The sequence below is a fragment of the Apteryx mantelli genome, chromosome 4, assembly GCF_036417845.1.
Source record: "Apteryx mantelli isolate bAptMan1 chromosome 4, bAptMan1.hap1, whole genome shotgun sequence".
Taxonomy (NCBI): Eukaryota; Metazoa; Chordata; class Aves; order Apterygiformes; family Apterygidae; genus Apteryx; species Apteryx mantelli.
Window position 1 is genome coordinate 35134965 of NC_089981.1, and position 144179 is coordinate 35279143.

At 39.1% G+C, this 144179-nt stretch overlaps 2 protein-coding genes across 3 annotated transcripts; both read left to right on the top strand.

Moving 5' to 3' along the window:
* The first annotated feature begins 2173 nt into the window (after positions 1-2173).
* LGR4 (leucine rich repeat containing G protein-coupled receptor 4) lies at positions 2174-83652 on the top strand. Its single transcript, XM_067296229.1, has 18 exons — positions 2174-2557; positions 37765-37836; positions 52687-52758; positions 54396-54467; positions 66358-66573; positions 67147-67218; positions 68988-69056; positions 69659-69730; positions 69819-69890; positions 70579-70647; positions 71059-71130; positions 72717-72782; positions 73782-73853; positions 74979-75050; positions 75353-75478; positions 76763-76884; positions 77540-77614; positions 80682-83652. The coding sequence occupies exons 1-18, from the start codon at positions 2355-2357 to the stop codon at positions 81956-81958; spliced, it is 2871 nt and encodes a 956-aa protein (XP_067152330.1). The 5' UTR covers positions 2174-2354; the 3' UTR covers positions 81959-83652.
* Positions 83653-90618: 6966 nt separating this feature from the next.
* On the top strand, positions 90619-114273 carry CCDC34 (coiled-coil domain containing 34). Of its 2 annotated transcripts, XM_067295532.1 has the most exons (7): positions 90619-90656; positions 90803-91020; positions 94877-95009; positions 97500-97607; positions 110119-110277; positions 112028-112169; positions 113802-114273. In XM_067295532.1, the coding sequence occupies exons 2-7, from the start codon at positions 90818-90820 to the stop codon at positions 114014-114016; spliced, it is 960 nt and encodes a 319-aa protein (XP_067151633.1). In that variant the 5' UTR covers positions 90619-90656; positions 90803-90817; the 3' UTR covers positions 114017-114273. The 2 variants fall into 2 exon arrangements, with proteins under 2 accessions (XP_067151633.1, XP_013814710.2); XM_013959256.2 differs by lacking the exon at positions 90619-90656 and having other exon boundaries at positions 90764-91020.
* Positions 114274-144179: the final 29906 nt, after the last annotated feature.

Here is a 144179-nt window from a genome sequence, read left to right on the forward strand (position 1 = left end):
ACGCTCGCTTCTTAAACAAGCGTGATCTTAAAGTTTCAGATCTTTGCTATGTGAGTGCATGGTTTTTAAATTTAACCAAATGACCATTTTTAGGCCCACGGTTAATCTTCTTTTCCCTCACCTTAGTCTAAGCCCTGCTTCCTTATAATGACTTAATCTTAACCCAGAGTGAACAGCATCGTCTGTGATGTACATGTTCACAAGAACTAACAAGAACCTGTTCTGATCAGGTGCTGACGGGATTTCCAAGTTTCTGATTCCAGTGCAGAGGTGTTGGGTGGGAATCTGCTGAACCCTGTGGAAACCCGCGATGGTGCAGTTGCTGTTATTTTGGACTGAGGGTTCAATCACAGCTGCAAGCCTGCATCTGGCTTCAGGGCAATCGGGGGAGCTCTGCACACACGTGGTGGTTCCTCTTGTTTCCCAGTTGCAGTGAAGGCAGGGTGTAAGTCACGTAACTTTTCCGTGCGTCCCCATCCATCCACGCAATGGACAAAACCAAGCGTGTGTGCCTACCTGGCAGCAGGAAGGCCTGGGAGGTCTCTGCCCTTGGCCATGGGGGCAGGCCCCAGTGCCCGCACAGGCTCCTTTGGGTCCGGTCCCTAGGTGCAGTGCCCTGCACGGCGTCAGGGCTGGAGCGAGCGAAGAGGGAGAGCACCAAGCGGTGTTACCCCAGTACTGCCGTAACATCTACCATTTCCAGGAATATCGTGACTACACAGAGCACTGGGGTAGGTGAGCTGAGTGGACCCTTGTCTAACAGTGTCTGGGGGCTAGAAGCATCCAAAAGAAAGCATGTAAAAAGTTAGTTAAAAAGGAAAGCAGAACGCATACAGGGACATATGGTCATAACAGCGAGAATAAATGGGTTTTCAGATTTTCTTTTTTTTTTTAAGCAGGCAAGGAAAAAACACTAAAGGCTGGCTGCCAGCACAACTCTGATGGCAATGCATAGGGTTTGCAAGAGCAAGACGCCATAGGCGTTCTGTTATATGCCAAGGGAGTGGTTCTTTAAAAACAAAAGAGTTTTCAGTAGCGTTTGTAAAGCAGTCATGTCTGCTTGGGTAACAGGAAAGCGAAACGCTTGACAGTCTGTGAGGAGATGGCACAGAGCAGCTCTGGGAAGCCGGAAGAAGGACAAGCCATAGACGTTTGGGTCCTCTTGCACTGGATCCCGTACAAACGAATTGGAGGTAGCGTCTGAGTCAAAGCATTTATGAGCTCTTACTGCAAATCCAAAAATGATTTTGTGTTGGTGTGATGGCAGCTGCAGCGGGGTAAGAGCCGTAAGCTGAGTGCGAGTCCTGCAGCGCCAAGGCAGGGCTGGGGAAGGGGAACATTGTGCTGGTAACCGCGTAAACCTGCGTGCGCTCAGTTATGCGGCTAGCCTTGCCCACTAGTTACCCTGTACATTTTTTGTGGTTTTTCAATTGCATTTTAATAATAAAAAGCATGCCCCGTTGCCTGGCAAAGGAGCCACACAAATATTAAAATAGCTGTTTATCCAGGCGCATGTCAAGGACATTACTCATGTTGGGAAAGCGCGGCCTCGCCGTGCTGCGCGGGGACGCCGAGGGTGGCTCGCCGAGGTGCCTAGTGCTGCCTGCGCCCATTCCTGCCTGCTTCGCCCCATTTTAAAATGCCATTTTTGGCGACCCAGGCTGCCCCGCGCTGCGGGGGGGAGGGGTGCGGGAGGGGGAGGGGCAGGCGAGGCCCCGCCCCCGAAGGCCGCCCCGCCCCCTCCCGCGGGCCGCCCCGCCCCCGCCGCTCATCGTGCCCCGCCCGCGTGTGGCCGCCGCGGCGCTCCGCTTTGCATATTCATGAGCGCCGCGTTCGCCCTGCGCCAATGGGGAGGCCGGGGCGGCTGCGCTATTAGCATATGCACCTCGTCGATCCGCATAGAGCCGCCGCCGCCGCCGCGGCTCGCAGCGACAGAGCGCGGCGCGGGCTGGGACGGAGCCCGCAGCCGCCGCCGGGGCCGCCGCCGGGGCCGGGCCGGGGCGGGCCGGGCCGGGGTGCGGGAGCCGGGCGGGGCGGGGCGCGGCCCTGCGCAGGGCAGCGCAGCGCAGCGCAGCGCGACGCGAGCATGGCCGCGGCGGCGGGGGCCGCGCGGTACCTGCGATGAGCGGCGGGGCGCGGGCGGCGGGCGGGGCGCGGGCGGCGGGCGGGCCGGGCCGCGCCGCGCGGCGCTGACTGCCCGGGCGCGCTGCCGAGGGGCCGCAGCCGCCGCCGGGCGCCTTCTCCCTTTTTTCCCTTTTTTTTAAATTCAAATCGCTTGATTGTCGCGGCGCCCGTGCGCCCGCCGCGGGGGGCGGCGAGGGGCGACCGGGCCGGGGAGGCTGGCGGGGCGGGCGATGCGGTGCCTGGCGCTGCTCGGCCTCGTCGCCTGGGGCCTGGGCGGCGCGGCCGGGCCCGGCGGCGGCGGCGGCGGTGGCGGCGGCGCGTCCCCGCCGCCCTGCCCGGCCTCCTGCAGCTGCGACGGCGACCGCGGCGTGGACTGCTCGGGCCGCGGGCTGGCCGCCGTGCCGCCGGGACTCAGCGCCTTCACGCACGCCCTGTGAGTGGGGGCCGGCGGGGCGGGGCGGGACGGGACGGGACGGGACGGGGCGGGAGGCGGCGCGGCGCGGTGCCCTGCCGGCGGCAGCAGGTCGCGGTCAGCCCGCTCGGGAGAAGCCTGAGCTCTGAAGCCGGCCTCCTCGCTGCTCCCCGCGAGGCACCGTCTCCTCAGGCGGGCACGGGCTGCTTGATCTTGCACAAAGTTTTGGTAATTTTTTTGAAATAAAACTTGTACTTGAGGAGTGAGCGCTCTCTCCCCTGCAGTCGGGTGGCTGCGGAGGGATTTGCAGCTTTACAGCGTGGTAGTTCTGCTAATCCACAAACCTGTTAAGTTTCACAATAAAACCTGTCAGTCTGGCCCCGCTTCTTGGCAAGGATTTAATAGGCTGCAGGGAGGTCTCGTGTGGGCCGGTGGTCAGGTCTGGTGGTGCTGGAGCTTCGCCGCTTTTGCAAAACGTAACAGGGCGCGCGCTACCGCCAGGTATGGTGCGTGGTTTGAAATCCGTGCTGAACTGCTGAGTTGTCAAAACGAAGAAGCAGTGTTTGTGAAATTGTCACTTTTTTCTTTGTTCTAATGCATTTACTTAAAAACATGCAGAAGGAGGCTGACGCTTAGTTTAAGTTGCTGGTATACTTGTTTACTGAGCAGAAGGTTTCCAATTTCTCCTACCTGTTTGGATTTTTTTTTTTTTTTTTGGTAGTAGTTTGGGCTGGCTGGAGAACCATTACTGAGGCTGAATGCTCTGAGTCTTTCACGTGTGTAAAGGAAAAGTTGCAGGCCTCAGTTATTAAAGATTACTCGCATTTAAATGTTTTGTTCCTTTTTGTGATCATGCGGTGTTACCATGAGCTGACTTCCCAGTGCTCTTCCTTTGGCAGGAGCAGTGATTTACTAGTGCTTGGGGCAGGGAGTCAGGAACTGCCGTTGTGAAGCCTTAGACTAGCTAATAAGCTGTTCTCTTTCCTGCACAGGGTAAATAGGGATGTTACCAAACTTCGTAAAGTACTTTAAGCCTGTCTGGTAAAAGCTGCTTTTCAGTGCAAGGTTTTATGACTACTAAGTTGTTTGGCGATCTCGTAAAATGGAATTGTTACATCCCTGTGTGTCTGCAACATGGTTTTCATTGTCTAATGGCTTTAAGTCGTCATAGCCAACACCCAGGATAGATAAGGTTGCCAAACAGTTTCAGTTGTAACTTCCTATTTACTACGCAGGTAAATTTCCAGAAGTTGGCTTACGAACTCATTTATGGCATAAGTGAGAGGAGACATGCAGGCATCTGAGTGTGGACTGAGATGTATTTGCCTTGAGTGTTTGTTTTGCCTTCTTTAAATTTGAGTAGAAGCTCTTTAGCTATTTCATTCTGTCACAGTGAAGAATATTCTTACTCCCCACTCATCTTTTAGTTCTTGCTTCCTTATTTCCAGAATGAAAAAGTGGGTGCCTTTTTGATGCTTCTGCATTTGAATAGTCTCTGTGTTGTAACGAGACCACTGGAAGCTTTGGGTATGTGCAAGACAGTTTTCTAGGTAACAGAAAATGTAGTTCTGAACCTGCTCAGTCTGGGCAACGTACAATTTTGCCAGAGTAGCTGAGTTAGTTCGCTGTGGAGAAGAAAAAAAGCAAAAAACAAAGAACTCCCCCCCCCCCCCCCCCGATATGTTTGTGTCGTGGCCAAATGTCTTACCTATGTGAAGAGAAGAAAGCTTTTGTATGCTTCATGTCAGGTAGCATAACTGCTGGGAAATCCCCTTAGTGTTGCTTTAGGGCTATTTTTTTTTATTATAGCCATAGCAGAAGGGAGACCTTAGTGTAGACAAGGCTAAAAGGGGGGTTCAAGCATTGTTCTGTGATATTAAAACAAAGTTATGCTTGTATTTTTCCTGTGGCCAAGAGAGAGCAGTTGAGAAATATTGCTCGTGATTAACCTAAGTTAGCAGTGAACAAGTTTCAAGGCAGTTGAGGACCACAGAAGGGGGCTGGCATTTAAATTTTCACTGCATCTGTTTTTCTGAAGTCTTAATTTCTTTGCATGTTTTTTAATAATTTAACATAACTTTCAATGTGTTTCTTTTAAATATAGTCATATTTTTTGGTCTATGATGAATGGTTAGGCAGTGATTTCAGCAGAGCCTCAAATGAGTATCCTTCTGGATTCCCTTTCTCTCCTTCTTTCCTTGGTACAAGCACCTCAACTCTTGACCAATCTGTTGCTCGTTCTTGCTCAATGGGGGCTGGTAGAAGACTCCTCCAAAAAGAGCGGGTATTTTGCAGAACGTGCATTGAATGGACAGCCCACTATATCTGCACCTGGCTACAACCAGGAGTACAACCGTAGTACTGGGAGCAGGGTGAGAAGGAAGATCGTGTGGTTCCTGCAGGACTGCGTAGTCATGTGGAGATGGTTGCATCAGACCTAGCAGTTTTGAAAGCCGAAATAGCTGCTCATTGCTTTTGAGTCATAAGTGTGCTTTTAGAGATGGGATTTGAATAAAGGTGATAGGTAGTCCCAACCACAGGTATAGTGGTGAACAGCTTTTGGGAGATGTGGAAATACCCTGAAAGGGCAGAGGTGGCCGCACTGGGTGCAAATGCTCCGACCGGCCAGAGGTGATGGGATGGGTAAGGGGGAATGCAAGGGGAGCCGGGAGGGCATGGCCAGGGGTAATTACTTGATACTCTTACTGTAGGCGGTCATTTGTTTTGTATAATTTAGGTAGGTGTTTATGTAACTCCTAATTACCAGCTGCCTGTTTTTCTGTTTATGAAGGCTGTAATTTTCCTTAGTTGCAAAATAACTGTTGTCTAGCAAATTAATGTACCTATGCAATGGTGTTAAAATGTTGTTTTTAAAAAAAATCAATGCAGTACATTCCTGATCTTTGCTATGATTTTTCACGTGTTATGGACTAGAAAACATTCACGATAGTAGAAGAAAGTTATGGTAGGGCACTTTTATGCTTCTGTTTCTCATAGGTATCAGTTTGAGAATAGAAATTCCAATTTTGGGGGTTTGATGCTGGTGTGAGTCTTGTGCAGGAGAAAATTTTCTAAAATAACTTTGGAGAGATATTACATGGGTCTGGCTGTCTTAGGGGGCTGCCCGACAACCATTAGTAATGTACTTCCTTCTCAGTGCCTATGGTTGTATTTTGGGCACTTTAAGTATGAAAACAGTACAGATAATTTTCTTTCCAGTGCTTCCTGTAAACTTCTTCCAGAATTATTTCCTCACTGCTACATGCTGATATGTTCATGGGGGTGGCAGGGGCCATTGCTTTAATTTTACTTTCCTCCAGTTGTGGAGGGAGTGCTTTCAAGCCTCAGTTATCCTAAAATCTCAACACTTCTTCACAGTGCTGATACACAGATGCTAGAAATTGCACATTTGTTTATACTCTCTGCTATCCTCCCTGCATGAAGTAAACCCACAATTGCTGCTTACTTTTGTTTTAAGTGCAGTCCAATTCCACTGTGCATGTTCACTTAGTTTTCCCTGCTTCTAAATCCATTGCCTCTCAGAAAAATAAATCTCTTCTATCCATTTTTTTTCCCCTAAAAGATAGACCTTCATGATGGAATAGTCATCTTGGTCTTTTGGTTTTTATAACACACTTAACCTAATGTTGACAGTCCTTGAGTGTGCTGTATTGTGCACTAGCTTTATAAGATCAAGATGTTGCAGTTGAGAAGGATCCCATTTTAATTATTTTGTAATGTAGGCTTCTTCAGCAAGTCCAAGGAGCTGGTTATCTCCTCTGCAGTGTGCAGTCCATCTAGAGGAACCTACAGTCATACACATTTGAGTTAGATTTCCCTCTGTTTTTGTATAAACAGTAAAATTACATGGGTCTGTTTGGATCCAGCAAGGCTTGCTTTTTTTTTTGGTCTTTTCATCTGGCATTTTTATTTTTGTTGAATGGTGATGAAATGCAGTAGGAAGAACCTGACGTATTAAAAGAAGGTATATCTGCCTACTAACACACAGATATTTAAGACCAGTTATTGTTGGTTAAGCACAATAAGGACCTAGCTGAGGTTTTGTGAATGTCACTTAGCAAAGTTGTTATGGTGAAAAGTAAAGATGTCCAGACATGGCCTTGGGTCTGGAAAATGTAACATAATTGCAGTCTTCCTGAGATAGAAAAGCCTTATCTAATTAGAGGTTTGAAGATTTTGCAGTTACACTGTTTTTGTCTTTTTAAAAACATGCCTTCCATAATTCTTATGGAAAGACACATTCATGTCACTTTAATACAAATATTTCTGTTACTCAGCAGAAACATTACTACTTCACTATAATATCTTCCTTGCCCCAGTGTATGCAGCCCCACCTTCCTGGGGTTGTATTAATAAACAGAACAAGGAAACAAAGCTGACAGAAGACATACCTGTTCCTCATTACCCATTTATAAAATGTTAAGGAGGATGAAAGATGGCGTTTTGTGTCTTTGCATTTTAATATATTTTTGGTCCTAGTGTTATAGACGTCTCTGCTTTATTTTGCCCTGCCAGTGTGGATGGTTTACCTGTCTCTGAAGTCCCCCTGGCCTAAGGGAGACTTCATTTGTGCGTGTCTAGCAATTAGTGGTGGGCAGAGTCCACAAGAGGGTTTTTTTTTGTTTTGTGGTTTTTTTTTCTGTGACTTCAGTGGCAGTCCCTCCAACAGATTTCACTGCAGGATTGGAGCTTTTATGATTCATTTCAAACTGGTTTATTTGTCTGTCACATAAGAAATTCACACTTTTAAGCAGTGCACAGAAAAGTGAAACTGTTGTTCTTAAGTTGTTAAATATTTTTACCCTTTTTATGTTATTAATTTGGTGTTTGGTTGCTATCCCTCTTTTCTTTTTCCTCCTGCTTGCCCCCCTCCCCTACCCCCAAGAAAGACCAGTGCTCTACCATAACACCTCTTTTGTCACATATTTGGCATTTGTTTTTGTGCCTTAAGCTCATTGTTATCAGCAATATGTCATTTCTTGTTTAATGCTTACTGGCAGGATCTCATAATGTGACTTTGGGAAATATTAAGTCTGCAGTGAGAAGAAAAAAATCAGACTTTAGTTTAAGCAAGTGTATGGTAGTAAATAATTACCTTTTCAGTTCTTGAGAAGAATTTACTAGTAACTATCTGCTTGAGTTGGAAAATATGGAAGCTGTAATATAAGGACTCAAAAACAAAACAAAACCCCCAAAAACCACCTCCGCAAGGAACTTTATTTGTTTTGTATTCTACATCTAAGCCAGCAATTTTTGCAGAGCACAAGCTCTTATTTACCCGGAGAAAATTACTGGCCTACATTTCACAAGGCCAGTTAAGCACCCGTATCTCATTTTGGAGAGAACGGGGGCCTCTGGGCTGTAAGAGGGTCTCCGGGCAGCAGGTCGTGCGCTTCCCGCCTGGCCTCCTTCCTCCTGATCATCCTCTTGGTGGGAATTGCATGAGCTGGTGGTGTCTGTGCTCTGGAGGATTTGCAGACAGCTCAGGCTGGCCTACTCCGTGTTTTGCAAATAAGCACAGGAGTGAAATGGGTGAAACTGGTGAGCTTCAACGTTTCCATGTGGGACTCTGTGGCCGCAGTTATTCTAGCAGGAGTTGCCTGTGCTTCTGGCTGCAGCTCTGTCCTGCGAAACTGTGGTTTGGGGGTTCTTCATGGAAGAAGCAAAAACTCCAAAATAGGTTGGGGAAGAATTAGAGAAACCTGTATGATCCTAGAAGCTGGAGACAGAGGTGGAAGAGGGTGCCTAAGGAGAGGCAAAACTGGTGAAGAAGCTATCTCTAGTGTGTTCTGGAGGGTGAAGACAGGAAACCTGTAAGTTGAGACAACAAAGATTTCAATGTTATGGGACCTTTGTTAACAGAGGTGTTGAAAGCTTTTCCCATGTTGGAGGCCTGGCTGTCCTCCCTAGCTGGTAGATGCGATAGCTGCTGTGGTGGTGTCCCATAGTTTTGCTAGTGAAACGCTCTTCCATAATTTTTCATACCTACCTTTCCAATACTGCTGCAATTTTCTCTTAAGATATTCTCAAACTGTCATCTGAAAAGAGATTTCTGGCTGTGCGATATTGATTCTTAATTACTTCCCACCACGGAGTTGTCCTATAAAACCCTTTTGGAAGCGTGCACATAGTTTTCAGTGTTTCTTTTGTGGCTATAGAGTCCACTGGTTCAGCTCATGTAGAGTTGTATGCAGCAACGGCTGCTAGAGTAGCTTGAAGAGAGGAGATGAAGATCTTGACATGACTATATTAATACTGTCTTCATTATCAAAATGTTTGAAAGCCTTTGTTTTAGAATCAGGTGCAGATCCACTGGGTTTGGGGATCTAAGCAAAACTGTTATCTCCAAATCAAGATCATGTAGCATTATATATTGCAGAGCCTGGAAAGTGTAATTAAATAGTGAGAAATGGCATGTGATCTACCTGGTGAAACAGCTGACCTTATTTTTAAAAGTGCTGAGTTACAGCAACTGTCAGTGAGTTTCATGGAAGTCAGAGCGTCCAGTATTTTTGGATGTTATGTCGTGTATTTTAAAATACATAATTGAAATAGCAGAATGCCTTTTATTTTAGAGTTGAATGATTTAACTATTATAGGATTGTAACAGGGTCAGAACTTCCTACTGAAAATGATTTGGGAAAAAAAAATTACTATAGTCAAAAGGTTAGGGAAAAAGAAAATTGGATTTCAGTTTTACTCTGAATTTGACAGCACTTTCTGCATGTAGCCAGTCAATTAATTTCAGTATTGATATGAGTCTTTTACAAAACAACAGAGAAGACTAGTGATCTCAAAGATAACACTTCAGTTTGGGTGTCTTTATGTTACTTTTGTTAAATTTGAGTATATAACAGACAACTGATGGTGTTTATATATAGTGTCAATCAATATGATAATGTGTGTTTTAAAAAATGCAGATAGCTGTCTGAACAGGTGATTTCATTGTATATTCTGTGGTGGACTGGGGTCTGACATCTGTGAAAGATGTTTGGTTTTGAGAAGTAGAAACCTCACTTGATGCCTTATTCCCCCCCCCCCCTTTTTTTTAATACATTTACTTATTGAATTACAGGGTAGTCATATTTTTCTTAGGTGGGCTTTCAATCATACAGTATATTTGGGGATTAGTAAAACTTTTAAGTTATTTAAACTTAATTTTTTAAAACTTATTAAAAGACCAGGTTATTCGGTATGTCTTGATCATTTAATTTGATGTTTTCTCACAGGAAGGATGGTCTTTGTTTAATGGTACCAATAAAATAGATTCCTTATGGGCTTCCCGTATTTCCTTTGGCATTTCTACCTGATGAATCCAATTCAGTAATGCCATCTTGAAAAGGAACAAGCATGTGGAAATAAAAGCAATATACGTCTTGCACTATTTAAAAAAAGTTTCTCATATTTCTAAAGTTAGAGCAATTTTAAATATAGCTAGATGTTTGTTCGTATAATACAAAATAGCTTAAAACATGTGAGATCTGTTGCTGAAATGTGATGGTTAATGTGCCAATATTTTTTTTTTCTCCAAATCTAGTATTGATAATTACACATTTAATTAAACACAGTGTTTTGTAAGTTTGTTACCTGTCAGTAATTCAGATGGTGGTTGGTGATTTTTGACAACTGAACCTCAAGATTTTGACACAGTGAAGGTAACTGAAATAATTTTTGAGTCTGAATTTTTTTTTTTTTTTTTTGATCTGAAGTTCAAAAAATGTTAAAACTAATTCATTCTTCAGGCCTAAGAAAACTATTTTGGGACTTAAGAACTGTATCACTTTTTTAAGTATACTAACTGACTCCTGGAAGTCCTGAAAATCCCCCCCCCCATGCCCCCCCCCCCATGATAGCAAGGGCTGATTCTTTATCTTGAAGAGAAAGCAAAGGAAACTCCAAGGCGAGGTGAAGCTGCTGGGAGCGCTCCGCAGACCGCCCGGAGTGTCTGGCCCTCCCAGACTCAACAGCTGTTTTCACAGCTCTCGCTACAGCATTTGCTTATTTAAAATGTCACGTTTTTTTTTGTGTGTGTGTGTGTGTGCGTGTGTGCGCGCTATGCCTCCTCCTTTTCTCTCCCCCAGCCAATCCTGGAGGAATGCTGAGTCTTGCAAGGATTTTTTTCTCCCCTAAAATTTTTGAGAAAATGTGTTTGGACTTTTAAATAGTACACAATTAGCAATGAATCATAAGTAGGTGTGCAATTTCTGAGGTATGCAGGGGAGGCCTAAACCTGCCTAATTTAGCTTAGTAGTGCTGCAGATGCGGTTGTGTATTTTATAACCTTGTTCTGTGGAAATGTTTTTTTGTTTGGGAGCTTTCCCATTACCTTCTTGACATCTGCATAGTTGCACATGAATAGCTTGACTCCGTGCCGCAGCAGGGAGACCAGTGTGGCTGTGGTTTCAATAGGCATGTTATGGACAAAGAAAACATATGGAATATTTCATTCCTGCCTTGGCAAGCCGCGCGCGGGGCTGCAAGGGCAGGGGCTGGAGGCGTCAGGCTTCACGGTGCGCTGGTGTGCTAGCCCCAGGGTTCGCCACGAGCTACCAAAATGCCCTTGCCAAGGGGTTGCGCTTCACGTGGTGCCCTGCGTGGCTGCGGGAGCTGAATCCCGCATGTCCAACAAATCCGTTTCGGGAAGCCGCTACGAAAAACGCGCGGTCGGGTTCCCTGTGGCTGTGCCACCTTCTTGGCGATCCGCAATACGAAATGACGTTTTTTCTGAACTGTCTGGGCACTGCGGTGGTTGGTATTTATCTCCTGTTTAAAATTCTGTTTCATAGGATTTTAAAAGTAATTCTTGCTTTAGAAGTTCCTCAGCTGGTTTTCTAAATATTGATCCAGTACAGCGGTGGGTAGCTACTACCCGCTTCCTGAGCTTTTTTGCAGCTCCTCTGCAAAAGTGAAGGGCCCTCGAAGCCTGCGGGTTCGGTGTCGCTGGAGGCAGCTGGTGTTTCTGGGCGAAGATCTGTCCGTTCTTGCTGGCTTGGCAGGGCTCATGGATCCAGCCTTTACCCAGTTCTGAAATGTAAAAGCTGTGAAGGCCATTTTCTTTCTCAGGTGGCATTGTTGAAGGTCCTGAAAATGCCTCCGACCAGGAAGTATGCCTGTAGCTCTTAACTGTCTGAATTATGAACCCTTGAACATACTGAAGGGAGCCTTGCACTGATTGCAAGATTCATATCTATTTAGGTCCATATTTACATGGTCTTTAAGGGAGGTTTGCAAAGCCAGAGGCAGCGGCAGCCTCCTTGTTCATCTCTCTTAGTTCCAACCTTACTTAACTGTCTGCCCTTCTGAGGCACTAAATGCTCCCCCTGCTATGTTTCCTCTGGATATCTCCTAGTGATCTTTGTGGAAGCGGTGGGGAAAAATGCTGAGGAAAGAAAAGGATGTGATCCTGGCTCTGCCATAAGTTCATGGGGTATGGGGGCCTGCTCTGAAAACGTAGTTGCTGGTGGTTTGGACCTGGACAGGCTCCTGCCTTTTGATACTTTTTTTACTGCTGTTGGTCTTAACACTTGGTTTAAAAAAGAGGGAAATAAAATCTATGTGCTAATATTGACCAAACTGTTAATATTTTACAGAACTAGTGCGAGTCTTGCTAGGTGTAGAAAATCCATGTCTTTTCCAAGGGCAAATCTGCTGGCACTGAGCTTAGTGGAGATGCTAAATCTCTTGAATATCCAGGTCAATTAATCATTTATTTTGAATTGACTTGCTCTTGCTTGAAATCTCATTTTCAAAAACTTCAACTGGTTTGTTTATGTGCTTTTTTTTTTTTTTTTTAACCCTGATTCCCCCCAAAACAGGTCTCTAGTTTCCAGGCCAAAAATGTGCAGTATCTTGATGCTTAGGAATGTTAAGCCGGGTTTAAATTTGTTGTGAGGAGAAGTGGTGGTCTTGATCATTCCAGCAGAAGCCTCCGCAATTGGGCAGCCAGACCAGTTTCTCTCTCTCTCTCTCTCTCTCTCTCTCTCTCTTCTCACCATCCCTCCCAATTTCTCTTTCAGTTGTCCAAAGTAATTGTGCCTTTAAAATAAGTCTAAAGTATGTCCAAAAGAGAAGACTGTTTACATAGTAAGATAGCAGCAATCTTGCTCAAGAGTAGGATTGCTTGTGCCGTCCTTGTCTCTTCAGTCATATGAGAGAAATTATTGTGTTCTATTAACTAGCCATGTTGATTGGAGAAATTCTGTAACGCACATAGGGTTAACACATTTCCAAATATCCTGGATATTTGCCTCAGCAGGTATATTCCCCATCTGCTTCAGGCAAGTGCATCACCTGCTCTTGGTTGATTCAGTGCCATTAGGAATAGGGAATAGTGGAATAATGAAATAAACGGTGTAAGTATCCTTCCTAATGCCATTTTGCAGTGAATTGAGCCCTGAGAATTTGGTGACCTGCCTGGTCTATATTATAAAAGGGTCAGATTGTTTTTGTAGGCCACTTTCCTGTACAGATTGCACTGCACACCACTTTGTCCTTTGCCACCTGTGGTGGGATTGGACAGAGCTCCTGTTTTATCTTTCTGTCACATGAGTGTCTTGCAGGAGAGTCCTTGGGGGCTTGCTTCTTGGTTGGAGCTGGTACAGAGTCACCAAGGCTGCTTAGGCTCTTTGGTATAAGATATTTTTGGGGCGGGGGGAAGCTTTGTATAGTTTGATTCCTGAGTGTGTGTGTTGTCTTAATGTCAATGCCAGACCGATTTTTGCCTGTGTGAACTTTGTTACTGTTATTCAGATGTCATGTAATAGAACCAAATGCTTCAAACCATGAAGAATGTAATGTGAAAGTCACTTTGTAATCACAAAATTAAGAAATTCTGCCTGACCAGTGCAACAGGAAATCTTTCTCCATGAATTTCTGTTGTGCCAGTGGAGAGTTGCGTAGCTATAAATACCTCACAGTATGGAAAGGGTGATGGTTAGTTCACTTGCTTTGTCCCCTGATGGCTGTGAGATGTGTGCTTGAAGGCTTCAGGCTTGGATACAGCCTGGAACATGTTGCCCAAAGAGGCTGTGTAGTCTCCATCCTTGGAGATATTCAAAAGCCGTCTGCACGTGGTTGTGGGCAACCTGCTCCAGGTGACCCTGCTGGAGCAGGGGGTTGGACTAGATGATCTCCAGAGGCCCCTTCCAGCCTCAACCCTTCTGTGATTCCCTGATACCCTGCTAGTACTGCCTGACAGCTGCTTGCCCAGGGCGCACCTACTGCTGTAGCTCCCCGTTACCCTGCTCTCCTTGGGCTTCCTGTTGTATAGGATACTGGGCAAATCAGTAAACATCTGTGGGTGTCTCTATTCCTCTTTGTCTGCTAAAACCACATTTCTCTCACTATTGTCCCCTCCATTTGTTGAGAAAACAGCTGGACTTTGATCTTTTTTGTACAGTCTTGGAGTGGTAAATATTAGTCATGACTGAAGTTGGTATGCAGTCACCTACATGGAGCTGGATCAGTTGAATGCCTAAACACGTAATGAGTGCTATTCCAAGCTTTAACTGGCTTTTTTAATGAGTTTGTGTGTGTGTCTTTTTTTTCCCCTCTCCCCCCTGCCCTGTTTCTGTGTTGCAGCGTTCAGCAGTGACAGCATCGCTGAGTTATCCCTGCAATATTTCTGTAGGCGCTAACTGGGCACGTGCGCTCCAGTTGCAGCCCCTGCACATGCAGTCCCCTGCCGCTTTTCACACTTCTGAGGTGCTGGGAAAAGTGAGGATTCTACATAATATTTATGTTGTATGTACATTTTTCAAAAAACCATCATTTCTTTTGGAGGAACATAAAGTGGAAATGATTGCTGTTATGGAGGAAAAGCACAGAAAATATGTAGTGCTTACAGTCACTCTTGTGTGATGTTTTAGAAATTAAGTTTTACTTGTTGGTGCCCTCTTTAAACTACTATGTCAAGTTGAAAAGTGATTTCTGATTTGAAGATAACAGGTGCAGCACAGTGTGACTTAACAGTGAAGAAACAGAGATGTTTGATGGTATTTTCAATGTTGCATTAAGTCTTTTGTAGCTCTGACTTTAAAAACGAAAAACCATTGAGTAATGTAATAGGATTCCAGGATTTGGGCCCTTTGGGTGTGTTTGTGTTGCAGTGCGGCCGTGTGCATGGTAGTCATGAAGGTCCCGGCCCAGGTGCTGCTCTGCTTAGCTCTGTTGTGCTTCCTCGGAAAGGTGTTGGTACATAGAGATACAGCTTTGAAAATTAACGTGAGGGCTTTGCTAAAGGGCTGAGAGACAAATGATTCGAGAGCTTGTAGAGTTTGTGAAGGAAGCAGAGCAGTGCTACCGGGCAGCGCTCGTGAGGCTGGTAACCCAGCTCTTGAACCGTGCATGTCTGCAGAAGTATGGGGAAAGCCTTAAGGTCCATGCAGTGAACTTCTTGCTTCTCCTTTTGGAGCTTGAACACACAGCCACAGGATTAAATGGGATTTGCTTCATAGCTTTTCATTACTAAATAGCCTCTTTTTTTGTTTTAGATCTCTGAAGTGTATAGGATGTTAAAAATAAGAGTATTGTTCCTTCTGCCTTTATACTTTAAAAGCAGTTAGCATATAGCTTGTTTTCAGAGAACATATGCAGATAATCCAAGAAGCTTCAGCAAATAACAGCCAAGTGTTTGTGTGATTTTTAAAAAAAGCCAAGCAAATCCCATTCTGTTACCATCTTGTTAGTAATAATGTATTGCTAATGTCTTAAAAGCCTCTTTGCCCCAGATAGGCACCGCAGAATGAGGAGATTCTGTTACCGCTTTTCTTCACAATCTTTTCAAGGTTGTGCAAATGACTTTCATTAAGTTTCCACACAATAGCCCAAGGCTTTGGAGGAAGGACTAGGCTAGAAACTCATCACGCTTATTCCCATATGTTACGTTCATTTAAACAGGACAGTTTCCAAAACACAGGGGCAATTGAAATCTAATAGGCATTTTTAATGTTGAAAATCTTGGTCATATTTAAGCATTTTTAACTGTTAAAAGATATTATCTGTGAAGAGATTAATGAGCAATAAGTAAACTATGTTGGATCCAGGCTTGCAGAATGCAGTTTAACTACTTCAGGTTTCAGCCCACTCATCTTAATTACTGGGTTACTGAATGTTTTCTCTGTTTGGGGGGGGCGCGTAGGAGAAGCATGTGCATTTATACAATGAACAGTGAATGAAGTTTGGGAATACTACATTTGTGTTGCCTAAACAATCACACTTTAGATTACCCACTGCCTTAATTTCCTTTCAAGAAAATTGTAGATAGGTCCTGCTATCGCTTACACTTGATTACTTCATTGTTAACTTCCCCTATGTGATTTAGCATGCACAAGCTTAATTATTCTTTTCTGGCCTAGGGAGAGATTTCCTTCCAATAATTACCTTCACTGCCCTTTACCCTTCTGCACATTAGTTTGTTTGGAGAAACCGAGTTGCTTGGTAAGCAATTCCAAACAAGGCAGTGCCCGAAGCTGTCTTGGAAACATAATTTATACCTTTACACAGTACGTTAAGCTTCAGTTCACTGAAACCCGACTACTAGATGTGTTGAATTAGCAAGCTCGAAACACTTCTCTCTTAACTAAAGGCAGTAGGAATTCAACATGAAAGCATCAGCCTGCACTACACTTTCATACTGCAGTGGGATGCTAGAGGTAGAAAGAAATGGAAATTTAGATTAGCAAATAACTGTCAAATTAATGGATGTTTCTTTTAACAAGTATTGCAGCTATTGGTTAGTCATATGCTGTTTAGGTCAAGAAAGATCAACTTTCTGAGATGAATAGTGCTGCCAGACTGCCCGCTCCTGTGATAACAAAGAAATATATATGTAATTTTGGGGATGTTTCTCAGGATTATATCTCTCTGATTATTCCTCCTACTGTTCTTCCCAGTACATAGTATGGAGAAAAAATGGAAAATATGAATGGTAAAGACCAATGTCAATATAACAGATAATTTCTTTGTTAAAATCTTTTTATTTTAAGTCATTGGTAATTACAGGAGGTATGGCCCATTGATCATTTCTTGGAGTGTGTGGTATAGAATTAGTTCTTATAACTTTGTCTTCTGCAGTTTATTTTAATCTGTTTGCTATTAAAATATAGTCTGATATGTCAAAGGGATGAGGATGCTTCCTTCTCTACCATGTTTACTGTAAATAGTCCCTACATTATTGTAAGTACTTTGTGGTAAATACAATGAAATGTAGCAAAAGGCTCTGTTTGTGTTGGACCCCTGGATATACAGTGCCCTTTTTAAGATGGGATAATTAGTTCACTCTACTACTAATTTTACAGTAAATAAATATATTTATTAAACTATCTTCATAAATATAGAAAAATAAACTGTTTTCAACATGAGAAATATATTTCTTTTTTGCATTCTTCCTTCATTATCTCCTGATGTTTGTTTAAAAGCAGACAAGAACAAAGTGTTCATGTTTTAAACATTTACTCGTTTTTTGTTTTTAAATAATCTTTTAAATTTTTAATCTCTGATCAGCTGAAGTTTTACTTGTTCTGCTTCTAAAAGTTAAAATAAATTACTACAGTACCCCGTAGTGTGCTACATCATTTGCTACACTTTACATTTTTTAGGTTTGATAGTGATTCTAAGATGTGCCTGTATTTATTGTGGGATCTGACAAGCTAATTGCAGGGCACTACTTCATTTCTGATTACGAGTTTTTATAACATGTAAATATTGATGTTAAATAGGCGTATTCTCCTCAAAAATTAAAAGAGGATATGGCTTACCAGTCTCAATAAAATCTTTTCCACCCTCAACTTTCAGGGGGTTAATTTTAGTATCATTTCACAGTTTTGCTAGTCATAGATTGGAAAGAGTGATCTAATGTGATGTGTTATGTATGTAACTATATTGGTGATGGTAAATGATGAAATCTGTACTGGGGAAACCAGTGTGTTGGTAGCACTGAGGTGTCCATATTAAGAGTAGGCTTTGAGCTGCATGACAAGTTTTACTGGTTCCAATTTACTGATTTAGTAAAACCCATAAAGTCTTTCAAGGCAGAAGAAACTGGACTTCTCTGAAATAAGTGAAAACAAGGAAAACAAGATCTTTTTATTAAGGGAGCCTAGGAGGGCTGTTCTTTGTCCACCTTGCATCCATTAAAGTTGCATCTTCACTGCAACATAGGAGGTGAACATTTTTACTTAAAAATACTCGTCATTACATCTTCCATATGTTGGGGTTTATGTTGACCAGAGGCCTTGACATAAGAACTACTATGTGTTTCTTTGCTGATAGGATAGCTATTACGAGGTAAAAATACGCCCATGGTTTTTATGTGGAGAAAGCTAAAGAAACAAGGGTTCACAAGGGCTGTCTTCTTTTTGCAATTCGTCTGTAAAATCCATATTGCCAGGAAGATGCGTGTACAGTTTATGTCTACACGCATGCCAGCAATACAGATGTTACTTGATTGCCTTTTGTGGGTCTTTCTTTTCCATCGCACATGTATTGGATGTGTTTATTTAAAAATTGATCCTGTGTACATGATTAAACTTGACAAGCCTTAATCTCTGTTGCTAAGAGCGTGGGCTGGATGGTTAACGTGGTAGGTCGTTGTTTTTCATGTAAGTACCTGTAATGCTCTATTTGTATTAAGAATGCTGTTTTTCTTTTGACAATTTAGTGATTAAAATCTACTCAGTTTTAAATAGATGTAGTCCTGTAAATTTTGAACAATGTTAAGCTGAAGAGAAAACTTACTATTAATTTACTTGAAAAGATTAATAAGTGCTCCTTTGACCCCATTGATTTATAATGGCAAATGATGGCTATCAATTTTATTTATTTATTTATTTTGGCTCAGGGTTTCTTTGAAGATTTCAGTTGCCTTTAGAGAATGTTCTTAAAAAAAAAAAAAAAACTAGAAAGTGTGCTAACTCTTCTTACTTCTTTCCATACTTGTGTGAGCAATGGTAAGTATTATTAATTTTTATTCATATTAAGGGAGAATCCAGAAATCCAGAGCTGTGCTATTAAATTTGGTTGGCACAACTAGCCAGTTTGGGATATGATTGGTAACCAGCAAGTTAGGCTGGCATCTGATGTACGGCAGCTGTACCAGCAAAGCTCTTCCTCTGCTGTTCAGCTCATTTTGCTTGGGAAAGTGGAGCAGAAATGGGCGGCAGGAGGGAGGACGACACTGTTCTGGTAAAGGAGCAGCTTTCCTGATGAAAGCTGCTTGTATGCAAGGAGATGTCCTTTGCCAAGCTCTGTAACTGCTGCCACGCTTCCCCTGGCAAAGCGCTCCTTTTTTAGACCTTAGCTGCTTAAGTACCGAAATCTTTGTCTTGCATGTTGAACATGCACCCAGTGAGAGCAAGCCTCATCACTTGCATGCTAGGTGTTTTACTTGTAGGTATGTTTTTTTTTTTTTTTTCTTTTTTAACATTGTGTTGCAGTAGCTCATGTTAGTTCCAGTAAGAATTTCTGTTGCTTTGCTGTGCTATATAACACGTAGAAACATAATTTGGGCTGTTCTGGTGTTTGTTTTGAAGTGTCTTCTATCAAATGCTCTTGTGAAACATTGTTATCAGCACAGTATGAATTTGGGTTGTAATTTATGTATTGGATGTACTTAGGATGACAATTGATGTGCCACTTCATGAATTTAAATTATTTTGCTCTTGTTGCTCTTTCCTGCTAATGAGGGATTCCTCCTGAGCTGCTCTGGCAAATAATCGCAGCCGCTGTCCGTAGTGTAACAGCACCGGGGAGCAAACTCCTGCGTCGTCAGTGGTGGAGCTCTGCCAGGCTCAGGGGTACCGTGTGCCCAATATGGGCCTGCGGCCAGGCTTTCCAAACCTGTGGGCCTGGAGTTAGGCCTTCGCATCAGAGCCACCTAATGTCGCCTTGTGCTAAAAGGAAACAAGAAGGCTGTGTAGGGCAGATGAGAGTCATATATTATTTGTTGGGGCCCTAAGGATAAGACTAGAAGAGATTTTGCTCTATAACACCTAATTAGGCAGTCTGTTGGGTTTTTTTGTTTTTTGTATTTTTTTAAAAAGCAAAATCACTGAGCCCTGCTGCTAGCTTACAGTTCCTGAAAGACAAATTACTTTCTTGACTATTGTAAATGTAGACAGAAGCAGCTAATTTTGGGGTACATTTATTTAAAAAAAAAAATCATTTTCTGAACTGATTTTTACCTATTTTATACTGATTTTATACCATTTTGCCTAGATGCGATGAAATCTTTAAAACCTGTGATACTTTTCAACAAATGTCTGCTGGATATGTATGTAATACTGAGAGGAGAATTTTAAACCGTTGGTCCTTTTATTAGTTCAGATTGGTGTTAGTAATAAAAATGCCTTTGTTCTGTTCCCGCTTCGCTTGTGTGTGTGTGTCGGGGGGGGGGGGGGGTTGTCAGTTAAAAAAAATATATTGTTCCTGTTTTCCTGCTAGGGAGCAAGCGTTTTGAAGGTTACCAGAACCTCAGACTGTCCTGTGCTTCCTTGATATGAAGACGCCCACTGACAGTGGTTTTGGTAGTTTTGGGCTGTGTCTCCTGTCGGTCGGGCAGCCTGCTGCAGGGAAGGGGCCCCTAGGCTGCGCGCTTGCAAGCCGGTGGAGAGGGCCCTGCGCGGGAGGGCTTGGAAGCGAGGGCGGGATGCGGGATGACGGCCGCGTTAGGCGTTTGCTCTGCCTGCTCCTCGCCTCCCTCCCCTGCCCCTCGTCACCACGCTCGCTTGGTGCCCTACCAGAAAAGCTGCCGCGCTCGCTTGTCACTCGGGCTGTCCTGGAGGGGAGAAGGACCAGGCGACTAGGTAGCCTAGACTTATGGGGATAATAATTTATTGGTGCTTTCTTCAAACTGCTTTGTTCCCCACTTATAATTGGAGGGGGATATTCCGTAAGAGAGGAGTTGCTGCTGTTTGCTTGAATACTGTAAATTTCTGTAGCTATGAATGGTTAAGAGGGAATTTCTGTTGAACAGAGACTGCCTGCACTGCTGAGAAGCCATGTCCTGCCTAATGTGCAGACGCTTGCGTTACATCAGTTCAGTTGTAAATACCTAAATAAAACTTACCTGCATGTGTATTAAATAGAAGCACATATGCAACTGTATGTGAAGCCACTAAAAACAGCACGGCGTACCTTAGCAGTTAGAAGTACTGGTTTTCAAACAGTACCAGTGCATCATGTTCAGTCTCAACAAATTAGTTGCCTGCATTACCAAGTGCTTTCTCAGCTGTCTGCTTCAGGATGCCGAGGGATGTTTCATCAACATGCATACCAGTTGCCTTCATTTTGGGAGCCGCTGGCTTGTGATGGATGTGGGTGAGAAGTTTTAGTTATGTCAGATTTATGGCTGCCTGTATTTTTTTCTTAAAATGGCAAGGAACGTACTGCAAAGAGAGGACACTGTAAACCTCAGCCTCTTTTTACTGATGATAATATTTAAAAGCTAAAATGCAACAGTATTTCATTTGTGAATACATGGAAATTGTGTATACTGCTTAATGTGTTTCAGAAATCCCTGTTACTTTTCTTCCTTAAATACAAGAAAACAGGCGTGTAATGCCTCATTGAAAGAAGCCTGTAGGGGTGCTTTGTGAGGGTCTTAATTAAGGGCTTTGAAAGACTAAACAAAAGGAAAAAGAAAATGCTACAGGGTTATTGTTATTCCAGCCCATTGGCTCGACTAGCTGACCATCCATTGGTGCAATCTGTCCGTTTGGGAACTCAATGACACTTTTGTTCGTGGTTAACAGAGGTGAAAGAAGCCAATTATTGGCTGTCTTTTCCATAGGACAGCTGCAGACGGGTTTGACTGCAGGCAAATATGGACTTTTCTACCACAAGGATGGTTGTGATGACAGTTATTTTTGTGGAATTGTATGAAAGAAAACAGATTCTTTTTTTTTTCCCCCCTCCGGTGACTTGTGTAGATGTTTATTGAAAACTACTGTGAATGTGTTGGCTTGGAATGGGATTGTGTAAATGGTCGGATTCCCTGTGCTAACAGCATACTCACATACTCAGCTTTTTTGTGTGTGAAGGTGATTTTTTTTTTTTTGTAATTGCAGTTAATTTTAACTATTGGGTTTTTTTAATTGGTGTGCAGCATGCATTAACCCTCTTATGGCTGCCAGCTCATGCTGTGCTAGCTACTTTGTGTGTTGTACTTACTGAAGGACAGCATGTGCAGGTTAGCAGGAAGCCTTAGAACTACGAAATAAATGTGTGTATAGAATTAGAGACCCCAAAAAGCATCTGTGTGCCTGAAACTTGTCCCTCTTTCCCCACAGCTCTATCAATTGGTCCAGTAAATTATCTTTACCTACAACCCTTGCTTTAATAACTCAAAACTTTTCTTCCTTTCCACCAAAATTTCTTTGTTTAATTGTATAGTTGTAGTTTGAATGCCTGAAAGACTCAGTTGATGAAGAATCAGGTTCACTGTTTTGATACCAGAAGAGTCTTCAATTGGGGGCTAATTTTGATTAAAGACCCATGTCTTATTCAGAGTTATCCATCTTAATTTGATACACTGAAAAATGTCTTAGCACGTTAGCTTCTCAGTAGGCATGTCAATGATTACTGTAGGTTGTTTGTGGCAGCCTCTCTGCATAGCTGTCTAAAATCTGCACTTAGGCATGGTTTATAGTAATGTAAAAGAAGGCCATGTTCCTGATCTTATATGGCTTTATGCTGCTGGTGAAAGGAGAGTCTGCCTTTTGTCCTCTGTCTTTTGAAGGTGAAAGCAAAATGAGGTCATTCATTGTGCATCTCTCAGTGCATAAAGAAGAGTTTTTATGCTTTCAGTTGGATTGTATAAAGGAAAATAATCAGTCTGGATGAAGAGAATTTTTAATAGGTGGCTTGTTACCTGCAGGTTTGACTGCTCTTACCGGGTTCTGCTCTATTGCCAACACACAGACTGAAGTTATAGTTACTCCCCCGTGGACTTAACACTTCACATACAGCCTCACTTCAGCCTTCTGGCAGTGCCTGAGGATGCAGCGCTCGGAGCGTTTGTCACCTGTTGGCTGGTGTCAGCAGTAGGGCTGTACCTCTGCCAGGTTCCCAAAGCTGTCTGAGATGATGCGTACGTGAGCAGCCCTGCGAGGCTGGTTGTGCCGTGTTGGCAGGGATGGCTGTACATGCAGGTGTTCTGCGAATTAAAAAGGGTGACTGTCTTTTTTCAGTCTAGGGGCCTAGCTAGCCTTTTGGTAGCCTTTTAGAGGGAGTGATTAAACAGCAGGATTGTCAGTGAAACAACTTCTTGCAGTCTTAAGCTCCAGCAAGCAGTGACGCCTAGGTGTGAAACATTGCTCTGCATGGTGGGAGGCTGGGGGAGAGTTGTTCGTGTTGTTCAGGATACGGCTGTGTTCTCGAAGCCTGAATGTTACTTATACAAGAAGTAGAATTAGTCTGTGTGTCATTTGGGAGAGAGGAACAGTTTGTGGAGAAATTGGAAAAGCAGTGGAATACTGACTTCTATTTTTGCCCCAATGTTTGTAACACCAGGTAGGTTTTACTGCAGATTTTGGGGTAGAAAACCCACCATTATGTATGCAAACTACAACAGGCACTGCTGTTACTGTAGTTACTGGATTTTGATACAGATCACCTTCCTTTGAGAAGGTAGCAAATGCAGTTTGAAAGGAATTATTAAAAGCTACATAACTTTGACCCCCGAGGAGTTGTCCTTGCTCACTGAGGAGCTGTGGTTGTTCACAAGAAGACAAAGCATACGTGAAGCTTTACCTCTTGAAATGAGGTGTTCTGTGTTTAGTCAGACAAGAACAAAATAGTTCCTGATGCTTTCTTTATATAAGAAAAAGATGAAATTAGGTTGAAATACTTGTTCGAAGTCCTTGTTCCATTACTGTCCTGTTGAAGTAGAAGCGGAATGTATAACTCTTCCCTAAGTGTCCTGCCAGACATTTTGTGCAGCCTTCATTTTGATTCCTATTTAAGGTTCACTGCGAAGTAAGAGTGGATGTTCAAGCCATGTTTTCATATGTGTAAGGAACTTGGCCACACATCTCAAATTAAGGGGAATGTAGCAGAAATGAGCATATTTCAAAATGACTGGAAGCTCCTAAGTAGCTAGTGACGTTTGGATTTAGCCACGTGTCTTATCAGTATGCAACAACCCTCACTTTGCTGTTCGTTGAATGTACAGTTTCCTGACTGACACATAAGAGTTGTATATTAACACACATGAATGCTGCTATGCTGGAAACTTCAGAAAACTTTAGGCAGGCTTTAATCCTTCAAATGCCTTAAACTGGAAATTACTCTCCTGTTAAACAACTATGCAATAATTGGTGACCAGAAATTTTCAAATCCTCTTATCAAAACTATCTTGCTCATGCTTCATCAGCTACTTTAAAATACCTTGAAAATTGCTATATAAAAGCATGTTTGGTTCTATAAAGGCAGTTGTAGGTGCTGCCATGAAATCTGTTTTGACACTACAAAGCAATATTGTGTGCTTTTGGTTTTCCCACAGTATAAAGATAATTGTAATGTTGTATTGCAATAAAAGCTTTTTTGCCAGAAATAATTTTTAGTCTCATCTAAGTTATATGTAAGTGAAAAAATTCTTAAATGCTAAAGCTATTGCGTGTATGTTTGGAGAGTGAAAGAAATGTTTACATTTTGTGTTCTGGCTTAGCGGTATCAGTGACTGTGTTCATATACTTTACTTTTTTTTTCTGTAGTCTTCTAAAAATGTAGGGCTTGCACAGACTTTAGAGGCTCAGATTGCTTTCTAATCATTGGGTGGGACAGACTAGGAGACCAAAATAAACTAGAAGAAAATGAATAAAATTCAAAATACAGTTACTAAGGTTAGCATTTTAATGAAACTGGGTTTGTAGCTGTTCATATTCTCTCTTTGCAACAGAATGAAAATACTACAGAGGACTTTTATATAAATATATATGCATATAATGATAGCACTGCTTTTCTATCAGCGTAAACAGGTTTAAGTGTTGGGCTCTGTCTGGACAGCTCAAAAACACCAGTGGCTTTATCCTCACAGTATTTCTCAGAGATGTGGAAAAGATTATTCTCCTTTTGAGTACGGCATCTGGGGCTTGGAAAGGGGAAGCAACCTGTCCAAACCCACAAGAGGAGTCTGTACTGGAGCAAGGAGCTGAGCTTGGGTGGATCTGTGTCCAGCGCCGTGACTAGGAGGATATCGTCCTTCTCCGAGGAGCAGGCGGTTTGAAATGTTTGTGGTAGTCAATGCTCTGTTGCTAGGCGGAGGGAGATGTGGTGTCCTTGGAGTCCAAAGGGCGAACTTAGCTCTGCACACCCTTTTTAGGCAGTTTAAATTTTATAGAATTGCCCTTGAAATTGTTACGTGGAATGAAATGTGTTGTACGTTCACGTAGGTATGAAATACGGATCTGAGATTGGAGGGGGAAAGGTGGGTGGGGGAAACAAATCTTAAACTTGTTAGATTACCTAGTCTGGTGGTGATCTTAGTATTTCAGCAGCGGTTGTTCACCAAAGTTTTTGATAAGTAAAAAATATTTGAGAACTTCAACAGTAATAGTGTGCAAAACCTTGACTTTGTCGTGTGTAAAGTGTCTGTATCAGTTTAGTAAAGTGTGCTTTAAATTAAAATTCTGTATGTCTTTAAGCTGGGGCTCACTTAAATACCTCATTAAAGAAAATACAAAGTTAAAGAGTCATTTAAGAATTACTTAGTTACCCACATGGTTGATGGTTAAATATGACTCAGAGATAGTAAGGACAGTTCTCGCAACTGCCGATACTTGCTTATTTTAACTTGGCTGCAAACAGCGTTAAACTGTATTTACTTAAAATATGACAAATATCTTTCAGTAAAACTTGTTTGAGGAATTTAGTGTTGATTTCATTGAAGGTGTAGCTACATGTTCTGTTTTCTTTTGGCAATAAGCTCACACTGTCGTCTCCTTCAGCACCTTTCCTCATGGCTGCTTCCATTTCAGTTGCTGCCCCCACAGTTGTGCTCATGTAACTCTCTGTGACGCCATGCTGTATAGAGGAAAGCTAACTTGATCTGGTTTAAAAAAAAGACAAAGAATGAAAAAAAACAGAAGTGTTTTTGTTTAAACCCTTATTATTATAATCATCTGATTACAGCATGCTGCCTATAAACAGTTGCACAGTGGAGGTGGTAAGTGGTGGGAATATATGCCAACTTTCTTTGTCAGAAAGAAAACATATCGTGTAACTACACCCTGGAGGGTGTAGTAGGATGCAGCTTTGAATGTGTAACCTGTTGCTGCAGTCTCCTTTTCTCAATCACAAGACCTCAGTTGTCGAATTTACATGTGGAGACCTACGGAGTAAAAAAACCTTCCGCTTACCTTTACTGGCTTTTACAAATAGCCTCGAGTCTTTCCAACAAATAAGAGAGTGATAATAGATGGTTTAGATGCAGGTGTCTGGGCTGACATGCTCCCAGATTCAAGCCCCTTATCTGGAGAGGTGTTATCCCAGCCAGTTGGCAGGGATTATTGTTAAATGAGATTCAGGCATTACAAATATTCCTCATACTTTCCCATATCTAAAAAACATGTTAGTGAAATATTGAGTATCGATGATGTGAGAACAGCAATTTGATTACTTCTACCCAAAGATTGCACTGCCATGTTTACAGTCTGTATCAACTGCACATTTAAGCTGAGCTATGATACCTAGAAACAGTTGGGAGACTAGCTGGGAAGAGACTTCCTATTGCAAGCTGGATTAAGTGTAGAAGGCGCGCAATAGGCTAAATGGAAAACAGTGCATTGAGTTATTTGTTGGTTTATGATATAAATGTTCTTCAGAATATGTACCATAGGGAGAATTGAGAAGTTGTACAAGTAAATTGATTTGTTAATAATATTCACAGGAGATGTTTAATTCTTAAGTAACAGGCTGATGTTAAAATAAAGCAAAATACGGAGCTGAAGGCAGAAACATTAATGTATTTGAGTTGCTTTGGTCCTTATTCCACAATTTGTTCTGTGTGGGAAGTCTTCTGTCCCTTGGAAATCCTCACAGCCTGCCAAATACCCTAGATTGCAGGACCAGGGCTTTTGCTGTCAGTGTTTCAACTTATTTCAGTAGTGGCATAGAAGCAGTTCTTTCTTCTACCAATTTACTAAAGTGAGAGTATTTTAGAAAGGATATAAAACAGTGGTGGTGTTAGGCATTGTTACATCTCATAAGATTTTGATAACAGTTTTGCACATAGTAGGAAATCAGAAAACTCTGTGGTGCTGTTTTTTGCATAAAATAATTTTACTGCTTAGGTTTGATCCCCTTCAAGAACTTCCAAGCCAGTTGCAGGACACACTGAGTCTGTCTGGCAAAGATGCTTGGGGTGGGAAAGAGTCCTAACATTTTAACTGTCCTGCTGCACTCCCCAAATCACTGTGGTCTGTGTTATCTAATATGGCTGCAATTCTGAGGGGATTATTTACCTAATACTTTATTATTATGACTTTTCCAACATTTTAGACTGCTTTTGGTCTTGGAGCCTTGCATAATAATGTTACTTTATATTTTTATATAAAACTTTGAAGTCAGTTACTCTGTAACCACACCTCCCTACTAAGCATTTTGCTTGTAGTAGAATACACAAGATTGGTTACAGAGCAGGGACATGCATGGTGTGAGTTCCCGTTCTGTTTCCTTCACAGACTTCATGATCTTGCACAGGTCAGTTATGGATATCCATCACAAAATGGGAATAAGTAAAATGAGGAGCCTCTCAGTACAGGTTTGCCCCTCAAACTGCTTGTCTACTGTGCCTGTCACAGTCATGGCCTGATTTTTGTAGTCAGTCCCCTGGCACTACTCTTTTCCAAAGAGTAAATAATTATAAAATCATGAATAATACATCATTTTACTCTCTACAATAAATACTCGTTAACTATGTGAGGGAAATGTGAGGGAAATACTCTTCAGCTGAAAGACGTTTTGTTTATTCCTACAGTTTACAATAAGCTTCCTTCAACCTGTGATCCACAGCAAACATGTGGCTCTTAAAAATTAACTGAAGAGCATGTTAACTTGTACTATATTACTATTCCAGGCTACGTTCTCTTTCATAATAATGCAGTGGAATTTTTTTCTTGGTTAATTCCACACCATATGTCAACATAGGACATTAACCGTATGTGTGATTGCTTAATGGCTGGCCCACAGTGACTCAAAAACCAGTTCAAAATAGGTCTTTGCATACAAGTATTGTTCTTGCTAAGATCTTGGTGATGGCTTGATTGGCATATGAATAGGGTACATTAGAGCTAGTTACTGTGTCTGAAAGAAAGCTGAGACATCATGATGGAAGGAAAAAACAGGTTGATGTGACATGGGAAGGAGGAGGAAAAGAGAAATAACTTACAAATATGGTGGGGGAAGATGGGGTTGTTAATTCTGTTGCAGGAGCAGACCTGTCTGAAATTTTTCAGGCTTTCTGTAGCTGTCAGTGAAAATGTAGGTCTTCCTTTGGCCAAATGCTCAAGGCTCTACAGTGTTGACAGAATGTAGATGTATTTTAGGTACTTTTACTGAAAAAGGGCTCCGTGTACTCCATTCCTTAAAGCTTCTGAGTATCTTGGTCCCCTCTAATGACCAGGATTTGCTGATATTCAGAGGTCTGATTGCACCCCTGAAAAAGCATGTAAAGTGCTTTAACGTCCACAAGTGAGTGGTCACACGTGTGCTGCAGTTAATTTGCAGCCCACAGAAGAGGGGATGAAAACTTTGCGTATAGACTGCTTGAATAGCTGTCAGATCATAATTTCTTTCTGTCTCTACCAAATACATTGAGCTCACCCTCTTGCAAATGAGAAACGGTCACAGCATTCTCCTGTCCTGGCTGCCTGCTTAAAAAAAAAGTATTTCAGTCTTTATTTTCCCTCTCTTTTTGTTTTAGAATTTGGATATAATTTCCTTCCACAGTCCCTGTCTTTGTTTTGGAAAGGATATTACAGGCAGTAGCTTGGTCTAGTGGATGAGAAGGGGGAAGCGTCTGGAGAAGGTGAGGTCGGCTCCAGGCTTTGCTTGTGGCTGCTCTGTTTGTGGCTGCTCTGTTATTTGGGCAAGTTGCTTCCCCTCTCCGTGCCTGTTTTCCCTCCTGTGCTGTTGGTCTTGTCCGTTTAAATAGCAAACTCGTCCAGGTGAGGAGTGTCCCCAACTGTGTAATTTGTACAGTGCCAGTCATGCTGACATGTTGAACTAGGGCTCTTAGCTTCTTGTTGCAATACAAATAGTAGATGATAAGATGTTGTGCTCATTAGAGAGATAGCACGAGTACTTAGGAAATGGCAAGTGTATTTGCTGGGTGGGAATGTAACCGTGTGGTGACTTAATATTCTTAATAACACTTAATCCTGGTGACTTGCCTAGCAAATCACAGCAGATGTTGACTAAAGCTTTGAATATTTGAATATTTCCTTTCTTACAAAAATGTTTCCTAGATGAAGTGGAAAAGGAAGCATGCTCATAAATGAAAAAAAATTGCATGCCTAGTATGCTTATTGTGAATATAAAATGGGCTGTGAATACAGAAAATGTTTCTGTGCTTTAAGTGTTGGAGTTCTCTGTGAACACTTCTGAGGCAATAGGACCATATTTAAGATTAATGGGGAGAGATAGACAAGCAGGAAAAATCTTTAATAATGCAAAATTTTGTTTCAAGTGCTCCATTTCATTTACCATTTAAAAACTTGTCAATGTTAAATTTAAAAGGAGCAGTAGATGAAGATTGGATGGAGAAAGTGTGTTGGGATCTGGCAGTAAGATTTGGAGGATATGGGGTACTGTGGAGTCCTGGTTGTTGGCATACCCAGAGGTGCCCTTGAGCTGAGCCTCTTCTGCTGGGAGATGAGCACTGACAGTCGTGTAGACCTTGTAAGAAACAGGAAAATGTGAATTTTAGGTATAATGCCAGTTTAACACATCAGGGCATCAGTGTGCTATTACCATATGAATGTTAACTAATAGTATAGGCTAAGATAGCCAAACCTAGCAATACTAGAAGTATGTAGTATGGAAAAGGTAAGAAATTAATTACTCAGGCTATTACTTTACTATTAAACTCAAACGCTCTTGCAAGCTGAAACACTTTCCTAGTGTAAGCCCCTCTGTAAACACCATCTTTCCTTTGCCTGATGTTTGTTTGACTCCTGTTCATGATTTTTAGCTGTTTGGGTTGGCATGTCTGCATGTAATATACCCTTGAATTTTTGCTGTGTTAATTGGATTCACAGTTACTGTATAGAATAGTAGTTGTGAAGCCTCTGGAAGATAATTGTTTGCTTCTTGTTATCAGGAAGATACAGCAAATAAAATAATGACTTGTTTTTCTTCTCAATTGAGTGAATTTGACTATAATTTATTGCTGATCCTCTAGGCTTTCTATACTTATACTGTATTACATACAGAATATGATTAAGACACAGGACAGTGTTAGGGCAAGCTTTTCTTTGTCCCTTGAGTGTTTTTGTATTCATCCTGAGGAACTGGTTAAATAGAAAAGTAGTTCCAAAACTGGGATCTAATTCAGCTCTTGGTCTCATCTAAGCCTGCCTAGTGAGATGTGATTGGATAGAAAATTGCCTGTCATCATGTGAGCATTTCCCTACGAGGAATTCTGCACTGAATGTGCCTTGGTGTGACTACAGTACCGTGAACCCTTGAAGCCAACCTGAGCTCGAGTCCCCGGGATCCTCCTGGACCTCTGCTCCTGCCCTGGACCCTCTTCTCCGCTGTCTCTGTGTGCGGGGACCTCCCTGCGGTGGCTCTGGCCCCCGCGGGAGCTGGGCTAGGGAGTTGTGCTGGGAAAAGGGCTCACTGCTTTTGGCCAAGTTGGTTTCTGCCTTTGTAGTTGGCTGAGCCGGTTCCCTGCGGATCGAACGAGAACCAGTGCAGGAACCCAGTATGAGCTGTGCACGGCGTTCCTCTGAAGCCGTTGTTTTAACCAGAAGTGCTTTGTGTATTATTTAATTGTCATTCTTTGTTGGCTATAAATAACTTCCAACAACAAGACTTGGAGATAGGTACCCTTGGTGCTTGCGCTGATTTACATTTTCAGAGTGGAGCGCCCTTTTTAGTAGTGCGGTTGGTTAATGCTGGTGTAAACTCGGCTGGATTCAAAGCAGTGACCTAAAGAATCACTGCCATACAGTTACGTATATTTGTCTTTTGCTCTTTTTTTTTTTTTTTTAATTAAACAGACAAGGAATATCATATTGTTGGTCCCGTATACTAAGAAAAATGTCTGTTGCTTTGTCTTGTTGATCGTCGCCTATGTGGACATAATTGGGACATTATCCATGTTAGTGGTCCCAGTGGTAATGGATGGCTAATTGTTGCTGAGTATTTTCCAACATCGCGTTGACTTACGTTTCAATGATCTGGTTAATTTAACATGGTATTTAAAAACATTAACAGCTTCAACTTTTCCTAGTACTACTGAAGCTGGATCAGTGTTACTACCTGGAATTTTACATAAGATTAAGACCTTTTACCTAATGTTTCTTGTACAAGTATGTAGGAGGGCTATATTCAAATATAGATAACTCTGCTTAAATCATTTTGTAAGTGTTATAATTAAATAATGCAGTGGCAGAGGGCCCAGACCTTGGAAAAGACAGAATGGAGCCTACAGTATTACATGCTATTATCTATCAGCAAACAGGTTGAGCTTGCTCAGAGGGAGTATTTTGTAGGTTTTTAAAGGTGCCTTGTTGAAACATGATCGTCTTTCCTTCAACAAACACTCTTCTCTCTCCTTCGCTCTCCCACTTCCCTCCTAAACCTCTCAAAAGATCGAGATCAGGTGGAGAGGCAAAAAAGCTAGCTGTTAATGAAGTATAGGGAAGCACAGGAGAGGGTTTTGGTTTTATTTTTTTGAGTGGCCAGACTCTGCTGGGTCTGGCTGAGATCTAATTTTCCTTTTCTGTAGGTAGGTATTTTGTGTCTTCAGGCTTAAGATCATTTTTACGAAATGGAGTGGTTTTGGTCCCTAGCGTGCTTCCAGATGTGTACAGATGTGGTGGGAAGTGCAGTGTGGGCTCGAGTGTGGGCAGCCGAGGCGAGAAGGCAGGGCAGGCAGCACAGGGCAGGCGGCTCCCAGGAGACCCACCAGCACATCAGCGCTGAGTGGCGAGGAGGCTTTCTTTGGCTAATGTACGAGACCTGTCAGCTCAAGGTGCAGGGAAGGATGGGAGTTCACGTCAGTAAAGGTTGTTGCAGCTGAATGTCCCTCAGTTTAGAGAGACCAGTATGGCTTTCCTCTTAAATGCCCATTAGTTACTGTAGCTTTTTAGCTTTCTCTGCCTATATCTTGGGCCAATTTATTTACCATTTTTGCATGTCTTTTCTGTAGCCCTCTACAGGAAGTCTGTGTTTTTTCCATTTTTGTATTCCCTCTTTATGGCTACAGCTCTTCTTGTCATGCAAGAATTATTGTCTGCCCTCCCCTATCCCGGCTGTCTGCAGTCAGTTGTCCTTCCTAGCTAGACTCCCACTCCGGCATTTCAGGAAGAACGATCTTGGACATTTTGGATAAATCTAACAGGGTCAGGCAATTTTATGTATTACAAAATGAGACAGAAACCTACCTGTGCCCTGCATGTGACCCTGTGGAGTGTTGTGCATTTTATGTAACTGTCTTTTTTTGCATGATACCCCTAATGAAAGCTGTAACTTAAGCCACTTTCTAGAGATAAATAAGAGTTTCTTTCTGCCTTTTTTTTTTTTTTAATCTAAGAGAATTAACATGTTTCCATTCAAGATATGAAAAGTGGTGCAGCCTTCTTGCTGTCTAGCATCTACGTCTATCTATCTATATATGTATTTTTAAAGATACATGTTGATGTTTCTGTTTTAGGTAAAAGTAGGAGGCTTCATTAAACTAAGCTAACAACAAAGATTATAGTAATCGTCAGAATAACCTGAAGGGATCTACTGAAACTGGCTAAAGACAGAGGTAGCAAGTAACTGCGGGAATGCTGTTGCTCGATTTTTCACCTTTGTCCTGTAAAAATTACTGTGCACTACTTGGATAATGAAACAGCAGTTTCAGCAGGCTTCTTCAAGCTACTTGTTTTACTTGTGTGTGTTTTTTTTTTTTTTTTTTACCTTCATTTCAGCCTCCAACAGTAAAATGTACATATGAATACTGTAGATTGGCTTTCTCACACTATCCTGGATAACCTGAGCCAGGCTGTACCTGAATCCCAGTCATGAACTTAGCTGGCTGTAAGCTTAGGATTCAAACAAAACAGTTTATTTGGATCGACGCTGGAAGAAGACTGAAACTCGTGAGTGGCTGGGATAGGCTGCTGCGGCTCTTCTCACCAAGCGCGTGAGCCTTATTTGTCATTCAGAAATCCAGCCAGGGCAGCAATGCTGCTGTAGGAGGGAGTATTGCTGTGTTTGTGTACCGGCGTTGCGTCTATTCCACCTGAAATGGCGAAACTAATTGTTCCTGTAGGGCCGTGATTCACGCTCTCCCCTAAAAGCAGCTTATTCTTGCTAAAGAGGTTACCACCTTTGGCCACTCTTCAGGAGCGTTTTGATGCCAGCTCCTTGCCTGCTCACGCCCTAGCCTGTCTCGGGTAAGGCGAGCAAGGATTTCACGTGGCTTTGCAGTGCAGATAAGGCAAGTTAATGGCTAACTGCCGAGAGGCGCAGTCCTACCCCGGGCACTTGCGCCGCGGCCCTCGCCCTGGTTTCAGGGCCAGGTCTCGTCCCATAGCTCAATGGGGACGCTGAATTCGGGGAAAATCCCCCTGAAATGTGTTTTGCTGGCTTAACCGCCTGAACTGGCTTGCGGTGGTGTTAGCCTGAGCGCCAGAGGTGGCAGAGAGAGGGAATGGAGACGGCGGCGTTGGGGTGGGGTGAACGGGGACCGCCGCTTTTGGCAGCGCTGAGCCATTGCGTGCAGGTAGTTGTACTGCGACTGCACCAGGATTTGTTACACCAGTCCAACACAGCTTGTGTGGAGCAGGTTGGGGAAAGAGCCCTTGGCAGATGTGAGGAGCAGCTTTGGCTTTTAGCAGGATGGGGAAGGGGCGAGAGGGCTGGGGCTCTGTGCAGACCCTTCGGGCCCCCCAGCTGGGCCCTGGAGAAGACGGCTCTTTTGACTTGGGCTCTGTTTTCAAGCAACTCCACTGAGCCAGTGCAAATTACTGCGTGGCAAAACTTTCTAACACATTTACTTTATATGAGCTTCAGACAATTGCCAGTGGGTTTAAGCTAAATTAAACGAGTGGGAAGTGTCAAGGGGATTTTTATTAATTGATTTTTTTTTTTTAAACTATGAAATCTGAGTAAAACCCAAGCTAAAACTTTGTAAGAAACCACCTGTGTGCACTGCAGTAAAGCAGAGATAATGAGCACCTATATTTAGCACCAGCCTCGGTTCCAAATGCATGGAAAAGAGCATGAAAGTGCCTCAAGTGTTGATGAACCCTGGAAGCCATTAGATTGCTTGTAAGGGAGATATATCACCATTCCTTTTGCTCGTTTTTCTGACAGCTCTGGAGTGTAGAACCACTTCATCCCTGTTCTACTGTTTTTCTTCTTAAAGATATTGTTTCTGTATGTTTTGTACTTCCCAGGGAAAACCCAAATTAAGCCTTGGAGCTGGCTTTAATTTTGAGACAGAGATTTAAGTTGTTGCAAGTGACAGATTATACTGCTAACTGATGAAAGAACAAGTAATTTAAGATGAGCTTTTTAGATGTTTAGTCTGAACTTCAGTGTACCAGTAAAATTTAGGGCAAGTTTTGTTTTGGGGGGTTTTATATACACATACAGTGCTCAGAAGGTTTTAAATGTTGCTCTGTTCTTAGGGACTTAGGCCTGCATGTAATAATAACAAGTTCCAAAATGAAAATTGTTGTATTCCTGCTAAAATATGGCATTAGACAACTGCTGATGTGATCATTTTAGTTTGTGATAGAACTTACGCATCACTCCACTGGACAGTGCTGGAGATGGAGAAAGTATTTCTTGATACTGGTTTTGTTCATTCTTTGAAAATAACTTTTGTTTTCTTTTTATGAACCTTAACTGAACTCTAGGCTCATATGTCTGAGGACTTTTCTTAATAGAGGTGGAAGAATATATGGGGGGAGAGTGATCCTGTGGAGTAGGGCAGCTTCTCAATGGTGGCTCCTTTGACATATCCAGTCCTGTACTAATATTTTGTCTTAATTACATGGAGAGTCTCCTAGATTCTCCATTTTTTTGACTGTTTTTGTTATAAATGTAATTTCACTGAAAATAAATTCTAGTAGAATTTGTGGGTTTTGATGATGCTTTTCAGTTCTTCATTACTAAGGTAGTCTATTTAGTGTTGAAATCCAAGTAGTCTACTCCTCATGTTAAAATTATAGCTGCTAACAACATTTGGAGCTACAGGCAAAACATTCTTTGCTAATTTCAAATCCCAGAGAAAAACAGCTATCGTGTTGCACGACAAACGTGGTTGCATTCAAAGTCCTTGACGAAGTAATGTGTATCCATTTGTAAAGTGCTTTCTGATGATATGTACTGTCAGCATATTTTTACTACCACCACTTATTATGGTATACAATAATATGGTTTTTATATCACCTAGATAGTCTTCTAAGAGACTGAGGAAAATACAAGTTGTAATTTCTTGCGTAGTTTACCGTTTCTTACGATTCATTTAGGGTCTCTGTGCTCTTGCTCTCTCTTTTTTTTTTTCTTTTGCCCAAGTCATAAATGCTTGCTTATTTAAGCATTGGAAGGGTGTGTGTAGTCATTCGGAAAGGAAAGGACTATCTCGGATGTGTGAAATGTGTGTATTCGTGACAATTTGAAAAGTGTGTGTGTGTGGAGGGGGGAGTAAAAGTTGCAGCCTCCTGTGGAGCAGACAGCTGACGATTCATGTATCTGATACTTTTATTTACTTTTCTGCACCAGAAGGAAAGTGTCCTCCCACAGTAACTGCAACATCTCATGGTACCCAGGCTGCTACTGAGATACAAAGCACCATTTAAAACATGCAGACTGGAGAATTTGGAAATAAATCATCTCTAATTCAGCTCCTTCCGGAATTTAGCGAAGAAGTCTGTATTGTGCTGCAGTGAATATTTTTGATCATCTTTCACAACTGGATTTGTTTTATGTGCACTGAACCTTATTTTGATCTCCATTGCTCTTGATTTACTTTAGTGAACTCTTAACAACCGCTGAGGAATAGCTCTCTTGGTTTACACTGGGGTATGTGAAGTGAAGATTTGGCTTGCTGTTTAATAAACATTTAGTTGAACAATTGCACTTAGGTTTAACGTGAACAGTGTAATGTTAATGTCAGTGCCAGCTAGGGGCCTCTGCTGCCCATTCAGGGGAGCAGCGAATCCAGTCACCAGGTGCTCACTAACGTCAACGTATGTTCACTGACATCAGTTGACATTGTCAACTGCAGTGGGGGGGGGGAATTGTTCCTCCCCTCCCCCCTCCCTCCCCCCAGTTACTATGCCACTTTTTTATATAGTGTATTTTATATAGTGTATTCTACTGTCAGTCTGCAAAGGGAGACTTTTTTTTAATGAACTGTGTTAGATGTTATTATCTCTTTCATTCCTCCTCCTCGTGTCAGCAAAGGGGATGAGCTCAGGAAGTTTGTGGTGATGGATTCTCTCATCTGGAGTGAGTTGCTTGCCCTCTGACTTGGACAGTGTGTATTTTACATTTGAGTTAGTAGCGTAAAGCTATAGCTCAACTGAATGTTTGTGGGTGTGATAGTGGGCTGCAGAAGACCTGATTTTTCAAGAATAGGTAGAGAGTGGTGCAGGTGGGTAATGGAGAGCAGAAAAGAACGGGCTGCCGAGAGTCATGGGGAGAAGTGTTGCTTATTGAAGGTTGAATTCTGACTTCTATTAATGCCATGCAGTTCAGTGAAACAGGCACTGGATGTATTATAACACAGAAAGAAGGTAAAGTGTGTGCTATTTGGTGTATGGCTTCTTGCAAGCCTTGGGGATAAAACAGTGAAGTTGATTGAGTTAGGGCAGAGGTATGTGCGAACAAAATCTGCTGTCTCATGTGCAGTCACTAGCTCTTCAGCTCTTCATGCAAGAACTTCAGTGACACTTGTTGGATGTTGGTGAGAAGGAAGAAGTTGTTTGGTTTTGTTTGTTTGTTTTTCCTCCCAATATATGGGGAGATGGCACTTAGATGCTAGAGAAGTTTCCCTCCTTCCTTCATTTGGAAGACAGCAAGCACAAGGGAATTTGGAAGGCTGTACTAATAACTACAACTGAGTTGCTCTTTAAACTATATTTAAAAAAATAGTAATACAATGGAAAGTAAGTTTATTGGGTTATGTCATTAATTGTTAGGTAGTTATTAGCTTAATTGTCAAATTGAATTGTTTTCATGCTGCTTTTGTTCATATTGAGTAATAAGTTGCTTTAGGATCAGATTATCCATGATGATTATGTGGATGTGAAGTGATGGCACTGAGTTTGCCACTTACAGCTCGTTCTGAAAGACAGAAACTGAACTGGTCTGCATACCTGGCGTGTATGCACTTGCTGCCCGCCCGCCTCCGTTCATGGACAGAACATGAAATCTGCTTAAAACTCTTACCTCGAGGACTTCTATAGGTTTTGTAGAAATATGACTGCGGTAGAGCTAGGACATGTTTCTGCTATTCTAGTCAGTTGCTCCAGAAGCCATGTTTGCCAAGAAGCTCTTTATTTTATTAAGTCCCAACACATGGGTGTGTGTTTTATATTTTTTAGACACTGTGGGATGGAAATGATAGGTGGTCACAATCTTTTTTTTTATTATTTATTATTTTTATAGGCAGTGGTTTTAGAACACTCTTAATCATACTTGTTAAAATTATATGCATGTGCAAGCTGGTGAAAATTAGCTGTTGAGCCTCTTCCCAATATACATAGCCCTGTAGATGCACCATCATTTTTCTTGTTTACAGGTATCAGAAAACATTTTGTTTCAACTTCTTATTATATTGGCCTTTGGTGTGACTGGATTCTCAAATTACTGTGCTTTGAGAGTTTAGCATGCAAATTTCAAGAAATAGATGTACTGTTTGATGCTACAATGCTTTTTTCTGTTATCATACTATCTGAATAGACTTTTTTCCTCCTCCTTGTGCTGAAGTGTAAAAATCCTTTCTGTTTATTGACATACCTTTATTTCTTCTCTCCCAGAGATATCAGCATGAATAACATCACAAGGCTACCGGAGGATGCATTTAAGAACTTTCCTTACTTGGAAGAGCTGTAAGTATTTAACACAAATTAAGTTTTTGCTAGCAACAGTATCAGATGTGTATAGAAAGTGGGTGGGGAAATAATATTGAGTTGAGCTGTGAACAGAGAAAGCAATTATACCTTTTAAAAAGAGGGAAAAAATCCTGTACATATTTGGAAACCGGAACAGTGAATGCTACTTACAAAGGACTTTTTACAGTAATTATTTTAATCTTGACTGCAGTGGTGACACATACTAATTATAGTGTTATCCAAAGATAACACGAGAGGTGTGTAATTACCATTGTTTCCGATGGAGCTACAGTATAGCTGTTGCATAACTTCCATAAAATGTATGTTGTTTCATTTACTGAACAGCTTACTCCCATTACCCCTGTAGGCTGCAGATGCAGTGTTTGCAAGCACACTTGAGCTGCATTAGAAACTGAAGGTCTATGGTACAGGACATTTTGTTCTTCATTTCCCCTGCAGAAATTCCCTCTTGTCCTGCCCTCTTCATAGCTTTATCCTTAGGTTTTAATTAGGTGATACTTATACTTCTGAACTTTAATCATTGCACTGCACTAGAACTCGTATGCCTGGCATTTTCTTGAGCTGATATCTTAACTGAGATGCCTTAGCAAAGCTGAAGCACCCTTTAGCAGCATAGCCCTGGGTTAAATTATGTTTCAGAGCTGTCTGACTGTTTCCAGAGTCAATAAAGAGGGAGAAGACTTTAACTTTCAGTTACTACTTTAATAAGTACTATTATGTGACAAGTGACTTCTGTGTGCCTTAGCTTCCGTATCTATAAAGAGAGGGTAATGGTTCAGCCTTTGCCAGAGAGCATTGAGAACTTCCAGTAAGCAATAGATAAAGCAAGTTGCAATGTTTTTGTCTTATTTCTCTTGCATTTTCGCAGTGACAGAGTAAGTAGCATTTCTCAAAACAAAGAACACTTAAAATACAAAACAAGGCTGTCCACATTTGTGACTTTGTCTAGACTGGAACTATGAATTCTGTCTTGAGATGCATTTATTAAAAATTCTCTCAAGGAAAGAACAGTTCATTTCCCAGAAAGAGACAAACCCTTATGAAGTAGGGAAGCATTGCTCCTACTTTATAGATGAGGAAACTGAAACGAAGAGTGAGAGCCATTTGTGGAAGGCAACAGGATATATTAACCTCCTGGCAAAACTACAAATATAACCCAGAACCTTTTGACTCCTAGTTAACTGCTTTAACACATATGTCCACCATACTTTAATAGAAACAGGGTATTGAGAAATAGGTAGAGATGGGTTAGTTGCTCCTGAAGAAAGACTTGTGTTCCTGAAACCTAATCTGTTTTTTCCCTTGCCCCCCCAGCTACGCTGGTTAGTCTAATAGTGTTCTCCCTCTCCTTGCAATTTTGGTCACTCTTATATCCTGATATTGTGGTGGCTACCATTACTTATACTCTTAAATGTCTCCATTTTCACTGCCTTTTAAGTAGTCCTGGTTCAGGTCAGTACCATTGTGAAGTGCGGATTAATTTATTCATGTCAGGTGAATTGTGCGTGTAATACCTTACTACGTGCTTAGCAGGTTCTGTTCCATTCCCTCTGGTTTTAGATAATACTTAAATTTACAATATGGTCTAGAATATCTCATGAAGTAAAACAGACTTACCAGGATTTCAGATTGTGTATGTGTAACAGTAACACAGTTTAAGACAGGCTGCTCTATGGCATGAAAAGCCTATTACATTAAAAAATAAAATAAAATAAAATTAGGGGGCTGGAGAGGGTTAGTTGGCTCAGGGTTTGCTTCGGCTAACACTCCCTATGTGCTTTTTATGTGCTAATGTATTTTTGTATTTTATTTTGTAAGACTATGTTGGTAGTCCAGATTTTTCTTCCAAGTTCTTTAGTTGTTTTCACACCAAAAGTGTAAAAAACAAACAAGTCTCTTTTCCCCACCCCACCCCCTAACTTCAGCTGACTGTGGGAGCCTTCGTTTTTTCCTGTAAGTAATTAAGTAATAAAACCTAACTGGTGGGTGTGCGTATTGTGCAACTTCCATAAACCCTGGGGTGTGTCAGGAGGTAAAGAGAAAAGGCAGAGCCTTCAGCCACCATGTATTGTGCTTACTGCCTAAGACCCATTTGCTACATGTACCTCATTGTCCCCCTAAATTCCAGCATTTTAGTTTGCAAAAGAAATAGACCAACATGAAGCTCAGAATTACATCTGAACACCCAGCAGCTTTAAATCATTCCTGATATGCTTATTTGATATGTTAAAGCAACTTCTGAAAAAAATTTAGAATAAAAATGGTGTTTGGCAAATCGATGGTAATTCCTTAGTACAGAAGAAAAAAATAATAATTTTCATTTTATGTGCAAGTTACCTCCTACAAGTGGTAGCTGTTTTAAGGTGATGTTCCTACTTTGGAAGGCAAGATTTGGGAAAATAACCATGCGTGTCAGGGTAGATAATCAACTTGTTGTTTTATCCATACCCTCTTCTTACCTTAGAAACACCAGACAGCAGAATTATGCTGCAGAGGTAGGAGAATCTCCAGCAGGGCAAAAAGAAAAACTCTCTCCAATTCAAAAGCTATCGCTGATGCAAAAAGACAGGAAAATGGTCAAGAGAGCAGATTCATAAGTAGGCAATATCTGTGTACACTACTTCTCTTAGAAATCTCTCAGTTGAAAAATATTAACCTAGACGTGCAAGTTGTTAATAATTTTTTGCAGCAGTCTGTGTACAATTTGAAGCCTCTTTGCAGAGCTTCTGGACATGTCCACGGGCAGTGAAATGAGGCAGTAGTTCTTCCGTATGCATAAAGACCTGACTATGGTCATCCATGCTCAAGTCAACTCCAGGTTCCCTTGCTTCAGTTCACATTCTTCCCAGAAGGGTTGCAATAGACTGAAGTAAATATGAACAAAAGCAGTGTAAATGGCTGGCTCCAAACGTGACATGTTTTTGCTTCATTCTGCAGATTGCTTGTTTTCTATGGGACAGGGAACAGAATTTTTCTGGTCTTTACTTTTCCTGGCTGTTAACAGAATTAAACAAATGGTTGTACTTCCCGTTGTACAACCACAATTTTCCCTCTCCACTCAAAGATGATTTTCAGAATTTCTTCCTGGATTATTTTTATAGTTGAACAGATTCAAATTCTGACTGCCAGGCACTAGCAAAGTTGCTTTTCCAGCACAGGAACCTGGGTGTGCAACTTAATGCCAAAGAAAAAGAGACAGAGTTAAAGCTAAGTGGTGTTGAAATCTGTGTTAAAAGTAATTTTTCCATCTAGAACTTTTCCCAAGAATTAAATGCCTAAAGCAAACGAAAATCCCACAAGCTAATGAGAATACAGTTAGTACCACACCGCTGTGGAATCTACTAACTCTTCATCCAGAAGACCAGCTCCAGACACATTTCCCGTTATGAGAATTTATGCTGTGCTTTAGCCCTACTTACTTCTGTTTATCAAATGCTTCAGGAGATTAGCCCCTGACAGTTAATTAATATTGCAAAATAATATCACAGAATTTAATTGAACATAAATGGGGAGGCAATTAGATGTATTATGTAGGCAACTGTATCTTGCACAGTGCATGTATGGAGAGCATGGATTTATAAATGCAGTGGGACTAGTTTAAAATGGGGGTTGTCGTTTCCTTAAGCAATAAACTCTTTGGTAGTCCTGACAGACTTCAAAGAGGATCATTTTTCGAATCCTAAAATGAGTGCTAGCAAAGAATGAAAGGAGAAGTAGCAGGCCAGATTTGTAAAAGCTGTCTGCTTGATTAAAAGGTGTCTTCAGCGTCACTAAAGGAGTGATTTGGGTGCCTAAATGTAGGCATCCAGTGCCATTTTTAGCTGTGCTAGGTTATCCGAGACATCTGCACACAAGGCTGGCAGATCTGATGCAGAGGGGAGACCGATGGCCTTCGGGAACGGCAGCTGGAGGCCAGGTGGAAGAGGTCATCTAAAATGACACAAAATGGCTGCATTTAGGTAACTGGCTCTCATGTGAAGCATCAGATTCGCAGGTATAATCTGAGTTTTTGTACCTTTAAGATATGCTCATACCTGAATATTGCGAGCAGGTACAAACAAAGGAACTCTAGCTAATCTGCAGGCAGAATCAGCCTGTTGGGTTATGTGCTGCATGTGCCCCTGTTCACAGCCTCGTGCGTGTTGCTGCATAGTGCACTTATCATATTTCTGCAGGATTCTTGCACTATTTATAAATGTTATAAAAATTCTCCATCTCTGTGTAACTGATACCCATCTGGAAGTAATTTGCAAATGATTGAAACAGCAATGGTCAGAGTCAGCGAGGAGCAGACCACCAAGGGTTTTGCCACAGAAGTTAATGAAGTGTATTCTCCAGAAAATGTTAACATAAATATGCTGCAGCCCTAAACTTGATATGGAAACTGAAAATCCTTGAAGAATTTGGCTGCAGTTTTCTAACCACACCTTAAAGTATATATAGAAAGCTAGAAGAGGAAAATATAGTTAGATAATGTAGTGTTTTTAGAAAGCAGAAACCATTTTCCAATGTGAATTTTTAACTAGAAGAGCCAGGCTGTGCTATGTTTTGATACTTCTCTAAACTGTTTTAGTTCTTTTTAATATCTAAAGCCTTCTGAGGTAGTCTGAAGGATTTTAACTGTATGACTTCCATTCACTATATTAGTGAACGATTTGCCAAAGTAACCAAAAGGCACTCACTCATCAGGGCAAGGCAAATCAAAACAATTTTTATTCTTGGACAGTTTTCCAGTCTGACTTCAGAAACTTGCTTCACTCGAAGAAAGCAAATGTCTCCTTGACTTAATGACCTTTTTACCTTGTTCTGATTTCCACTCTTAACCTTTTAAATTGTTGACTCCTTATTTGCCCTGCGCTGATGAGCAAAGTTTTAAATAAGGTTTTGACACACTGGCTTCTGGTCAGCATGAGAGCCAGTAGGGGGATATAGCTGAGCAAGCTGTCCTGCTGCGTGGCTTCAGATGGCCGGTGACACGAATGCGGCGTTGTCAGAACGGCAGCGTCGGTCGCCTGCAAACCGCCTGCTCTCAGGCAGCCCTGCGGCAGGGCTCTGCGCTTCTCTGCGGGGGCTGCTGAGGATGCTCGCTGCTCGCTGAATGTTGTGATTTGGAAAAGTGTATCGTGCTCAGTAATGCTGCACGGAAACAGCAGTGTTTGATTACCTGGCAGATGTATGCTGCTGCCAGTGTCTGTTCTGTTTTTGTTTTGTGTTCATATGTAATATGAAACAGTCTCTCTTCTATGGCACTACGCTCAGGTTTCTTTTTTGATCAAAGACAAATTCCATTAAGATTTTTATTTAGTTGGTGAAAGTAGGGAAATAAAGTGATACATGGAAAATATGGATTGATGAGTTTTCTCCTTTTCTGAAAGAGAAGGCTAACATGTACTTCTTGACAGATGAATGAACAGAGCCAACAGAATAGAAAGCAACTGTAATTTTTCAGGAAAAGAAATAGTATGACTGAGAATTTGCCTGACTCTTTAATATCCATGCTGTTTACAGCACTAAAAAGTCTTTCTCAAACCTCTCCTCCCCCACCCAACCCAAATGCTCTCATCATGGCTTTTAATTGACAAAGTATATTTTGAGAACATAAGGATTAATTAAAATACATACTGGCAGTGGAAAGTGAGGTGTTTTTGCCATAAGGTTGTAATCAGGAAGTATCTGCGAGGGAAATGACTGGAGTTATTTTTCCTCTTGACTGCAGCTGAAGATGACCACCTGGCTGAAATGTTGCAGCTGCTTGCTTTTGTAGTGTCTCTTTCAGTGTATAATTTAGATGGTCCTCTTCCTTCCAATTTCTGCATCAGCACTAAGTTGTATTATCCTCGGGGATGAGGGGAGAGTGTCTTGCTTTTTTATTACTTTTGTTTTATGAATAAGACATGTCTTGGAGCTATGCCAAGGCCACCAGGGCTCAGCTCTGTTAATTTGGGATGTAATATCTTTTCTCACCTGACTATGAAGCATTTGGTGGAAGGCGTGGTTTTTGTTCCTCAGTGTTAGGTCTTTTAGACAGGGCTATTTTAAAAGTGTTTTCAAGGTAGTGTGGGAATGTTGATAAGATGGTGTAATTCCTCTCCCTTTCATAAACCTAAGTAGTCTTAGATTTGGAGTGGGAAGTTAGAGAGAGGGGGCTTGTTTTGAGTAGAAAAGTAAGGATGAATCTTCATGAGAAAAGCTGTCTTGATAACTTGCGTTAGCTGACATGTGGTAACTGAGGCTGTGGTTAAACATCTCTTGTGAAACTAGCTGGTACAATAGCAGACATTACCACCCCATATCTGTCCATGCTACTCCCACAGCAGAAGCTGTGCAGCAAACTGAGAACTCTCTGCCTTGGCTCTGTTATAAAGGCAGCCAGTTTAGACATATTTTGGTATTTCAGAAATAGCCAGCTGACACTGGGTTGGAAGCCGGTGAGCGCTCTTCACCCTTCTGCCAGCTCTGAATATTTGAACAGCTGGAGGAGGTAGTTTCTTCAGTTGCTCCAGCCAGCCTGAATTCCAGGAGGTAAAATACTAATGAAGAAAATGTAAGGTGTAGGTTTCACATGTATTAGCAAGTTAAGAGCCTAAGCTTCAACTCAACCAACTAGCATATATTACAAATGTTTACTGCCTTGTGTATGCTGGAGCTTCAGAATGCGTGTTGACATGTTGTAACTTGCACCTTTAAATTCTAGTCAAGACAGACCTTTAGGCAAAGACTCCCAAGTAGAATTAACCGCAGTCAGCCAAGATATTTTTAAACATCACCTGCTTGGTCTGTGCTAGATGCTAAATGGTATTTAAAAACATGTTGGCTAACTTGTGTATAATTAATGTTTTCTTATCTATGTGAGTCCTAAATCAGTTTAATTCTGGGTGAGTTTCAAGCCTGCTGTTTTAAGAAAAATGTTTCTGTAGCTTAGAAACTTCTCACTGTGCTTGATAGTTGTGTATTTTTCCTGGTAGAGGGAAAAAATGCTAGTAGGTTGAGTAAATTCCATTATTTTTAGGAGGTGAGGAAGTTCCTTTATAGTTCCTGTTTCTACATGTTAATTTTGAAACTTGGCATGGTTGTCTGTTGGGATCCCAAGACTTGACTGGTTGTTCTGCTGTAAGTGCGTTTTGAAAGAGGCAATTGAAGCTTTCCCCTTATCTGTCGTCTTTTAGTTTCAGCATTCAGCATTATTTTCACAGGCACAAACACAGAAGCTGGTTTAGCTAAATGGCCTGGAGGTTGAACTTTGTGGTGTTAAGCTCAAAGACCCATCTTACAAGCCTGAATTCATTATGCTGCCTGAGCTGCCAGGTTAGGGCTGACTTAAAGTATAAACCAGACAAGAAACTTCTGGAGGCTAAGTGGTGAGCTTGCTCAGAGGCTGTCAGGCTAGACCTCTCCAATTACAGATCCCCCCAAACAGTACTGGTACAATTCGGTCCAGCTCCCCCTTTCTGTTTCTGGAACTGGAATATGAGACCAAGCACGCATACGTGCATGCACACAGGTAGCCAGTTCCAAATTCAAATCTTCAGAAGAGTCAGACATAGCTCTGAAAATGTCTTGGATATTTAGACAGAAAGGAAAAGTAGAAAAGATGCATCCTGAACACTGGAGGTAAATGCGTGGTCTCTGAACTCCGAGAAAGAAATTGGCTGACTCTGAGAGCAGTCTGTTGTCATAGTGTCATGGTGTGAAACTGTGTTATGATAAGAAGGCATGATGTGGAATTAATTCATTCTTTTACCTCCTTTCTCCCTTCCTCATGGACAGTTTTTGTTTATTTTGGTGTATTTTTTGTGAATACTTTATCAAGTTCTTGCCTGATTATCACTGGCAGATTTTGTCCTTCCAGTACAGAAAAAGTAACCTGTACTCATATAAAGTTTTTTCCTGAACTTCCTGCCTACATGTAACAGGCAAATCGTAGATGATTCTGATCAAAATGTCAGATTTTTCAGCTAAAGGAAACTTAAGAGTGACCTAATTTTGAAACTTTATCTGAAGAATCATAATGAAAATCACTCCCATCACTTTAAAGTCTTTAACTGTGGAGGTGTCTACAAATCCTGAGTCTTGTACTTGCCTGGGATGTACCTGAGGTGGTTAGAAAACTGGTAACAGAGATTTAATTGCCAAATAGATTCAATCCATTTCCACATTTTGCAGCGTCACTTGCTAGATGCATGGTCTTTCAACAGACCCCGTGCCTGGAAAGCCAGTAAATGCCAGGGCAAGAGAGAGGCTGTATGGACACACCAAAGCAATTTTGAAGATCTACTATCTCAACAGTAATTTCTTTCATCCTCTCATGTCTAATTATCAAGATATTACATGATCTTGGAAACCTTCTATGCATCCAAGTAGCAGTTAAAAGCACAAACCTGTAGATGGTTCAAGAGTTGCATACTAGTTGATCAGGACATAGCTTGGTCACTTTGATCTCTGTTTCTGCTTTACAGACTAGCTAAGTGAAATGTTTTTATAGCTAGGAAGGAGTATGCTGATGCTGGAAGAGCTCCAGTCAGTTCAGCAGAGTGGCCACCCGCTGAGCTGCACAGGCAATAGCCCATCTCCCTCGCCTGCCGTGCTCTGCGTTGGCTCATCGTGGAAGTCAGGTTCAAATCCATGGATCCAGCTTGGAGACTCACAGTCCTTGGAGAGGAAGCTGTCAACCACAAATCCTCCAAGTATAGAAAACAGAGTTGTCTCAGCAGCCAGCCCACCATGGTGGAAGTCATTCTCATAACACAGCTAAGTGCCCCCAATCTTTTGGCATCCACAACAAAAAGAAAGTACTGCTTAGACATGGCTTTGTCGTAGTTACTGCTGTCTTTGCAAGGGGATAGAAAGAGGAAAGAAAACCCTGTAGAAACACCCCCCCCCAACTTCTGCCCCAGAGTATTTAAGCTTAGTTATCATGATGAGGAATACAAAATATTTGTCTCAGGTAGCTCCTTCTCCACTAAATGAGGTGGAATCTGTAATAATTGCTATTTTTGCAGTGAGAAATTAGAGGGAAGCTGAAGTCCAGAGTGGGAGAACCTAGATCAATGTATGTAGACTCACCCAAGTGCTTTGAGATACCCATCAAGGACAGGTTTAATTGGGATATAATAAAGCAAAGGAAAGTTATCACTACAAAACACAAAACACAGACATTTAGGGAGATGATGATGCATTTTGTAAAATACTTTCTGCTTTGGAGGCAGGAGAAATCAGAGTTGCTTACTGCAACAACTTGTCATTAGGACTGTAGACTAGTTGTTAACTACTTTCAAGACAACAGAATAGTTACCTATTTTTAAGATACATATCCATGTTAGAAAATTTGTGCTAACTTCTGTCTTTTGTTGGAGAATACTGATTGGACTACTATAACAACTTGGTTCAACAGCTTATGTTGTATAGTGATTGCTTTAGGTTATATGTTTTGACTGAAGTACAGATGCGTTGTATTCTATGGGCTCTATGTCAAGGAAGTCTTGCTCAAATGTAGATACTGATTGCAAATTGAATGGTAGAGCATATTTTGTATAGATAGGAATGCTTACTTTCTTCAAAATCAGTCATGATTTGTTTTCTTGTTAAAAGAGAAAGATTATAAATATTCTATGATATTCCATGAAAAGGAATATGGTAGAGCTGTTTTTTGTCTTGCAATGAGTGCTGGTGATGCTGAAATTTAACAGTAGAACTTTTGGACAGGTTTTAGATGCTTTTTTATCAATCAGTTTAGACTCCTTACTCAGAAGTCACTTTTAAATCAAGAATGCATAGTAAATGATGAGAAGTTTCAGGATTATAAGTGCCTGCTCAGCTTGATGGAGTTGGTACAGTTTCAGTACTGGCTGTAGTTGTAGACGTCCTTTTTCAGTCCTGGTGTGTCTTGGCTTACGTACTGATGATTTTATAAATAATGATTGATGTTGCATAATACTGAAATTACTGTAGGAAAGGGAGATAGGGGAACAAATGCATTTTCCATTAGCAGAAGCAGAATACAAGTTCCATTTAGCTATGCTAAATTGGCATGGAAGAATTGGGAGAAGCAATCTGTAAGTTATTGATTTTCTTCACAGCAGTGCAGCAGGTCACAGCTGACAAAAGTCCCAAAGGGGCCATTTGCCTAATCACGGATAAGCAAGGTGAAGTTAAGTCCAGCAATACTGCTTGCACTTACAAGCATGTCCCCTTTTGCAGCTGCCAAAGTTGGGTAGGAGCTGCCTGTGCCGGCTTATGCCCTCTCAAGGCAAAGGGATCTCTACATGGGAGAAGCAGTGAGCCTCTGATATTTTGCCTGCAAACGTCTGTAGCTCATGTGTAAAACTTCAAAGCTTTATGAATAAATTGTGGTGTGTAGCTGTGCATCTATGTTTATCAGTTGTCAAAGTTAAAAGCGTGTACGAAATTGTCATCTTCTGACTTTTTTATGTGTCTTAAGTGGAAAGCATAGAAAAAATGTAAGATTATCTGCATTTGTGAAGAAAACTGAATTCCTTTCAAAGTGGCTGCTTCTCTGGAATAGGTGGAACCTGAAGCTCTTTTCCTAGGCTGGAGAGAATTTCAGCCCTAATACCCAGCGGGTGTCTATAAGGCATATTCACATGTTGCATTCACATCTGTTGCGGGAGAATCTGAAGCAAGATTCAAGTTTGTGTGTGAAGCACAAGGAACCCTGAAAACCTTGAATGTAGGGATGGGGACAGGCAAGTAAGCATGAGAGAATAATTTGGTGGAAGACAGCAAAAAGTGAAGAAATAGCAAAAGTGCAAGTGAGGAAGCTATGGAATGTTTTCTGCTGTGGCATGGCAGTTTATACTTCCACATACATACTCTCATATGCCCTTTTCACTGCCATCCCTCTTTCCTTTTTCCATGCTGGAGTTCCCTCTGTCTCACCTGTGCGGTTGCGCTGTTGGTGGTGCTGTGCTGTGACCTGGAAACCTGGCCTGGTACAGGTTAAAATTTTCAGCAGGCCCCAGAGTGCAAGAGTGAGTTTCTGGGCAGGGGAAGAAGGGGAACTGTTTATCCAACTTTGTCACTGATGAAAATGTCACTGTTCTTGTCCCTCTCTGCTTCATTCATGCTTTTCCTCAGACTTTGGGACTAGGCATTTTTCACCTACTGCCCTGCAAAAGGCTCCACAATAGCTCAGATGCACTCATTCAGCATACTTACCATCCTGGCCAAGGTGTCTGGCACTGAGAGTTGTTATGGGGTTAGCAAGAAAACTCTTGGTCAGTTGTGATACACAACCTATGCCCCACGTCAGGTAGGAGCTGCCACTGTGTCCGTGTACCTTGAAGTAGGACAATGAATTTTCTGTGGCCTGTAACGAGGCAGGGCGCTTACCAATACTCCAGCGAATTAAGTCCCGTGCATTTTTACTGTCTGTTTGACAGTCCTGTGCCTTTTGGGGAAAGAGCTAACTGGTGTTGATATAATTTGACCACGTAACTATAGCTTTGGTCTCCCAGTCTGGTGAGGAGGAAGGGAAGGCCCCCGGCGGCTGCCCTCCGCAGTGGCCTGGGGGCCACCATCGGCTCCCTTGCAGGGGCCGTTCCCAGGGCTGGCCCAGGCAGAGGGGCGAGCCCTGGTGCAAGGAGCCTCAGCCTGCTTCCTTCCGTTGAGGCTTGGCAAAGCTGTGATTTTCCTTGGGTTTCCTTGTGATTTTTTTTTTTTTCTCCTCTTTTCCCATTTACCATGTGTGTGAGAGAGAAAGCAAGTGAGAGGGGTGGGGTTTTTTGGCTTTTGTTTTTTTTGTTTGTTTTTGTTTTTTTAAAAAAAATTCTGCCTGAAAAATCTGAATGCATTTATTTTTAAGACACGAAAAGGAGATGCTATGTGGAAAACCTGACTGGAAGATCTCAGTGACATCTTTATATTCTATATATGTGCTGTTAGTTGTATGTGCTCCATACTATTACTTTTTCTTTCTGCTCTCTCTTCGAAATGAACCCAGTTGTGTAAAGAGAGTTCTCTGTGCTCTGGGCTGCTGCGTGCTGCAGCAGAGGAAAGCCTGTTCGGAGCGGCATATGATACGTTAGTCTTTGCCTACCAGGGAGCTGCAGTTGAGACTTCCTCATGAGAAGCCGTACTCCCCAAGGCTAGGACGTGAATGATAAATGTATGTTTGGCAAACTGATTAGCAAAGCCTTTGCACACTTGGCTAGTTGTATCCTGTTTCCTGGAAGGCTGCCAGGTTTAGGAGAAACGGAAATGTAATGGATTGCAGTTTTTCTGTTGGTTGGTTGGTTGCAAAAGGCTGAATAAACAGGAGTTGCCTTAAGGTAGGCGAAGTGTTGTTATTTGAAGTTACGCGAGCCTTGCTTTGGCTTATCTGTATTTTGTGTCCGCTTCCGCTCCGCAAGTAGCGTTAGTGACGCTCAGTGAGGTGGCAGCGTTATTCAACTGAATTTAGTTTATTTTTTTGAAAGCAAATCATAATCCCAAGTCTTTTTTGGAGGAGGGAGAGCGGGAAGTTAGAGCAGATGTCTGACAAGTCCCACACCACCCATTTGACTGGGGACCTGAGCAGAGCTGGAACCAGAGCTACTTCACAAACATTTATCAGGATTGCTGGTTTTAAAGTACATGGTAGATAACTGGCATCAACTATTGTTTAAGTGCTAGAGTAATTCAGTGCTGTAACCTCAGTTAAATTACTTTTGATATAAGGATTTCTATTTTGGTGTTTTGAATTTTCTGTTTTTCTTTTTCTTTTTTTTCTTTTTTTAATAAACATGTGTTCTGCAGATCCCTGGCAAAACATTGGTGCAGAGAGCCAGCATGTTTCATCAGTATTTCTTTTGGTTTATAGTGAACTTTTTAGGAAATTATTGAAAAGAAAGCCATGAAATACAGCAATTCCCCCCTTCCCTAATTAATGCAATACAGTTGATTTAGGTGTCTACTAACAAAATGAATTTTGGGGGGTCTTAGTTGCCATTTGGAATTTTTCATTCCTGTTAAAAATTTGGAGTATTTGAAAAATCATGTCAGAGCTTCAAAATCTTGAGGTTGGTTGCAGACAGAATATTTCAAGAGTAAATGTAAATTGATTTTCTTTATTTTTCCTGTGGTTTCAGTGTTCCTGGGTCATACAGAAGCCACACAGACAAGCTTTCTCTGCAGCTAGGAGAACAAGATGTCTATTTTAAAACTAGAAGAAGCTGAGAGTTAAGCATGCTTATCATGATGTCAGAGTCATAACTTACAGCTATTGTCATGCATGTGAATACAAAGACTAAATACCAGGGTCTAATTTAATAAATGATGGTAACATACTTTTCTAAAATCAAATAGCATCTGCTGCTGCTGTCACCTTCCTGTTTATGATAAGGAGTCCTCCATTTATTTATAAATTTATTTATAAATAAAATCATCTACCTTTGACAAATGGATTTGACAACTGTAACTATTATGCTCTCTATTAGGCAGCATTTTATTATGTCATTCTGTTACAAGCAGATTTATATAGGAAACAAAAGCTTTGGGTAATATCTTTCATGTAGTTAGAAATAGAGACTAGGATAAAAATGTAATCATGTTGCTACTTTTGGCAAGCTGATACTCTTAAGATGACGCTAGTTTGTTATTTTATTCCTTTTCCTTTTAGAAATAGTATTTTCCCCTTAGTGTTGCTCTCTCCCTTTACAGTTCTCTATAACAACAATGGTGTGTTGTGATATTCTGTAACCTTTTTTTTAATTGCAATTACTGTTTTTTAATTATTAACACTTATTACCTTGTACGTAATATTTCCATTGGATGATTTTGTTATACAACCTTCTCCAGCATTGTCTTTCCTTAGCTTGGTTATGAAACCAAAATCAGAGAGCAGATACTTTGGTGGAAATTATGGCATCTGTTGGCAGCCATGAATTTACAAGGTGTTGTACATTTTTGTCTTTTATCCTTAATAAAATACTTAGCGTCACAAGTATTAGCAGCTCAGCAAAGGTTGGACCACACAGTGTCTGGTGATCAGGACATACGCAAAATGTTTGAAGGAAAAAGAGGGGCAAGGGAGAAAGAGGAGCATAAGCTATTCCCAGACAGCTATTTTGGCTTATGTTTCTACTTCTCTGCTTTGTCTTCTACAGCATCTTCTGTGCCTGTTATTTTTAATATCATGATTGTTTTCACAATTTAGTTTGTGTTCATATCTAGCAGTCCAAGTTTAGGATCCTGTTCCCTTCTTCCCTCTCTCCCTCCCCCCAAAACAGTTTTCTTTCCTGAAAAATTTGTCCAAATAGCTGACCAAAAGATGACAGATTATCAAGATTAAGTTTTGGTACTGTCAGCAGCAGTTCTGTCGATCGTCAACACCATGAATTTACAGCCTACTTGTGAATATCATCTTCAAATTTAAAATGTCTAATGCAGACTTTCCCCTGCCTCACTTTAGCATCTAGCTATTTCTACTTAACTGCATAGTTTCTTCAGAAACTGCTCTATAGATTAAAAACACATGGATACAAGAGCACATTTCACCAAAGCAATGCTGATAGCCTGAGGATCATGTTAATAGTGGTAAACTCACTTTTCAAACCTAGTACAGTAAGAAGAATTTTTATCGTTCTGTGGTGTATTTCTTCTAATGTGTTTGCAGAAGTATATCCATGAGGCTAAATAATGTGTCTGATTGTTAAAAATGTGTAATGACTGAAGCAGCTGATGAAAACTCTGAAGATCATGAACATGGTATAATCTGACAGAAAATTCATAATTGCTTGCAAGATTTGATGCATTGGTGATTTCCCTTGTTAGATGATTGTAAAAGTACTGTATTTGACTATTGAAATTATTATTACGATTTTTTTCCAGGCGACTGGCTGGTAATGACCTTTCTTTTATCCATCCGAAGGCCTTGTCTGGTTTGAAAGAACTCAAAGTTTTGTAAGTAATCGAGTCGTCGAGCTTCATGGCTAGCTGTATGCTTTCTTACTGCATAGTTAGCCTATTTACTGATAGAAACTTTTTTTTTCCCTCCTCTGCTTAGACAGTATTGTAACATCCCCCCGCCCAAAGTTTATAGATCTCCTATATTTTTTATAAAGCCTGCTGTATGTGGTGATGCTGAACAGCTGTGGATTTGACTGAACTGTAACTATTGCATTTAATTGGAACATTTACTTGACTCTGAATTATATATTGTAGAAGAAAAATCCTGAGAGGAGAGAGAGAAAGAGGAAAAAAAAAAAAGTGTAAAGCTTTTTGTTGCCTGACCACCCCCCCAGTTATTCCATCAGATGTTCAGATATTATCAGGTAGTACTAGTGCTTACAGAGATTTGAGATAGTGTTTGACCTTTCAACTGCCCCTGCCTCTGGTGGAAATCATCTCTATAGTTTGATGCTTCTTTAGGTGAGATTGACTTACTATTAGAAGGTTTTCATTAAAAAAAAGTTAGACTTGTGTGTTGTTACCCACATCCTTTTTTTTTCTTTTTCTCAGATGAGAATACTCCCTTCAACTGTTTTTCCATGTCTAAGGATGAAAATAGCTTTCTGCTGTCTGTTGGGATTTTTAAAACAAAGCAGTCCTCTATCCAGAAATTGTAGCATTTATGCTAGCGTAAATATTTCCAAGTGCTAACTTGGTACTACATAGTTAATTACACGTGTATTTAAATAAGCTGGTGAAAAAGGACTGTGAGGTTGTAAAGGGAAGCATAAACATGCAGCATAATCGGGGTGCAGATTAGGAAACAGACTGTCTGCAGTACTACTCAGCGATGCCCTGTAGGTTAAATGCGTGGTGTCAAGGCCCCTGAAGCTGTCTCCAGTGCGATACTCAAGGCTGGAAGTGCTCAATATTCTAGCAGTTGTTGGAAAAACTGGGATCTTGGGATATTATGGATATTAATTGACTAACTTGCCTAATTACAGTTACACCAATATACACCAAAATCTAATAATATTTTATAATGTGTGAGCTATCAATTATTTACATTCTGTTTATAGAAGCACTCATCATGCAATATTATGCTGTCCCATAAAAAAAGTTAAAAAAAACACTGCATAACTCTAATTCAGCTTGGCTCTAGTTTCCTTAAATGCCTGTTTAATGTTGTGCCCAGCGGCGCTTTGTTGTGCGCACACTTTGTAAATTAGATTGTTAATGCATTGTGTATTGATGCGGCTTTAAGAAAAATTAGAGGTTTGTGTATTTTGTAGCATGTTTAGGATGATTTCCTAGGAAAATAATAAAATGTCATTCATTTTAGCAAATTTGTACTACTGTTAAGTTGTTTTAGCTTTTCAGTGAGTTCCCAGGGGAATTTCAGCATCTCATGTCAGAAGTTTGTTCTCTGCAAATTAATGCAGTTAATGAGTTGTAAATAGAACTGAAGTAAACCATTTACATGTTTCATAGTAGTATTTTTGAGTATCTTGTCTTGTTAATTTCAAATGCTTTTATTATGTTAGAAATCTGTGAAATCATAACAGGACCTTGGACTCTTCTGTCAGCTAGATCTTTTATAAAGATCATTGTCAAATTCTACTTTACTAACACAGTGGGGTTTTTTGCAGAACCCTGCAGAACAATCAGCTGAAGACTGTACCTAATGAGGCCATCAGAAGATTAAGTGGTTTACAGTCCTTGTAAGTTTTCTTACTGTGTTTTTGTTTTTGCATTGTTCTCCAAATTCTACTTTTAGTCACTTTGTTCGTGTTCGCTTCATGCTGTAAAGCTTTGAAGTATAATAATTTCTGGGTAAAAATGTTTCTGGATTTTTATATTGGAATTTCAACTGAAGCAAAGTTTTCCAAGAAGAGTTCATAATCTTCTTTGGTGGGGAGACACAAATCCAAACTCTTTCTAAACCGAAACCCAGGTAGGAGACTGCTGTATAAGCATAGTGGTGGTGGAGTTAAATGTTTCTCATCCTACTGCAAGTCCTAAGGTGTTTAAGCAATTTTAAAACATTGTGCAAAAATGAATCATACCTGAGTCTTTTGTATCTGTAGGAGGAAAAGGGGTTTCTGTTTCTGAGAAGGAGTATTGTTTGAGACTTGCATAGCATTGGATTCACAGGAAGGGGTTGAAATCACATAGACAGTTATGAACACCTCAGCCATTATTTCTGGTTGCTCATAAGACATTTCATAGGTGTTTATATTATCTCATGGCTTATTATGTTTTATGAAATATCTTAATCAGACCTTAACGTTTAGTTACAGTTCTGTAGGTGGTAGATACTTATCACTGTGATGGAGGGGGGTGGAGTGGGGGGGTGTTCATATTTTTTCTCCTTTCTGCATGCCTTCGGAGAGCGAGGGCAGATTATCTATTCCCTGTATGCCAAAATTCAGGTTTCTGGCCTAAGATGCTGTTTCTTCCACTGTCACAGCAGATTATGTAGTAGTTGTGCAACTTCTGCAAAGCTGCTTTCTGCATTCCCTAAACTTGGATCTTGGCCATTACATTCTCATAATTACTCCAGTGTTCCTGCCTTTTTTCATCTCAAGAAACCACAGTGCACTGCATGGGGCAATACAAGATTGGTGGCAGATTATCCTGGCGTGGAGCAGGAGTGGGAGTCTGTCGCGCCGGAGCGCGTCATACCGCAGAGCAGTCCCTGTACTTCCTTTGGTTCTGCTACTTAACAGTAACCAGGTCCTGCACAAAACGGGGAGTGTGGGAAGTACCTAGCTCAGAGCTGGGGAGAGCAGTGACTGTGGATGCCAAGATGGGGCGTGGACGACTTCAGATTTTCGAATCCAAGAGTAGGGCAGATATATGTTTCCATTTGCAGCAATTATGTTAAATTTTTTTGATGTCTGTGTGTCCCTATTGTTTTAATGTCTCTAAAGAAGAGATTATACCTTAGTCTGAGGGCCACACTCTGCTTTGTGCAAATATTTTTATTATAATAAAAACACTTCAAATGACAGTATGTGAATAACTGTTTGAGTAATAATAAAAAAAACCCTCCCTCCCTGCTTCCAACATTTTTCTGATGCCAAAGAGGAAAATATCTCAGTCAATACTTTTGTTGTCTACAAATCATCCATTTGGTTTTCAGTGAATATACTTTCGTCTCTACCTATTTACAATACTCTTTGTTCTCCATTTAAAGTTTTAAAATGTTAAATCTCCAGTTGCTGGTTTGATGATAATTTTATGGTCGAAAGGGAAGGGACAAAGAACTAAGGGAAAAGTTTAGTGAATGAAGAAATTAAGCCAGTGTCTCTCTTTTTTAAATTCATACATTTAAATAAGGTCGGGGGAAAAAAAATATGTTAGAGACATTTCAAAACAGTAGATGTTTTAGGTGTTGAAAAAAAAAAAAACACTGAATGATTATGTAATATGGTATAATATAACTGGTATAACCATGTGACATAACACGATCATAACATAACAGTGACAATTTAAAGTGTGGTGAGGTTGCCCTTTCTGGTAGCTTTGTTGTTCATAGTCAAACGATAAACTATATCAAAGAGGAAGAAATCAGGTTAATAAGTAGCAACCTATTCTTTTCTTCTTTTTCTGAAGAAAACTGGATTAAGTTTTCAGAACTACTGTTAGTATACTAAGCAAACCTGATCCAGCAGTCCTTGAACATCAGTGTCAGAAGCTCAGAGAGAATCCCCTCCACCACCACTGATATGGATCCTGGTTTAAGTTGTCTCTCACTCCATTCTCGAGAGGATATCTGTCTGCAATGCAAAATCACCATAATTTGGTAAATTGACAGCCATGTGAGAATGAATTGTTTTAGAGGTAGATGTAGTGAGAAATGCAGAGTTTTTTCCTGTCTAATCTGTACTTGAGCAGAGTGCATTTCTTTCATTTTAATGAATTTCAGGAAAACTTTCCATGTATTACATCACTCAAATTACAGTGTAATTTATGCACATCCTCTACTAATGTAGAGAGCATATTCTGCTAGAGGAATGTAGGACTGGTCCTGTGACTTTTGTGTGAGAGCATGGACATGTTAGTGCCAGCATGCTGCTTTATTAATAATAATAATAATAAAAAAAAACTTTTCAAAAGAATTTGTCAAAAATGTATTTAGGCCCCTCAGCTGCCATGACCTTTTTCTAAAACAACTCTTTGCAGAATATGTGTTAGAAAGTTTGCTTCTGCCTTTTTAATATATAATCTCCATCCAGAACCAGCAAGTTTAATCATCACTTTAACTGGCCATCTCTTGGCAGTTTCCCAGTTTGCTCTGAGGTAGGCTTTAGGAAGATTTTTTCTTGGTGAAGACACAAATAATTTGTTCTTAAAACTTTATAGCGTATTGATAATCATTTGGTTTGAAACTCGCATGGAACTGTCTGGTTCTCTCTTAGTGTACTCCAAATTCAAGATGCGTGGGAAGACAGTTGCCACATTGTATGCATTAGTGATCCCTGTAAACTTACCTGATTTGAGATAAATAAGATGATTACAGGAGCTTTATGTTTTCTGATGTTTATAGGAGAGCTGGAGAGTAGCCAGTGTGGCTCAGAATGCCAAATGACAGCTCTCTATTTTGTGTTTGTATTGGATATTTTCCCAGCTTCGTCCTCCTAAAGAGAGTTAGAATATAGTCATTATTTATGAAGGGTGAAGTTTACCTAAATGAAGAGTTGTAGTGAGTGGAAACTCACTTTTCAGCAACCTCAGAATAATTTACCTGGCAGGATGTGTTTTCAGGTTGCAAGGTGCAGTGATATCCCTGAAGAGAAACTTGGACCATGGGGCTGCACTGGTAGGGCAGAAGGCGCTGGTTGCCCAGCTTGTGCGTGTGGCTTTTGGTAGCAGAGTAACCTGACAGAAAAGGAGCCTCACAAATGCAAGCAGTACTATTGATGTCTTTCAGTTAGTGCAAAACATCAACAGTACGTTTTTATTAGTACAAGCTAATGAAGTGGCACGCTTCACATTTTAGGTCTGGAAATGATATTGGTGAAGTTTACAGGCAGTCCAAGGGTCATATGGAGCACCAGAGGTAGAGCTGTATGCCACTCCACCACTCATGCCGATGGTGAAAGGATTGGGAAACAATTTCAGGGGGTCACTTGTTTAAGTGCCTTAACATAAAAAACGTATTTTGACTGATGATAACTTTTTTGTAATACTTGCTTATTCTGTGGTTTAACACAGAATATAGGGATTTGTAAAATGGTTCTGTGAACTACAACTTCTAGGACAGTTCTCATTCACCCCAGAAATCCAGTTAAATGTAAATTTAGAGTTATAGCGCAGAAAATTCTAGTACAGTCCTCAGTGTGCGACATTCTGAGCCTATGTTGTTTAAAAAAAAAAAAATTCAAATGCTTTGGAAAAGAGAATTATATTCCATTTGAACTCAAAAACCTGATTGCTGCTAGTTTTAGTGGGCATTTGCTGTCAAATCCATGAGTCATATTTGAAAGCTTGTCAATGGCTGTCAACGAAGCAGAGATGTTTTGTTATAATTTCAGTTTAGGAATTAAGTTACTGTCCTTGCACATGTGCGCACATGCACATATCCAGGGAATGTTAGTGTGCTCAGTAGGAATAGTTCAAAGTGTTGCAGCTGCAGGATGATGCCAGGTTCCCAAATTGTGTCATTGGGAACATGCTGGTGTGGTACTCGGTGGTTCTAGCTGCTGCCTCGCTGTTTGGGTAGGCGTTCACCTGAGCTGCAGGGTAACTGTCTCCATGCATGCAGTCAGCAGTAATTTTCTGCAGTCCCAGTAGCACTTCTGGCTCCCAAGCCTGGCTGCTCACAACCTGCGCTGCAGGCGCCTAACCAGTTCTGCAGGCTGCCTGCCTGTCTCCAGCGCCGGAGCAGGCTCAGGGCAGGATGAGGCAGGAGGCGTCACGGGGCTCGGCTGCAACGTGGTTACGGTTCCCATGAGGGAATAAACTCGGCCCAGGCAGGAAGAAGCTGGGATCTTAAGACAGGGGTCCCGATGTGGGACTGTGAGAAACAAGAGCAGGATCTTGCTTTGCAAGGTGCAGGTGAAGGATAAAAGGGTGGGAAACAGAGGATGGAAACGTGTAGTCTGCGGATAATCTGATCAGAGTATTTCAGCCAGTCCGGACACTTTTCAAGTGTGCCATAGCATGTTTTTGCTATAGGCTTCTATTTCCAGCATTCAGTCTTCTTCTTCTTTTTTTTTTTTAATTAGGAAGGATTCCTTATACAGTTAACATCTCTATTCATATAAAAAATCACATCTAGAAACATTCCTCTAGTGCTATAACTAAAATGCACAGCTTGACGTTGTAATTCACGTTGATGGCAGTAATCTTACTAACTTAAAACGTGAGCATGTTGAAGGGTGTCAGAAGAGAAGATGCCTGAATTTGGAGAGGGCAATACAAACACTATTTTGTACGTGGTAATTCAAAAACATATTAGTCTGCTTATTTATTTCTTAAAAAAAAAAATTGTTTTATGGCTTCTGTTGATAATTTTCTTTAGTGATTCTGGATTATAGTATTTTAAAGGATGAGTATCTGTAAAGATAATCATATTTAGGAGACTACAGAAGATGTTGATTAACAGCAATAATTAGATTAAGTTTACAAGCGTTATACTGTCTCAGATGTAGTACCCTCCTTTGACAGCTGCAGATGCTTTTTTTTAACTAATCAATCTTTAATGGGTCATCTTTTTCTGAAGTTTTTTAATTCTGTGCTGTTTTGCTTCCCTGTTACGGAGGGGTTAAAGAAAACCAACCCTCAGGTGAATCTGTACTAAGCTATAGAATCAATCTATCAGCACCAGAATGGGAAAGGGAGAAATTCACACACATTTTCTTTTAAACCTACAAAACCAATACAAAATTAAATATGCTGAATATGCTTCTCCCTTGCATTTTTTAGTGATGAATGTTTGAGTGCTCTCCTCAGCATGTTTGTTTGTGCTTGAAAACCTTTAAAAATGCAGTGGTTTCAATGCACTGCTTCATGAACTGTACATACTTGCTGAATGACAAGAATCTCATTTTTCTATGCCCTGTACACCTTTACAAGCTGTTCTGGTTTTCTTGAAAGTAAGTTATGGGCTTTTCTTGTGACCTTCAGGAATCTCTGCAGACTGTCTACCTTATTTTTCACTTGTTGAAGGAATTACTAATTTTAAATAAAAATCAGTAAGTGATTTGGAAACAACACATTGGGAACTTAACTAGGATGGTGGAAGTAGTTCTGCCTATCATCTGTTTTTCTTTTTGTTTACACAGCATGCAGGTCAAGGTCAACTCCTAGTGTAACTGAATCCTCTATGGGTAGTTTGCAGCAAATTTTTTTTATGATCTCTGACTAGTACCATCTTAAACATTTAAATGGAAGAAATTTGGATCTGCAGATCAATACTGGCTGTTGAATTAGCTTTTTGCATGCATCATTAGTTTCTGAGAACTGCTGTAAATTTGACTTTGTATAAAGCAAATCCTTGTATTGATGTCTGCAATACGTAAGGTAGAGCAACTGCTTGATGCAGTGAGCAAATGCACTGAGTATTTTAAAGTACCTCTGTTAACATGATGGGTTTAGTGTCTTACATTGTAACAGAATTTCCTATGTATCAGGCTTATCAGTACTCAACTTCAAAACCTAAAAATCTACTCCAGTGTTATTTGACTAATTTCTTTGTGGTTTTTGAAGGAGCACTTAAAAGAGCAAAGTTCCTTAACAACTGCCATTGACAAGAAGTGGTTTAACAGAAGAGTCAGGCATGATTTTTCCTTTTATTAACATCAACATTAAGCTATTTCTGTCAGTACAAGGTTGTTAAATTTCTCAGTCTCTGAAATCTGAAAAGTGGGTTTATCACTGTGATTGCCAGTGCGAGCTAGCTAGGCGGACAAGGGAGTCTTTGACAGCAGCTAAAAACAAACCTGTGTCAGTCTGTTCTTCCCAAGCAACCACTATCAGCCAAAAGTACGGAAGGGGTAGGGGTCGCCGGGTGAATGTGCAGGGTGAACCTGACTATTGCCAAGGTGGCATCTATGGGACGTGTCTCGGGTCCGGGACGCCTGGGGGGCTGCGCTGAGGTGAGCGTGGCAGGCACGTCAGGATGGTCTGCAGCGGGAGCTAGCTCGCCGCTGGCCCCAGAGGAGTAGAGGTCGAGCTCTCTAATGCCAGGGGAAACTACAGAATTAGAGGGAAACATCAGCTGTTTTTCTCCCTCGAAGGTGCTTTCTGCCCACTCCTCCACCTGGCCTTCTTTCCTCCTTCCAGTCCTGCTGGAAGCACGCAGACCTGCAGCCTGCGGGCTTTGCAGCCGGGCTGCAGGTCGAACCACATTGCACGACTTAGTAGGGTTGCGTCCTGTAGTACTGCTGCTGTGCCTGTTTCACTGGGAAAGCCGGGTACTTTTGCATGAGTAAGTGTTTATCAAAATGGTTTCTGTTGCGATTTGGCATGCCGCAGGAAAGGTCTGTAGTGGGCCCTCTGGGCAGCGTGTGACTGCTGCACAGCTGCGTTGTGGGGCAGGCTAGGGCTCCTGTCGAGGAAGACTGATGCTGGGGAAACACTGAGAAAGTCTGGGAGGGGTTTGTAAGCCCCTACTGCTCCATAAATCAGTAATTTTTCTGATTTTTTTTTTTTTTTTCTTGACTGTAATTTTTTTCATTGTAACGTATTCAAAAAGTTGGCTCCCATGCCATTTCACCCTCCAGGTGTTTGCCCTAGAATTGGTATGTTCTCCGTATGCTGGCATATTGCTGGCTAGCCTGCTTTGAGCTTTGTGGTGAAAATTTGTTTGAAAATTTGGAATATGCTTGATTCAGAATGGTCATTTTGTGCTTTTTCAAAATATATATTTATATAGATAGATACATACACATTAGAATTTTGAACTTTTCATTTGAATTGATGTTTGAGTTCATATTAGTTTTACAGTTTCCTAGAGCTGAGTTATTATTTGTAGATAAAGTTTAAATTGCTGTGTTATTCACTTATTTTAACAATATGTTAAATACTTATATGAGAACTATTGAATATATGGGTTTTTACTGTCCACCTGCTCTTTTTATTGTGCAGTTTGAGTTGGAGTTTGTGTGAGAAAAGAACCTGACCGGTAATAAAAGTAAAGATGACAGCTCAGCAAGTAAAGTCTGAATTTCTAGACAAAAATTTAAAGGTCTCTCACAAACCAGTGCCTATAGGGAAGCTGGAATTGGAGTAACTTCTGAAAGATTAAGGAATTTAAGTCTATGCTGCAAGCTGTATTTTAAAGAACATGATCTTATCTTTAACGCTTTAATGGAAAAGGACAGTTATTGTAAAAGTTGAGTCTGAACAGTGAAGAATATTGCTCATACTTTGCTAGCTGTTAATGTTAGTAAATACTTTCTTATTCTGTCTTGAAAAGGTGTGGTCCTAGCTGCTAATATTTTGTGGAATTTGTCAAATATTTTAGTCTTGCTTTTCAGTTGTTTCACAAAGTACACCAGTATGTGCAGTTCACATTACATAGAAGCCTTACAGCTATATTTTGCATGATGAACATAATGTAGATAAGTATTAATTGTTTGAAAGGGAAAAAAAAAAAAAAAGGACTGCAGCATATCAGGCTTACACTTAGTGGCACGAAGGGCTACAAAATGTGTGGATGGAAGAGAGAGATAGAAATGGCCGAATTAGTTTAAATCTGGAGGTTCAATAATAATAGAAATCCAATGCTATTACTTGATTTTTGGGTAATCATAGTAATATCCAGTTTGTTCTTTTGATGCTGTTTGTTCCTATTATATTTGTAAATCACAGGTTTTCCCTCTAAAACTGTCAATGTAACTCATTGAAAACTCTGGATACAATCCTTACATTTTCAAATATTTTATTGGTATGTCCTTTGGCATCTGGGAAAACTGGGACTAGCACAGTGATCTTCAGATTTAAGGATTAGAAAGTCACTGTGTAAATGGAGAGTTACAGGGAGACACAAATAATCTCAGTGCGATGTCCTGCCTTTCTGCTTAACATTGGCTATATGATTTGGCATCAGCAATTCTTTTCAACTCTATTTAGACATTGAACTTGTTAAGATGATGCTAGATGTTTGCTAAGAAGTCACAGTGAATGAGAAAAATGCCCTTTTTCATCTTCCAAACCTTCTGTTCAATGAAAATGGTGGATGTTTTTCTCCTTTCCCCCACAGCTGTGGGCATGAGAAGATGAAAATTAGAGATTCTCCATGTATGGCTGTGGAGAGTCGCTGTTCTTAGGTCACTGATGTAGCACGACTCGGATGCTCACTGCGGTGCGACCAGCTCAGAGTTAAGAGCGGAGCCTGTTGGGAGCCCGAGCCCCGGACCTTGGCGGAGGCTCGGAGTAGCGCGTGCTGCGATACGTACGTCTGTGCAGGGCGAGCGAGGGAGGAAGCGTCTTGTCATCTGCTCTCCGAATCTCCTTGTTTTGTCTGGCTCGTGTTTCGACTCCCTCGTTATATGCATCCTTCCTTCCTTTAGTCATCTTCTGTTGTAACTGGGGGGAGAGAAAGAGCATGGGTTTTCAAAATCTGCTTTAAGAAATGAAATATAGTAAAGAGCACAGTGAAAGTACAAACATGGGCATAGACAAGTAGTCGCAAGGCCTAGATGTTGCCTGCCTCTCAAAGTATGTTGCTTCTCTAAAAAGAGTGAAGAAATTAGTTGAAGAAAAGATTCGGATATGTTTATTCCACTGCAAAATAATTCTTTTGATCTTCAGGGAGGTGTGTGAATTTAGGAGGTAGAAGAAAGGCAGGTAATTTCTAAAGGTGTTTTTTTTGTTTGTTTGTTTTCCTGAAGCAGAGCCGCAGGCTTTTTTCTTCATTTTTTTTCTTCCTCTTGTGTTTTTTTTTTTTTTTTTTTTTTTTTATAATCAACAGATGTTTAATTTCTCTGAAATGTTACAGTCTCAATGCAGGCTAAAAGCATTCAAGCAGAATAGTGTACACACCTGTCAGATCATGGGGCAAATGATAAGGGGATGCCAGTATATGAACTGCAGGAATTAGCTCTTTGATGTATAGCTTTGGAGTTAATGGCACCTCGCTCATCTTAGAAGAGAGCCTTTAACTGCAGACAGTTTTAAAGTACCCACTTATATTTGTGTATTTGTTGCTTAATTTGATGCATTTCTTGACTTTTTATTATGTGGAAATTCCACTTTTAATTTTTTAAAATAATTTGACGTATTTAAACCACATATATCACAACACCAAAAAATTCCTTCACTGAAGTAGATGAAGTAAATTACTTCTTTAGGGATGTCCTGAGGAAAATTCTCAAGACGCTATGATAAAGCTTGTCTTCTTGTCTTGAATTCAGCAAGTCCTTTAAATTTCAGAGGAAGAATAATTAGGCTAATGCAGACCATTTTGGTAAATCCAACATTTTAACGTCATAATTCTTCAAAGTTGGTTTAGATACAGTAAAACGGATCTTTCCAGGTATGCAAAGTGCCTTGAGCTAGGCAGAAAAGAGACATCTGCAGCTGAGTGTAGCTGGAGCAACTTAAACATCTCCCCTTCCGTTTGCGCTCTCTGACTCTCCCACGCAGTTGGTGGGATGGACTGACTGCTCTTGGTCGGCTCCGGTACAGGGCCATGCCAGTTAAAGAGCTGGAAGTCCAGCAGAATTTGCTAATATGTGCGCTCTCTTGGCTTTGCAAGGGAACAAACGTAGTCGCCTGGTCTGTTCGGTGAGCCTGGAGAGGGACAGAACGAATGGCTGGAGGCAACGGCTTCTCAAACTACTCCAGCCAGATTTTCAAGAGCATGTCTGGCCGTGGCTTTAAAAACACAGCAAATGCTTAATATAACTCAAAACCCGCATTGTGCTGATTTGTATTGTAATAAGCATCAACGTTAAGACAGTATTTAAATGCAATGTATATGAGTTTTGCCTCCCCAGACTGTGGCATACATAACATGACCGGTATGCCGACCATTTCAAAATGGTTTGCAAGGTGCTTTGTCCCACGCTTGCAGTGAAGTCATCAGCTTTCAGCTGCATGTCGACCTAGAGCAGAGAGCTTCTGGGTCAGATTGTAGTCAAATGTTGCCTGTTGCTCATAGCCCTGCAGGATCCTGACCTGTTATGGTTCATTTTTTCATCTCATGGGCTGTGTCTGCTGCCCCCTTCCATTTCACTCCTTTATGAAGAGCAGCTCTCTACTGATACGTTGCTTCTTCCTGAGCCAGCCGTCGCTGCTGCCTGTTCACCCCTTCATGGGGCTCCTGTCTGTGCAGATCCAAGCTTAAGCTTTTAGTATGGGCGTTTTTCCATTTTCACCCTCGACGCCTCTGGTCCCATGGCATAGTGTAGACAAACCTCAGCTGCTCCTATCTGTACCTGTTGCCTGCTGTGGTTGCCAGTGGTGATACCAAAATAACTATGTTGCCAGTGTATGAAGATGGAAAAACAAATTGGTTCAGAGCATGCTGTGTGAGGAAAAAAGAACATGCAATTTTGCACAAGTTTGTGTTGTCACTGCCCTAACTCAAGGCATCAGACAAGGAGAGTGATACCACGTTTGTGAGCTCTGATGGGAAACTATTCCTGGTTGGACTCCACAAGTCACACCTGCACCTCCTGTAGCATGGGCTTCACATCTGGAGTCTGGAGCTGAGGACATAGGTTTAGCCTCCTAGCTTTCCAGGTGTGTTTTTTTTTTTTTTTTTTTATACTTTGAAACCTGAAGAAACTCTGTAACCCAATAGCATAGGTGAGCTGCTAACTGTAGCAGAACTAATTGTCACAAATAGTTTGCCATACTTTTTGAATGATAGCTAAGTCCTTTTCCACATGTGTTATTGTATTGATATTTGTGATCAGAGCTAATTTGGGGGAAAATGCAATGGCAAATCCAGTAATGTGCAATACTCAACAATGATATTGTTCTATTTTGTATTTTTTGTGGAGTATGTTAGAAAGGATCAGGTGCCAAAATGAAGGAGACTTCTCAGTTTAGTCAGTGATGTATTTTATTTGCCAATGGGATTTATAGTGCTAACTCAGTTCAATAACTTTATAAAAATAATCTTATTCTTTAAAGCAGTAATTTAAGGTGTATCGCAGTAACACAAAGCGACACATATAACAGTATCTAATGCTATTGAAAATGTAGTTTTAGGGATAATAGGTTCAAATGAGTAAATGCCTCTGTAATATTTGATACAACATAAAGTTACCATTTTTAAACCTTGTTCCAGTAGTGTATTTATGGGAGCTGGAGGTTTTTTTTTTTGGGGAGGGGGGGGAGGAGAAAGGTTTCTGTCGTGTTACCAATTCACTTTATAAAGCTGATTGTAAGTGTAAAAATTTGCTTAAATGTTTGATTAAAAATGGCTAAGAACAAATTTTTATGAAGTTTGCTATTATCAGCTCATTTGACATAAAAGAATGTTCATGCTCAACTTGAGTAATCCTTCAAACTTTTCAGTACTAAATTACTTCATTAAAGTATATTTAAATTTAAAACAATGTTCTGGAGTGGTAATTTTTAATCTACGTTTTTTACTTAACTGTAGTTTGTGGATTTACTATATCAGTTCTTTTTGTTTTAATGTAGGCGTTTAGATGCTAACCATATTACTGCTGTACCAGAAGATAGTTTTGAGGGTCTAGTCCAGTTACGTCACCTTTGGTTGGATGACAACAGTTTGACAGAAGTTCCCATCCATCCGCTCAGCAATCTCCCCTCTCTGCAGGCGTTAACGCTGGCTCTGAACAAAATAACGCACATTCCTGACTATGCATTTACCAACCTTTCAAGTCTTGTTGTTCTGTGAGTATTGTGACTTTCTGTTTCGTAGTTTGATTTGATCCTCCCTAGTTACAGCTTTGATTTATCTAGAATGGCACTGATGTTTCAGCTCAATTGTCTGATAGCTTATACCCCCAAACACAAGAAAATGTCATACTATGACATATCAGATAATCTGCTAAAGAATTGCTAAAGTTTTTCTGCTAAAATGAAAGCCAAATGTGCTATGGATTATGAGGTTACTGTATATTTTTCTATGACATTTCATTCTAGTAATGAATATTTTAAACCAATGGCTGTCACAGAAAGATATCAAAGGTATTAAAAGAAGGAAATGTATGCCACAGGGCTGTTTCTATGGGGTATATTTTAAAATTTTTCTCTAAATAGTCTTAAATACCTCCAAGGGTGAACACTAAAAATTATATTGATTTATGTTTAAACCCTATTTTATCACACTTTTTTTCACAATCGACCATGTGTAACGGTTTTCCTAAACCGTTTCACTGTCTCATTTTCATAGAAATACCTACTAATTTGTTAACTTACATGAAATCATTTATTTGTCATCATGCTTATTTTGTTTTTTTTCAGGCATCTTCATAATAATAAAATAAAAACTATAGGAAAACACTGTTTTGATGGATTAGACAACCTTGAAACCTTGTAAGTATGCTTCTAAAGGTAGTTTTGTTGAGTGTTGTTTGTCTCATTCCCAGCTTAAAGTTACTTTACTGTTGCAAAGACAATGTTGAAAATAAGGCATGTGTGCACAGCACAATACATACCAAGAACATTTAGGGCTAGCTCAGGTTCCAGAACTGAAGGCTGTATCAGCTCCACCAAAAGTAACTAACTACGTTGAGAAGCAGGTAAATATTAGTCTGGGTGAAACGTTGTGTTGGATGATGTTGCTCTAATGTTCCTAATCCTGACCTCGCTGGTGTATCTTTGCATAGCACTCCACTGAGTCAGGTGGATACAGCAGTATTGTTTAAGTGGCCTTGCGTGTGATAAGGAACAAATATTTGTTTCTCAGATTTACTGTAGGATTAAACGCACTTAAAATACATTGCAAAAACTGTTGCGTGACAATAAGCAGTTTCTCAGAGTGCCCCCATGGGCCATCACTCCACTGCTCCTCTCTTACTGGATAGGCACTACTGCCTGCCAAGGGGACGGCATCACCGGCGTCCCAGCAGCTCCCAAACCGGTCTTCTGCAGATTGGTGGGAAAAGCAACCCAGCGCCCGGGCTCCCAGCCTCTGCTACAGGAGATTCACTTGAGTTCACTTCAAATGCTGGCAAGCATTAAGATGATAGACTGTTTTATCTGAAACAGTGAATCTCATGGTCCTTCTGACAAAAATGGGGGGGTCAGGGAGAAGCATAACCTTCCCCTCACCCCACATTTGTTGTCCTGGTCGACAAATAATACTTCCCCTAGAGTTGCTTGGGAGTAGTAGCCAGGTGCTAGCTCAGCAGAACTCAGCCTCCAGTGTGCCACCTTGGAGAGGAATGCCTTTCAGCTGCTCAGGCTAAACTTCACATTTTTTTTCAGCTCACTGAATGCATATCTAATAAGCATTCAACAGTGCATTTTGTTATGTTTAAGACAATGCGAAATAAATAAATAAAATGAAGGAAGGGAATGGCACGTTAGAGCCAGTGACAACTGGCTTTACTATCAGGAGTTTGGCAGAGTCCAGGAATGCTACTTACTCCAACTATCTTGTCATTCTCTTATTAAGATAAGTAATAATTAGATACTATGTAAATGTAGACAGCTGATGTAAGACTCTTTTAAAAGCTTTTGCTTCTCACAAGGAATCTTTTTGCAGAAAAAGTCTGTAGTAGATTCAGACATTACTGCTAGAACAGTGACAGGTTAACTGTGATTTCAACAGATCCACATTACTAATGCCTGCTAATTTAGTGTGACACGTTTTACTTCTGCTTTGGTTTAATATTTATAATTATCTTTACTACAAGGTCTGCTATAGCCTCATGGCTTATTTCATGTTTATTTTATGAAACCTGAAAGAAAAGTTTTCTGAATAAGCTGTAAAAAAAAGTAATTGTTTGTTTCTACATGCTTTGTTACATTGAAATATTAGTTCATTTTTGTGTAAATTATTTTGAAGAAAAAATTGTGAGGTGCTGAAAAATACTTAGTTTTGCTGTAAGGAAATGTCACTCATCTTAGTATGAATAATCCTCAGGCTAATGTTAAATTTCTTATTAAGTTATTAGCTGGTTATTAAGTGTGTAAAACATCAGAGGACTAAATCTAAGGTAAATATCAAGTTATTCTGTGTTCTAATTAGAAATTTCTAGAACTTTTTTTGTCATTGAATTGTCGTAATTAAAAATGCTTTTGACCATTCATGAGCAATATTGAGTATTTTCCAATTTTGCTGTATTTGTTTTTTCTAGAGATTTAAATTATAACAACTTGGTAGAGTTCCCTGAAGCCATAAAAGCGCTCCCAAGTTTAAAGGAGTTGTGAGTATTACTTATTATCTCTTTTTACCCACTTTCTTTCTCCTTTCCAAAAGTAAAAAGAGCAAAGAAATTCCAGGATTTAAGAATGCTTGTCTCATGCGGTAACCTAGATCAGACTAAGTTAGGCTAAGTGATGCTATAATTAAAGGAGAATATAATCTGTTAGAGAGAGAAGCTATTGAAAATGATTTTGGAGTTACATAAACTAAGCTAATTATTCGGAAGAACCATTAGCATAGATCTTAATTATGAGCTGGTTTTGACCTCCAGTAGCAGGATTATTTATTCACTGAACATGCGTATTTTCCCTGTCCCCTTCTTAACAGGGGAAAAAGAAGAAAGTAAGTATAAGGTGTGTTTTGGACAGAATAGCTTCTTTCTAATGAAATATTTTCATTTTAGCTGATGTGCAGTAGACAAAAATCAGACCTTCAGAGTTAATCCTGCAGTTGTACATACTTCTATTTAACTACAATCCTATTTTTTCACAAGAGTGGGAAGTGAATGTGTATAGTACATACACACAAAGAAAATCACTTCTGGTTGAATCTAATGGTGATATATTTTTGAATGTTGGTTTTCTTCTTTGCTAATATCTTTAGGGGATTTCACAGTAACTACATTTCCATAATTCCCGATGGTGCTTTTGCAGGAAACCCCCTTTTAAGAACTATGTAAGTCATTTTCATGCATCTATTTTTAGTCTCTCCAGCAGACAGTGACTGTAATAACAGTGATTGAAACATGTTTTTCATTTCCCAGACATTTGTATGACAATCCTTTGTCTTTTGTGGGGAACTCAGCATTTCAAAATCTGTCAGATCTGCATTCTCTGTAAGTACCACCTCAACTGTCTAGTACAGCAAATGGATATGAAATGTTATGGCTAAGAACTCAAAATAACTGAATTCCCTGACTGCCTTGCTGTTAGTTTTAACACACGTTGTTATTGTTGGAGGTATCCAGTTTCTTAAGAAGATCTAAAAAATATGCTTTACTTTTATAAATATGCTTTTTTTTTTCTTTTTTTTTTTTTAATCTTGATTACTTTGCATGAGACGCATAACCTCAGGCCAAATGCTCAGATTCTTACTTAAACTCTGATGTGTCGTATGTGGTTTTTGAACAGGGATATACATTGTGAGAAAATGCTTTGCAGGTTAGTGCATGCATACTTGCAGAAGGTATCAGTTCTGGGGATAATAAGTAAGCAAAATGGAGTGAGATTTTTGAACCTCAAACAACAAATTACCAGAGTGTTTATGCCCTGTTCAGAATACATGTATTGGTATGACTCTTTCCAACCTGATGAATTCCAATTGTTTGCCAATGGAGGAGTAATTTATTAAGCAAATTATTAGTGTAAGAAGCACTAGAAGAATATCTTTTTGTGTAAAATTTAAACAAAAGTAATAGGAATATTAGAATGTTTCCTTACTGAAAATATCTACCTGATACCAGTACCTCACAATTCATTTGCAGAAGAGAGTTTACAGCTAATTTTCATGGTTTTTTTATTTAGGGTCATTCGGGGTGCCAGCATGGTGCAGTGGTTTCCTAATTTGACAGGAACCATTAATCTGGAAAGTTTGTAAGTATCTTCTACAGAAATCATTTCCAATAATTTCTTGGTTTTGTCTCTTGTGAAGCAATTGAAATGTGATTTAGTAGATCTGTCTGGAAAGCAATTGGACATATGCTGTCTTCCTGTCAAGAAATTTCAAGTAATTACATAGCTTTACTTACCATGATACCTGGGTGCCTCTGGGTACCTTTTAATAGATTAAGCTGACAACACCCTATGAAAAATGTCAGTGATATTAACCCCCTTCTTTCAGAAATGAAAAACAAGAAGTTGGCATCTTTAAAAAAAAAAAAAAAAAAAAAAAGTTTTGGTGGGTGAATCTAGCACCCTGATAGCTGAGGCACTATCTTTCTGCTCTTACGCATGCTTGTTATCTGGTCAAGTATGCAAACATTTATACACTTTTTTTCCCCTTAGAACTCTAACAGGGACCAAGATCAGCAGTATTCCCATAAATTTATGCCAAGAGCAAAAGATGCTACGAACTTTGTAAGTGTACACATTGTGCTCCTACTTTCATCTCCACCAAAATGTTTTTAAAGAAATTTAAAGCTAATTTAAAGTATTGCTCAGAATTGCTCATTGTAGTAGTTCTATCAAACTTGGAAATCTAGCTTGATTTCTTATTCTTCAGATCATCACGACTTACAGCAGAGTTGAGGTAATGCCTTATGTTCCTCAAAACAGGGTTCCCATTAGGGGGATTCACTATATTTCTTTGTTATAAAAGATATGCGAGGTAGCACGGCGGAAGGGTCTTTGCATCTTCTAATTCACAGTCCTGCTGTTCATTCTTAACACCACAGTAATCATCTACATTCAGAGGCTAAGGAAGAGGGTTTTTTAATAGCACTTTTGTCTGTGTGTGTGTGTTATGGAATACAGGAGGGAGTATCAAGAATCAAGAGTAATGGAAATGAGGATTAGGAAGGGGATGGTTATATGAAGGCAAGACAGAAAAAGCAGAAAGGAGATGTTAAAATAAATGAAAGGAAAAGAACAAACTGGAAAATGAAACCATTTGTGCGGGGGGAGAGGCAAAGATGTTTACAAAGCATACACACTCAGAGGAAGATTTTGAATGAAAGCAAGTCCTGGAAAAGTAGAAGTATATGGAGATAGAAAAATACATTCTGTTTCGTAGAAGGTAGACTGGGAAGAGAGTGATAACCCAGGATTTCTTTTTCAAATGACAGTTTCTTTTGAACAGAAATTTAAAAGTTGCTTGCAAGTTTTTAAACTCCTTTTTGCTGCATTGTTTCATAGAAGATTTGAACCAAATTCCTGCATTGTATACCATCCACCCAATTTATTCTAATTAAAAAAAAAAAAAAAGATTTTCAGTAAACTTTTTTAGATTACAACTCTCCAGCTTCATAGAATTTGTACACTATGTTTTTGGATATGCTTATATCCAGATGTAAAGCTGAAAGCAGTGCCTACAGAAACAAAAATGTAGTTTGGGAGGGATCTCATGCTGACGAAGCCAGTACAAAGGCACAGCCTGCTTCTCTATTATTTTTCTATTACAGAACACTAATTTCTGTTGTTAATGTTTGCCAAATATAGGGTTTAGGGCTGAATTTTTTTCATGCTTGCTTGCTTACATCACTCATTGAATATTTCAGGAAGGTCGGTAAAGATTTGTTCATCTAATTCAGAGAAAAAGGGAGAGAAAGAAATGCAGCTTTTAACATGGTTACACGAATAGAGGGAATGTAAGGCAATGAATCAACGTTTTGGAGCGTTACATAGACCGCCTTATTTATCCTATTCACTGACTGTTATAAGCTTGACATTGCAGTCATAATGTCTTTCTGCATTTTTGGTTGTATATAATATATATATTCAAAGTGCATAATAGGGCTAGTTAAGGGAGCTGTGGAGAGATCAGACCAGTGATTCCCTTCATGATTTTCTTTAAACTGCCCTTAGTTTTTCTGCCAAACCTTACTAGCAAGAAGATTTTTCTGCCAATCTGTTTGTTTAATGGTTGCAGTGATGTGGTGTTTCAAGTAGAACAGAGCACTAATGGAACAGAACTAAGCATTTTTCTCCCATTTTGTGTTTTGAAGGGACTTGTCTTATAACAATATAAAGGAACTCTCAAGTTTTAAGGGCTGTCATTCCTTGGAAGAAATGTAAGTAGAAATATATGTTGGTTATCTCTATTAACTCCTTAGTATGACAAGTTCTGATCTCCAGAAACTTACTTTTTGCTTAATGTTTGATCATAAGTGCATTTTTAAGATTAAGGCCGGAAAGAAAGAATATGACATCTCATGTGAGAGATATGCTGGCCAAAGAATTCAACCAATTGCATTTTCCTGAAATAGCTAAGTTTTAATTGCTCCTGTGTCACAAAAAAGAATTAAGGACACGTTAATCATGCATTTCATAGTGGTATTGTTATATGCATAAATGGAATGAGCATTTTTCTATATTCTTCCTGCCTTTTATTTCTCTTCCACTCTTCATCAATTGCCTCCATCCATCAGCATATGCTTGTATAAAATTTTTTCCTCTAGTCCCTACAAAACATGTTCTCTTTCCTCAAAACCCATCTTTTTTTTTTCCTCCCTAAATTTCATTGCTTTAAAGTTTCTTATCTTAATTTCCAAGCCCTATGCAATTTTCCCCTTGCATATGGTCCTACTTCGGCTTCCGCTCTAAAGCTTCTTTTCCCTAAGTGAGAGTGGGGATAATAGGCTCCTCACAGGCTTTTCCTATTATACTCTGTCATCTTCGAGTTATTATACACAATGTTCACTGTAAAGTGTCCCATCAAGTGTTCTGCAGAAGCTGCGGTGTGTGGAGGGAGCCTGTTACTATCTGACAAGGGCACCACTGATGATGTGCGTTTTGGAGCACATTACTGTGCTATCACTGTATACGCAGAAAGGCACATAGGAAGCAAATGAAGTGGAAGCAAAATTTGCCCATTAACTCTTGAAGTGTCTCTCAATATTTTCCTTTCATAAGTCCATATTTCGAGAAATAAAAGTGCATCCAACATTAGAATCTGACCTAAAAATTCCTTGTAGAATTAAGATACATTTGATTTAAATCCAAGTTATCCCTTGGTTTGAAGTAAGTCCAGTTTGCAAATAAAGTTTTCTTTCTACTTCTTCACTTTGCAGTTCCTTACAGCATAATCAAATCCATGAAATCACAGATGAGACTTTTCAGGGACTGTCCTCTCTTCGTATCCTGTAAGTGCAAGTTGTTACATACTGAATAAAACAAGCTGATGTTTCTGATTCACATGTAAGCAGATGTCAGGGTTTGGTGTTCTGAATTTGGTTTATGTTGAAAGGCCATATATGCTGGATCCTATGGTAAAGCAAACAATATGCAAGAGAGAGATGCTAGTAGCAGCCAGTTTCAGTCCCCCCTTTTTTATTCTCCATGTTGCATTTATAGACTTTCACATATATTTGTATAATATATAGAAAGAAAATATATACTTGTAAGTAAGGACAGGTAAAATAATACTTATTTTTACAGAAAGTTGTTTAAATTTATAAGTAAAATATATATATTCTTTCAGGTACATAAAATTGAATGCCCAATTACTAGAGAGTTTTAGTATGGAATTTCATTTTTAAGAGATTTTTCAGTAGTCCACTATTTTGTATTATATATATATTTTTTGGAGACATACTATGTATTTTCCTTGACAGGAGCAGATTAATAATACAAAATTATCCCCTTCCCTAATATTTCCATCTATATAAAGTTTATATATAAACATTGAAATTGTCAATAGTCTGATAATAATTATCTAAATTATTTGTGAACATTATGACTCCAACTGTGGTGATAATACAAAAGCACATACAAGATATTACAAAGATAAAAGGGATATTAAAAAATCTATAAATTGACAGGTGCTTTAAAATGAATGCCTTAATGTAAGTCATGGTGGTCCACCAGGAGCTGGATCTGGATTTTGAAATCCAACAAAGCAGATGCCCGTCTCTTTCTTCACGCTGTTCCTTCATCCCTTCCAGTGTAGTCATCCACAGGGGCAGTTGTCACCAAGCTGAGCTGCTAGTGCTGAGGGATGAGGGACGGGAGGGAAAGCAAGCACTAATGGGAGAGAGATGCTATCTTGGGGACGAGGTGAAGTTGGATATGGCTGCCTGACCGAGAAGAGATTGGGCTACTACTGCGCCTGTCTGGCTGGGGCTGGAGGGAGAGGGGAAACAGAAGACCTGTTTGACTTTCCTGTCAAAGGCATAATGTATTTGTCAGCTTAGCTTTTTTCTCAGTACAGTGACTGTTTCAAATTTTGATAAAAACACTAAAACGATCTTCTCTGGCATTCATTGCAGTGACCTCAGTAGAAATCAGATCCACCAGATTCACAAGGAAGCCTTCACCACCATTGGAGCTATTGTTAACCTGTAAGTAGACTATTCTGTGTAGTGACCTCCTCTTCCTATCATTAAACTGCTGAAATACTAAAATTTTTTAGCTTAAAAATGGTATGTATTTGTCTTTCATTTCATCTCTGTGGATCACAAAACCTCTTGCTAGCTGAATGTATACAGAGCACAGTAGAAAGATGCTTCTTTAATGTGCCTGCTGCACAGATAGTCATTTTCGAGACCACAGCCTTGGTCTGATACTTCCTACTCCTACAAAGCGTGCTATAGGATCATGAAGCTTACTTTGTTGTAACACTATGTTAATATTCCCATTTCAGAGACTTAAGTTTCAATGAACTCCCTTCAATTCCAACTGAAGGGTTGAGTGGACTGAACCAGCTTAAACTTGCAGGCAATTCTGAGCTGAAAGAAGCTTTGGCAGCAAAGAACTTTGCAAAGCTCCGGTATGTTGGTTAATAACACTGTAAGAGTGCCTCGCTTATTTTGACAGTAATAAACAATGTGACAGTAAATGAAGCCCATTTAGATAATACTTATGACAGATGATGAGGCATTTGCTGAGTCCTGCAGTACCTTAATGTTGGCATATATTAAGGGGCGTCCTGACTGTTCTGATGTAGAAGCCATTTGCAGGCATTTTTCTTGGAACCTTTTACATTATAGCTCCCCAGCTTTTTAGACAGATGCCATCTGACTTTGGAGTAGCAGTTTGGATGGTTTCCATTTGTTAATTTGAATTGAGCACATCTGTCTTTCAGGGAGTGGGAAATGGAAACAGACTCACAGGTCCAATTCCATAATCACCACACTTTATGCAAATGCTGTGTATTTTTGGAGGCAAATGATAAGAATAACAGTAGTCATTCAAATTGAAACCTGTTACTGATTTCATCAGGTGGTGAACTGGACAATGAAGAACTGTTTTTCAAAGATCTTTGTAATTATTAGTCTCCCAATCCCTAAGAAGCAATTAAAATTTGTTTCCCATACTGTCAGTTGGGAAAATGGAGATGAAGATACTGTTAATTTGTCCAAGGCCAGCAAGAGAGTCCATGTCACTTTTAGAATCTGGTCTCAGCAGTTCTGTGGAAGTAACAGACTTTGTTTTTGATCTGTGATTGAGAATTAATGCGTTGTTGGATCCTTTAGACTGATGTTCCTCATAAATATACAAGAACAGAATTCAGGAATACTGCTGATGGTTGATATTGCATCCTTGATTCAGAAAGATTTTTCTTTGGTCTGCCATTATTGTTGTGCATATCACTGTTGTGAACAAATGTCAATTGTCAGCAAACGAACGTTGAGAAGGAAAGATGCATTTTTAACATGTGGTCATCTGGGAATTAACTTTCCTACAAAACAGCAACTGTGTAGTTATCTTGCTTGATTAGTTTTCATTTGTACAGTAATGCCATAAAAACTAGTAAGAACTCATTTTGTATAAGGAGAAGAATGAGTAGTAAAGCAAGCTAAATATCACAGAATTTTTTGTACTCCTTGCTACAAACAAGACTTCAATATATCATCTTCCCTTTATCTCAGTGGAAAAGTTTGTCAGAAATGATTATAACCAGTCCAATTTGAAATGGATTTTTCTTAGTGACTCTGACAAAAAGAGGCCTCAGTTTTAGTACTGAAGTGAGCCACTTGATGTTTTTAATAACTGATGATCTTAATTAGGGTTACAACAGATAACGTTGTTCATTGTTTTGCCTGTGTTTCAGGTCTCTCTCTGTGCCGTATGCTTACCAGTGTTGTGCATTTTGGGGTTGTGATTCTTATTTAAACTCTAACACTGAAGATTCCAGTCACCAAGATCAAGGTGCCTTGATGGATCGTGAGAAAGGTAAGCATTTCATTGTAATAGAACCAGTGTATTATTTTTGGGCCACGCTAGACCAAATAAGTGTGCATTGTCTTTAAATAAGGACATTTGGAAAAGAATGTAAATCTTTGTAGGGCTATAAAAGCTGCCTCTGAAAGAGCTTGGCAGTTGGTTACAGATGGGCAGTGCCCTGCTCTTTTTAAATGTGTGAAATTTGACAGTGTAAGATTTTCCTGTTAAAAATGCCTTTTATTCTCTTATTCTAAATTGCCAGGATGGTTTCTGTCATTTTCTTCCAGAGCTCCCAGTAGAAAAATCCAATTGGTCTCTGCTGAGACCAGTTCCTGTTCAGACAGGGCTTGAACTCTCTCCCTACACTGTCTAGTTTAAGGCCCATAGATCTTTCCCTAGTGATGAAAGATTTTGCTTCTTTATAATAAAGCATTATGAGTAGCTAGGGCAGGCAGTAGTATCTTAAATGGTTACAGCAATTTCTGCAGTGAGCCTTTGACCTTAAGTGGCAAACCAGAACAGCTCCACTTGTTAAAGGCTTGAATATTGGTGAGGTGTTAGGTCTTTGATCTTTCAAAGGAATACTTCCATCCTAGGCAGCTCTGTTGCATATCACTTTTTCCCTTTCTATGACTAACCTGTTTTTCCTTTTACTTGGATACAGTTGATGCAGATGTTCTAAGAAATGATGAAAATGAGGAATTGAGGCAGACTATTATTCACTGTACACCAACAACAGGTAAACCTAATAAAGTGCTTTAGCTGTGCTGTGAACTTCAGGCATTGTGTTATGCAAATAGCTGTGTACAGAATTACACATTTCATCCCTCATAGTCATTCTGTACACAGATGAAATTCTACAATACTTTGGTGAAACTTCATTTGATGTCAGTGTTGTTTTGGATGAGCAAATGCAAAAAGATTTAGCTCAGCTTTACACCCATAGCACTATATTGGAGAGCTGTGTTAGGAAAAAAACCCTGAAGTTTGTTTCCATAAGCAGAACATACAGGACTGTAATCTTCATTTGGAGCATGTTGTGTTTAATGCACTGTCCCCTGTGCTACTCTTGCCAAAGCAATGTCTGTGGAGGAGACTGTATGCATGCTCATCTGCTTCAGTGAGAAGTCAGCCTGTGCTTCAAAAATTCAGTTGGAACTGCCTTCACTGGTGTTGTAAACTAAGCTTGCTGTCTTTGCAGAAGAGAGGTTGAGGAACACTCATATGGTCTGTTCCTCCAGCCCTGCTAATGGCAGCATTAATGGACAGCAGAGGGGCTGTTACAAGTAGCTAGAACAGGCAGTATTATCTTAAACTGCCACAGATTTTTTTGCAGTGAGTCTTACTGGCATACCAGAACTACTCCAGTTCAGAGTTGAACAGTCCAGGAGTGTTGGAAGCCTTTGATCTTGTAAAGGAATATTTTCATTCTAGGCAGCTTCATTGCTGCCCTTCTGCTTATCTTCCTTCTACTGAGAATTTCCACACACGGTCCCACTCAGCTACTGGAGCGCCAGCTGTGGGGCTTCCTCCTTCCTCGTCTTTGCCGCAGGCTCTTGAGGAGAGGCTTTTTATACATCTTGTATCCTCCTGTTTGCATGAGCAGGAATATATAGAGGCATGCTTCCAGTGAAGCTACTTCTGGGCGACCAAGGGTTTCCCAAGTCTTGTTTCATTCTTTTCTCCTAAACTAGTATTTTAAATCTATTATGAAGATTCATCTGTTTGCCCTTCATCTTTTGTGCTAGCTCCAGCTTTAGCATATAGAAAATTACAAGGATTTCTTGATCACAGCAAAAAGTCTGTGGTCAGAAAGTCAAACATTACTAGTGTAACTGCATAATCTGAGAATTAATTTGACCCATGCTACTTATTTGCTTTTGATCTCCTGTTTGCAGAATGAAAATTCAAATGGTATGTTGTATGGGTTAAATCTTTAAAGTCCTTAGCTCTCTCTTTTGGCCCATGCCAGAGATGCTGTAGCTCTAAAAGGAATGAAGAGCTTGTTTTACAAGTTTACAGTTTGCCTTGTTTTTCCACCAGTCCCTCCCATATTAACAACTTATTTTCCAGTCCATATGTCATCTGGTCATAAGTAGGACACTCCACCCACCATATAAGTTCTGAATCATTGCTCGTCTAGTAGATCCACTTTCCACTTTGCCTAATGGCAGGAATGGATTGCTGAACAGTGGCACTCTAATAACATAGCACCGAAAGCAGCAAAACTCATCCTTCCTAGTATGAATTTCCCCCCCTACTTATGAAGTATGCATTTCTCTGGATGGGTTGGGAATATTGGTGGGAGAGTAGGTTAAGTTTTAACTATAAGGGCAGTTAAATGTTAGGAGAAAGACAGGAAGATGTGGTGGGTTTTGTTCTTTGTCTAAAGATACCTTGTTATACTGTTACTAGAAAACAGACTTCAAGTTGATTTTGGAAACACTGAGTTCACATTTTTAAATTTCCTAAGTAGCAAATTTTTATTTTTAAATATATTCAGGTTAGCAGATTTTGCTGCATCATGTTAACATACTTTAATGATTCTAGTGATGATCTTTTACTCTGGGATACCTGCAAAAAAAGGGACTTTACAGCTGGTTTTACTGGTCTAATAATCTAGTTAACAGCATTATTTCCTGGCCAGGAATAAAGTTTGCTCATTTAAACAAACAAACAAACAAAAAAGATTCTTTTTTGCCTTCGCAGTTCAGTTATTCCTGGTAGTGGCTTTACGCCTTGGAAGATGCTGTACTGACCATTAATCATCCTCAGCAGTTTCTGTGGCAGTCAGCATTTGGAGTGGGGTGTATTCACCTTTCCCCTGCCTAAAAGGGGAGCATGAGCTGTGCGGAGCCTGAGGTCCGGGGGTTCCTCCTGCCCCTGCCGGGCCGGGGCTGCCCCGGCCGGGCTCGGCAGCGCAGTGCGGGCGATGTTCTGCCTCGTCCTCAGCCGCAGAGCACCTGATTGCATGGCCAGAGCCTCGCTATTGTGTGTAGGACAATTAGCAGTTCCTAATAGGGATGAAGGAGAGGTTAAACTCTTCTAATTGTTATATAAAATCACTGGTATTTTCCTATGGAATAAGTAGCAATTAGAAGGATTAGAAGGGTAAGGAGAATATAGTGATCTTTTTTTTTTCTTGTCTCTCCTCATATTATTTTGCCTGTTACACATTTTATTATTTAAGCTTTTTACCACTTTGTTCTTCAGCTCAGCAAAAGAAGAAGAACCGTTTTCCCTGTGTGCCTTTCCAGGCTCACAGTGCCTTTCATCAACAAAAAAGGGGGAAAAAAAGAAACTTGCAGTGAAATTCCTGCCCCTATTAAAGCCGATAAATTGAATTTGTCGGCTGTTTTACAGATGTTTCCTTGTGACCAAAAGCTACTCTGGAAGGCATGTTTGTGAATTATTTTTTGAGAGAGCAGCTTTTAAAAAATCCCTTCCCCCTAAAAGTTGGTTGTGAATACTTGTTTTTATTCCATTACCAGCTTGGTTTATAAAGTGTAAAATCAAAAGAAAGAAAAAATGTTTAGGTGGCACTAATAAAAGCTATTTTGAGTAGCTAAAAGGTAATTAAGTTTGTTTGTTTATACAAAGTATTCCCGAGTGACCATTCATCGCAGTAATTATTATTTCAGGCATAATTAATTAGTAAATAGCTGCAGCAGAATAGTTTACTTTCAAATGACCTATTTAGCAGTTCAGCTGGGTACTCTATTCATGAATTAATGAGGAGTGCTCTTGTAATCTTGCTTGTTAAGGCACGATTTTTTTTCCTAAACTGGTTGTCCTTTTTCTTCTAGGTGCTTTCAAGCCTTGTGAATATTTACTGGGAAGCTGGATGATTCGACTTACTGTCTGGTTTATTTTTTTGGTTGCTTTGTTCTTCAACCTGCTTGTCATGTTAACAATATTTGCATCTTGTACTCCATTGCCATCCTCCAAACTGTTTATAGGCCTGATTTCTGTCTCTAACTTATTTATGGGAGTCTATACTGGTATTTTAACTTTTCTGGATGCTGTCTCTTGGGGAAGATTTGCTGAATTTGGCATATGGTGGGAGACTGGCAGTGGTTGCAGAGTTGCTGGGTTTCTTGCAGTCTTTTCGTCAGAAAGTGCCATTTTTTTCCTGATGTTGGCAGCTGTTGAGCGGAGCTTCTCTGCAAAGGAGATCATTAAAAAGGGGAAAAGCAATCACCAAAAACAATTTCAAATTGCTGCAGTTTTTGCTTTCCTGTGTGCTATGGTAGCAGGATGCTTACCACTCTTTCATAAAGTGGAGTATTCAGCGTCACCCCTTTGCTTGCCCTTCCCCACTGGAGAAACACCTTCATTAGGTTTTACAGTAACTTTAGTGCTCCTGAATTCGTTAGCATTTTTGTTAATGGCTGTTATCTACACTAAACTGTATTGCAACTTGGAGAAAGAGGACCTCTCCGAAAACTCTCAGTCCAGCATGATTAAGCATGTCGCTTGGCTAATCTTCACGAATTGCATCTTTTTCTGCCCTGTTGCGTTTTTCTCATTTGCACCGTTGATCACTGCAATTTCTATCAGCCCTGAAATAATGAAGTCTGTTACTTTGATATTTTTTCCATTACCTGCTTGCCTGAACCCAGTTCTGTACGTGTTCTTCAATCCAAAGTTCAAGGAGGACTGGAAGTTGCTCAGACGTCATATGACCAGGAAGAGTGGAGCAGTAGCAATTTCCGTCAATACTCAAGGGGGCTGCGTGACGCAGGATTTCTACTATGACTGTGGCATGTACACACACTTGCAGGGTAACGTTGCCATGTGTGAATGTTGTGAATCGCTCCTTTTGTCCAAGCCTGTGCCATGTAAACATTTAATAAAATCCCACAGCTGCCCCACGCTGGCAGTAGTGCCTTGCCAAAGGCCAGACGGCTACTGGTCAGACTGTGGCACCCAGTCAGCCCACTCCGATTACGCGGACGAAGACGACTCCTTCGTGTCGGACAGTTCAGACCAAGTGCAGGCCTGCGGGCGTGCATGTTTCTACCAAAGCCGAGGATTCCCTTTGGTTCGTTACGCCTACAACATACCAAGAATTAAAGACTGAAGGGCTTTGCCATCAGCTGTTCTAAGGAAAAGGTGTAATGCTTCGTAGACGGTTACCCATTTTGACCTTTCAACCAGGAAGCACTTTTGTAATCGTTTTTTTAGTGTCATTTGTAAAGAAGGGAAGTGGGCAGTAATTTCTTGAGCCATACATTTAAAAATAATAAATTGCCCTGACTGTAAATAATTGGTAAATCAAATTTGTTACCCAATATTTTTACTCTTTGCGAGCAATAGTGGTTTCTTTTATACAGTTTTTACATGCTGAAGGTCTCTTTCCACGTTGTGCTCCAGTTGTTTTTTGCTTCTGCTGTTGGCAAGGTAAGTTGTTGGGGTTTTTTTTCTTCTTGCCAAAGCACAATATAAAGGACAGCTGTTAATATTAAAGAAACTATTTTTAAGTGTGACTTTTCTATAATAAAGCAAACAACTCTGTTGCTAGCTTTGTATAGTGTATTCAGCATTGAATCTCAGGATGAATTTTACTGCAGGGCCAACAAAGGGATTAATTCTCCCGTACAGAACTGTGAGAGTGATACAGGAACACCATGTTTGTTTTATATTTCAAGCCAACATTCAATTTGAAAAAACTTTTTTTTTTTTTCTAATAGAAGTACTTAGAATCCGCAATATCTGTGGACTCCATGAAATAAGAATATTAACAGCTGTCAGGAATAATAGAGTTGAAAACATTTTTCTGTGATGATGCATTGCTTCAGGTGAACCACAGCACCTTCCTTCAGTATTGTGCAGTAAGGTCCTGCTATTGGAAGGAATATCGATGGATCAGATGGTACATCAGCAGTGCTGTCAGTGTATGCAGCTCGTGTTTATAGGAAAAGACTGGCTAATGTTTCACCATCTGTTGAATGCTAGCGCACCCAACAATATCTGTGAATAGACTGAGATTTTAGCAAATGGAGGGACAACAGAAAGCAATTTTGCAATAAAATAAATGTGTTTTTGCCAATTATTTTACTGAGAGTAAAATAGACTGTGTGGAGTCACTGATTTTCATGTAAATCAGCGCATTATTTTTAAACCATTTAAGTCCTGAGGCCCAAATCATTTAACTACAATCACTGATCCATTTATCTACATTTAGTTTGAAATCTGATCAATAAAGTTATGAATGCATGATCAAGTAATTATATATGTTTCTTGGGCAATATGTTAAATCAAGAGCAAATCCACTGCCATCCCAGTTACTCTGGAGACATTCTTCTTAAGATTTAAAGCTAGATTGCTGTTTTGAGATTTAAACTGTATATACTGTTCATATGATGAATTTTTATCTTCGTATTGTAAATTATTTGATAGAACACATGATGGGAAATGTGGCTTCAGTTCATTTTGTTAATTAAAGCTACCTCCTAAAATATAGTGGCTGCCAGTAGCAGGATGTTTAAAATGTGGTTTATATACTTTTTGCATTGTAAATAGACATGGTTGTATATTGTCACTGTAATAAAAACAGAATCCTTGTATATCAAAATCATGTAGTTTGTACAAAATATGGGAGGATTATTTACTGTATGCTGTTAATTTTGTAAGCCAAAATATTCACATGTAAAAAGAAAAGAGAAGAAAACCACCCCAGAGTTGTTCATTCTTATATTTACACTCGTAAATATTACATCTGCAATTAGCATGGAATGTTACACTGAAAGCAAATAAAGGGTACATGAATATTGATTGTTATTTATCTCCATTTTTTTTAAAAGTTAAGATCAAAAATGGTGCAGCTAGATTAAAAAAAGATTGTAGATGATCATGTGTCATCTGCTCTGCACTACGTGTGGTTAGAGTTTTGGGAAAGAATTGCCAGCAAAAGAGAGTTGCCAGTTTATATGTGGATTTATGATCTCAGACTAATGCTGACTCTAGACATGCAGGATGTTAAAAAATTCAGAGATGTGTTTGCCCTCTTAGAAAGTGATTTCCTTTTTTTTTTTTTTCTTAAAAAAAAAAAAGACATCATTACATATAGAATTTAAGCTCAAATGTTTTTAGTATGGCTTTGAAAGTCATCCAGATTCTTAAAACTATTTCCATGTCAAGATTTACTCTTTTTTTTTTTTTTTTTTTTTTTAAAAGCCTTAGTTTTGAGATTCACATAATCTGTTCCACACTCCCTCTGTTGGCCAAAACACAGGTAAAAATATTTTTCAAAAAGGAACATAAATTTCAGATGCAATTTTGTAGTGAGTAGGGAAGGAAATCCAAATATCAAGCTTCCAAAAAATCTGGTGTATATTCAAACAGTACTATTGTGTATGGGTTTATTTCTTCTCTGTTTTACAAATGAGTCTTTACTGAAATGCTGTTAAAATTGTCAAGTGTGGTTCATTTGAAATTCTAGTATTTCATTATAAATCAGTGTTTTCGGAGTTGTAATTATGTTAATGGTTAACTTTCAATGCAGTCAGTCCAGTGTCTTTCAACATACACAAGTTCTATCTACAGGTAGAGATGAAAGAATACAGGCAATAGCTACTCAAATCAATACATCAAGAAACAGTGCTGCACAACTTAACCTGTCTCAACATCACCTTATACCCAACACCTGGAGAGGATCATACAAGGAGAACTCGGAGAAATCCGGCCAACAGGTACCGAATAACTCATTTGTCACGTCTTTGCCAGACCAGTTGATCTCAATAGCAGGGCCTACATTCACGGGGAATTCACTCTTCCCTCTCATCCCCTGCCTCAAAAGATGGTATCAAAGATGGGTGGATAATTCTCCTTAAACCTGTACTGTGTTCGGATTAGTAATGTGTGTTTTTTCCTCAGTTAACTCTGTACAGGTGTTTTTCAGAATTATCACTCTCGGGCAGCTGCCTTCCCAGCTAAGCAAGGCTTCCTAATTTTAGTTTTGATACTGAAGCAACTGAAAGATCAGGAAGTTAAGCCCTCCTTGGGTGTCTACAGGAAATAAATCCTCTGATTTCCTAAAGTCTAAAGTTAGCTGAAACTGTCCTTGTAGTGACAATGTCAATTACCTTCTTTCCAAACCTGCTAAACCACTGTTGTATCTGAGCCCTGAGAGTGGATTTAGCATGCAAAAAGATTTGCTGGTGACTTTGAAAAAAGGAAAACTTTGAGCAAGCAGAGGATCTTTTTCTTGCCTCATTGCCATGTAAGAAAGCAGCTTACTGTGGGGGACAGAGGCAAAAAGAAAGCTGCTAACAGTTGTTGTTAAGGTATTTCCCTCCATTAAAAGTAGTTTCATATGGACAGCTATTAGTCTGCTGTACTGAAGTATTTGGGTGAGTTCTTTTAATTCAAAATGGAGCCTTTTATTCTCTTATAAAAATAATACAGCTAATTGGCAACTCTTTAGTCTGGATCCCTTTCCCCTTTTTTCATTTCTTTCCAGCAGAACTTCCTGTATTTAATCATGCAGTTACTCAGAAATTTCAAAGTTGCACAAAAGATTTTTTCTTCAATAATTCTTTTGACTTCGATTATTATTTTAAGCCTTCTGTTTTAATTTACAGGCTAATATTTTTAATTAAAAGAACAATGCACATTTTGTTTCATACATATTCTCAGTTTAATAATTTTTAATTACGTAGATGCTTTTGATCTTTTACTGCTAGCATAATACGTTCATTTTTAGCAAAAGGTTTTTTTTATATTACCCTTCATATATTGTACAGTAGAATCTCACCAATTTACTCTTAGCACTAAGTCCAGCTAAGCGTGTTTTAGAAAATTTGGAAGTGAATGGAAACTAAAAGGGAATAATGCATCAGAAATTCCTATGTTTTGTTTACTGTCGTATACAGGAGGATGAAAGGACACGTTTTATATGTTGCATTCATGGCATTATACTGCTGTTAAATATCATTTAGGCTTTATTTAAGAAATACTGGTTAAAGGTCACTGTAGCATTTACAATAAAACTGCTTATATTTGAGGGTAGCAAAATATGAGGTGTGTCACTGGATTCCAGTAACAAAAGCATAACCTACAAGTATCGTCTGAAAACTTCAGCCGGAAAACGAGTGAGTAAATCTGTTAATAACTGAGTTTTAAGAGTGTGATGACTGGAGTAAAGAGTGCATAAGCAAAAACTAGCTATACAAGTGAAGGCTGTTCAAAAGCAGCAGAGCTGTGGTCTCCAAGTAATAAAAAACAGATGCTTTTGTCTTGAATATAAGGTGAAGTCAAGCCAACTGAGCTGAGTGGAGATCCTGCTGTTCATTCAGAAAGATGGGATCTTACGATAAATGTTCCTTAGAGTTCTTGCCCATTCCCCTATGAAAAAGAGAGATTCTCATCTTCTCAAGGCTGCGCCCCTTGAAAGCAGACTGTTCATCTTCACACCAGCAGAAGCTGGACTGGGGTTAGTAGTGGGTACAGTGTAATGCAGAGGTGAGAATACACTTAAGGTGAAGGAAAATGGAAGGAATCCTAAGATCCCTCAAATTTCACAGTCTCTAATTAAGCAGAATTACAAATGCAGGCACAAAACCAGTCAACAGAACAGCATAGGCTGTGCTCCTTCAGCTCTGATGATGAGTGTGGGGCCAAACAGCTTTCTTCTTCATGTACATGCCTGCTGCATCACATAATTTCCCCACACTGGAAGATCTGAAAATTTGGGAAGACTTCTTAGATTTGACTAAATGTAGTTCAAAAAAAATTTTTTTTACTCAGATTTAAAGTTTAGACATACCTTCTTCATAAATTTATGCTTAGTTGATATCAACAGGCTTAAGGCATGCTGTCTATGCCTTAATTTGTGCTTAAATTTAGTAGTTTTTTTAGTAGGATTATTTTCATACTTTCTGTTTAAGAATGCAGCTACATCTGAAAGCAATTTTATTTTATTCTTGTCATTAAATCTGATTAATATTAATGTAGCTAAACTGAGGGGTTTCCTTTTCATGGCCCTTCTGCTTCTCTGAGACTGAGCTTTTCAGATTACAGCTGAATTTCTAATATTCAAGTATTTCATAAAGAAGAGTTGACAAATTCAGAATAGTTAATTTGTGTGTAGAATTTAATTCATTTCAATGTTTGATAGCTGTAAGACTACTTTCTCAATGTATTTTCTGTGTGAAATGATTTTCCAAATACTGCGAATCACGGTTAGGGATTATTCTGACTGAACAGACAGAATGTGCTCTGACTGAATTTAACTCCATGCTGCTAAATAGCTTAATGTATTTATTCCATAATCTATACAGAATAGTGTATGATGGTGTTGATTGGGTTAGCACAGAATAACTGAATGTAGTTTTTGTTTCTTTGGCTTAATTTCTCACCAATCTTTCACAACTGTAACAACCATATATATATGTATTCATTACACTCAAATTTTCTGTGGCAACTTTTGTGCTTCATCATGTCAGTTTAGCTCATAGGCTTAGTGGTATTGGTACTTAAACCTTACTATGGCAGATGCTTTTTAGATGCAGTCTTTCCTAAGTTCACAGAATTAAAATTTTGCCATGAAGCATGTCCTTGTAATGTGTCATTGGTCTGCTTGTCAGTCCTTTGGCCACAGAAAATAGCCTCTGAAAACTTCACAGCTGTACACAGCACTTGCAGTAGTGTATCCGAACGTGCAGCATCACCATTTTAATGCTTAGAGTTTTACAAGCATTGGGATCTTATCTTGCCGATTGCAGGAGCTAGGGCACAGTGACTATGGAACTGGCAGAGACGCTTCGCTTGGCTGCGCATCGGCCCACATTGTAAGGAGGAGTAACGACAGCTGTATGGGCACCTTTACCACTCCTCAAAGCTGGATGCTTCTGCCCTTCCAGTGGCCATGCTTTCATTCCCCAAAAGGTGCACTGGCTTTTGCTGTCCTCTGTTTCGTCAGTCCTGAAACGTAAACTCTGATACCTTGTCACATTATTATGGTTTGCAGTGCACTCTTAATGCATGCTATTGGTCCAACATAGTCTTCAGGAAGCAAGGCTGAAACAGCAGCAGGATATAAGCACTTTTCTTTTGTAAAGGTAGATGATATTTCTGTACTCAAATCCTCAGGGAATTACCTTATTCTATATAATTCTATATAATAATAAGCAGTTTTCTTAGGGAGGAAGAGGAGGACTCAAATGTTTGTGTATTAAGCAAATTGCTGCTGGCTGCTGCCTTAACCTTGAGACATCCATTTCATAAAGGGAAGAGTTTCTGCTGTAGGTAGTAGAAGTCGCATCCACATTTGCTTCTGGCCAGCATGGGTAAATGGTTGTGGAGATTCATCAGAAGTGTGAGATAACTGGTGCAGTAAAATACTAAAGTCCTCAGTTCAGTCAGACAGGACTTGTATAAAAAAGTTGAGACTGTTGCTCATCTTTGTTATGAAACAGGGCTTTAAGGTCACAGGAGGTTGTCAAGCCTTTGTAAGATGTTTTGGAATTATCTTGGACAGCGCCCTGTTGAAATACTTGCAGTTTTTATGCCTGCCATGATAGGAAGCTTTGCTTTGTGCTGCTTGTTTAGCCATGTAGTAAACATTTTTTTCTTGCCTTTTTTTTTGCTGTATACAGCACACACATAATGTTAATGTAAAACCACAGATGGTTTATGTTTAACAAAGCTAAGGCATAGTGTAGTGCGCCTTGTATCCTAAGATTTCAGTCAGTCTGATTTGAGTTGTTTTTTTTAAACTCTAGCATGAAATTTAGCTTCTAGTGCCATTTTGTTATCTCCAATATTTGAAATAGCTTTAATTATTTTAATAGGTGTAATTTGTTGCCTGTTGGAGACGGTAGCTAGTAGTACCTGAGTCTTTATTTGATGATGATGAGCTCAACAACCTACCACAAGTGGCCGGAATTACTTTAACATCACGAGGATCAAGGTGCTGCACAGTGATGTAGTCAATATAATAGGAGTGCTGTGCTTTGATCAGACATGCAGTCAGGCCTCGTTTGTATTTTTCAGCTTGCTGGAGAAGTGTGCCAGGTGATCAGCTGCAGGGCAACATTTGGATTTTCCTTACTGGAACCATAATGAATTTCTCCAAGGTGCCAGAACCGCAGTTCCCATAAGAGATGGTAAGCCAAATTAAGAAGCTCCACCACTGAAAAGGGGAGACCCCTCACACCTTGCTCTTTGTGGCCAGGCTTTCCTGGTGCTCACCTTGCTTTGGCCTCCGCACTCATCAGGCCTCTCCATCAACTTCTTTAACTTGTTAAGAGGGCAAGTTAGCTAAGAAGTTGGATGTTTTTCTACTACATTACTTACTAATGTGGCTCAGTGAACTGTCCACTGTGCAAGAGAGAGGGAGAAATACATGCTATTGGGGGAAGAGAGAGAGAGAGAGAGATCCAACCCTTTTCTGCAGAGAAATGATGGACTCCGGTGCCCCCAAACCTAGCCCCAAGCAACACCCATCTTAAAATTCCCATGTATCATTATTTGGAGATTCTTTAGGACTGAATTAATGCGGGAGCTGCAATTTCTCCCACCTCACCAGTATTCATTTTAGGTAATGCTAATACTGGCTTGGTAGCCATTTATATCATTATGAGCCAGAGAAATTAATTTTTTGTGGCAAGTCAAATGCAACAAATGTCACCAATGACTTTCCCATTTGAGACAAAGTGTATTTCATATTGCTGCTTATTTTACAGCTTGCCTATCCATTGAAAATATATTGTTAAACTCGCCTACCTCAAGGACCTTATCAAGAAATATCAATATAACAACCAATTTACAGTTGCAAACTTTCCTGTCTCATGTTAATATCAGGACCTCTTCTGCTCCGTCAGCTGCAGAAAAATGACTGGGTGTGGATGGAGCATCACTGTGGAGGGAAAGGGCACTATCAGCCGCGCAAGGCTCTGTGTACGTGTGTGCAGGGGAAACAGCAGTACTTAAAATCAGAAACAAGGTTTTAGTTGCGAGGGCTCTGGTGGGAAGTTTTATCCCCTTGTTACATCTATTTAAAGAGTCGCCGTGCCCACCTCGTGATCAGCAGCAGTGGAGCCAGGGCCAGGCTGGGCTCCAGTTTGGTGCAGCAAGCCTCCACCTGAGATCACCGGGCTGGAGCAGTCAGGCTTTGCTGAAGAAAAACATGGAAAATCTGACCTTGCTAAGCATTATGAAAATAAAAGATCTCCTTCATGAAAGAAACAAAATATAGTTTAATTATGAAGGCATGCATCTAAATGTAAATAAAGCATAGGCCTGCTATGCAAAATGGAATATATACAAACTAGACATTGAATGTCTGTAGTGAAACTAAGAATCTATTGAAGTACACAGTTCAAATGACTGTCTCCCCTTCATGAAATACACTGAAATGAACTTCTCTTTTGTTGCGGGGAATGTTAGTGGGGCTGATGATGAAAAAGTTTTGTGCAGTAAAATCTGTCTGTTTATCCTTCTCTTTTGGTAGATCCAGAAGCAGGATCATAAATATCTGCAGGGATACACGATCTGTTTTTATTGATTGCAAAATTACGGGTTAATAGAAGCGCAGATCGCGAACTCTGACTTCGCCATCAGAAAACGTGACGCTGGCTCCCCCCACGCCGGGGGGCAGCGGGGAGGCCGAGCCGCCCCAACAACCCGCGCCAACGGCCGCCGCGGCGCGCGCGCGCAGCGGTGGGGGCGGTGGGCCGCTGCGTCCCCGTTGCCAGGGCACCAGCCGGGGCAGAGGCGGGCGGTGCCGCGGGGGCCGCCGGGAGCCGACGCGGCCTGTCTCAGCGCGGCGGCCGCAGGTAGGGCGGCTCGTCCCGTCTGTGCCCGCGGGAGGCCGCTGCTCTTTGGTGGCGGGCGCCGGCGCGGGGCGGCGCGAGCGGGCGCTGGGGGAGGGGCGGGCGCGGGGCGCCGCGGGCGGCCGTTAACCGCCATGCCTCTCGTCCAGGTGCCGGCGGCCGCCATGAACAGCGGGGCGCGGGCCCGCGGCAGGAGGAGGGCAGCCCGCCCCAGCCCGCCTTCCCCCGCCAGCTCCGAGGGCGAGGAGCCCCTCAGTTCTTCCTCATGCTCCCAGCTCTCCCCTGTTTCCCGGCACAGCTCCCGCAGCTGCGAGGAGGAGGAGGAGGAAGAGGGGGATGTGGCCTCCCAGAGCCAAAAAGGCAATAGGTAACCTGTGTGTCTGGGCCCTGGTTAGAGGAGGAAGCTCAGGGCTGCCTCTTGAGTGAGGAGCTGAGCTTCCGGCGTGCTCAGCCCTGTCTGTCGCTGATTGAGGCCTTTGTTATATGCAGCAGATTTATTCACATAACTGTAGATTTATTTGCACAGATACAGGCCTTAAGACACTGGGCAGTTCCTCTTTCCTTTTTTGCTCCATCTCTGGAAGTCGCAGGTCATTGCAGTCTCCTCTCTGAGCAGTTGCTTTTTTCTGTAGGTTTGTTAAAAGGGCTGTAGATTAGCTGTTGTCCTGAGCCTCAGGGTTTTTGCATATGGAGAAGCTGCAGCTAAACTAGCCTGCCTCTTAAGAGTGCTGAGAGACTGAAGGGCTGTTCTGCCCCAGCATATACAACTACATCCACAGTTGGTTTGGTTTGTATGAATTGCACGGTTCTTGTTCCTTTGGCCTTATTTCATTCCTTTTTATTTATATACAAACTTCGTATGTTCCCTTTCTCTCAGGATCTCCTGTGTTTGACATAATAATCCTTATTTCTCCCTTGGAGAATGGAAGGGGGAAGAGCCAGGTCTGTGCGGTAGCTGATAATGGATGTATCTAGCAAGTCTGAACTGAGCTAAAAGAGCCAGTGGGGAAAGGGGAGGAAGGCTGATCTTCATTGGGATGTAGAATTCCAGTGTGGATATCTCCAACTCTGGTGGAGAGCAGCGCACACTTCCCAGCTGGGAGGATAGAAACCACGCTGAACTTTCTTACAAGCATTCACCTTCTCATGCATTTCTTGAAAGGTTTCTCACCTCTCTTCAGTGTAAGGTGATAAAAGTCCAGGAAAACTGCTCAAACATGCTCAAAAATTGCAGCTATGGAATGAAAAGGAATTTGGCCTGTTTATTGTCCCTCATGCTTCAAGTTTTCTGTTACCTTTTACCTCTTCTCAATGAGTAGTTTTGTTCACGTGCTTTTCAGTTCTGTAGCACTCAAGTCAGACTACTACCTATCTTTTCAGCTTGAGCTGCTATTGGAAACAGCTCTCAAATTCTGGGTCTGTTGCTACAGTACCACCTGGCAGCTGTAAGATGTAATGGAAGACCTGTGTTAGGGCCTGAGCTGGAACAGGCTCATTAAACTCTGTGAGCACAGTATATACTACACTCATACAGGCATTGCATCTGAATAATATTGCTGTTGTGTTGTAATAAGTATCTACTAAATGTTCATATAGTAGCTTCCATGTATAACTGCCAAACTCTGAAAGGGATAATAATAAAAAACACTTCTTACACAGTCGCTCTCCCCGCCGCACACACTCAAAGACTCTTGTTGTCCTCTTAAAACTACACAAAAATTAGCCAGATGCAGACATTTAACATAGGAAATTTAATATTTGCAAAAGAGAAAAGCTGAAAACAGAATGTTGTGAAATGGTGTTAGGCATTTTCATACTTTCGGTATGGATTGGTATTATGCCTGATGGCTTGGCTTTAGTGAATATATGGTAAAGAGTAATCACAGTGTTTTCTGTTAATCAGACTTCAGTTCTAATGCCAAACATATACAGTTTGATTTAAGATACTTATTTAAATACAAATACATGTTTGAGAATCTGACACTTTAAGAAGCTTGTTCCTTTAATTACTCTGAGGAAATGCATAGTTGTGAATATGCTAGCATTTCAGAAAATGGTCCTGTGAAATTCAAGTTCTGTGCTGTTTAAAATACAGACATGATCATGTGCCCAGGAGGTTGAGACTGGTGGTTAGGACTCACATTTAGAAGGACTCGATTCCAGTCCTTGTTCCAGTGATACCCGAGAGTTTCAGATAGAGCACGATACTGGAGAAGAGGAAAAGTATTTCTCCTACTAAGACTGCACTTTTGTCTAACATTTCTACATATTCAGCTTGTGTTTTCCTCTGTTTAAAGTTCATTTTCTGTTATCTTACTGGTGGTTAATAAGCTTTTCATTTACTACTCTGAATAATTTTTCTTTAGTGAAGTCAACAGCTTAAACTTTATAAATGTTTATAACTACTGATCTTGGGAAACACATACTGAGTATTATTTTTCTTAATTCATGCCTTCTACCAGTACTTTTTCTCAAATTGACACAATATGTCAGCATTATTCTGGTACCAGGAGCCATAAGACAAATTGCGTATAGTGAAAAAATGCTTTGAGGAAATATCCCTGCCCAAAATGTCAAGTCTGGACAAAGTCGCATTGGTTTGCTGAATTTGAATGCGTAATACTTTTGTCTTTATCTTTAATGAACTTTCAGAGAGTTATTTTCCAACAAAATGAATCATTATGCATTCTTGAGTCACATCCCTTATTATTATATCTATGTGTTTAAAAACTGTCACTGTTAAATTTTTTGGTCTTCGTTAATGCTTTAGCATAACAGACCTAGGCTGCAGCAGGTGGTGTTGAACATGGCTGGGCTTGGGAGTGCTTGGCCTGTGCTGCTTTTGCCCATTCATTTATTTGTGTGTGAAGGTGTTTTGTCAGTTCCAGTGTGCTGGCATGTGATTGTAGCAACACAGTAGAAGGAGGGTCAGAGGATAATTCTTTGTGGAAAGCAACCCTTTTTCGTGTTAGTTTCAACCTTAATCAGTTCCAATGGGCTTTTCCTAGCATGACCAGTGAGTGGTCATGTTAGCACACATGTGGATAAGAACAGTGGAGGAGAGCAGGACAAAACTTAACATTGACATTGTCTCTAAATGCATTGTATCACAGAAATATATTCTTAAGGTTATTGGGGCATAAAATATTTTGCCATAGAATACTGCTGTTCCTTGTGAACACGTAATATTTTTTACATTGAAAAAAAATGAGATATCTTACACTTAAAAGATTCATTTCAGGTGTATTAACACATGTGTTTGGATGCCTCTTTTGTAGCTTGAATTAAGCAAATAAGATTACTCACGGTAATAAAGTATGCAGATAAGTACTTCCAGAGCCCATATATTCATATAAAATACAAATGTGAAGTCTAGTTTCATTGTTTTGTTGTTAAGAAAAATTTCTGTATAACCTAGAAGAAAGCTTATAAAGAAATCTATTGGCATGTTTTCAATTTTGGTTGACATAGAGCCTAATATACATTTTTACTTATGAGGTAGTATGTGTACAGAACATTATAAAAGATTTTTTTGGCCTGGGGCTAGGACTGCTGCATTATTCATGAGTAGAGAAGTTGTGAGTGAGTTATGCAAGGTATCCTATTAAAAGTCTAATAGAACCTTATATAATATCATCAAGTGGTGTGTGCAAGCCATATTTCTTAAGTATATTTCCTGTGAAAGTTTTTTTAGGGAGGCAGATGTTAGCTCTTCATTAAGGTGGTTGTATTCTCAATACCAAGGTGGTCTGATGTCATAAATCCAATTGTATAAGACTTGAAAGAAGAAAAAATCATCTTGATCATCCTTTGCTCATGCGGAAGGCCACGAGATGCATTGAGCCTCTCGGTGACCAAGGACAGGATATTAACATTAAATTTCTGACAAGAGAGAAGGAAGGTGACACTTTGCTGTTTCTGGTATTAGTTTTTGTTTAGTTTCCAAAAGGTAATGCTTGAATCTGCTGCGCAGTTTGAAACAGGAAAAGAATCACTAACAAGCTAGAATTTAATAAGCAGAACATAAGGGGAATTGTCAGAGGTGTCATATAAATGACATCCTTTTTATCCCTTTGGGGATTACTAGACAAGTAGAAAAATAATGTAATCGTTGTCAGAATGCATCATGTAAATCAAATGTCATTATTCATGGCAATAGCACTGGCTAACTTTGAAATCGGATTAAAGATAATATTCTTTTACAATTCTCATTTTTAATTCAGAAAGGCTGAAGACTCTGAAATAATAGGGGGAAGAAATCGTTCACCTTTGAAAGATAATCTTTCACCATGGGAAGAATGGTTCATTTGCAAAGAGAAGGAACTACGTGCCCGCTTGCAAGTTAGAGCTCTGGAGGTGAATTCTTCTGATTACTTTCTGTTAGACTTAACATCAAACTAACAGGCAGCAGAATACACTTTTTTTTCTTTTGATTGTGAGAAACAAATAGTTTTGTCCATTATTTTTTAATGTCTTTAGACATCCATAGTGTTTGTGTTTGGCTGTGCTGATGTGATTCATGCTATGTGCATTTTCTTTTGCTAAATGTTATGCTTCACTGAAGTGGTGCTGTATAATATTTTGCTTACCCAAATGTTAGGTAATGGTTCAGGTTTAAAGGGTTAAAACATATTTATGTATTTGGTACCTTGATTTTCATCACAGGTACGTACGCCTGCGTGTAGATAGTAAAACATGACAGGGCGTGTGCTGGGTGTAAGTATGCCAGCTTACTTGGTTAGATGTGAGGCATGATGTTGTTAGCCACTTAGGTGTGTAATTATGCAACTGTTTGTCTTTTCCCAGGATATAGTCCCCATCCCAGCATTTCTTTCCCTCCTTCCATCTTTTGCCCACAAAATGAACTATTCTTGAATAGTGGGGCTGGGACAGACTTAAGGCAGAGAACTATATCTTTTCTTGATTAATATGTTTGCAGTTGTAGTTGATTAAATGATACTATTGTTTAAAATCAAATTGGAAGTATTGGGTAGTGGTTAGAACAATCACATCAAAGTTGGATCATTTCTCACTCTAGTTACTGATTTACCATGTGACCTTGAGCAATGTCCTAACCTTTCTGTGATTCACTCTATCTGTAAAGTGAATATATCATAGAGCTGTTCTGTGTGGATTACCTCATATTGTTTGTAGGACACCCACCACTGGAAGGTTCTAGAACAGTGTTTTAGAGGTCAGCATAACACCAAAATAGTTTGTTAAACTTGAGGAATGTGTTCTGGTCTGTTAATATTCACCACACAATTCACGACTTCCCTTTAGTTTTTAATTTGGTAATTGTCTCTCTCTGTTTTGATTTCTGAGTACAAAAATGAGCCAAACTAATTTTTGGTATCATGTAGAAAATGTGGTTTGTGTATGGACTTCTCATGTGGTCTTGATGAGGAACCAAAGCAATTTTTTCTTATGTATCACCCAACAGCATTAATACAGTACCAAATATACTCTAGAAGATGTCTCTCTTGAATATATATTAAAAACAATCATAAGATGAGCATTTCTTACAGTCATGGAGAAATCAGTGGAAGAGGTAAAAGTTTTTTTTAATTTGTAATATTTTGAAAATATTACATATCAAGCTGCTACAATGTAGGAAACTTGGATAGTTTATATCTGGAAAAATACAATCAGCTTTTTTATAAGATGTCAAAAGAGGACAAAGTATGTCACTGTGATATAAAAATATGTTATTACCTTTACATATAAAAGGTATTCGAAACTAGTATCCTAAGAAACAACTGCAAGGTCTCAGATCTTTTGCCAATGAGAGCACTGAGTCTGTCCTAAATGTAGAAAATATGGATAAAGGTTTGGAGTGGATCGTGGGTGGGTCTTCTAAGGTTCTTATGGTGTCATCACCATTTATAGAAACCAGGATCCCTGCAATACAGATGTCTCGGAACTCAAAGGGGGTGTTAATTGCTTTAGCTTTGCCCAGATACAGCAACAATTATATTCCTAACTGATGACTATATTGTGACTGTTATCTTTGAACAGTTTGTAGGCTCTTAATTTTCCTTGATTTCATATCAAATTCAATATTAGAGGAAGAGGAGGTTCTCACTGAAACTGAATGCAGTTTAGGAACCATTAAAATCATTTTCAGGGAAATAATTCCTTCTGGCTGGTGTTTCAGGATATGAATTCTCATTGACAAATATCCCTTCATTCTAATTCTACTGTTAGAGAAGCTAGGCGTCTCAAGCTGTCATCTTATTCATGTTTTTTTTTTTCTCGATTCATTTCCTTGAAGAAATATAAGTGATTGCACATGTACTGTATGTTCTGTAAAGATGAAATACTTTAGAATTTCTTCCCTCATCTTCAGGTTAAGGGTCCTCCTTGAAAGTTCATTAAAATCTGCAAGAACCTTGCTTTTTGGAGTTAAGCCATAAAATTCCTGTAATTCTGATACTAAACATCACATTTGAGTGATGTCACCTAGCTTCTGATGCCTTTCTGAGTGCAGTGAGGCACACCATCTAAATTTAAAGTATTGCAGAAAACTACTGCCACAAGTTCAGATTTCTTTGACTGGAAGGACATTTAAATAAGCTGAAGGGTGATTTGTTTTCTTGAATTGTTTCCAAAGCCTAATTAAAATACATATTTCCAGTTCATAGTCTGAAAAATTACTATGCCCATCGATTGTATTTCATAATGTTGCTATGTTACTTATCCATCCTTTCCAACATATTAATGAAGGGAAACTTTCAAATTTTTCAAATGTTTACATTGCTTTTACTGCATCACTATTTCCAGTATTGAGTGTATTAGTATAGGTGGTCGCCATGACTTTGAGATATATATTTTTTCTCTAATTAGGAAATTAATCTACAGCTTGAGAAAATGAAAGAAAAGCAAGAATCTGAAAGAAGGAGAAGGATAGCTGAAGAGAAGCACAAGGAATGGGTGCAAAAAAAAAGAGAAGAGGTAAATATTGCTTTAGTTGTAAATATTATAGCACATGCTATGCTTTAGTAAACCTATGTAAAATTTGCTCAGGCTTTTTGGATAACCGTGTTTTTACTTTGCTGAATAATGGCTGTTTTAATTGAAAATTATAAAATCACACCAACAGACTTTAACGTTTTTCTAAGACTGTTCCCCTCCCTTGCCATGAGGTATAAAAGGATTTGTTTTCTGAATAGTCAGCTGATGACTGACCTACATGTTGTGGAATATTATTCTGCTGATTATACCTGGGCTTCTGGTCTTCAGTACCCTACCCTTTCTGACTTCCTAGGTTCAATGTCCAAGCATTTTGGGGAAAGTGTACGTCTTAAGTGTATGCAATGTCTTGTACACCGAGTAGAGCCAGAAGGAGGATTTAGTTAAGTACCATTGCGGACAGGCAAATAGTATGGTAGAGTTTAGAGGGATAATTGAGGTGTGAGGCCAGATTCAGGAAATTCTCAGTAGACCAAGATAGCAATTGGGAATTCCTTCATCCAGAATGCCATTTCTGAGGGGGATCAAGAAATCTTTTAAGTTCTCTGGAGAGGATGCCTAAGACCAGGGTCAGAAGCAGACAGAATCCTGATCTCAGCAGGGCACTGTGCAGCTCTGTGTCACACAAACAAAGCATGCACGCTGGGTGGCAAAAATGGGCAAGTTTGGGAGGCATGGGCTTGCTCAGCCCCAGGTAATTCGTGGGCATGTGCATGCATTCATTGTCTTAGTCTGTAGTGACGCTGGTTACTTACTGTTCCATACTTTTGCTTCTGAAAAGTTTTGAATAAAACCAGATGAAATCTGATTAAAAGAAATACATGTATCACAATAGCACTAGTTTGACAAGGGCAGTTTTGATATTCAGACCTCATGCATTTGTCCTCACTGTTTCAGGACTCTATTCTTCTGTTGGATTCGATCTAGAACCATTAGAACAACCTGCATTTGGATCTAAGCTCCTAATTTCTCTTAGCGTCAATGCTGACTGGATAACTGGCATAAACCCCCTACCACCACCACAAACAATCCTGCTCTAAACATTTATTATGATGTAGAAAGGATCTTTCCTTATTAAAATACACAGCAAAAAGGAAGAGATTTATCATTCAGCACAAACAATGCCATTCATTTTTCTCTGTTAAAACACAAATTACAACTGTCCAACTACTCATTGTCTTGAAAGAGTTTGGGCTGCATGTTAAAAATGTCTGTTCACTTCACAGTACAAATTAATGAAAGTTCTTGTTCTCTCTTTCTGTCTCTCTCAAGCATCTTCTGTAAAATTCCACTTATTTGAGTCCTCCTTGTTCTATTTTTGTGGGTTTACTGACGAGCTTCCTCCTCTCTGTTGTAAATGGAAATAGGAGGTCTTTTTGATGGTAAACACATCAGCCCAGAGAACAGGGGAAAAACATATTTGTGTCTGGATTTTTATATATTATATTTTGGAAGGATAAGGTCATCCTTAGGCCATGGCCCAAGCTTTTACCAAAAGTAATCTGATTTTCATTTAAATCAGATGAATCATTGCTTAGTATTTTTCTGTAAACCACACTTAAATCAAGGATAAACTGAAGTTAAAAGCTTGGATGTCTTTAGGATATTAACATTTGTGCTGCATAGATCATACTACTTCAAGTTACCAGAAGATTATTTGTGGATGTGAACACAGACTGAAGGATAAATACATCAACTCGGTAACTAAGAAGGTGTTTAAAATTGCACAAAGATTTCACATGAAATTTAAGTTTAGATTCATGAGCACTGACAGTTGCCATGATTTTCTTGGGGAGCATATGTACCTCTGATATTTGGGATAGCTCACTTTATTTCCTTCTAGAAGCATCAAAAGGTGCTCTTTCTTTTGGCAAAACTTGCAGTATTTCTCACTGAGTTACGCATTAAGCATTCACCTCTTTCATATCCAGTTAGCTGATTCTGAGACCCTATGTGTAGACTGCATAAAATACAGTAGGTTGTCCTTTCAAAAGTGTTATCTCTATGAATTCCGTAAATACGTGTCCTTCCCTATTGCTTAATACTGTATTGATAGAGGAGGTAAGGGGTGGTTGAGTGTACATGCAGCTTCTTCCTTCATCATGAGCACAAGGTCTTTGCGCAACTCCAGGAGACATCACTGGACAAAATCTTCTTACTTTGAAAGTGAGAGGACATTTATGCCAGAAGTAGAACATTTGTATATGCGTAGAAGAATTCTGCTGTTTTTACTATAAGACAAGCCATTTTTCTTGTGTTTTGTTATATGACAATATCATTTGTGATGCTCTACCTGTTAAATATAGTCCTTAGATGTCAGGTTAGGCAGCAAAACTTGAAGACTATTTTTGTTAGCTGGTAGTTTCTTTTTTTTTTTTATTGTATAATATGTGTTTAAGACAATATTCTGTGTGGACTTTTTATGCTTCCAATAATTTTGCATAAATTATTTTTGAAAATAAAGGTAACGTCACTATGTACTATGCCTCTATGTAATAGCTTTTGAGATTTTAAAGGTTATTTATGAATTAGAAATAACATGTTGAAATACTGAGCTACAAAAGAACATTCTAAGTTGTAAGATATGCTAATATGACAAAATTTTGCAGCTCACTAGGAATTAAAAGCTTAATAAAAATCAATTGCCAGGTGCTGCTGTCCTGTTTCTACTAACAGCTTTACAATTTTCAGTAGGATACCAGATCTCTGTTGGACAAAAATAGTCTTACTTTCTCTCTTTCTCCTAAGGTTGTATCATTTGTGGGCAGACAGTATATTGTCTGTTCGACTTGTTCTGTTTTAGTTGTACTACAGCTGTACCTCTTAATAAGTCAGTGGAATACAGATGAAAATATATTAACTCTAAAAAAACCTCCAGACATACTTTTGATTCTAGAAGAAACATTTGCTTGAAATCAACACAATTTTTGTGTGTAATACTAAACTTCTACTTCTGCATTACTTTTAGATTTATGGATAAAAATGAGCAATTATAATGGCACGATTATAAATGCTCAGCAAGCAAGGTTTTGTTCAATGTCATGTTTTCATTATTAGTCTTAGTTTGAAAGGGATTTGAACCGTATACAGGACTGGACATAGATGAGCAAAGCCATTAGACTGTCATAATCTTTCTTGTACGTTAAATTGATTGCTTGATTGTTAATTCCAGTATTTAGACTCCAGTTTGGTAAGGAGCTCTGTGGAGGCAACTCATAGTTGAACTGTTGAAGTTTAAAAAGAAAGGAACCGACATCCCTGATCGCCTTGTCAGAGGTCTAAGTCTTGAATAGGTATTGAAAACTAACTACTGTCTCATTTCTTCAGGTCAAAATTAATGTTTGTAGAAGCTTATTTTCTCTGTGTCTGTTCATTCTGACACTTTTCATAAGTGTAAAGTTTATTTTTTTGAATTTATGTTATATAATGTAAATCTGTTAGCATTATGTGGAAGAGTAAAGTTGCTTAGAGCTCAAATCCACCTATGTATGAATAATTTATTTTGGATTGAAACAGTGTAGTTCTGCAGAACACTTAGAATTGATTATGTCATATAAAGATTTTATTAAATTTTAAGTAAGAAGATGTATTTTTATGAATTTAATTTAGAATTTAATTTAGTTTTAAGCTGGGATATACTAGGTATGTAATGATTTAATTGTATTGGCTCCTAAATCAGTTAAATCTGTAATGATTATACCAACTTTTTATTATGTTGCTATTTTAATGTCAGTCTCTGCTTTTGTTTTATATTCCCATATCTATATGTGTATATCTGATAGAGAAGTCACTTTCTCACTTTTTTTATATTAATAAGTAAGCTGCTTTTCTACTGTCATTTTCTATTTTATCAGTAGAATTTTAAAAGACTCTATTTATATCCTTCTAATAGTTCTTTATTATCTCATGGAAAAAGATATTTTTTCCTTTAGAGAAAAATGACCTGATTTCACTGGCAATGATAGATTCTTCCAAGTTCTTTGAAAGCATATGGTTCGTTTGTTCAAATTCCAGAACTATAGAAGAGGCAGTAATCAGGACTAAACTTATACTTTTAAAATATTGAGATTATGTTAAACTTTTGAAAATCTCTAAAATATTAGACTTTAAAATACTCAGTGTTGGACTGATTTTTGAAAATCTATTTGTATGTAGCTCCTTCTGATATTGTCTGCATGTTTTTTGTAGTTAGATGTTTTCTTAAAAGTTGATTTTATTTAGTGCAGCAGTGTAGTTTAGTATGTTGATACTGTAGATAAGCACTAAATCTGAAGTTTGTGGAAACATTCTGAACTAATCCTCAGCACTGTTTCATCTGTTATGATAAGCAAAAAGATAAAATGTTTGAAGGGCCAAGAAGGGACCTGTTATTAGTGGAATGAAGCTGAAGTTTTTATTGAAGATGGAACCGGGAGCAAAGAATGGCTAGATTTTAACACAAAAGAGATGGAGGAGACCCTTCCACTCTATCATTTCATGTTTTTATGCTGACCCTGTAGACTATGAACAGATTGGTCAACTTCTGTTGTTTGTTCTGTTGTTAACAGTTAAAGGAGGGAGATAAAAAATGCTGCTTACGTGTCTTCAAAATGTTTAGGAATCCCTTCTGTGGTTCCTTGCAAAGATTTTTCACTCTTATATTCATCCATGAGGATTTAGATATGATTACAAAACTATAAGTGGGTATAAAATGTGCAACAAAAATGTGATAGGTGACATCATAGATGTTCAGAGCTGATCACTCATTCATGCCTTCTTTCGTAGTATTGCCTTTGAAGACCACGTCTATTCAGAATTTGTCCAAAAGGATTCAGTTCCAAGTTTCTTCACAGTGTGACCAGACACTGGTTCTGCTGTGTGATAACTTACTTTGTTCTGTTCAGTGGAAGCTTCTTGGAGATGCTAGTGAAAAGCTTCTCTTCTCTTTTGGAAAGTATGTAAGCTGCTATCTGAAGCCAGTTTGTATTTTTGCCCTCATTACTGTTGAATTAATTGAAGAAACACTTAGCCTTCTTCCAGGATTTATTATTACTGCCTCATCTCCCAAGAATGAGGAGCAGTAGGGAGAATTCCTTCCTAGAATTTGGTTTGTAAAACCTTTGTCTTTTCTAGCCTCCTTTTCTTCCTTTTTCTGTGTCCTCTTAGTGGTATTTCTGAAAGGAACTGAGGATGGTTTTGATTATGAATTGTTACATAGTCTCACATTAAACATTCTTATCTTCAAAACAGGGGCATAGCCCCTGTATTTATAGTTTGTAAACATAATTTGGGTTGAAGACTTGCCACCTATCAAGAATGCTATGTTCATCAGTACTGTATTTGAAGAACCACAGTTATATTTGAGTTACTTCCTGCTGTTTTTCCTTAGAATTGACAATAGCAAGTTTCTTTTTTTTTTCCTTTTACATGGACTTTTGATCCTGAGATGCAGTCTTTTTGGTTCCTGTCAACAACTGTATGATTGGATGCTTAAGTAAGGTCTGATTAATTGCTGTCAAATCAAAGTATATGAAACTTAGAAAAACATATTGTGGATGCATAAATTGTGAAGTGTCTGTAAACTGTCACATCAGTTTAATTAGAAAGGTGTCATAGCACCTAAAGTTCTATGAATAAAAGCCAAATAAAATATTTGGATTGAAAGTAAGGGCTGGTAACAACAGCTTTTTACTTAACCATTTAAAAAATTTGGCCCTGGCACAGTGTAGTCTACCCTCTAAGCTCTGTTTAGTAGGACATGCTATAATGTTTCTTCCAATCCTGTTAAATCCACCTTTATTAACTGTGCAAAACTACTTCACTCTTAGACTACTAATAGAATAGAAACTTAGCAATATATAGAGAATTCAACTCATGTATGCATATATAAAATATAAATATTTATATTATATAAATATAATACATATAACAATAATTGAAATTGCAAAAGCAGAATACTTGCATCCCCAAATAAGTGTAATTCTGAAGCGCATATTGTTAACATCCTTGTCTTTGTTTTGTAACTTGCATACATTAATTTATCATGAAGTATTATAATATCCTGCAAAGTTATAGGAGCAAAAGTAGCGAAGTTATACATTTTACAGTGGAAAAAGTAACAAAATGTTCTAATAGTAGTATTAATTTGGCTATAGCATCCCAGATATTTTCCGCCTTATTTTAAGAGAGTAAGGCATTGTTTTTTATTTTAAGACTATAAATACAAGCAAAGTAGTTGTTACTCATAGATATTTAATGTAGATTCTTTTGAAGGTTTCCTTTTCTTTCTTTCTTTCTTTAAGAAAAGTTAAGAATGGGACTTATTGAAAAATACCATTTAAACTTTTAGGCTTCCAACCTGTGGAAGTTAGATACAGGATGGGAAAATTCTCTGCTTTGTTGCTTTTTCATTGGAAGATTTCTGTTCCTATCATGTACTTTGCTTTTGGCTGGCAGAAGGAAGAAGCGGTAAGAAATATGAATATTAAAGGCTAGAACCAACACACTGTAAAATAATGGCAAGGTCCTTGAAGCCAAGGACCCTGGTATGTTGCGTGATTCCTCACAGAAGGGAGACTTGGATTCCAACTCTTATTCCAAAGACTTTCTATTTAATACATATTTTACGTAACCACTGTTAATGTAGAATACAGTTTGTTCTGCAGCTTGAGCATGACTTTCGAGCTAGAGAGTCAAGCTTTCTTTCTTTCATCCAATGAATATTTAATTATTTTATGCAGAGTTGTACTGCTTCAACAGAAGGGGTGGAGAATCCTGTCATCCCAGCCCGCAGTCTGGTAGACAGAGTGTTCTCCTGAGAGTGAGACATGTTAGTTTGAATCCCCTCAGGCAGAGGAGGTAACAAAATCTGGATCTTCCATGTCCTAGGTTAGTGTTCTAACAGCTGAACCATTGTTTTGAGTTTGGTCAGTCATTGCTGCTGCATTTTATGTAGAGCCTGATATACGCTAGGGATTGTGCTGGCAGCTTAGACTTGAAAGAGATGCTGAGTTGTTCACCTTTTTCAAGACTGAACCCTTTCAAGAAATATATTAATGTGGGAAGCATAAACACCTTTCAACCTTGAGAGCCAACTGCATTTAAGAATTTGAATTTTGTATTTAAGTGCTCAAGTCTTTCTTTACACATCTAAACATTTTTGTGACTCCAGGCTTAATTTCTTTAGTATTTCTTCTTCATATTGTGGATTTTTCGGAAATCTAGATCAGAAACACTTTACAAAACAGTCTTTTTTAGCATGGTTGATGTCTCTTTACACAGAACTTCTTTGTGAGATCGTGCGTGTGCACGATCATTCATTATACCATGGGTATAATGTAAGTATGTGGATCTTACTTGTCCAGACCTATCTTTAGATTTCTGCAAGTAGAAGGAACTAATTTCTCAAGTTTGGTGTTAGAATGATTTTTAGATAGCCTCGTGGAGGAGGAACTCAGTGTGAAAGATGATTAAAATAAGAGTGCTTTGTGTTTCACAGCAGCATTCATGGGGTCTGCATTATGGGTCAGATTCTTGTGAATGCCAGGAGAGTGTTCAGGCATTGCATACATCAAGACTTTCTACTTCTGTCACCGTATTGACACACAGTAATTGTTTAAAGAAACACAGTCTGGGAGAAAGATCCATGTAGTTATCTATCTTAGAACTCTGCAGTTTCCATCCTGCAGTGGGGTCTGGCATTGACTTTGTGTGAACTTGAGCAGAAAATCATTGTAAACCTGCTAGTCAGTAGACAACTGCTGCTCAGTGTTGTTGTTTCACTGACCTCCTTTCTAGCCTCTTGTTCTTTTTGCATACCAGTTCCAGAGAGATTAAAGAAAATCTTATGTGGACTAGGGTTGGTGACTGAGCTGTGTAATAGGGCTAAATTGAAAAGATAATAACAACTGGCTGAATGACCCAGATTTTTGAGGCTGTTAAATGTGATTGATGTTCAGGATTATTGTGAGAATAAATGAGGAAGTTCGGATGTATATTCTGATATTGGCAGTGTGGACTTTTCCTTATTTCACCCTCAGTCACCATAAAATGATGCTAGAATGTGGTAGCTATGATGTCAGAGTGAACAGCTGTGAAATAGAACTGTCAGTTACAAATGAAAAGACAAATGTTGCTGTCACATTCTGCAGTCCAGAAAAAAAGAAAAGATTGCTGTGAGAAGTACTGTATAAATATAAAACTCATCTTCAGTAACACTGCACAGAAAATGCAGAATAGGAGGAATCTCTGCTCTTGACCCTCTTTCCTCTAATTTAATTAAGATGAAAATACAGGAGTGTAAATTTTCTTACAGTTTCATATAGAGTCTTTGCTTTGGCAGTCTGGCTGTTCTCTGCCTGTAAAATTATTTAAATATTTCTGCCTGCAGTCAGGAAGAAAGCAGGATGCTTCTTCAAATTTTAAATTCCTTTGATAATTCACAATATATACATTGGTCTGATTTTTCTTGAAAAGTTAGTAATTCTGCTGAGGAGACATTGGCTTGGTACTGACTCAGTGAGACACATGGTTCTTACTGAGTCACCAGTACTGCTTTGTGCCATGGCTGCGTTTGTTCTGGGTGGGGGATTTCCAAGTACTGACCTAGCCCAGTCCTTATTAGGTTCCAAGGCCTGATAGGATCACAGCCCAGAGCAGTAAGCCTGCAGGCCCTATTTGTATCCTTTTCCTTAATAATGTGCTTGGGTGGGATGGCAGGAGAACAAGCCTTTCTTGCAATGAGTAATTGGATGTTTTACAATCAATATCTTAATTTATGTAATAAGTGTAATCATATTTTAAAGTGTATGTAAATTTACTAGTGGTTTAGTGAATAGATAATGTCTGTTTTGAACATGAGATCAAAGAGAATTTTTAAAACCCAATCCAACAACACCGAGCATAAACAAATTATACAGTTTCCCTTCCCCCCATACATATGTGGAAGGAGAGTGGAGGGAGGATTGAAGAACATGTATATTATTATGCACATTCCTAGCGTTTTTGATGGATTTGTATAAGGGAAAGTAATAAAGATGGGGAGAGGCTGGCAAGGCTGGGGTGAGAGGAGCTTGACATGAAGCAGCTTATTAAAGCAGCTGGGAATGTAGTATACGCTAACTTTATGAAGGAAAAGCTGTTCTGTGCTAGAGAGAAAGAGGAAGCATTTCTGATTTGTCTGCAGAATAATTTCTAGGCAGCTGCAAAGTCTGCAATTCTGCAGGGAGTCTCCCATTCGTAAGGATGTCTCATTGGAAGTAAAACTTAGCAATAGCTGTGGTTTTCATGATAGTGTGCATGGTATATCATTGTTTACATAGAGCCTAATTTGGCTTTGGGACAGCCTAGATAGTAGCTAAACTCATCTGAAATATTGTACTTTAAATATACATTATCTAAGAAGCTTCCCTCCCTGACCTTTTTTAAATTACAGCCTTTAGAAAGATTTTTGGCCTTTTTTCTGCTTGTTTGTTATTGAACAATTCACCTATACTTGGAAGGACCCAATTTTTTCAGTTTTCTCCTATATTAATTTAGATGCTCTTTATAGGTTAAGAGCCTTAGCTAAAGATTGTAGCTTTGAACAATCTTACTTTTGTAACTTTCATGTACATTGGTGATGCACAGAATCAAGCAAACAACAGAAGAGTTGAAATCTTTGTACGCCTCTCTTCGCAAATAGCTTTAACTCACCATTTTAGCATGTATCTCTCATCTACATTAATACTTTTTATCTGTCCCAGACTATCATTGTCTTGAAATAGGAGTTGTTGAAAGATGCGTGTGAGGAATATTTGATAATGGAGGGACAGAAGAACAGCTCTGAACAAGAGAGAGCAAGATACGTTTTAGAAGAAGGAGGAAAAGCTTAGACAATTGGTCATTTGTTTTTTCAGACAGATGATGTTTAGGTTCTGCATAACTTGCCAAAAAGCAGGTGATTTTTCCTCTTTTACCTATTTGAAAACGAAAGGTTTGTGTCATGTTAAGAAAGGTCTTGTTTCCATTCTTCAGTAGTACAGAAACATTTCAGAATCTCAACATTTTTTTTTTCCAGAATTAAATTCTTTTTTGATGGGTCTTAGTTGTGAATATGAATTTCATCATGTGTATAGGCCTTCCTTACAAACTATGATGTCAAATCAGATTAGTAAGACTTTTCTTCTTTTGTAGTTCTATGAAGTTTTACCTTCCAATGAAACTGTAGTGTATTCATAGCTGACCATTTTCCCTACACTGCAGAACAGAGTCAGCTGATGTTTCCCAGAATGCACTGGAGATAAAATGAAAATAAAATATGAGGTGAAAATGTAGTTCTTAGCTAACTTTTATGGAATCGACTGCTGTGTGTACACAACTGTCTGTTGTCTCAGTGGTACTGTGAGTTATCATCATAGGGTAAGTGGAAAAAACTTGTATCTGATACAGATTATGGCAAATGCAGTTAATAAGGCATGGCTTGTAAAAGGGGGAAAAAAGAGTTAATGCATAGTCTAGCAGCTGCTGTTAAAATTCTAGTATTGTTTCTCTGCCAAACACAAATAGGGTCATGCTAACGCAAGCAATTCTGTAAACTGGCTCCTTCAGATAAGAAGTCTGCAGTTTAGTGTTATGACATGACAGTAGGAAAAAAGGAATGCCAAGACTAAATGAAGGTTAGGCTTAAAATTATTTTGGAATGATCATCCTTATTTCCTTATCAAGACAATTTTATGTAGTATGGGTAAGAATTCAAATGTGATAGCATTTATTTTCCGGTACTATTTCTTAAAATAAAAATGGCAAAAGTTTTAAAGAGAAAATGCATTTCTTTCAGACTGTTGTCCCTGTTTCTGCACCTTATCAAATGAATGGCAGAAATGAGTTGGTGTTTTGCAGAACAATATGAGATAAAGGCTTTATTCTGTATGATGCTGCCTTGTGGGATTAACAATAAGTTTTGGTGTGAAGGACAAGGACTTGTGAAGGACAACTGTCCTATTTAGACCAGACTGAGGGAATTGCTGTTGTCCCCAGCTCGAGTGTCATGGTTTCTGCTTCTTTATGCATAATTGGTGTTTCCAGAATTGCTGTAAATCTGGGAGAAAGGGGTTAGGTGGAAGCTATCTTTCTGCCTTTTGTGCTTAAAAGATGTAAGACAGGAAGGAAAGTACAGTCCTGTTCTTTTTGTAATTGTGTTTTTCCTCTTATCCCTAAAGAAGACCAGATGCAGCTCATTATACTTTTCAGTTATAGTTCTAGGCATTAGACATCCATACCTGCCAGCTGTAATAATTCTGAGGCAGCATAATTTCCTGCTAAACATCACATCTCCTTTGATCAAGAGGTATAGTAAATACTTAATTGTTGTAGTTGCTAGGATGGTTCAGATTCTGCTACTTAGTGGCAGGGAGCTTGCAGGAAAAGAAGATTTCTTAGAAGAAAGTAACATTTTAAATTCAGCAGTTCTTTTTTATGAAAACAGAAACTGTTTGGTCTTGAATCTTGTGCTTCCCCTCCATGTTGTGTGCAGAGCTTGTCTAGTAAAGATTTTTGACTCCATGTGTATGCAGATTTCTTCAGAGTTAAGTAAACTAAGTAGAAGTAGAACAGATCCAGTAGAATCCCAGACATTCCAAAAAGGGTTCAGAAAGGGGAAATGAAAGCTACTATTAAGATTCAAATGAAAATACCTTCCTCCCCAGATCAAGAAAAGACCTTTATTACATGCTTGTTAGCTTAGAGAATGGTCCCCAAAGCATTAGTGTGTGCCATCAGAGCCACACACTCTGAAAAGAGGTAGAAGTGAATGACACTTCTGTGTATTGTATCTTTCAAATTATAAAGGGAACGATTTACTTAACACTCAGTTACAGCTCTTCACCTACCCTAGACTGCATTTCCTAGCTTTCGCTTTCATGACCTGAAAAGATGGAACATGAAGATTGATTCATAGGCCAATTTCATGTGTGAATAAACTAAAGAATATCATAAATGTAGAGAATATCACAAAACATGAACTTGATTCTCATTTGGTGTACTTATTTTCTTACCAGTTTACACTTAAGTGTTTCATACAATCTGCCAACATCAATGACTCCTAGAAAAGGGCAGTTTGCCTGGCTTGCATGTAGAATTGTAGTTTAGTCTGGATTCACTGAAAGGTTGTTTTTTCATCTAAAACTAACATACCATTGTTGAGAATTGCAACATATATTTTTTTCCCCAGAAACATTGAGAATTATCTGGAGTGTTTTAAAGGATGTCTGAATAAATAAAACAGAGCAATAAACATAATAGCTTATGGAATCATGAAGGTAGATTGTTATCATGTTTTATGACACATTTATATGCTTAAAATTATTTTATCTGCCAATAGTGATGGCTAGGTCCTAGTCTTTTAAGACTAGGTTTTGAAAGAGTTTGCAATATCATTTTTTTTCAGGGTTACGATAATTTATTTGTAATTAACTGTTTTATCACAAGAAATATATTGAAAATTTTAGGTTTTGTTACTTTGATCTCTTTCACTTAGGAAAGAAGGGAAAGGGAACGAAAGCTGAGCAAAGAAATGGCAGAAAAAGCCACAAGGGAACTAGAAAAAATGCAGTTACAAGAAAAGGCCAAAATAAAGTATAAAGAATGGTTAAAGAAGAAAAGAGCTGAAGAGTCAGAAAAGAAGAAGAAAGAGAAGGTATTAGTCATTTATTTTGGATGGAGTTGCCTAATCTGTAACTCATATTAAATATGTTGATTAATTAAGTTTATTGGAATTCATCACAGGGCAATGTTCTACATGAAGAATACTTTTTAAAGTTGTAATGTTAGTGCATTGAAGACGTTGAGAAATGGCTGGCAAAACAAGATGTGTATTAACACATTTGTGTCTTTCTTAGAAAGCCAAGCAAAGCCACTGTGATTTTGATGTGACAAGAGAGAGAGAAGTAATACAAACCACACAGTGTATCTGTATTACTCAGTCCATTGCAGAGGGACCCAAGCAGAAAATAGGCAGCATCTGGGCATTTTTCTCCCAGCACCACTATTATCTCGGTCATTTTACTTGCACACATATCTAATTAAAAGCATTTTTCTTCATTTATATCTCTACCAATTTGAGGTTAGGAGTCCTAATTTTAATATTATTTTATATTGATTAATCACCTCTTTATAGCAAGCTTTAAAAGACCTCTTATGTGTTGTAAGCTTCCTAATAAGCTTCCTAAAATACAGGCTTTTAGGTCCCCTATTTCACTAGGGCGAATGCTATAACAAAGCCACACTTTCAAGCATCACCCAGCATTCCTCTCAAGTATTACATGTGGGTAGTGATTGTGCATGAAAACAATGAAATAGGCTAGTTGGGACTAGAGCTGTTGTACTTGAAGTCTACTTGTTGTATTTTAATTTAATTAATGTTACAGTACACTTTATCAATGGAATATGTAATATTATAGAAGTAGTACCTTACTGTAGTAGTTGAGTATGAGGAGTAGCATTCAAGTGTGAGGAAGGATTTTGATTAGAAGAATTTGTCTATATTCCCCCTATAATTATAGCATTTGTTCTTGGAGTGCAGAATACATTCCTTAGTATTTCACAAGGATATATAATAACGTCTTTGAATTAATTTTAAAATACCATAAGCTATATCAGATCAGTTTTAAGGCCTTAATGATCTTAATTTTGCAGACTTTCCATATTTCCCATATAATTAAAACCCACTTAAATATTCTGTACTGGCTTGTTTATTTCCTGCTGAACAAAGAGCTTGTATGTCTCTGCTGAGCCTCTAAAGTACACAGCACAAAGAACTTTTGAAACCCAAGAAAATGGAAGTCTTGAGATAGATTTAAACCTTGTGTTCTTTCAGTTCTGTCTTCTATAAACTTTAGGTAAGTTCTCAGAAACCATGTTCACAGTGTCAATTAAACTTGGTTTAGATCCAAATGCAATGCCTATACATACTGCTTGTATTTTAAATCCTGATTAATGATTCCCCAAATCTAAATTCTGCTCCAGGCTTAGTGGCAACCCAATCTTAGCTGAATTAGGGCTGTATGAATATGAGTAAATGAGAAGACTGGATGGCTGTCCAAGATGCGGTTGCCTCTTTAGGCTAACTAACTACAGTACAGTAGGCTCTGGTCATCTGACCATTGTTATGTTCAGTATGTCTTCTACACAAAGACTTGCAAAAGATTTCTGGGAGCTTTTTCTCAGAGGAACTCTGGATTAATGGGGAGGGTTTTTTCTTTTCCAGACTTGCAAGAAAAGAAGATTGAGGAGTTTTCCATTGTCAGGGAAATGTATTTGTATTTGGAAACTTATTTGAAACAGATATTCAGCAGTCTGACAATCTATTTGCAGAAATTTGTTTACAATTTTGTATGTATTGTACAAGATTTTGTCTGTAGGTTTGTCTTGGATGTTTTGATTTTTAGGAAAAAGAAAAAGAAAGGGAAGCTGAGCTACAGGAAAAGAAAGAGAGATCAGAGAAGATCTTTAAGGAATGGCTGCATAATGCTAGAAATAAAGCACGCCCTGTTTTAAATGGTTATGGCTACCCACATGGGAAGTCTACAGGTTTGTACTCTTACTATATATATATATATATATATATATATATATATAGTGACTTAGGTTTGTGGTTCACTTCCCTCTAACCGTTTAATGTAAAATGAAGCCTGTTTTAGGTTTTCATCCAGTATCTAATTTTGACACTTGGGAATAGCTAGCCCATATGGTATAAGTTAGAGAATCTTTTTCTGTGAGATCCATTGTGTGGTTTTCATAGCCCTTCAAGTTATTTGAGAAGAGAAGAATGTGGCATACCAAAGTATAATTAATTTTAATCTCGTTAGGTTCCTTATCAGGTATAGGAATCACTAGAGCCAGTTACTGGTTCCTGTGAAACATATCAGCTATATTGGCATCTTTCTAAAGCTAGTGTTAGTGTTACAGAAGGTATGCACCTTCTTGTGGTACCTGAATCCCCCTTAGAAAAGAGGTGGCTTTTTGAGATGGAGAGCCTGATAAGAGCATGGCAGAAGCCCTGTCTCAAAAAGGAGGCTTGGAAATCATTCTCTGTTCTGAGCTAAGGTTTCCTTTCCATGTGTCTTTGCAGTTGCATCGTGCATTCTTGGCCTGTATAGTCCTGTTCCATTTCCTTTTTCCTTTCAAAGGGAAGTGTTAAAGAGAATTCTGATGATAGTTATGGCATGGTGTTTTGTGAGCCTCACTTTTTGTCCTTCCTTTTGTCATCCCACATTACAGAGAAGCTAAAGAGCAGTGAGAAATAGTATTATGTATTACACGTGAGGACTTAACTGCATTTTTTGAAGAAAAATGATGTATGCTTTCTTTTTTATTTTCTCATAAAATTAAAATCATAGTTATTATTTGAATTCATAGCAAAATGTTTTGAAACCTAAATTCCAGTCTCTGAACAATTAAGAAAATTTCTATAGCAGACACAACCAGTTGTTCTTTTGCTTAGGTCTGATTATAGATGGTGATGCACATTGCTTTCATGTTTTGTTCTGGAACCTCATTATTTCTGAACAGCTGCTATCACTTGTCTAAGTGATTTCTGAAAAATATCTCCATACTCAGTTGTGTTGACGTAATAGAATGTCCCAGACTTTGTTTTGCCCACGCTTGTGAAGTATATGTTGAAATTTGACTACAGACAAGTCACTGCAAGGGCAACATGTTCCTTCTGTTGTGTTTAGCTTTCTGATATTGCTTTGTGTACCATAGATTATTAATTGCAGATAATTAATGTAATTTTCTCCTCAATAAGAGGAAGAATAACAGTTAAAGAGGAAGAAATATGTGAATTTTACATAGGTGGTGACAGGAAGTAATATTTATAAATGCCTCACAGCTTTGAACAAGTAAAGTAGCAAAGTAGCCAATTTATAGAGGTTTTCATCATCTAAGTATACACAGGACTGAGCATTTTGAATGTTGCACAGCATTTGAAATGCTTTTTTTTTTTTTAATGCAGATGAAAAACATACTGATTATTGGTAAAAGAAGGGTGGAAGATTTACTGCTTTGAATCATTTAAATTATGCAACGTACCTGTACTATCTTCCCTTAAAGATGCTGTTGTTTCTTTGCTAGTCTAGATTAGAATTATAATTGCTTGCAGTGTAAAGCTTGTAATATAAGTATTCCTTTTTAATTATGTGTGTTTTTTAAATGTTTTAGGGTATCATGATGGAATTTCGTATCCAGCTCCAGCATATTGTAACCCCATTCCTTGGAAACCAATACATGTACCTCCTCCAAAGGAAGACAGTATCGTTACCATGAAGAACAGCAAGAGACCTGTATACTCTCAGTCACATAGGTCTGCACCTATGGTAATTTATAAGCCCCCAAACAACCTTTGTGTTGGATCCTTGTGCAGAAAGCAGTTATAATACAGAAATCAAAATCATTCTTACAAGCTTGAGTGAACTGGGCCATAGATATGAAGTTACATGTCCAAAACAGTATTTAAAAAACCACAACTTTTGTGAACAGGCCTTGTATTGAATGTTAACTAACCAATCAGCTTATTATTCAAGGATCTTTTATATGTTGAATTTTATTAAAAAGTCATATTTAGCCAATTGAAGTGGGACTGTATTTCAGTACCAATAAAATATACAGGATTGTTGCTTTCTTTCCTCCCCTACTTTTTTTTTTTTTTTTTTTTTTGGGGAGGAAGGAGATTATTGTACATGTGATTATTCCTTTGGGCGATGGTATTACAGGGTTATTTTAAAGATGCTAATTACAAGAAACTTTGAAGCAATTCTTGGCTTAATGGGGGAAGAATTAGAGGTCTCTGTACAGCTGCAGGGCTTGATCTCATTGGGATCGCAGAGATGTGGTGGGATAGCTCACACGATGAGTGCTGCAGTGGATGTATACAGGCTCTTTAAGACAGACGGGCTGGGACAGCAAGGAGGGGGAGTTGTCCTTTATGTGAGAGAGCAGCTGGAATGCCTGGGGCTTTGCCCTGGGGGTGAATGGTGAGCCAGTCAAGAGCCTATGGGTCAGGAATCAAGGGCAGACCAATGTGGGCAATATTGTGGTGAGTGTCTGCTGCAGACCACTTGATCAGGAAGAAGAAGCAGATGAGGCCTTCTTCAGACAACTGGACGAAGCCTCACATTAACAGGCCCTCATGGAGGGCTTTAACCTCCCCAATATCTGCTGGAAGGGCAGATCAACACAGCAATCCAGGAGGTTTCTGGAGCACATTGATGACAACTTCCTGACACAGGTGATCAAGGAGCTGAAGAGGGGATGCACTCTGCTGGACTGGTAAGTACAAACAAGGGAGAGCTGGTCGGGGGATGTGGTGGTTGGGGGCGGCCTTGGCTGCAGTTACCATGAGATGGTAGAGTTCAGGATCCTAAGAGGAGGGGAAAAAAGCAAATAGCAGGATCACAGTCCTGGAGTGCAGGGGAGGACTTTAGCCTGTTCTGGGATCTCTGAAAGAATCCCATGAAAACCATCCTGGAGAGAAGAGAGGTGTTCAGGAGAGCTGGTTGATTTTCCATGATCGCTTCCTCCAAGCTCAAGAATAGTCCATCCCAATGAGCAGGAAGTTAAGCAGGAGTGGCAGAAGGCCTGCATGGATGGACAAGGAGCTCCTGACAAAACTCAAAAAGGAAGCATACAAGAGGGGGAAGCATGGACAGGTGACCCAGGAGGAATATAGAGGCACTGCCTGAATGTGCAGGGATAGGATTAGGAAAGCCAAATCCCATGTGGATTTGAATCTAGTGACATGAAGGGCAAGAAGGAGAGCTTCTATATGTATATCACCAGCAAAAGGAAGTCTAGGAAAAATGTGGGCTTTCTGCTGTACGGGGCAGGGGCCTGGTGACAAAGGACACAAAATAGGCCAAAGTACTTGGTGCCTTTTTCGGCTTGGTCTTTATTGGTAAGACTTGCCCTCAGCAATCCCAGGGCCCTGTAACCAGTGGGAAAGTCTGGAGCAAGGAAAACTTACCCTGGGTGAAGCAGAGTCAGGTTAGGGAACATTTAAAGAAACTGGATGTACACAAGTCCATGAGACCTGATGGGATGCAGCTTTGAGTGCCTGAGAAAGCTGGCTGATATCCTTCTGAGGCCACTGTCGATAATCTTTGAAAGGTCATTTTGCCTGGGGAGGTTCTTGAGGACTGGAAGAAATAAAATGTCACTCCTATCTTCAAGAAGGGCAAGGAGGAGGATCTGGGGAACTACAGACCTGTCAGCCTCACCTCAGTCCCTGAGAAGGTGATGGAGCAGATCCTCTCGGAAGCCATTTCCAAACAAATGGAAGACAAGAAGGTGATCGGGAGTAGCTGACATAGATTAATGAAGGGGAAATCGTGCTTGATCTACCTGGTGGCCTTCTACGATGAGGTCACTGGCTCAGTGGATGAGGTGATAGCAATGTTGTTAGACACTGTTAATCTTGACTTTGTAAGGCTTTTGGTGCTGTCTCCCACAACAGCCTCGTAGAAAAACTGATGAAGTATGAGCTAGATAGTGGACAGTGAAATGGACTGAAAGCTGGCTGAACTGCTGAGCTCAAAGGGTTGTGATCAGTTACACAAAGTCCAACTGGTGGTCAGACACCAGTGGTGTACCCCAGGGGTTGATAGTGGGGCCAAAACAGACATACAAGATCTTCATTAATGGCCTGGATGATGGGACAGAGTGCAACCCGCTCTAACTGACCCTCCTTTGAGCAGGGAGTTGAACCAGATGATCTCCAGCGGCCACTTCCAACCTCAGTTGTCCTTTGCTTCTTGGTGAAAGGGAGAAAGCAGGAAGAAATAAGGCTTCATTTTTCTGTTATCATAACTGTGTTACATTAAGAAATATACTGTTATTCTTTAGAAATTACACAATATTAAAATATATTTTATATATTGTAAGATTTGAACATTTTATACTTTACATTTTACATATTATAAAATGTAAATATAAAAAAATGAGGCTCATCCTTGTGTGTAGGTGTTCTGATACATTAATATGACTTCTTTTAAATAAAAAATATTTTCTATTAATAATAATGATCAATTTAAATTTCATCTGAACAGATTGTGTAACAAGTATCTCAAACTATCTCAAATATCAAGTTTATACTTAAAACATTACTCTCATCCTTACTTTGAATAAATTAGTTTATTCAGTAGGCTCATATGACCATTCTTTCTAGATAATGCCAGATGCTAACAGCAGACTGCAGCATCTTAGAGTTGTTAATGTAAAAATTTAGTTTGTGTTTGTCAGTCATTTACGATATATGGATGTCTGACATGCTTAGACTTTTGCAAACTACCTTACATCTGCCTATTAGAGAAATCTAAAGGAGTCATTTAATTCTTCTTTCTGCAATGTAAATAGTCTGGAATATAAAATTTTATTTTTCATCAGAAGTAAAAGAATGAAAAAAATGCTTTAAATAAAGAGCACTTATCTTTAATTGTATTATTTTATGACAGTAGTGGCTAAAAATCTTAACTAAAAATGGGACTGCTCCGTACTATAGACTTGGATACAAAGTGGAAGCCCATTTTAATCTTGAAGGTGCATCGTTTAAGTTGACAAAAGAGACAAAAGCTAGAAAGACAACTGGAGAAAAAATGAAAGAAGTGACTTATCAACAGTTTGAAGCAGCAGGTCAGGGTCTGAAACAGGGCTGGTTCTCAGTGAACTAGACTATTTCATTTTTTTTTTCTAAAAACCCCAAATTTTCTGTGATAAATCAGGAATTTTAAAATGCTGTTATTCTAAATTAATAACTGAAATAACACAGTTTTTAAAATTTTGAGTTTATGAAAATCTTTGCTGCTGCTTAGCAGAAGCATTAGTAATACCAAAACAGCTCTGAGAATGTAGTTAGTATTTCTCACTTGGCTAGTTTGCAAGTAGACTGGGCATGATTTTTCTGTTGTAAACAGTGATACAAATCTTTTAACAAATACAAGCACCATTATTAAAAAAAAAAAAGAGTAAACAGGGTTAACTAATAGTGAAAATGAAAACAGTGACTTCTGGTTTTGCTTTCATGATTATTTTGAATTTTAACTTACTAACTTCCTTAAGTTATATTGAGTATACCCATAACATGTAAATGAACTACGTATTTCAGTATTAGTTCAGTCAAATTTCAACTTGCCAGTATTGTGTAGGATCTGTACATATATAAATCCATATATGCTAAGTAACAAAATCTAATTAGCTTGTGATGTGAAAAGTGTATCAAAAGAGAGTTCAGCTCTTCGGGGCAGTAAGGAGATGCTAAAGTGGGCATAATGTCAGGGAGGATTGATTAGTGTCTTCTCTAAGCAAGGAGGCTCTTAGTTCCACTTAAGAATTGCAAGAGCCACTTTTGGTGTGTGTGGCATGGTTACGATTACCAAAAAATTCATCGAGACACAAATGCATAGTATTTGAATGCTTAATATTTAATGCCTGTTAGAGTAGATAACCTGCTTGGGGAAGATGGAAAATGTATCAGTTGTTTCATTTTTTTACTGAAGATTCAGATCTTGGATCAAGTGAAATGTACTTGATATAAAGAGCAGTCCCAGGAAATAGGTAAAGAGCTACCATCTCTGGCATTTGAAGTTTCTTAGCAGCATTAAGGAGGCCTAATCATATAACTGTAGAAAAGTCTAGGTTGGAAGGGATCTCCTGACATCACCCAGTCCAACCTTTTGTTGAAAGCAGGGCCTTAGATGAGGTTATCTAAGGCCCTGTAAGGCTGAATCTTGAGTATATTTGGTGAGGAAGATTCTACCATTTCTCTGGGCAGCTTTTTCCACTGTTTACTTGTTCTCATGGTGAAGAATTTTCTTCTTATATCCAGGTGGAATTTCCTCTGAAGCAGCTTGTGCTCATTGCTTCTTGCCAGTCACCGTGTGCCCTAGTGAAGAGACAACCTGTCTTCTCCATTACTACCTTGTAGGTGTTGGAAGACTGTGATTAAATCTCCACTGAGTTTTCTCTTCTCAAAGCTGAAAAAACCCAGTTTCTTCAACCTAAATTCATATGTCAAGTTTTCCAGCCCTCTAATCATCATACCCACAGCAATTGGGAAGGAAAGAGTGTAGGAGTTGCTGTAGTGTTTATGCTGTTGCTATAGGTTGTTCTATCTGATAGAAGGTTCCAGCAGCTTTTTTTTTCTTTTTTTTTCTTTTTTAAGCTTTGGATTAATTTCTTATTTGTATTGGCCTTAGAGCTGACAAGAGTTTATGGCAGTGGCCTTCCACACAGTCAACACATTCTGCTGATGCTTCCAGTCTTTTAATCCCCCTGGCCTTTTCATGTGTAGATTCAGAGCATTGGTGCGTTAACTGTATTTTCTGGGTCATCTGATAGAAGCATCAAAAGTGCAAAAGACTCTTGTCTTTTTGAGCTGATAGCTTCCAATTTGGGGAAACTGTAAGTAAAATGTAGCAGGGAAATACATAATCAGCTTAGAAAAGAAAGTACACCTGAACAATAGTTTAGTATTGTGAATTTGTCAACACTGTTACCTTATATCACTGAACTCACTGCTGACAATCTGTAATTTAGAGGTTGTCTTGAACCTGCAGCAGACCTCCCTCCTACAAAAGGAGGGAGGTGCCTTCTATGAGGCACCTCATATAAAATAAAAGAAAGCTGTTGTTAACCATGGTTATTAATAGAGATATTTATGTGATGTTGATGTGTGGCAATGTACATAAACTAAAGGTATAAAACTGTTGTTCAACAAGGAGAGAGTAAAATATGGGGTCTGATGAACTCATTTAGGTTTTAGCCATTTAGTTGGTTTTACTTTAATCCTTAAAAAAATACCTGTTCTAGTTAGCTGTTATCATTCTCTCCTTATCCTTTTACAAAATGCAAGTGCTTTATTATTTAGTCTTGCCTACTTCTAACATGACTATTAAACATACTGTAATTGGACAGTTACATTGCAAATGAAACTCAAACTCAAACCTGACCATTGTGTTTTTTAAATGTCATAGTCCTCTTGGAAGAGGATGCACAGAGATTGTGACATAGACACTTTGATAACTGCACATCTAAATAGACAATGAGAGTGTCTGTACTTTTAAAAAGTGTTTCTTATTGTGTTTCTTATTGTGAACCCGGACTCTGCCTTAAATCATCTATGTTGAGAGTAATAATTTTCTGTTAGAAAATAGTGTAACTAACTGCTGCGGTTCTGGGAGATGGCTGACTCCAGCGCAAGCCAGCTTCAAGCAATCAGGGATGGCTAGAGCAGAAGTCTCCTTGCACAGGCACAGCTCTTCTCTGTCATGAAGGTGAAGGAGGTTCTGCTGCCAGCTGTCCTCTTCAGTCCTGCTCTTATCACCAGGAGTACAGAAGTTGGAACTACTCCTGATTCACCACTGATAAAACTCAAACTGTGGTCAGTGGCCCTGTATCAGAGAGCTGTAACTGTTTCCATGTGGGCCTGGGTATTTTTAGAACAATGTACTATATACACACACGCACACACACGAGTATATTCATCAGTTTATGACCTGCTGTGGGTACACAGTTTGGTCTGATGCATTTTACTTTTACTGTCGCTGAGATATTTAGGCTCCACAGTGTCTATGATAGGTCTGTTCTTTTTATTTCTGTAACCATGTGTAACTAAAGTGTCAAAGATTTATGAATATGTAATATGCAACATGAATGGTCATTATATTAATTAGTCTGCTAAGAGTGCATAACTTTCTGCAATCTAGTATTAGTCCTAGGACATGCAGAGTAAAAATTATTAGCCTTTTATGCTGTATTTATTTAACATTTTATTTTCCTATCAATTCTATGCATAAGTAAAACAAAGACATCTAACTGCTCTTCTGAAAGGCAATAAAAAATCCTAACAAGGTCACTGCTATGACCTACTAGAATATTCCCTTAATGTTGTGTATAGGTTGTTTCCATATTTCTAGGTATGTTAAGCTTTTGGTTCACTGCAGGTTTTTTTTGGAGGCAGAAAGTAATTCTAATGGTTCATGCACCATTCTCTCCTGTGTATTTATTCAATATTAATTTGAGTGTAAACATTTAGGAGAAATCTGGACTCCATAAAATATGCTGCGTGTCAGAACTTGCTTCTGTTAACTAGGAGTATGTGGGCTTCACAGAAGAAGTTTGCATGGTATCTTTGGGATGCAGAACTCTGTGCCCTACTTTTTATGAAAGTTTTGTACTGATGGATTGGCACGAAACTAGTAGATTAATAGATTAATTGTCAACTTCCCTAGCTGACATCTGAGTGCAGAGATGTCTTGTGTGAGACAGAACTTTGACAGTTATGTGGGCTACCAGAAACTTGTCACTCCTTAGGTGAAGAGACAACGTTTTACCATAATGTAAATGATGAACTTCTGGATTAGTTTACAGAGGTTTCTTAGGACTCTTATTTATATTGGAGAAGTATCCTATGCTATTGTGTTAGTAATTTAGCATTTATTTGTAGTGGCATAAAATGGCCTAATGTGTGAATATCAGCATTGAAACATTTACATTAACAGAGTAGCAAAGAGTCTATGGCTCAGTTCTGCTGTAGCATGTTGTTGACAAAATTTCTGTTAGCTTTAATAATGACAAATGGAAAGTTAGCAGGGGTCCCTCCACTAGCACAAATAGAGTTGTCCTTCAAGGTTGCAAGAGCGCACCCAGAAGAAGGGCTACGTGAATCTTGATTGCATATTTGGTTCAGGAATAGGAATATGCCAGTAAGTGTTGAAGTCTAGTAGTTTTCTTTTAGATGCCTCAGCCAGATTAATTGAGCTGAATACTTACTGAAATTCTGGTTTACAGATCTTAGAAAATACTAATACCTAAAGCCATTACTTCTTTTCTCTCCCAACCAAAGACTGATGGTATTATTTTCTGTGGAAAGGTTTATCCTGTCTTCAGAATCAGAACAACGTGTTTCATCTGGACAGGCAGCTTTAAGTGGACTTATAAACCCCTAAAATAGCAATTTTAAAATGAAAGCCTTTGCTCTAGCTTATCTGTAACATCGTAAATGCAGTTCTATGCTAACTAAATTAAAAATAAGGTTAAGACAAGACAGGTCATGGGGTGTACATATTGGCTCCAATTCAATCAACATAATGGTTTTGCTGAGCAAAGAAGAAAAGTATTGTTTGGATTTTTTCCAACAGGATAAACTACAGAATAAAATGCTCTGGCCTTGTAGCACAATTTAAGATTGTATGTTACAGAAAGCTGTAATTTCATGCTGCTGTGGCAAATAATTAATTTACATCATTTTTTCTCAGATGTTAGATAAATTCTTAAAACTCTGTTGTAGCTTAAACAGCATTGTATACTCTCTTAATGTTCTCTCCTGGTTTTCTCTGCTCATGAAGAATCACAGAGGGCCAAAGTGCAGAATCTAGAATTATTTGTTAGAAGCAATCCAAGATCTTGAATCTTGATGTCTATACTACTAAAATAATACAAGACACAACCTCTGCTGCCTTTCTTTGTTTTCATCCCCTTGTTTTTGTGGAACTTTTGGTTCTAAGAATTCATAGACCATCAATTTATTCCAGCTGGATTCATCAAAATCTTGGCTGCTGCATCCTTCTAGGATTTACAACCTTTCCTCTTCTCTATCAGTCATAAATAGTGTATCACATTCAACCCTGCTCTCAAGGATTACATCTCCCCTGAGCTTTTACAATTTTTGAAAATTACTGTGGAGGTGCTCCATACAACAGCGTGACCTTCCGGTAATTGATAGTGGATCTTCACACGGCTGTTTCAGGGCTGAAAATCTACAAGCAGTGAAGTGGATCAATAGACATTATGAAAGAATATATCATTAGTAATAGGTCACTAATATTGTAGGAAGTCTTATATTCTTAAGAAGTACTCCTATTAATGTACCATAACACAGCTTTACTGTATTATGCACTACTGATTCTGCTGTTCATCAGATTCTAATAGCATCCTTGCCATGTAAAATTTAATTGTAAAATCAATTTCTTAATTTGCCATTATTGACAAATGGATTGAAGAACAATCAGGAGTCCATTTTCACTAAGAGATTTTTATGAGTAAACATGGATGATTCTGTGCTTTATTATTGTGGTTAAAAGGCAAGCACTCCAGACTGCTGTCCCCTGGGTAATATGAAGAACTGTGTTTATGCTTGGTAATGAAAAGGAAATCTGAGAACCCTGATCTAGTAAAGCATATAAACACTTGATTAACTTGAAATATGTGAGAGAAATCATTGATTAAGCAGGACTAAAGCTGTTATGCTTTCCTGGATTTGAGGCCTGTTCAGTTCGCACAGTCTCTATTTCATATGTTAAAGTTATGCCCATGTTTTTACACCTGTAAATCATTTTATAATGAACTAGTAGACAGTCTTCTATAACTGCAGTTAAGTGGGAGTAAAATTTTGCGATCAGAAATGCAAATGGTTTTTCTTAATATCTGGACTTAAATGTTTGGTATAACTTAGTGAATTAAGCAGAGATTGCAAATATTTGATTCATAGGCAAGAGAAAATTGACAGGATGGGTGTTTCGAAAAGTGAGATACCTGAAGTTCTTGATGTCAAAATCTATAGAACTATGCTGTGGCATAATTCAATGGTAGATTCAATTATGTTAATGACAGCAATATTGCTAGAATGGACTCACACTTGGATTTCTTTTACAAAGACTGAAGTCACAACTGAAATGATTTCAGTATTATTAGTGCTAAACAATGATAAGTGGTTAATCCAGCTGGAATAAAATAGTAATAGTTGCTATTGTGTATAGATCCAGTGGAAGATGGTTTTTGGCTTTCATATGTAATTCATTTAAACAATGCAAGGTGGTGTGTTTTGAGATTAAGGCAACAAGCTGTTAATAAGTAACCCAGAAATGGAAAAATATTAATAGGTGCTAGAATGTTTTTTCCATAACTTGAATCTGACTTTTTTGCACTTGTATGTCGTTGTGCTGCTGTTAACTGCAGAATTTTTACTATCCACTGTTGTTAAAATACCCCAAACCACAGTACTCCCTTAAAAGAGAAAGAGAAGAACTTTGTGTGGCATCCTTTCGGTAAGGCTGGTGGAGCCCTCTGTTTCATATTTGAATGTGCCTGTAGAAAAAGTACTTGACTTTGGATTTGACTGCTATGTATAACCTGTGGGTTATATTCACAGGGTGGAAGTAGGGCGTTTTGGCTGACCTGGGGTTGACTTTGTTTTTATAAATATTTGTGCTTTTGTTTGATAGTATTGACCTTTGCACACAGTGTAAAAGTAGCATGGCAAAAAAAAACTATTTTAAAAACAAAAAAAACCCTGTAACTTTATTATATAGTGTCTCTATATATGGTTATACAGGAACAAAATACAAAATGTATAGGTCCTTTTCATCAAGAAGATGGTCAGGGTGAAAAGAAAACTCTTCTGTTTCCCATTTACACTGACGTGCATCCACCTTTAAATAACAGATATGTAAAACTATACAAAATATTTATCAGTACCCAGAAGGAATGAAAGAGCTCTGTGATATGTCTATACCAAAGGGCCCTTCAAAGATAGCAATATAAATCCACACTTCAGTCTTCATGAAGAAAACTGTGATGAAGTCATGGAGGGCCTTCCCAGGTATTCCTGGACTGTTCTTGCTAAAGGAGTGTGCCAGTTTGAAGGGCTAACCCCAAGGTCTTTTATGTCAGCTGTTCAGAAACAATTTCACTTCCTGTTAGGATGTCTATTCCAGCTGAGCCTAGCTCACATAGTGAATGGGTGTTGAGTTAGGCCATGACAGAGGTAGAAAAGGATATATGAAGTTTACAAAAACACTTTCATACCTGATGTAACTGCCAGAGATGCAGGAATCAAAGAAGGAAGACAGATGGCAACTGAGGCTAGAATGTGAATGGGCAGAATATGGTATCTGTATTGCATTATTTATTTCACATAACATAGAAGCGTACACATTATCAAACTGGAACAAGTGGATTATTGTGCTTGTCCATCATTCTTTCTAGTAAGAGGGGCTGGTTGCATGTATTTCAGCCAAATGCACCAAACTGACATGAGAAAATTATCTCCTCATAAAGTAGTTTTCTTTTAGAACTATTTTTAAAAACACGGAGTTTGTGCTTGTTTTGACAAATGTGCCACCCTCTGCAGGGTTTGTCAGAGGTGTATCAAAATTATCCCAAACCAAGTGTGAATGACAACAGCTTGAAACAGAATCCAGACGGTGTGATATTTATTAAACTGAGCACCAAAGCTACTGCATTGATGTAGGGTTAAATGCTCAAGCTTTTGGCTAGCACTTGTCTGTAATGTTCCAGGCTATCACAGCTGACATAAACTTAAACTATACAAACTGCTAGTTTTCATGGTGTACTTCAAGCTCATGGTTTTCCAGAACTTAGTACTGTTTCACATCCACATTCTTGCACTTCAGGAAGGAAAATGGGAAGTCAGTTTAATTGTGATAAGATTTTTGGCGTTGGGGAAGTGGGTAATCTGACCTCAGTGAATTTAGCAAGGGATGTATTCTTGCACCGATTTCATTTGCTAGTAACACAAAAGAAATGGGAGACATAATTTAGAGAAACTCCAGAATCCAGGTACCACTGATGATATAGTGTGGGTCTTTTTTTTTTTTTTTAGCCAAAGTTTTTACTGAGCTATTTGTAAAGTCCATGTTTAAATGCTGACCATGGAACTATTTTTCCTTCTGTACTGGTTAAACTGGGCAGCTTTGAAATTGGTAAGATTTTATGTAATCTCCTGGATGTGCTGGTTGCATTTCATGAGAATCCAACACAAACAAATCTTTTGAAAAAAAACTTCTTACTTTTTGTTATTTCAGGTGGTCTGGGTGTGTTGCTCATACATAAAATTGTTAGGGTTCTTCTAAGACTACTTCAGAGTATAATATTTCAGCATTAGAATGTTTAAACAGGAGTAAGGCTACTAAGCCCTTTAAAACTATTGAGAAGTGGAATGGCACCTCACAACTTACCTTTAAGCCTTTGACACTTATAAAGCATAATCTTCTTGTAGAGCAGTTTGAATCATTGGTATTGTCACTTAAAATACTAATTTACTTCATGCCTAATTCTTTGTTTGAATGCTGATTTATCATTAATTTACTGTCCTTACTAATAAACTTACAACATTTGATCTTTCTGGGACCTTGCTGTAGAAACCATTGTATTTTTTATAAAATACTTATAAGTAATAATGATTCCACAGCCATTGGCCTAGAAAGTAAGACATATGAGTTACAGCCTCTGATCCAGTGAACTTCTATCTATATAAGCAGAGAGCTATGCTTCCATCAGAATAATATGCTCTCATTTGGTCACTAGGTCACTCACCTGAATGTGCATGGGAGAAATGAATTGAAATCACGGATACCCTTGGTAGGTGTTGGCTATTGGGAAATACTGTGTGCTTTGATTTTTTTCAGGAGTTTTGTGAATAATCTGTCTTTTAATTGTCTTATGTTTTATTAATAGTAACCAATACAAATTGTTTTGTGTCAGAAATTTAATGTTGAGTGATCAATATTTTGGCTTTTGATCTTGATAAGAAGAACATTTTTAGCTTGGATTTGGATACAGTTTGAATGGTATCTTGGGGAAGGGTTGGAGGAGGGAAGATTTAGTTCTTCTACTGATGCTAAAAACCTAATTATTCTCACAACTCAGTTTCTAAGTACCTAAGTTACAGTTAAGATTTTGTTGCTCACAGCTAGTCAGCAGAGTATGGATGATGACTCATATTTGGGCACTGCAACTGTATTTCCTTGTGTAATCAGCAGAGACGCTAGCTGGGAAGAGACAGGATTAATTAGCATTTTTACATTATTTGTAATACAAGTATTGCAATAGTGCAATATTTATGCTACTGTTTCACATAGTCAATGACAAATTATGTCTTAGTCCTATATAAAAAGGGTTTGCAATCTAGACTTTCTTGACAAAATCACTGGTAAACAAAAGATGCACCTCACAAGTTAATGGTACAATCTACAAAGTGTATCCAGGGGTTTGTTTGTTTTCTTCTTCCTTCTAGTACTATAAAGCATTTTTGTTCTGTTTTATCTTGGGACTTCTTCAAGACTAGAAACATGTATGAAATTATGTTTTTATTTGCATAAAAATTTCAAACACACCTCTCTTGGAGTCTTAATATATACAATATGTGTATTTTTTATATATATGAAAAACATTTGGCTAAGTTTTGGTGTTGCTTCAGTTTCTTAAACATCACAAAAGGGAAGTAAAATGAATAATCATAAGCTTTTGAATCATCTCAAAAAATAATTCTTGTCTAGTTGTGTTTAGTTTGTAGAGTTACACAGTATACTCTTTAATTAACATTTAGACAATACAGTGGATAAAGAACGCTGTCTTGCAATGAAATCAAAGAACTTGATTTAAAACTCCTCAGTGATGTATCTAATTCTGCCACTAACTCTTTGTTAGATCTAGGACAAGCTAAATAGCTTCTCTTTGCCAAAGTTAGAACATGTCTGAAAGCTAGCGGCTTTTATCACTTAACACTTTGGTTACCCTGTAAGAACACACATACAAAACAGGCTGTAAGTAGGTTTAGTTACAGTGAATAGCTGAGTGATAAGGGAGAATTTCAATTGTCTGGCTTCTTCATAAGGACTAGAACATCCAGTATTACTTTAACTGCACTGACGATCCGTGCTATGATAGGCACTGTCTCAAACAGATGCAATTAAATATTATCTAGAAACCAGACCACTGTACATTTTCCACCACTGTATTTTAATTTTGTTTCTGTCTTTGCTGCCACGTTGTTGTTTTTGATTATGAGTTAAAAACATGCTAATCCTTTGGCAATATGGACTTTTTTAAAAGCTAAAAAATGTAAGAAAAGCTTACTGTAGAGCATAAACCAAGGTCAAAGAATGTCTGGAACTAACATTGTAAGCCAGAAGTGCTTGCCCTTAAAAAAAAAAAAAAAGCTTTGGCAACAGAGGAAACTATAACCAATTGCAAAGTGCAATTACTGCACAAATATGTACTATGTATAGAGCAGTTATTATTTAGTAAAAGTCTCCCTCTTTCTTACCAGTGAAAAAACATGGTAACTTGTCTACACTTTAAATCCACCCCAAATCCCCTTGGTAGTTTTTTAGGGGAAGAAAAAGCAAAAACCACAAGGCAAAAAGAAACAACCACTCAACCAATCCCATATGAAACCTTGACTCGCTGCAGCCTGAGGCATAGTTTTGAATTCAGCTTTTTGGAAAGACAAGTTCTTCCTGTTGCTGGAAAAGGGAGGGGAGGGATGAAAGTCCATGTTACGGATTTCAAATGCAACAGTGTTTTGCAACATCAAGAACTGGTCACACTGCTGGATATTTTCAGGAGTGTATTTAAGTGCTACCTTTTTCCTTGGGGTGACCAGCTTATGATGTGCCTGAAAGAATGTGAATTTTGAGAAACTGCTGATGAGGTGAAATCGGATATTCCTTTCCCCAAATTTATCTCAAATAATTTGAGACAAAGCAAAAGCAGAAGTCATTCGGCTTGGGATTCATCTCACCTAACTTTAGACACCTACCTTGTAGACTACTCCCTCTGTGTTCCTATATATCAGTTAAGAGATATTGGCACTCTCAGGGTGCAATTACATGTCTTTTAGAAAGACAAATTGCACTGTAGAAGTGCTTGTTTCTTCCCACTGTATCTAACTACTATATTTAATGGGATATCTACAGTGTAGGTCTCTGCTCTTTATCCCACCTTTGCCACTTCTGGTCAAACCTTTTGTAGCATTGGGGTGTGTCTTGAGATAAACTGTATCTATCATTATTGTCACTTTTACAACTTTAATTTGAGCCTTGTATTTTGTATTTTTTCATTTAAATCCTGGACTGAGTGATAATCTTGCTTTCATTAAAAGAAACCCTCAAAAGGACTATGGTAACAGAGAAATGCAGGCTTGTAGTGCTGTGATTTGTAAGTTGTTAACCTACTGAGAATCAACTCATGCTTTTTGCAGTTTTGGCTTAGTAATACTATTGGTCAATCCAAATTAAATTTCCATTTGTTTGGGTTTCAATTCCTCCTAGACATCAGATGAAGACAGCACAGTAAGTTTTCAGAGCAGACCTGAAGGTCTGAAGGTCATATTTAAGCCCTGCCTCAGATTTTAGCTGTTACTGCATCTCATAGCTAACTTCATTTGTACTCTCATGTAGAGAAAAACAGGAAGCAGGTCTCAGAAGTATGAAGACATACTTTGTGTATATTATTCTGCAGGTTTCTGGTAGGATATAAGAGTCACTAACAAGCTGTAGATCCTCAGTCCTTACAGAGTTTCTAACAACACTTTGAGCCAGACCCAAATGCATCACAAATATGTTAACAGTATGAGTTGAGCATCTGGTGCCTAGCAGCATTATATGTTGCAAGAAAAGCAAAAATAATACTTCTATTTAATGTGTGAAAGCAAACACTCTGCAAGTAGTAAGTAGATGAGTCTGGAAGATGATTTTTGTAAAGACATCTATATGAGACTTATGAAGCTTGTCCAATTGTTGCGATGATGAGGTAGTTAGCTGGTGATATGCATAAATTCTTAGCATACAGTTTAGTAATGATATTGCAGCATTGAAAATTATGATCCATGAAAAAGTGTAAGGGATTATAGCTGACCTAATACATCTATTTTTAAAGAATTTTCTTTGGCATAAAATATCCAGTATGCACTTACTTCAAGTGTTCAGTATCAGTATCACTAGGATTGTCACTCACCAGTCCTCCTAAACTACCTCATTACCCGTTTCCTAGTGCTTTGCAGCAGCTGTATGAACACTCCACATGAACTGAAATAAAACCCTTAAAATTCCAAACATGCTGCAACTAGTGAAACGGCTGGAAATTTCTGGGAAACACTGGTTTGGTAGCCTGCGGCCAGATTGTGATGTAAGACACTTGTCACAAGTATTTTGATATCTTACCATAACTGATGATGGAATCATCATCAATTATGAAGAAGAAACTCTCATAGATAACTGAAATCATTTAGAATTCAAGGGAGAGATTTATGGAATTCCCTTTTCTTTCAACCCCAGATTTCCTCAAAATATGTCAGTAACCAAAGTTCACATACCAAAAAATCTGAAAACGACAGGTGAAACCTAAGCAGTTAGAAATCTTTGTCCAGCGTGCTAGAGGATACCCCTAGGTCAAGGATGTCTGACCCAGCAAAAGGCCAGCCAGTGGGTAAAGGAAGGCCTGTCTCCATATCAGCAGACCACTGCATAAAATACAGGTATAATGCCTGAAGGGTCAGCTTTCAAGGGGGTCTGACAGATAGGAAATTCCATGAAGTCTTTCCTGACCTTTACCACGGTCAGTCTCAAATGTAAGAGGGATTGCAATACTGTGGTAGGAAAAGATTTTTTTCCCCCAGGTACTTTGCTCTTGGGGGAGGGGAGTGTGCAAAAAATCCTGTGCTACTGCTCCCTTTTAAAAGATTTTTTTTTCTGTGTGGAAGATTTTATATATATATATATATATATATATATATATATGTACACATACACACACACATATATGTGTATATATATATATATAAGGTATATATCCAATACATGTTATTTATTGATGACTACAAATTTGTTTAGATTTTTAAAAAAGAAATTAACAAAGAAAATGATGTAGATCAGAGAATATTACCTAATTTCTAGTGCCATGGAATCTGAAAGTTTCTCATCATTGCCAATTCTTGCAATTCATAGTGAGTCTCTTACCATACATTACTTTTTTAAACTGCTATTTTTGGTTATGATTATTTGATAATTTCAACTTAAATTTGAAAGAGTATGTTTCTTTTTCTCAAATGTGATTCATGTGCAATATTATGACTGAGAAACTGAAGGAAAATAGAATATCCATCATTAAAATGACCATTGAAATACCATCATTAAACAGTTCAGTTCTCAGTATAGGTATCTCTGGCATGGTTGCATCTTTCACACCTATTCTTTCACACATGCTTTCCTGGCAGAATATGAGGGGTTCTGCTCTCTGAACTATTTTACATGCTATTTATTTTATTAGCCCCACAAAGCATTTCTGTTGTATTTGAGGCTGATGAATATAGATTGGTTGAACAGTGTTTGCCAAGCCCATAGGGAAACCAATTAACTTGATCTTTACATTGCTTCTATAACAAAGTTTGTCCAGATTTTTGTTATGCTTCTTTATGTCAATCCAGTTGTGGAAAACTCATGTTGCCTTGAAAAAGGAGGAGGCTCCAGGCCCTTGGTGACATGTGCTTCACCACAATTTCTGAATGTTAAATTAAGTAAGCATGGTCTACAGTGCTAAATATATCCAGTATCTATTTAATGGGTAGGCCTTAGTGCCAGACAAGTACTATCAGCGAAAATACCAAACTTACTGCTCTGAATTCTTATGGTACCCGGTTTTGACTGAAACAAGAACTAGGCAAAAAAAATAGAGCATTGCAAGCCTAAAAACTCCCAAGATAAGTAAAATTACTGAATAAAACTTTAGACAGCACCCAGAGGCACAGATGAAAGGATTTGCCTCAGCCATTTTAAGGGAAGTGTGAAAGGACAGTTGCAAAAGCGCCAGCCGAGAGTCTGTGCCGTGCCATGCCTCGTGGAATTTGAGTTCTCCTGTTCAGTGTTGGGAGTGCAATGCTGTACTGCAATACACGCTAGGTAGGGTCAGAGATCCACACGGGTGGCTTTTGATAGAGCATCTTTCCACTTATTTCTCTTCCTGGAAACTTTAACCATTGTAAGGTGTACAGTGAAAAAAACATATAGTAATGATACTTCCCTACTAATGAGCCCATACATTTCTTACATCTAACAACTATAAACAATACCAGTTTGTTTACATAATGTAAAGTGGCTTACCTGCAGTATATTTTTCACTCACTAGATGTCTTAGTACTCTATAATACTCCAGACACAGTGTGATTCTTGGTAAACTGAGTCTTTAAAAAGAATCTGAGCTACAGCTGGATTCTTGAATTAATTGGAACTATATTTGCTAGCATAAAAATTTGTTCCACATATTTGGGGTTCTTTTCTGGATTTTAATATCTAGAACATACTTTCTTTATTGCCTGCTGTGTAATGAAGATATGATTAGACAATATGACGTATAACACTAATATTACTTTTTAAAATGGAATGGGTACATTTTGAATCTGAAAACAATTCTGTCAAACCAAACAGTCCTGATATCAATGAAAGGTTTGCAACATTTGTCCAGTTCTTAACACAATTGAAAATTAATATTATTGTTCCCATAGCTTTAGATTTTATACTGCAAATATGGAATCTTTCAGGTTGATGCAATTAAGAAAAAGACTGCAAAGCAAATGAGGCAGAGAAATTATCTGTTAATCAGTGTATTAGTCAAAAGGGAAGGAGTTTGACTCTAGAGATATTTTCAATATATTCTGTTTAGATGAAAGTGTTTATAAAAATGAGTGGGATTTTTCTTTCATCTAGTTGAACTCTAGGTCCTAAAGGATCTCTAGGTCCTCTACTGTTGCTGGAAGCTCATCCTCCTCAAATGCTTTGAAAAGCAAATGTTTCGTCTTTAGGATGCAGCACACTCTATGCCTTCCAGGCCTTCTCTTGTGGAGTTGACTTCTTAACCCCCCCCAATTACACTTTCTTTATCTCCTATTTCTCCTCCTCCAAGTATAAGTCTTGATAGCACAGGTAGGTTACAGGAAGGTAAGGGAATATGAGGACTACCTTTTCTCCTTATATCACCAGACCAGTATAAGGGAGGAGTATAACAATTAATGTACAGTCAGTCATGAAATATGAACTGGTTTGGCATGGTCTTACTACATATGTAACTAATACAGTCATGGATTTCCTTTTGATTTATTCAGAAAGGTAGTATGCTTCTCAGAGACATTGCATACAAAGTTTTGTGTTGGTATATATGCTTTCAACAAAACTTTTCCAAACTTCTTCTGACAAAGGAGGCAAACTCTTCACCATTGCACATGAGTTTCCTTTCATTGCCTGCATAAATTTCAATCTGTGTATTTTAATCTAACAAAATCAGACAAAGACTTGATTCTTAATTAGGTTGTCAGATGCTTGATTTTTACAAAATATTTTATAAAAAGTGGGAAGAGTAAGTTGTGGAAAGCAAGAATTTGACCTCACTGTTCTTTATAATGCTGAATATTTATGACTGGCTAAAGTATTTACAAAAGAGCTAATCTGCACATTTGAAAGAGGTTCCAGAAATTAAAAGCAGCTGAGGAAAGCAGTTCAATAGCTGGCAAAGAAGCTTGCTGTATTTTCCAAAGTATATCTCACATATATGACACACATGTGAAATACAAGAACTTATATTCCATATATTAGATCTATGCAATAAAGACAAAATGTCAAATTCCATGTCTGAACTTTTACATTTGTCATCAGATTAAAAATATTTAAGTTGCAGCTTGTCAAAACTCAAACACATAAATACCGGCATTAAATGTTCAGCCTGTTTTTAAAGATATAAATCCTCATCTCTCAGTGGCATCACTTGAATGACTGCTCAGCATTTCTGAGGATGAAAACCATAGTACAGAGTTAGGTGTCTAACCTCTGGCACACATGTTCTGGCAAAAGAGGATCGGAGACTGCTTTGCCATTCAGCACTGTAGCATTAACCGCTGCCCTGCAGCAACTTCTGTTAAGGTAGGTGTACGTTGTAGCTTCCCAAAAGAGTTCAACTGCTGAGAAACTCAAGGCCAGAAGCTCCACATTAATGGAAGCTTTTGCAGATGTTCTCTGAGCATTTCTCTAGTTGACAGAACAAGCAGAAGCTACAAACATACAACCCTTTATTGTATTCCCCGAATTCTTGGGACTGTGTTAGCCCTCAGCTCTTCTTGTGGCTTACTATGTGCTTTTACCACCTTGTTCTCCAGCTATGCATTATGAATTAGGTTCTTTTAAACATATATTCGTAGTAGGACATGCTATTGGTAAAATGGTGAATTGTCTGAGTAAAAGGAAGGCTTTTCATGTTTGACATCTGTGCTGTCAGTAGTTCTTTCTATTCAATATCTATAGGAAGAATGGATCCAAATATCTCAGCAAAAGAGAGATTCAGGTAAGAGAGGCTAGGAGCTTGTTCTGCTGTTTGCGTTTTAGAGGAACCAGATGCTCTTCAACAGGCCCTTTCAGTGCAGTTCTGTGTTGTAGGTTCCCACTGAGGCCCAGCCGTGAGAAGCTAATTAAGAAACTACAGGAAAAAAATACCTCATTGCTGCTGATTTGGGTCTGAACAGCCAGACAATTCTGCCAACCTGCAAGAGAAAGCTAGCTGTGAAAGGAGAGGACTGAGAAACTGTTGTATGCGTGAGGCAATATTATTCCAGGATAGTTTCTATAATCACAAAGGGTAGCTGTCTTCAAATATGGTTGGCAAAGCCAAACATGGACACAGTATCATTAATTTCAGCTCTGTGGGGTGCTGTATATATTAGGAAAGACTGTAACTGTGCCCAATTTCAATAAGCGTTTGTTGCTAAATCTGTTGTGTCCCCTTTCCCAACCCATCCCCATCCCATCCTGGACGTGTATAACTGTCAGGCAGGTAGCTGAACTTCTCTGGTCTCTTGACTCCTATTTATGGCTTCTGATAAGTGGTTCTAAAAATTTAGGACCGTGTTTTGTTTGTTAGTACATTGGACTACTATGGCCATCATTATTGTTCATTTTTAGTTCATAGAATAGTGTTATAATCAGAAGTATTATGATTCCCATTAATTAGAGAAACTGGAATGATACAAGTACGTTTAAGAAGAGTCTCACTATAGTCTATTTCCCTCTAGCGCTTATAAAAGTGTCAGATGAGTAGGGAACAAATATTTTTGAAATCATCCTTCCTTCTGTACTGAAGAAAATCAAAATTTTAAGACAGGAAATTGAAATTATTATTAGAAAGAGGGCACAGTATACAGCTGAATGAAAACATTCTGCTGAAATCAGAAATAAAAACATTTAAAATCTCGTGTAGATAATGATTCAAAGTTGTGGAGTAAGACCTCTGTTTGCTCAAGCAACTTACAGAAAGCTATAAATTAACCCTGTAGATTAAGGATTAAAAGCGTTAAGAATTAAGCAGAGCTTCTCTGTTTTTTTCAGTTTTATATTACATCAGGAATCAATAAGGGAGCAAGTGATATAGCACAAGCGAGCTACCTGATTTTTGATGATTAAGATGTTAATATCAGTTCAGTTTCCTTTTCCTGTTGGTACAAATGTTTGAGAATAGCTTGGTGATGGGAGAGGAGGCAGATGAAGGCATGTTTTTGGAAAGATCAGGATTATCCTTCATGTCATAGGACTGGGCAGATGCCAAAGCTGGAGGATTTTTCTCTTGATCATATTAAATAATTGGACTTTCCATTATAATAATGTTTTTATAATTAGTGACTTTAGAGGAAAGACACTGCAGCCTGTAACTGTTCCTTTTCCCCTGCTGAGTCACATCTCTATTTCGCAGTGTTATACTAACAGCATTATGAATGCTGCCAGCGGAAGACATGGTACAAAAACGTGGTGAAACAATATGTCTGTACTAAGTATTATCTTCTAGAATCAACTTTCCATAAGTCCTAGGCCTTCTTATCTGAGCCACTGTTAGCTCTGACTATTCATCTTCTCTCTTGAGGCTGTAACCAACAGAGAAGAAAGAAATCAATGTTCTTGACTGCTGATACCAAACCTAAATACAGAAGTATCCATGTCAGAAGTGTCCAATTCACAGCCACTGACCTCCACAGATTTTAGATAAGGTTCAATAGAGAAGTTTTATCTTCATGGTGTTCCTGATTTCTGAGGCCTGTAGGAAGTGGTGAGTTATATTTTTAACCCCTTCTCTGCCGTTCAGTTTGAAAGATCTTGTGCTCACTGATTCTGGTGAGATGAGAATTTGGATTCTGCCCAGTAATTTTTCTGGCAGGACTTCCCCTGAAGGAAGTTGCACAGCAAAGTATGATCCTGTGCCAAAATCGATTGTTGTAACAGTTCATCCTTTGGCTGCACTACGCTATTTGTCTGTACTGAATGAGTGTTTCCATTTTTATTCCTAAAGTCTTCGTGCATTAAGAGATATTTTACTGCTCCTTCCTCTGTGGTCTGGCTGCCTCATCTCACCTGTCAGCACTGTTCATTCAGATAACTACCTGTCAAGTGCTGAATGGCAAGTTGCAGACAGTTTTGCTATCTTTTATCTATTGACTTGCCCAGCTCTGCCAGGATCTTTGGTAGCTTCTGCTGCAGGAGATCAGTGGGCATGTGTATGCAAATATGCAGGTATTCAAGGCTGAGAAGGAGGGAAAGGCAGAAATGTTTTGTATAGTTCTTTTACCTCCTTTTTCTTAATTTGCATAAAAATAAAATCTTGTCCATGTTCCTGCCAACAGCATAAAGACCTTCAACTAGAGTGGAATCAGGGTTTCCCTGTACATGTATAGCATTAAGTTTATAGATAGTGCTAGTGTTAGTCTGCAACAAAGTTTTACTCTTCTGACTGGGTGGCTAACTGGAAGGCCAAGAATATTACCAGCTGGGTAAGGCTATGGATTGAGGAGTCTCTAAAGTGATCCTGTTCATTTGCAAAGAAAGTAGGACAACCTGTTTCCCTGAAAACAGGATGAATAACCAATAAGGGAAAAGTTTCCTTGCTTTCAGCTGTAAGCCTCATTCAGGTAGCATCAGAGCCAGCAACTTTCTCTAAGTTTTTCCCTTTTGTTCACATTGCCAAGTCTCCTGCAGCTGTCTAGATGTCTTCTCCTTTGATGCATCTGTCCTTTTTCCCATGATTTTTCCTTCCCTGCTGTCACAGGTGCATGTTTTCTATTAAAAACATTACCCAGGAAACACCTCTGTTGATTCCTGAGCAAACCTGTATATGGTCTCTTTGGGGTGTAGGTGATGCCTCTGTGGCTTGGTTTTATGTCTCTAGCAGACTCATACATTTAAGATGGATTATGAGTAGCTTTTGTACTTGTAGTTTGCAGAGAAATTTAACTCAGTCCATTATAATAAAGTTTCCTGAAGGTCCTGACTGACTATATACATAACTTGGATAGCAGTGGGCATTATCCAGACACTGCCATGGCTTTGCTGCCTGAAGGTACTGTTCATTGATGCATCATTGCTTCTTTGTTTATCTTCAGAAAGATTACTGTTGCTTTTCAGTAAGTATCCTATAGGCTCTATGGTCTGCACACTTTGGATATGTACAAAGGACTCTGGTCATCTTTGTCAGCAACAACAGCATAATCTGTGCTTTAGATTTGTGGGATTACACTTGCCCCACTTTTATGGGGACAATCTGAGTCTAATTGCTAGACATCACTTGACTAAGGGGTGGCTCTGCAGGTCTGCACAGAGCTGATAACATAGGAAACTTAGTGCTGAAGCTGTGTTGCCTGTGTAGGTGTAAATAAAAGGTCTAGGGCCGCTAGATTCAGGCCAACAGGAATAACTCCATATTTCAAAGATGTTTAAAACAGAAAATCCACTAGAGCACCTTCTTTTCTGAGGAAGAAACTAGATAGAAGAAAGAGAGACTATCTGGAGCTATTGAAACTGCCTGCTGAACTGGTTTTGACCATATAAGTTAATAAAGTTCAACTGTGACCCTGTTGAAGTTTATTCCAAAAGTGAGGTCATTTCTGGCACCTAAAGCAAGTCCTTGAAGCTTTAAAATCATGGCTCTATAAACTGGGTTCTTCTGCATTACAAATAAACTATTAGTATGCACCATTTAAGACATGAATATGGGCTGTTTTGTTTCAACCCATATGCACAGTTCAGAAGGTCAGGCATTACCACAGTATCTCTCCTGTTATTTTAGGGCTCTCATGTGTTATGGTTGGCCTTGATGACATGGCATTTGGTTTCAGTTATTTTTCCATGGGTTTGGCTTTTAAGAATAGACACATTTCAAGAAAAATCCAACAAGCTGTAAAGTTCACAAAGACTGAGGACTGTGATCGCTTTTAGACTTGAGCAGTTGAAAGGAGATAAGCATCTTATTTTAAGGACTGTGACTGTTTAACCTAAATATAGTGGATCTAAGTTAAGGGCAATGGAGAGACCAAAATTTGGAGTGGGTTATGGGGCAGGGGAGAGGCAAAAGGTAGAAAATAGAGGCAGTTAGTGTTGTGTTTTCCTATTTATATCCAGTTGTTTTTAAATTACACTAGGTTTTACACCGAAAAGAGGCAAAAGTGGAGAAAGTACTCTTGGTTGAAGCAAAGTGATTAGTTTGATAAATAATACAAAGAGTGGAAGAAGGATTCCCTTTTGGTGGAACTGCTCTCCCTTTGATCCTCAGCTGTGGCTCATGATTTGAACTGGTGTTTTTCTTGTTACTGTGGTTTTTACTGTAAGATATTTTTTCTAACCTCTGTGTAAAGGCCTGTACAGCAAATGTAGGCATCCTTTATTTAAAGAGTGCCTGGGGGTAGAGTAAAAATTCCAAGGACTACTTTTCAAAATGTATGCAGCTGTTTAAATGATCAAATACTGCTAGTATTAAAAGGACTGTGTTGTCTCTTCTGTAGTCTCAGTACTGAAAACTTGCCTCAGGGCTTATAAACTGGCCATCTAAATGATGTGGTAAGATTTTCAAACCCAGGAACTACTTAATACTTCAGAAAATCTGTCTGCTTCAGAGTCATTCCTAAGCATTATTTTGAAAATTGGATGAAAAGAATTTTTCCCAGCATGAAAGAAGTGCATTTTATGTAGCTGTGGACTTGTAGAGACTCTAGCTGCCTATATAGAAATAATAGAAGGCAAGTGAGACCAGAAGGAATGTGTGTTTAGGTCTTTCAGCCATACAAAATAGTATTATATATATGTAAACCCAGACAACACACCAGTTTGGGTTTTTTTGTTTGTTTTCTTTGTGGATGCGGAGTCCTCAAAGACTCGTGAACACAGTAGGGCTTATTTAATCTTTTCAGACTCTGCAGACAGACCACTGTCAAAGGAAGTTTGAAGCTGCAATCCTAACACTCATGGTTGATCTCTCAGGAACATGGATAAAGGCTGATGAAAGCCTGAAACACTTTTGCAGAAATTATAGAATAAGATGATAGGAAGGACTTATCTTTCACAATATTTTCCCTACCTGCCAGAGTACATACTGCTTATGCTACAGAAAAGGTGTATTCTTAACTTTTTTTGACTGTTCTGAAGTAACTAATTTTGTTTAAATGCATGTGACAATATCAAAACACAAAATTCAGTTTTGTTTCATATTTGGGGTCTTTTGCCACTGCTGTTGTAATCCAAATTAGAACTTGATTCAAGAATACACTATTTCGGTAATATAGATTTATACATGGAAACAGAAAGCTCAGTGTGTGAAGACAGATGCTTACAATACTAATAATAAAACATGTTTTTGAAGACATCTTATGTCTTGCTTATTTTTTCCATACACTGGCCTCAAAATTGCTAGATTAGCCATGCAGTTTAGCAAAATATAAGTTCTCTTCCAGAGAAAAGCACAACAGAGATGAAATAATATATTAATCTGCTGTAATATCTCTGGCTTCTCTCATTGCAGTATCAGACTGAAATGAGAAACTAAATAAAAGTTGATGTTGGAAGTGTTCTGTTGAAATACAGAGACATATTCTTGCTGTCCACTGTCTTTAGAAACAATTTTGATATGTTTCTTACCATCTTAAGGACAAAATACATTAGACTGAGTCTAAATAAGACAGGCAAATGGTTACAGCTACTAGCTACTTTCACTAAATGGTGAAAGATCATGTATGTCATAGCTAGAACATGGACTTCACAGCACCTTTGTGAAGTCAAAGATGGTCACTGCATTTGGAATAAAGAATCCTCGTAAAACCAACCTTTCCACTATTTCAAACTTTCATGCATACTTTCCAGTTAACTTTGTGTATCTCGTATGCCTGCTTTTCTGTTGGATACTTCTCAGCCTTGCTACCTTAGGAACGTTTACCCATATACCTATGCCACGGGGTAGAGATTGTATCATGAACATATCTGTAGGTCATGTAGATCCTTACCAGTGTACTGCACATTTATTCTCAAATGAGCATAAGCTACATATGTGTAAGTACCAATGTTACTATATCTAGTGTAAGTGCACAGTATGACTATCCAGTATAAAGATTAAATTTTTAAGTATAGGCAGTATCTGTCTCATCACTGTGTGTGCAAGTCCCTGTTATATGGAACACTTCCCATAATTTTAAGTCATTTCTGAGTGAAAATAACTTCTCTTTCTCATGTGCTTTTTAAGTTTCTCTTTGTCTCCTACTGATATTCTTTAACTTTGTGAAACACAATGCCGTTAAGCAATTTGAAGTGTACTGCTTGAATGAAGAATGTTGCCCCAAAACAATGAAACCATGTTTTATTATGCATGTTCACGGAGTGTGACCAGAGACCTAGATAATCTCTGAGTTGTAATTGCTGCTGCCTGGACTTAGTTCAGCATCAGACTAAACTTTCAGTGAAAATCACAAGCAAGTGTTGAATAGTTTAGTAGACTAACAGGACCTAATCTGCTATGGCACTGGAGGAGTACTGCCATATAACCAAATACATCACTATTTAATGAACAATAGCTGTACTGTTTGAATAATATTGGTTAACTCTATAGTGAAGTGAGGATTAAAAGTGGGACCATACTTATTTCATTGCAGTCTAAAGGAAGGAAAGTAAGAAGCAAGACTCCAAAAAGAAACAAGGATTTTTTTTTTTTTCCCCTGTGTAGTGTTGCCTAGTTCAACAAGAACTCAGTTGGCTAATTTAACTGAGGCCCCATTAAAATGGATTTTACTCTGGGTCACCTAGAGTTTAAGAAGTTCAGGAAGAGAGCAGAAGAAATATTTTGCTGTGTGCTTTCAGCAGGCCTCTGCAGGGGCTCTGCAGTGAGGGAGCTGTTGCATGCAAAGGGCCAGATCTGTTGGAGAGAACCAGTTAAACTGGGAGGGGAAAGCGTAACCTTGTAGTTAATGGCAGGAAATTTATTATTTATTATCAGTCAAAGCTGAAAATAATTTGTAAGTGTCCAGAGAGACCAGGGATATAAAAGCAGCATCACATTCATTAACAAGTGTCTATCCTCTGTTTCATTCCTGCTTAACAGTGTGAAAGTACTAAGACCCTCTCTCATGTTTTCTCAAGTGTTTTGCTAACCAGCACAACTTCCAAACAATTTTTTCCTCTCCTCATGATCCTTCTATAACTTAAAAAAAAAACAACAAAAAACCCCCACATACACCAGAAAGCAAACAAAAGAAGAAAAAAGGGGAAAAGAAATACCATCCTGTCTCCTCATAGCCTTCAATTTCTGGAATAATATGTACAAATATAATTAATTTCCTTAAATTGAAGAGAATTTGTATTTGTTTAGTGTCTATTTGCAATGGATGAAGATTCTGTGACTACTAGTCTCCAGGATGAAATATGAGGAATAAAATCTACTTGAATTAATAGGAGAAGTCATCGAGTTTTAGACTTCATTCTTTACTGGGGTCTGCTTAGACTCAGAATTTGCCCCATTTCTAATATGGTTGAAGTGCAAGTTTTTTTGCTGGAGGCTTTATCTGAGCTCAGTAAAGCAGTGAGCATCCAGACTGAAATGAGCATCAGTCACAAGTACTTAGCACTAGCTCTCACCGTGTGGTTCAGCTGGTCTTGGAAAACCTGGAATTGGATTAATTAATAGATTTTCTCATCTCTGGTCTCCTTCAGGATGGTGGTGCTAGATATTGTTACAAGGGCAGAATGTCTGAAATACTCAAATGTTGGGGATTTTAAAGGTCAGTTTTGCCCTAGGTATTGAATCTCTATCTAAAGATTCAGGTTTCTAATTATTTCAGATTTTAACTATTTTAAGATTTAGTATGAAGTAGAGTGTGCTACAGACACTGTCATCTTTTGATCTGCTCAGAACATGATAAGAGAATTTTAACTTTTCTCTGCATAGGACAGAAAACGTTATGGCTAACTACAATGGGCTAGATAACATCTAAAGTAATATCTAAACTTCTGGTGTCTTGGGATTCTTGGTTGAACAAGGGATTGGCAGGCACCCGAACATTTCAGAGCAGTCTTCAGATGTCTTGGAAATACGCTGAGAAAGCATGAATTTGGTATTAAAATTAGGATATTCGTTTAATTTTTGTGAATTGTGTGGTACAGCTGCTCAGCTTGGGCACTTTACTGGTTGCTTCTCGTGTGAGCGCGTGCTTGCAGCGGGCGCCCGGGGCACGTGCACGCGTACAGGCTCATGCTTTGCTCAGGCCTACTGCGGCCAGGGGTGCAGCGACAGCACCTGGCCTGAGCGGGGCCCCTGCCCTGCAAATGCAGAGACACGGGAACGGCTCTGTCCCCTCCTTCTTTTGGCTTTTATATACCACTGACTCTTGCTTGTCTCCTGACAAAATGGGTCCTTTTGCTGAACTGGAATTGTTGCCAAGAAAGAATCAGCTAGCTCAGTCTCCTGTTGGTAAGTTTTCTGAGCAAAGAAAAGGCTCTTTGACATTCCCATTTTGGCATTTTCTTTCTTTCTTTCTTTCTTTCTTTCTTTTTTTTTTTTCCAAATTCAGTGCTGAAATGCTGGTTTCACTCGGATAAAGGAGGACAAAATCTGAAGGAAATATTTCAGAAGTGCAGAAAGCAAAACTGTTCTCTCAAGCCAATCTATTCTTCTGCGAATGATTAGCCTGTAAAAAAAATTTCCCTCCAAATTTTCAGCTCCTTTTGTGGTAAGGAAAAATGTTTGAGTTCTTAAATGCTGACAGGTTAGGAAAACTGTTTCTCTTGCTGCTCGCCCTGCAACTGTGCAGCCCTTGTTTGAGGCTTGATAGTGCTGGGAGCGCAGCCAGCACTGACACAATCCCGTCGTGCTCCGACTGGCAACAGTGCTAACAAAGGAGCTGCTCCGAGACTTTTTGTTTTTCTGCCATCAATGTCCCATTGTTTGCCACGATAATTGCCCAGTTAATCCTAACTGGTAGGATAATTATATAAAGTTCATGCCCAGTGTAAACAGGAAACAATATACTTTTCTTATCTTTGCCAGGCATGAAGTTCCTTCAGCTCCTGTCAGCCCTGCAGGATTGGCCCTTAATTGTTTACTGCCAGGCCATATAGAGTGACAAAATAACATCTGGTGCATGGGATCAGATCCTGAGCTCACTTGTTAGTCAGCTGAAGTTCCTGCTTTTAGGGCCTAATTTTACGGGAGCTAAGGTTGTGTCCTATCGTTATAGCAGCTGGTATTTCTAACTTTGAAGCAAATAGTTCCAGAAGTTCCTGCTTTAACAAGTCTTTTCTCAGCTCTAATAATAGTTCTGATACTGTGAAAAGGTAAAGTGTAATTTTTTATACCACAATAAAGAGGGCAATTACTGAGTAGTAGCATAGCTGCTCTGTAAAAATCTGATTATTACTATGGCAAATCTTTTGAACAGTTGCACGGTTTACTTGGCTTTAATGGTGATTTTATGCCAATCAGTTAACTGATTACAGTCATGAGAACCAGCTCTAAAAAGCCATGTCTCATGGTAAACCAAAAATCACGTTTCGTTTTTCCCCTGTTTTAACCCCTGAGACTTAGGAACAAGTTCTGCTTTTCGTTCTCCCGTTGAGTGCTGGTGCCTTTCAGAGTGGCCGGGGCTGCTTGCTCCTGCCTGGGGACTGCCTGTACTGGTGAGTGTATCAGGATCTGGCTCGTGACAGTAACTGGTTCAGCGGTTACTGAGTGCAAGCTGGTAAAATTCTGGTGGAAAATTGGATTGAGAAGACAGAAACTCTCACTTTTGATTTCAAAGTCATGAGTGGCACAAAACAGAAAGGGAACATGTTGCACAGTCTGATATTGGTCTAAATTTGATGGGCTAGTGAATGCCGTGTACCTTTCCTGCTCTCATCCCTTTGCTCCAGGGAATCTCCTGTATTTCCTAGCCTGGCAACCTGCAGCTAACCATGCTGGAAGTGCTCGTGGCAAAGCAGGCTCTGAACAGCAGCGTTTCCCCACCGTGCTGTCCCACCTTGAGCAGCAGACCCCTGCACTCTCTGATTTAGGTGCTTAATGTGCAGAAAACCACTGATGCTTTATTTACACTAGTTCTCCCTGCGTAGTTTTTGCTGTGGGAGGAGTTAAGCCGATGGCGGAAGTGACAGGAATATTCCCTAATATAGCCTGAGGAGACCATTTTAATGTGCTTGCTTTTCTCACTTACGTTAATGGGAAAGGCATGTCAAAAAGAGCAGAGGAAAAGGCATTTTAAAAGGGTATCTGAAACTTGCTAACTGATCTGGTATTTTAGGAAAGACTTCTGCAAGTAATATAGGTATGTATCCTTCTGCCCTCAGACACCCCCTGCTTCCCCTTCCAGATAACAGCTTGCCCGCCCAGAGAGCCCAGTTCTGATTTGGATTAAACACATTATCCCCGGTTCTGTCTGACTTTCTAGCTGGAGATGCTGTGTGGCGCTTCACCCAGCGCAGC

Bases quoted from the DNA above. Each gene is read 5' to 3' on its own strand.
- LGR4 (XM_067296229.1), top strand. From the start codon at position 2,355: ATGCGGTGCCTGGCGCTGCTCGGCCTCGTCGCCTGGGGCCTGGGCGGC. The intron at 66,574-67,146 runs GTGAGTATTGTG...GTTTTTTTTCAG, and splicing joins CTTTCAAGTCTTGTTGTTCT to GCATCTTCATAATAATAAAA. The intron at 69,057-69,658 runs GTGAGTATTACT...TAATATCTTTAG, and splicing joins CTCCCAAGTTTAAAGGAGTT to GGGATTTCACAGTAACTACA.
- CCDC34 (XM_013959256.2), top strand. From the start codon at position 90,788: ATGCCTCTCGTCCAGGTGCCGGCGGCCGCCATGAACAGCGGGGCGCGG. The intron at 91,021-94,876 runs GTAACCTGTGTG...TTTTTAATTCAG, and splicing joins CAGAGCCAAAAAGGCAATAG to AAAGGCTGAAGACTCTGAAA. The intron at 110,278-112,027 runs GTATTAGTCATT...TTTGATTTTTAG, and splicing joins AAAAGAAGAAGAAAGAGAAG to GAAAAAGAAAAAGAAAGGGA.